The sequence below is a fragment of the Ptychodera flava genome, chromosome 6 (genome assembly GCF_041260155.1).
Source record: "Ptychodera flava strain L36383 chromosome 6, AS_Pfla_20210202, whole genome shotgun sequence".
Taxonomy (NCBI): Eukaryota; Metazoa; Hemichordata; class Enteropneusta; family Ptychoderidae; genus Ptychodera; species Ptychodera flava.
In genome coordinates this window covers 45574598-45713608 of record NC_091933.1, presented here as the reverse complement: position 1 = coordinate 45713608, position 139011 = coordinate 45574598, and the positions used below count along the sequence as shown (strand labels likewise).

General features: G+C 37.6%; 4 protein-coding genes and 1 long non-coding RNA gene across 5 annotated transcripts; 4 read left to right on the top strand and 1 right to left on the bottom strand.

The window, feature by feature from the left end:
* Positions 1–26413: 26413 nt before the first annotated feature.
* LOC139135951 (serine/threonine-protein kinase pim-3-like) lies at positions 26414–31382 on the top strand. The gene is made up of 5 exons (XM_070703736.1): positions 26414–26634; positions 26777–26883; positions 27016–27063; positions 27892–28255; positions 29961–31382. The coding sequence occupies exons 1-5, from the start codon at positions 26553–26555 to the stop codon at positions 30389–30391; spliced, it is 1032 nt and encodes a 343-aa protein (XP_070559837.1). The 5' UTR covers positions 26414–26552; the 3' UTR covers positions 30392–31382.
* A 3937-nt stretch (positions 31383–35319) lies between these two features.
* Positions 35320–79957, bottom strand: LOC139135952 (uncharacterized). The gene is made up of 3 exons (XR_011553063.1): positions 79820–79957; positions 55260–55312; positions 35320–36108 (listed from the first exon to the last, which is right to left on the bottom strand). It is a non-coding gene; the product is annotated as an uncharacterized lncRNA (long non-coding RNA).
* Positions 79893–117388, top strand: LOC139135948 (glutamine--tRNA ligase-like). The gene is made up of 21 exons (XM_070703732.1): positions 79893–80096; positions 81798–81945; positions 84975–85084; positions 92805–92880; positions 94924–95054; positions 95472–95595; positions 95925–96010; positions 97886–97972; positions 99548–99647; positions 101673–101751; positions 102197–102305; positions 103247–103377; positions 106357–106449; positions 106989–107126; positions 107782–107869; positions 109603–109746; positions 110369–110473; positions 112342–112562; positions 113205–113271; positions 113756–113881; positions 115543–117388. Exons 1-21 carry the CDS (start codon positions 79893–79895, stop codon positions 115591–115593), a joined length of 2418 nt encoding a protein of 805 aa, XP_070559833.1. The 3' UTR covers positions 115594–117388.
* Positions 117389–121102: 3714 nt separating this feature from the next.
* Positions 121103–122556, top strand: LOC139135950 (uncharacterized). Its single transcript, XM_070703734.1, has one exon. The coding sequence runs from the start codon at positions 121232–121234 to the stop codon at positions 122402–122404; it is 1173 nt and encodes a 390-aa protein (XP_070559835.1). The 5' UTR covers positions 121103–121231; the 3' UTR covers positions 122405–122556.
* Positions 122557–127778: 5222 nt separating this feature from the next.
* LOC139135949 (dual specificity tyrosine-phosphorylation-regulated kinase 2-like) lies at positions 127779–131392 on the top strand. Its single transcript, XM_070703733.1, has one exon. The coding sequence runs from the start codon at positions 128005–128007 to the stop codon at positions 129790–129792; it is 1788 nt and encodes a 595-aa protein (XP_070559834.1). The 5' UTR covers positions 127779–128004; the 3' UTR covers positions 129793–131392.
* Positions 131393–139011: the final 7619 nt, after the last annotated feature.

The window sequence follows — 139011 nt, the reverse complement described above, 5'->3', positions numbered from 1 at the left end:
TTTGCCATTTTTGATCAAAAAATGTGTTTCTCAAAAACTGCTTGTCTGATGCCTTTGATATTTGGTATACAGGTTCCTAGGGGTTGTCTTAGTGTGATATATTGAAATTTCATGAAATCTTCAATTTCAGTATTTTTGGGTCAATTTTTGCCATTTTTGGTCAAAATATTTGTTTCTCAAAAGTTACTCGTCTGATAGCTTTGATATGGTATACAGGTTCCCAGGCTTTATCTTAATGTAATAAATTGAAATGATGATGAAATCTTCAATTTTGTATTTTTGCAGCTAATTTTGCCATTTTTGGTCCGGCCATCCTGAAATGATCTATCAAAGATAACCACCTTCTTTATCAATACATGTGTCACAAAAAGTTATTCTCTACATAAAGCAGCAGAACTCTGCCGACTGTTGGGTCGCTTGTTTTTTTTAAAACTGCTGGTCAGACAGCTTTAATATTTGGTTTACAGGTCCCCAGGATGACCGTAGAGAGATAATTTCATACAGTCAGGAAATACTTAGTTTTGTATCCATGTCTATAGTAGCTTCAGGGACTTTGGCCCTGTGTTATTTTTTGCCAAGGCGTTGAAAATGAATTTACATGACAGCTGACGATGCGTACAGTGTACATTTACACGCATGAGGAAATACGATATAATTTTAAAGCAAAGAATACAGAGATCACGTAAAGCAATACTTTCATTGCAGCCATTACACGAACTTTGTAGAGACAACGTATAACAAGAAATTGCTAGTATCATCAGCTTCTCGACGCATCAGACATAAAAATTTAGTATGGAAAGCGCCCCCTATCATAGTTGACGACGATTCTTTCCACTGCTTGTGGTTACAGTCCAAGTTTCTCAATGTATATCGAAATTAAGTCTTTCGATGTAGATTTTGCGAATTTTGATGCGATGAAATTATTGCATATAACACACATTTACCGATAGTGAACGACATTGTGACGAAAATACACGGACATAACCAGGTAATAGGGTCCTGTATTCCTGTTCAGTGAAATAGTGGGGATTTAAGAGCGACGTCGCCTAAATAGCACCACCAAGAGACAGAAATTTAGCTTCATTTGTTTAAAACTGAATTGCATTAACAGCAGCTGCCAAATACATGTAGTTATAACTGGCATATCCATAGTAACATAGTTATAATACTGATCATGAAGAGCTTGTTTTCAATATGTTGTATTGTAAGGAACTGCTTTTTTTGCACATAAATAAAATTCAGAGAACTAAGCCTAACAAATAAACAAGGACATTACAACACGTGCTTCCTATACACGAGCGTCAACATATGTGTATCATTATTACCCTTATTGTACATGTAGGTATGTATGCGTGCCCACATTCGCATGTTCCAATATTATTTTCAATTTTTTATTAATTAATTAATCTGTTTATGATCATTGTATTTTCATATCTTTACATGTATGTGTGAATTATGTATGTAGGTATCTGTGTATATGTGTGTAACTAACTAGATACCTGACGGCATTAAAGTGTTTTTACTTGTTTTTGTTATTTTTTCAAGGGTAGAACATGTTTTGGTTGAATGCTATTAGCGAATCTTCGGTACACAGTAGGTGATGGTTTAAATACGTTGCTATTGTCAAGGTAAAACCTTACGAAAATGCTAAATCGCCATGTCACAAAAAAAAAATCCTACGCGTCATGCTGGTATATACGTTGCCGTCATTATGCATCGTGACGTCTTAAGACGACAAATGTGCCGTGTTTTGTTCGTTTGACAAGAATTGCCCTTTAACGCTCTGAACAATGGGAAAGGCTGTGTTATTCACGAAAGAAGTAAACAACGTTCTATCATGAGTAGGCAGATATTTGTCGGCGTTTTGATGATGTCGCTGACTCACGCAGTCTGATCAAGTAATAGATTTGCCGAACGTTATTTTTCGATTTTTGGACTGTACATTAGTAAACAAATCGATTTTGCTGGTATAAATATATCGTTCTTGTAATATTTTTGCGCGATGAACATATAAGGCCAAAAATAGAACCAGAACAGGTGCGTTTTGCCCACGGGGTAGTGTAAAAATAAAGCCCTTACAAATTTATCACGTTAATATGAGCGTGATCGCTCGCCGTATTAAAACAACATTAAGAGCGACAAGCGGTTTTTTTTTACTATTTCAAATTAGCACGTGACAGTGCCTAACATTCCGACAATTATGTTTACGAAAACACTTACGCGAAAGGTGTCGCCGTTGAGTGTTTACGGAGGCTGCGCACGTTCGAGGTAACGCTGGGGGCGCCATCACGAGACAACGCGACAGACTGATTCGTGCTGTCTCACCACTCAACGACCTTGAACTGTCTGGCACGTTCTTTTAGGTCAAATACAAGTATTCCGAACACGATCAACCCTTGGCAGTTTAGGCCCATTTAGATTTAAACATTTTTGTTGTATTTCTGTACTTTGTCGCGCAGTAGAACGAAATTACATGTACATTTGTGTGGGAAAGGGCGTTGACGCGAGATATAGGATAGGAGCTTACATAACGTGTAGGAAACCGAATCAAAGTTATTTCCTTAATTTTTTCTGTCGCCCCAATTTTAACAAATTGAAGGCACACACTTGAAATAAGTCAGTATACAGTCTCTCTCTCTCTCTCTCTCTCTCTCTCTCTCTCTCTCTCTCTCTCTCTCTCTCTCTCTCTCTCTCTGCAACGCTGCGGTGCTACTAGGGCACACACGCTGCTTCTTGTACTTGTTACCCAATAAACATGACAAGGGCCAAATACTACTATATGAGTTCTACATTGCCCGTCTCTATTTCTATTCGTCAGGTGTTCTGTAATTCCCTCAAGTTGCTCTCTTTGAACACGTTACTCGATCGACTTTTTAGTAATGGCAATTACATTGGCGTACTTTATTTTTAGGCAGAACAGGACCGAATTGAATCAGAAAACAGCCACAATACCGACACAACATCAATTAGAGAGATTAAAATAAATTACAGTCCTAGTCCATAATATGAATTTGATCAATGCTGTGCACACACTATCACACGATTCCGATATTTTGGGTGATAATGATCTCTGAATCCAACGCTGTTGTGCTGGGCCTTAGTTACATGATGGATAGCTTCATTTCGCAGCAAAACGATTCATAGATAATAAATATCTTCAAAATAAAAGAGCTCATTATGTAGCTTTATTATTTGGTTATGGAAAATTAACATTATATTCATTAAGAAATTTGTGCATTACTTTGCACGTCCTGTTTCCCGTGCAGACTATCAATGATAGTGTTATTGTTAGATCACACAGCAATTAGGCTGTTGGCAAGAAGTGAATTTTTCCACTAAACATGAGTCATATCAGCGAAAATTTGAATAATTCGAAGAATGAATACCAGTTTGTATCTCAGATGCATGGCAGATCTTCGAAGTGCTCGGTGGCGGTGGCTGCCCGCCCGATTGCTGACTAACAGTAGCGACAAATGACCGGTCACTGGGTCAAGCCATAATAGCGCCATTAAAGATAGTGTGCAGTGAGGGATGATATTGTGAAACACGGACAAACCTGTGCCGTGTAAAGTATCATTTGATATGTTGCGTGTATTTCTGATTAAATTATGGAAACCCACACAATCGACCAAAATATATCATGGCTAATTAATCCGACCTACCACCTGATTTGCACAAACTTGTCTCAGGATAAATAGAAAGTAGACCAGCTTTGTTGGAATACGAACGCTTCCGTGCGAGTTTACGTTAAACATACATGAGTTTGCACTATTACAAGTGACATCGGGAAAGTATTGATACGATGCGGACATTAATGTGAACGTCCTCCCTGACCTGATACAGTGCGTGGGTCACGGGGCTGAAAAGGAGAGGGCAGTCATCCGCTTCAAGCTGACGCCCAACTAAAATAAGGTAAAAAAAGGACGAGGACAACGTCCTATAGAGTTGGTTGAAGGGTTAAAGTACCGCAAGCTTCACATAGAAATTCATGCCTAACACTGTGGTGTTACCCTAGCGACGCAGAGAGTATCTGGGTGTGTGCGGCCTCACCAAGCCTCATTTTCGTCCCAGCCTGACCGGCACAGTTACTATAAAACCATAGCTTTGACGACTGTCTCTGGCATTGTTTCCTAAACAATCACCTAAAATGTTTCTCGTTAAAAAAGACATAAAGACTAATAAAGTATCTGTCTGCGTCGACTCTTCTAAGAGAGCGACTTTTCAGTTTTACAGCATTAAATATGTTCCTCAACGAGTTAGTGAGGTCTTGCCGTTCGGTGTTTCTTTTACGCGTGGAAGAACAATCGTTTCTTGGGGCTCTGAATGACCGCCCAACGCAACGCTAACGGTCACTCCATTCAAACAGGTGAATGCCACCCGTACGCTTGGTATGCGGGCTCCCCTATTAATTTCGCGCCACTATTCGAGGATCAATATACCCACATGCTACTTTGGTTACGGACTACTTTCACCAAACGTGGCCCTCTGGAAAGGACGAAACGAGCCTACAAAGGTTCGTTGTTTTCTCCACGAACTGGGAAAGGGCAAAGCACTCCTTAGCTTCATAGACAGTAAAAATTGTTAGTCTGGCAAATCAGTTTAAATTTGTCTGTAGGCCTAATATAACGTCTGTTTTTTTTCTTCAACCTATTTATATCAATATAAAGTTTACAATGTTAACACGTGAAAGAAAGGGAATAGACAGAGTCGATGGTGGCATATGACGGTGTATGTCATCATCGAACGCATGAGAGAGACCGATATTTTCTATCAAAATGTATTGAATTGTGAATAAAAAGAAATGGGAACGTCCAAACTGTGGACAATATTTCAAGTTTGCACATAAAAAAGCCAGTCTTCCGCTCTGTTATCTATATTGCACATTAGTACGAGATGTCCTGAAGTTGCATACCGGCTTCAACACGTGGTGAACCCACGACAAAGGCCCCGCCCACCTCCATGCAGTGCCGTCATGTGTCGCGTTGGGGAGTAACGATGGTGTCTTCAATGATATTGAGACAATACAACAAGAATGCGACGATTAACTTTTACGAAACTAAAACACGTGACGGCACAGGTTGCTCAGACAAGACGTAAAATTAAAGTATGAAAGATATGACTGGGATTTGGTCCGACGGCGAGAAATCCAAGTTTAGGAGCTTCTAGCATTTTACGACTGATATAAAATTGATGGTACACATCGTGACTCCGAAACCCACCGTGCGCATGCGTAGTGCCCGTGAGTCGCGCGTATGTGTGTGTAAAGTCGTGATATTGACAGTTGAGAGAGAGAGAGAGAGAGAGAGAGAGAGAGAGAGAGAGAGAGAAATACACGTGATTTATTCGTCAGGAAATCAACATTTGAAATGATCGTCATTAAAAATTATGAGTTTTTATGTTTTGGGGTGTTTTTTGCTCCTTTCTGACCTATTTTAACTTCACAGTGATATTGCCATTCAATTCAGATGACGTCTCTACGTGATGACGTCACGGAGTCACATCTGCCTTCAATATATTGTAAGTAGAGATTTCCTCAAATTCCCCTACACGTGACAAGAACACATCTCGTATTTTTTGTGTAAAAAATAAAATGCCAGGCGTCTGTATGTCACTGTAAATATTCCATCCATCCTTTGGGAAAGGTCTACAAGGGTTTACATGGGGAAGTACATTGAAACTTGCGAATTAATGAGGGGAAAACGATTGTGGCAGAAGAAAGAGAGGGAGGAACGGATAAAATGTTGAAACTGTACAAGTCACATGTGCATATCAGACAGAATATAAGATGTTTAGAAAGAATAAACGCTGACAGTTGTCATTCGTTAAAGCTGTTCTAAAATTACATATTGATATTCAGTTATCCTTATTTATAACCGCGAAGTTCACTATATATACTTTCCCACTATCATTGTGTTTCTTAATCTAAAGCCGGAGCGTTTTGACAGATTGTAAATCATTACGGTCAGAGTCAGACAATTAAATCTGAATGTACAAATTGTATGAGGCGAGTCTCTTGCTTGAGCTATGTACCATAAGCCCAAAGGGTCAAACCGACCTTCACTTATTAATCTAACACGTGCGGTTCTTTCATGTTACAGAAACAACGCCCGACGATGCTCAACATTAAGCAGATTTTTGAATTTCTGCCAATTATAATGTCTTTTTATCTCTAATAAATGTGCTTTTTTACCCGAGAATTTCACGGATTGTAAAATAATATTGGAAAGACTCGGCACTGAATATGCCGCAACAGGTCAAGTTCAAGCTGAACAATTTCCACCGCTTCGATGCGATGGTAGGTTTATGATTCATGATGGATTTCACCTTATTTTAATCACTTGCTGATAACTCCAAGTGTTCCCGAATCTGACGAGTAATTATATGATGTAATATGGGTTAGCAGGCAGTCTCACTCGTGCGCCCGAGATATACAAAGACTCGACGCGCAAGTGTCCTTGTGCCTGGGGAACGATCAGGTACGGTTTCGTCAGATGCGGTTACCATGTGCAGTATTGTGCATGGCAACAAGATTTGAGATGAATGACGCAGTCGTGAGAGCAATACAAAGAGTTACACCTCCCTGTATTTATCCATAATATATCATGCATTCACCTACCATACATTTCAAGCGGCGCGCACACGGGTTATAATGTACCATACAGTGGTTACTATGGCAGCAATTGCCGCACGTCAGACATTTGGAAAGCTTTCGAATATGTAAACATTGGTACGCTCGACCTGTGCGAGACTATTTTTGTGTCCATCTACCATATGCTAACGTTTCCGGATTACAGTAGTCAAAGGCTGGCATATTTTATAATAATCCAGACGAATGACTGCGCGGTTTTTACAGTTCACAACATAGCTTTTCTCTCTTCAAGGTCATTTATTTCGTGTGTTGTCACGACAGTTCAGGTCTTCAGTTTATCAGTCAATCTAGTAATTACACAAAAATACGCAATACATACACACACACACACACACACACACACACATATATATATATATATATATATATATATATTGTGGTTTAGTATTGACATCTATATATACATAAACAAATAAAGTAATATTTATATATATATATATATATATATATATATATATATATATATATATTATATATATATATATATATATAATATATGTATATAAAACACAAAATTACTTCTGGTACAATGTAATGATATCTTGCATCCTGCAACGTAACGCTCTGTTTTAGCATCGAGCACTGTAATTTCCCACGAGGACATCTGTATACTTCGATATATATATATATATATATATATATATATATATATATATATATATATATATATATATAGATATATAGATAGACAGATAGATAGATAATAGATATATAGATATGTGTGTCTGTCTGTCTGTGTACTAATCGTGATGTATTTATATACTACGTGTATATATGTGAGTTTTATAGTATTCTGTGTTCAGTGTTAATGGTACAAATCAAGGAGGAAATTAAAACATATTTTTACTCCAAAAAATCAATCACCATGCAGCAATTTTTTGCTCATCGCATTATGTTTGACCATCTTGTGCGATGTATTGGCCGTTGGAACAACGACCTGTAAAGCTGTGTGCAGTGGTTCTAGGCTAATCTTTCACTCAATATGTGCATATTTGACCACGATGACGCCCGACGAATGGCAACGGGGAAACTCTGTGATCAGGTATGTACGTCCTTTCTCCCGTGATCCGCCAAGTTGTCACGCAATGACGCGGATAATTACAAGGGATGGCCACGTTTCCTTCTCGACCTCGTACAATGGTATACTTTGTCGACGCGTACCGTATGCTACTTCACCAAGACAACATGCATAAACCTTTGTGCTAACAATAACGATAATTGGGCATCTTTGTGACGCAATTGCTGACGAAGCAATGACGTCAATGCAGAGCAAACATGATTTTGAAAGACCTATCCTGTCTGAATTCTGCGCATGTGCCGCACTTTCCATCTCCTCCTGAAGTTGTGTTACAAGTTCAAGGAAGTTGCATGTTATCAGAAAGATTTCTGCAAATTTCGAATTTACTATCTACATTGTTCAAATTACTCGGCGAAGCATACACAGTCGCTACGCGACACGAACACTTGGTTTTCTGACAAGAGCATGTTATGAAAGACTTTGCAAAGTTGTCACATTGCTATAATATCACTGTAAAGACTGACACGTTTGTTTCTGCAGAGAGTTTCTGCACCGACACGTGTAAGTGTCAGTCACGTGAATTTTACCTTGGAAAACAAGGTGGGGTGTTGGCAGTTACGGTGTTAATATGTCTGCTGTCTGTCTAACATATTTTCTTTAGGCATCGTGGGCTCAAAGAGACGTCAAATATTTATTTCATCAACTGCTTCCGGCCCTCATTCATACTGAATGTGTCCGCGATAACCCAGTAACATAAATGTTACCTTAGATTTAATGAGACTTATTGAATCGTGTTCTTATGTGACATTTTCCGATCAAGCGTGCCAGTCGTCTCAAAGAAACGGGAATAAAATTGATCCTACGGAATCTAAAGTACTTTATGGCTGTGTAATTTAGACGGTGTGATGTATACGTTCAGTACAGTTGTTTCACTGATAGATAAACGAACCTTGTCATAGTTTTTCTGCAAATTGTTACGTGCAGAGAAAACGAACAAAAGGGTGAACTCAGCAGTTTCCGTTTAAACAAAATTTATTACGAAAACAAAACTAATTGCTAAGTCAGGGACAGAGTACAAGCTTTAAAAGTGTACAGACTACTTATCTCAGCTGGGACGGCAAAGCTCCAGTCTCAGAGTTGTAACAGTCAGTCGGATGAATGAACAGTCCTTTGGCTGCAGGCTTGAAGCTGCACAAAGTCCACAGTATAAATCCAGCGTTGACAGTGAAGGTCTTGAAAAGTCTTGAGAATGACTACTGCTGGAGTTAGTAACACACAAGAGACACGATCCCAAAAGTCTGACTGGAAGCTGAGCGCGTCCCTTTTATAAAGGCATATAAGACAATCTAGAACTTTTATTGACATGCTAATTACTGTTCTAAAATTATCTCCCTTACACAACTAATCATCTTTCCAGAACATTCCAAACATGACTAATTGAATTCAAGGTTGTGAGGTCATTAAGGGCAGTGACCTTGGGAATGTTCTAGACTAATTGAACTCAGGTCATGATGAGTGTGGGGAAATGACCTACATAACACACCCCCTCTTCAAAAAAAGAAAATTTTCAAAGAAAAATCTTTCTTTTACAAATGTAATCTTGAAAAGGATTTAAGTACTCAAATTTTGTTTTACTCTAAAGTAAAATTTCTTGAAAGTGAACAACAATAAACTCTAAATACGAGAGAGACAGTCTGCAATTAAATTGTCTCTGCCTTTGATATGTCTAATGTCAAGATTAAACTCCTGTAACATTAAACTCCATCTTAGCAATCTCTGATTCTTGCCTTTAAATTTCTGCAGAAAAACAAGAGGGTTGTGATCAATATAAACCACTATTGGCTGATTTGAAGAAGTAACATAAACTTCAAAATGCTGTAAAGCTAATATCAAAGATAAACACTCTTTTTCAATTGTAGAGTAGTTTCTCTGGGATTGGTTTCTCTGGGATTTGTTAAATTTGCTAAATTTGTTAAAAATAGCAAACAGGATGATCGGTCCCATGACTATCCTCTTGCAATTTGGTATTGGAAAACTTGAAATGGCACTGAATTTGGCATAAAGTATGCATGGCAAAGTCCGGTTATTTGTATTGAGTTCTATAAAGTCATTGTTCGGCAAATACTTGGCTTCCTCCTGGAGATATTCGCTTTCAGTCTGTCTGGATGTTGTTCCACTGGATTACTGTCGCAGACATCTTCGTTGTGATAGGTGATGTTTGTCCTCGTTGGAATATCTTGGAACAACTGTTCATGGATTGGTTCTTTCAGCTGTTGTTGTTGTTCTGGCTGGAGGTGTGCCAACTTTGTAGACTCCAGCTTCTCAAGGATTTCTGAGTTCTGAAGCTTGACCGAGCCAAGCTTTGAGTTTAGAGTATTTTCACTCAAGTCAGTTTCAGTATCACTATCTTCATAGTGGCCAGAACTGACTGCACTGACAGGTTTTGTTTTACTAGGATTATCCCTATCCAAATATGGCTTAAGCATATTTATGTGACATAGCTGTTTTTGTGTTCGCCTGTCAGGTGTTATTATGATGTAATTTAAATCACTCAATTTCTTATCAATTAGGTATGGCCCAAAGTAACGAGCATGGAGTGGTTTGCCAGGAATTGGAAGTAGAACAAGAACTTTTTGACCTGGTTCAAACTTCCGTTTTGAGGTGCTTTTATCATATTTGGTTTTCATTGACTGCTGAGATGACTCAAGATTTTCTCTGGCTAATTCACATGCTTTAGAGAGTTTCGTACGAAAATCTGACACATATTGCAAAATATTCAGACAATCATCATCGTCTGATAGGAATTTCTCTTTAACGAGCTTAAGTGGGCCACGGACTGTATGTCCAAATACAAGCTCAAATGGGCTAAAACCAAGAGACTCCTGAATTGACTCTCTAACAGCAAAGAGCAAAAAATGAATTCCTTCATCCCACTGCTTCTCTGTGTCAAAACAGTAGGTCCTAATCATGTTTTTCAAAGTTTGATGAAATCGCTCAAGAGCACCCTGACTTTCTGGATGATAGGCGGATGACCTATACTGTTTAATGCCTAGCTGATCCATTACTTGTTGAAAAATACCAGACATAAAGTTGGAGCCTTGATCGGACTGGACACATTTAGGGAGGCCAAATAAAGTGAAAAATTGACTAAAGCTTTCACTATAGTCTTTGTCTTTATATTTCTCAGTGGTATGGCTTCTGGGAACCGAGTAGATGTACACATTATTGTCAACATGTACTCATTTCCTGATCTTGTTTTTGGTAGGGGCCCAACACAGTCTATTAGAATCCTACTAAATGGTTCTTGAAATGCAAGAATTGGCTGTAAAGGGGCCTTTGGAATGGTCTGATTCGGCTTTCCTACCATTTGACATGTGTGACAAGTTTTACAGAAATGTGCTACGTCCTGCCTGAGATTAGGCCAATAAAAGTGACTGAGAATTTTGTGATAAGTTTTCCTGACTCCTAAGTGACAGCCCAGGGCGTTTCATGGGCCAGGCGCAATATTTCAGCACGATAGGGCTTTGGAATCACAATTTGATGTTTTATAGCCCATCGTCATCAACCAAAACATCTGGAGGTCTCCATTTACGCATGAGAATACCAGATTTTGTATAATAGGAAACAGAGCTATCTGAAGTTTTACCTTCATCATCTACCCTGTCAAACAAAGACAAAATATCTGGGTCTTTGTGTTGTTCTGCAATGAGATTTGATCTAGAAAATGTCTGACTTTGGTCAGCAGAAGTTTTACTGGAAGTTTCAAATCCTCGAGGGATAACGGAATGATCCGTGTCAAACACCTGACTGAGAAAGGTGTCATTTAAGTCAACATCTGTGACATTATTTTTGAGAGTATTTTGATTCTCGGAAGTTTTCTTTGACATGGCTCGAGTAATGGCACATGAAGGAAATAAATCGGGTATCTCTTGTTCAATTGGCTCTGGATCCTGATCTAAACTAGGATTATCAGTCACAAGTGGATTAGTAATGACCTTGTCCCCAGCAAGGTCGTTTCCGAGAAGAAGGTGAATCCCTTCAAAAGGCAAAAAAGGCCTAATACCTAAAGTCACAGGTCCAGAAACAAAGTCTGAAGACAAATAGACATTATGGAGAGGAACAGGAATGTAGTCATTACAATCTACCCCCTTAATAAGAACTTTAGAACCTGAAAATGACTTTTCAGAAAACGGCAGGGTATCTGCCAACAAAAGAGACTGGGACGCCCCGGTATCTCTTAAAATTTTGACAGGGGTAGCGGAAGAGAAATCACTAGAAAGTGATATAAAACCATCATGAATAAATGGTTCGAAAATACCCATAATGCTATCTTGAGAAGAATTGACCTTGACCTCATTAATTGGGGATAAGAGGGGTTTAACCTCAGAAAATGTGTTGCACACATTATTAGACTCTAATTGAGTTGATGAAGAAATAAAGCCGGTTGGCTTAGATCCACTTTGACCACTTTGACCTTCACGTTTTCTTTTCAATTTGAAACACTCTGACATTAAATGGCCGTCTTTCTTACAATAATTACAAGAAAGTGTACCAAACTGTTTTTCAGAAGGAGATTGAGACTTGGGATCTGATGATGTGGAAGTGTTACTTGAATTTTGTGAACTGTTGTCATTTGATTTCCTACTGTCCTTTGAAAAATTCTTGGATGAAAAGGAGGAGTTAAATTTACCTGCATTGTTTCTGTATGAAAAGGACTGGGATGGTTTGCTGAGAAATGAAGATTTGTGGGTCAATGAATAATCATCGGCCAAACGTGCAGCAACCTCCAATGTATCTGCCTTTTGTTCATTGATAAACGTCTTGATGTCACTCCGGATGCACCTTTTAAATTCCTCAATCAAAACAAGTTGTCGTAATTTGTCATAATTCTGACTGACCTTTTCCGAAGAACACCAACGATCAAACAGTTGTTCTTTTGTTCGAGCAAATTCAACATAAGTTTGATCCTTCACCTTCTCACAATCCCTAAATTTCTGACGGTAAGCTTCAGGCACCAACTCATAGCCCTTGAGAATTAATTCCTTTACAGAATCATAATCTGAAGCCTGCTCTACTGACAACTGAATGTAAGTTTCTCTGGCTTTACCACCAAAGCACTCTGCAAAAGCATAGACCAGGACTCCTTAGGCCAATCCAGACTCTGAGCAATTTTCTCAAAATGAAGGAAATATTTATCAACATCCTTTTCTTGGAAAGGGGGAACTAACCTGAAATGCTTAGTGATGTCAAAATTGTCTGAAGGGAAGAATTTTCTGACTTTCCAAGCTCTAAACGTCTCATTTCTAACTGCAGTCGGTGTTCAGCTAATTCTCTTTCCTTTCTTTTTCCTCTCTTTCTTTCTCCCTTTGTCTTTCTTCCATTTGCAATTCTTTTTTTTCATTTCCAATTCCCTCTCTTTCTGTCTTTCTTCCATTTCTAACTGCATTTGTATTTTTTCTTTTCTAATGCCTGTCTCTCTTTTTCCATTTGTAATTCTTTTTCTTTCATTTGTAATTCTTTTTCTTTTTCTAATGCAATTTTTTTAGCTCGAAATCTGCCTGTATTTCTAATTCCAATTTTTTGAGTTGGAAGGAAGACTCAAGCTCATAATCTTTTAAGGCAGACTCCTCAAGATGGCCAGAATTAACTAAATGTTTTGCAATCTTGAACTGTATTTCTCGCTTGCGCATAGATCTTTTGACATCTACTTTAAGGAAATTGGCCAGTGCTATGAGGTTGTCTTTTCTGAGGGAATTAAATGTGTCCTGATCAAGGTCATCCATAAATTCGTCTGGCTTAAATTCCGCCATGATTGAATTTCGCTGAGTTCACAGTATACAGTAGTTTTGAAAAGGTAGGCAAATTGTTGTCAAACGGCTCAAAATATTCGTACCCCGGACAAGCCCCCATTTGTTACGTGCAGAGAAAACGAACAAAAGGGTGAACTCAGCAGTTTCCGTTTAAACAAAATTTATTACGAAAACAAAACTAATTGCTAAGTCAGGGACAGAGTACAAGCTTTAAAAGTGTACAGACTACTTATCTCAGCTGGGACGGCAAAGCTCCAGTCTCAGAGTTGTAACAGTCAGTCGGATGAATGAACAGTCCTTTGGCTTGCAGGCTTGAAGCTGCACAAAGTCCACAGTATAAATCCAGCGTTGACAGTGAAGGTCTTGAAAAGTCTTGAGAATGACTACTGCTGGAGTTTAGTAACACACAAGAGACACGATCCCAAAAGTCTGACTGGAAGCTGAGCGCGTCCCTTTTATAAAGGCATATAAGAACAATCTAGAACTTTTATTGACATGCTAATTACTGTTCTAAAATTATCTCCCTTACACAACTAATCATCTTTCCAGAACATTCCAAACATGACTAATTGAATTCAAGGTTGTGAGGTCATTAAGGGCAGTGACCTTGGGAATGTTCTAGACTGATTGAACTCAGGTCATGATGAGTGTGGGGGAAATGACCTACATAACAAAATTTATAAGCTTATCCTTATCTGTCTGAAACCTAACGGAGACGGCGCATTTGTCTTCCAAAATTCTTTTAAGTGATCTTTCGAAATCTAGGTAGAAAGGATGCTGAAAATAAGTAACATTGTTTGTTTTTTATTTGCCACGTGATAAAATCAATAAAACGGCCGGACTTCGGTCAATTTTAATCTTTTCATCGGGCGCCACCTTTAGGATGACAGGATGGACTCTATAAGTAATACTCAGGACTGGGACTGAGGGTTTCGATACAAACAAGCTGTTCGTAGAATTTAAATGCCCGGACTATTTTCTCGACAACCATAACACTTCCTGTCCTGGAGCACCTCCCACAACGCTAAGTGGCCCACTAAAGGAGTTCAGTGTTACCCTGGTAGGGTATCAATTTTTGATCGATATAGAGCTAATAAACAATTGCTATATTGAAATATATCAACAAGGTAGCAATGGTATTCTGAGGTACCGCTAAAGGAAATGAACATTCACCTGTAAGGAACACTTCAAAGACAAAAACCTGACTCCCGCCCTTTATGTAGATCCGCGGAATGTATTTGAGGTGTCGTTGCCGAGTATACGTTCTGACTGCGGCCAGGTCACAGTTTGAGGTAACTTACTCGTTGTATGAATTCGTGCTTCATAGCGCTTTTTAGTTAGACAAAATCTAACTTTTTGATCGTGAGCGTATTTACCATGGAAAATTTCCGGGTAGTGTATATTTATTCGCTGGTTTCACTATATTTCACATCCTCTTTATAACCCGGATTTACCAATTATAGTTCGCTCGAGCGTGCAGTTCTGACGTTTAGCCCCATGGGTCGCACCAACGAAATGACATTCCGCCTTTTAATTGAAATGTTAGGAGATTGTTTCCGTGAAGATTGGACATATTCTTTACCGTTTTGGACAATTTCGCCGCATTGTAAAATAAAGTTATAATGTCTTCAAGCTTTCCGATTTCTTGAATTTGAAATTCTCTTATTTAGTCCAATTTCCGTGGAAACAAAGGACGGCACCATTTGAGCACAGCTGTTTATTGGTTAACATCATGTGCCGTTTCCATGATGGTGTAGCTGTTTATGTAAGGTGGTAAGCATCTTCATAGGCACATCATATACAAATCCCAGGGCCAGTTTCAAAATATTTTCATCCCATGAGCCGAAACCAAATTTTGAAATATACACACAGAAAACCCCTACGAAATATGCTTTTGTTAGCGAACCTTCAAAAATAGTATGGAATTATATGTGAACCCTGGCATGGTGTACAAATGCCCAGAAGTAATTTAGTAATTTCCAGCCACCTGCTGAAACGAAACCACACTGAAATACAAGCACCGCTGTATCAAAACAAAAACATGCCAGATGCTCCCTGAGCAACCCAACGACGCGGATATGTGTCTCGGTCGCAAATGGAGAAATAATCTTTTCAGTGACAGGTGTACCTGTATGCTTATTTTGACGACAGCACTACTTTTGATATTTTACTACCCAAAAGTTCTCTTCCGATGGTCTACTTAAACATTTGCCACGTTGTGTGGTGGTTTTGTTAACATTCGAGACACGTAACCATGCACGCTGCGCACGTTAATACTTAACTACCATTTCGACAGATTTTAGGTCGGAGTGCAGAAGCGCGCTGGTACATAGTGCGGCGGCTGATGAAAGAAGAACCGGGAACTTTTATAATGCTGAGGGCACACTTTGACCCCGTGCGGTATAGACATACGTATCACGGTAAAAGTTGAAAGGACTCGGGTTATGAAATGCCCCGGTAGAGAACACCAACGCGTCAAAAGCAAAGTCCAGATTTCACAAGATAACCAGTGTTGATTTTCTTTTGCTATCGCTGGGATTACCAAAACTCCTATTGCCCAGTAACCCTTAGCCAACATTCAAGGGGTAACGAGCGATTGCATTAAAAAAAGCTATGAAGTGGGTACACATATGCCGACGCGAGAACTTTGCCTGCTCATTTTGGACGGACAAGTCACGATACAAAGACTTCGTTGCTTTGGTTACTCGGTGGTTGGCCAATGCAGACTTTGTAAAATTCCATGGCATGGAACTGAGAACAAAAGTTACTGCGCATGTCTTGCCATACATAGAGAGGAAGTCGCTTTCTTCAACTTATACAATGATTCGTAAGAAAAGTCTAAGGAAGTTAAGTGAAGAATTGTCATTTCCTCGGTACGCATAGACTTTTCGGAAACATTCCATCCTATTCCGCTTCTATTTATGGTCTCGGAGATAAGGAATAAATAAAAGACATTTATAGAAACGAGGAGATCGTCGGCGTGTTCCGGTGATTTATGAAATTCGAATCCCAATTCCTCCTTTCGTTCGAGGAAACATATGGGATATGAAACTTTCTCTGTAGTTTTGCTAGGCTGAGTGGCTTCAGCATGGTGCCAGACAAGAAGTGTTCTGTCAATCTCGTTGTACCTGTAGTCCCAATGTCAAACAAATAAGACCCATCAGAGGCATGGAAACTTACAGTATACAGTTTTGATACAGGAAAAGGCTCCCACTGCAGTGCACGCTGTCACAGCACATTGAAAATTACTTTGTTAAATTTGTTAAATTTGACTACTGAAAAATACTGAAACAACAAGTTACTTTCCCAGTGATGGTGATATTAGGTCGCTTTGTAACAACGAACTCGAGGAACTTATTTGCGTTGTTATGTCTTGGTCATTTTGTGCATTTTCTTATCCTTTTGTCACAAATTTCCGCCTCTAAGAGCTCACGACACTTGTATTTCCAACAGGAAAAAAACCAAACGCGATTACATACATTGCAAGGCAAAGGGTCAGTGTTGGAAGATATGCGAGCTGCCATTCTATTACATTTTAAAATCCCCATCATGTCTTCTTTAGATGTTTGGAGAAAGATGCAGATCGTAAATTAAATTAGACAGTGTATATTCTCCTTTCATTTTCCATTATTTACGTACTGACGAAATATAAAGAATTTGGCGAATGAAAAAACGTACTTTGTAAACGGTCAGAAGACATGCGTGATATACCGATTGAGACTAGAGCAAAGGTTAGCACCACCTTGTGTCACGGTATGCTCTTTGAACTTTAATTGTCAGTGACCCCTGCAATGGTGACCTGTACCTCCGATTCCGAAAGTCAGCCAGTATTTGTATCATATCAGTGTTGGCTTACACAACGTTGACCTTGACTTTTGCTTCACCACGCAGTACTTTATCACAAGTTCTCAGGATGCAGTCTTTCCAAAAGAGAACGTTAAGCATTCTCACTGGTCTCCGCTTTGTTGTTTCGTTGCGTTTATCTGTGCGCAGTGGATAGTTTTTTTCCATTTTTAAAGGTCGTTAGCTGCAACTTTTGATGATATTTTTATACTATTTTTGTACTATAGTTGCTTGTTGCACTCCCAAAGCATGTTGAAACACCGATTTCTTGTCCGGGTCAGATATTTACTCTCCAAAATATTAACTTTGCAGTCTGCACATGATAAGACTGAGTGGACAAGCTAAGTACTGTGTATATCAATATGATCTAGGGAGTAGAACATGAAACAGTGGTTGACATTAAAGCCAAAAAGTAGTAAAATGTTCAAGAGTTACAACTATCGCTCTTTGATTAACATGTATTTTCCCCGTGATATGGCGCACACAATCTTATGTAGTATAACGCAACAAGTTAGGAACTTGTAATTGTTATTCGTGCAATAAAAACAGTAGCTTCAACTTTTGATGTGATTTCCACTATTTTCGTTCTGTTTGTAAACTGTAACACCACGTGGAACTGCTTAACGTTCAATTTGTCAATATAACTTGTAAGTGTGAAATGTCCGATGTTATTGTAGAATTCCAGTCCGGACCAGAATTCGTTTGTCAACATAGCATGGGTATTGTACACAATAAGGTGCGTTTGATTTGTACATTTCAGCAAACTTTTTGGAGAAGAATAACAATATGCACTTGTTTTCCTGAACAAAATTAATGACAACATTACGAAAGATGATAGCTACCGTCCCTTTAAAGGTTAAAGTTTTAGAACAGGTAACGTCTGTAAGAGGTATGTGAAAGTTGGCCTCACTTACAACATAACATAACATAACATAACATAACATAACATAACATAACATAACATAACATAACATAACATAACATAACATAACATAACATAACAAAACATAACATAACATAACATAACATAACATAACATAACATAACATAACATAACATAACACGTCATTGTGGACAGTAGAAGGGAAGATTGCTGCAGATTTTTTGATAGCTTACTTTCATGGTAGATGACAGTAGTTGGCATGGCACTCGACTGTTGTTATGCAAACTTCCTTCAATTACAAAGGATGCTACTGTAACGCGATGATAAAAAATATGTCAATGCGGTCCATCTTTATTTTTCCCGTAAAAGTTTTGAATTTGAAATGTTCAACGCCCTAAGTTTCGTTCCTTCCAAATTTCGGCAATAACATTTTTACCATTGACTCTCTAGGAAAAACGAGGTAATAAGGTTGCTTTACATAAACTTCGAAGGTTGTCACAGGACCTCTTGATGCGCGGTGAAGACCTGAATTGTGGGAACTGCTGAGTCACGACCTTCTCAGCTGTTCTATCATATAATTTTGTAAGTGGGTCGTTTTAAGTTACCCAATGGACAATCCGCCCCTAATGCCCTGAAGAAACATGAAATGTGCGAACCCAGGTCAACAAATGTGTACAGTACACAGACTGCGAAAATTCATCTCCCGTGATGTATGCAAGCCCATTCACGTGAATATTGCTCTGTACTTGCACCGGAGCAAAGTTTGTTGGCTAATGTTCATATCATGAATTCACCGCGGGGGATATCTGAACCAAAATGTTTAATGGCTTCTAAATCTCTCTCAGCGTCATAATTTCCCCTGTAACTTTACACAGACTACCATAACATCGATAGTAACGTTTAAATTATGAATAACCCGTACTGTATCGAGTTTGACATTATAGCTGGGCGACTGATGCCGTATGTTGTGGGTTCGAATCCGATTGAAAACTATCCGTATATTATACTACAGCTGGTCAAACCTTCCTTTGAAAGCTGCACAGCAACGGCCCGGTCACGGACAGTCCAGGATCACCGCGTCAAGACACAACATGTTACACAAATGTAACCCTGGCCATGATACAGAGTTGTCAGGCGCAGACTTCACGAACATCTCAAGTTCATTCATATTGTGTCACACTAGTACAGTAGGGGCAATTCAAGACAAGCGATACGAAGCTACGACCCGTACAACCGCGACAAGCGCGACTCATGCACGAGAGATGTGTAACCGTGTAGTGTGTACGGAGATTGAACTTTGCTCGGGTTAGTGACCGTCAGTATCGATCGCAGACATTGTCTGTGCCTGCATGTTATACGCGTCACTCGTGTTTCAGTGTATACAGTGTGTTACTACCGCTGCGAAATTATTGACGTGTTTAGCTATGTTCATTCAAGTCTGGCAAATGTTTCGAGAAAAGGTTTCAGTTTTTAAACAGAGAAAGTGAAAATATTGAAACGTAACATCGTTGCTAAGGAGGGAGAAACGCCCTTTAGTGTCAGGCACATTCCTGTCATTCTTGCGATTGTAAACATTGTACCAATGCGTACGTTGTACCCCTACCAGGTCACAGATATGTTATTTGCATATAAAAGAGGTCACCCAGCAACGATTGTCCCTGTGCGTGTCCAATCAGAACTGTGGGAAAGGTTAGGACTCCTGCAAAAGAAATACCTGTACGGACTTTTTCCAATTGTGTAATGTCTTGAGGCTATAAATAGGCCATATATAAGCCGCAGGGGAGTGACAACGACCAGAGTCGGCACGGTACGTCACGGCACTCTGGCACAAGTTCAAACGGGTGACGCAGTAGGCAGCGTCGTACCATCAACTTTCTACGTATAGGGCCTACTCATTTTCACGTGACAGGGGTCACCAGGTACTCTGATGTAAACAAAAACACAAACAGTGGCGTCGTGAATTGTTGTTTCGACAAATTCCCAGGGACGGTCTCCCAAACTCACAATACCGTGAGAAACCTTCAGCAATCGAGGTGTCAGCAATCGAGGTGATAACACTGCGTTTCACAACAGAATAAATAGCCGTCAATGACGCACTGAAAGTCAAATGCATAGCATGGCCATGAATGTTAACGACCAATTTGTTTCACAATTAGGTTTGGATAATTTCAGAGACCTAATCCACAATTGCGTGCCCAATGAACAGATTTATGTAGGTGGATTAAAAACAATCCGTCACGTACACTTTTTTAATTAATAACACTCAATTTCCCACACTCGGCTTTGCTCTGCAAGGTTGACGGACTCAGGCCTAGGCAACAATGGTGCATTCATGGCTGTATAAGGTTTGGTTTAAACTCTTTCCCATGTGACTGATCCCAGAGCAAAGTTTCGACTCTTACTCTTGTGTGGCTATTTATTAATCTGATATCGATATGTTGCATACCAACTGACTGCGAATTCAATGAATGAACGCGCCAGCCGCAGAATGTGTGAAAGCGATATTTCAACTTCACTTATTCCGGACTTGCGGAGAATGCACGAGATTAGCGCCTAACAAGGTCCAAGGAGTTTACTGACGTTCAACCTCACGTGCGCCGAATTTAAGTTAATGACCACATAAAGACAGTTCACTTTCCAATGTTATGTTATATGCGGACATCAACTTTTATGGTGTTATGACGCGAAGGACTCCATAATACTTGGCGCGAAAGTGTGTTTTTACGTGTGCTTTGAAGAACGTGCGTAATGTTGATACGCGATATGAGAAATCCACACACTTCATCAAACTCCGTATAAAAATCGATCATAAATTCCCGCGACTATGATTTTAGTTAACTCCTGGCATGCAAGAACAAGAACAACAAGAACAACAACAACAACAATAATAATAATAATAATGATAATAATAATAATAATAATAATAAAAACCAAAGCACAATTTTTGCACCGTGCAAGAGAAAGTAGTTCGGGTAGTAGCTGGATTAAAATATCACATTGCGGAATTTTCTAGATTTATCCCTACAACAGCAAACGCCATCGCCTCTCACGTCGCCATGGAAATACCCGTTACGTCTCTGAGTCATGTTATGCGTGAAGCTGTTTACGTTTTTTGCGAAGGTCTACAGTCTGATGACGGTCAGCTAAGAACAAAACACGGCCGTGATTGCGCAGTTTTAAATACATACATAATTAGCAGCTGCAGGTCGGAAAATCAGCTTGTGCTCGAAGGAGCTATCAAATGCGAAAATGTTGGAATAATTCCGTCGGGTTTTCCCCTTTTTTTCGAAAACAAGGATGCTATATTCATTGTTTATCTGTTTTCGTATGTCCTATTTCCGCATTGCACTGGTGCTCGAAGATTTATGACAGTTGACACGTTTTACTTCTTCAAGAAACCAATGACAGAGTACATTGACTGGCAATTTCCTCGTTTATCTACCACACAACTTCTGCCTCGATTATTCCAACGATTACATGGGTTTTCCTTTCTTCCCCTTTTCAATTATTGAGAACTTCTGCTTACATCAAGTCGTTTGTTTATGTTTATGCAGGGTTGGAGGCGGGAGAGCTGAGCGGAGCTAACCACTAGGCACAGTGCTGTGTGTATGCTTATGTTTGGATGTATGCGAATGTGTCATTTTGATTACACCGTTGAGGTATCACTACACACCACACATATACCTCGGGGTTGCACCGTCAAGGAACGTGTTACTGCATTGCAGTGAGGTGCGAAAGGTTTATGTAAGCGCCATTGCGTGTGTAAGCTGCTTTGTCTCGACCATGCGATCGGCGCGACCACCGTCCCTCCTGCTAGACCGACTTTGTGTGCGTACGGTACCTCGAGCTGTATCTATGACGTCAATTCCAAAATAGTAACAGTATCTCCTGACAACAAATATAGAGAGACGCAAAGTTTACCTGTCAGTTAGTCAAAACAATGTGGATTCGATTGGTCACAATGAATTGCAAGATTCCGAACACCGGCAAACAGCCGGGAAAGTATTTTCCGATCAATTGACATGCAGCGACCGAATTCCAACGAAACGGCAACGAAAGGGGCGAAAAGACACGAATCGGACTCTCGGATCCCCTTATCGCACCTGTGTTTTTTTTGACTGAATGTCATAAACTAAGCTGAATGACCGAATCACCATGAGGGTAGCGCATGGAATGACAAAACACTTATTGCGTCACAAAACAAAGGGCGAACTTCAGGAACGGTCACTCAACAAGAAAGTGGCTCGGGTTGTTGACCGTTGTTTTCATACCTCTCTGTTGCCACGGCAACAACACTTGTCAGTCTGAGCAAACCGTGATTCGCAATGTACGTAACCCCAATTTTTTACCCTTTGCATTGCATAATGTTTGCCTTTTATAAAACTATGGCAGACTGCGACTCAATATCGACTGTGGCGTACTATTTTAACCATTTCTATGGATTTAGCTAAGCCGATTCGAAATTGGACCCGTAATCCATTTTTTTTCACGCATTATATTATAATGGTTGTTGGCGTATCAAATTACCTGGTAACCAACGTGATGAATAAAATGAAAGTTACGAAAAAGCAACCCTTCAATTGATCATGCAAAAATATAATACATCAGGAAAGAGCATCTAATTTCGTTATTTTTTTTTGACATCGAGTATTGACAAGTAAGGATGCCGTTGGAAAAAAATTGCAAATTTTAGAACGACATCGCCCCTCAATGTCAAAACAGATCGCTTGCATTTCTTCTCGAAAAGCCAATGCATCGCTGTGGCCTAGTTGATTCGCTAACAACAGCTGTAAATAATACCATGAAGTTAAACTATAAATGGAAGGAAGGATCGAAAATGGCGATCACCCTTGCAACATATAAATTAATTGGTTATCTTGCTCTGAATATCAAAAGTAAGATATCAAAATAATAACAAGCTGGTTGACGAACTTCGACCAACTGGCGGTATCGAGTATTATCGCAAAGGACTAAATTAATGCCGTGCTAATTATAGCCCCGTATAATTGGCTGCAAACGTATTTTTAGGACGACCTAAGCATATTGTATGCGTCAACTGTTTTCTATCTCTGGCTGTGGTTGTCATGAAAGCGAACGCGGTGGTACGACGAGTACTTAGTAGTTTGCTCTCCAAATAACAGGGCTATTGTTCTTGTCACAGTGGCGCGCGGTGCAGTGACGTTGAACCCTGAAAGTTGTGGCACGGTGACGTCACAATTCCGTAACCTCCTTGATGGCAGTTGATGAAGTTTGTCTGTTCGAAAGATTATGTTCTTGATACTGAGCAAAGAATTCATCAGCAATAACATTCGAGCAATTTATACTCAAGGTTGTTAAGATTTAGCGCAAGTGAGTCCTGATAATTGTTGTTTTCGTAGAGGCTCCTGCATAAATTTTGCTTTGGACTGTCCGATGTTGAAATTGCGGAAATAACTAGACTTTTGCAATATTTTAGTCCTTTATGCTAACTCAATTCATACGACGGTGACTTCAAGTTCAGTTCAAATTTATCAGTTCATTTTGGGATTTATCGCGGAGGTTGTTGCATCCCCGTGAGTTCTTTTGCAATGGGGATTACACCAATTCTACAACAAAAATCGCCAAATAATAATAATAATAATAATAATAATAATAATAATAATAATACAATTCATAGTTGTCCACGTCATCATCGTTATCGTCACCATCTTCCGAATGTAGAGAAGAGGCCTACAAGAGGTCTAAAGAGCCTATTATTTTTCTCCATTTTATTGTATCCTATCTAATGTTTTCCCAATATGATCGTTATTCAGTGTTGCCTAAAGAGACTGTAGTAGGCCTAACCCTTACACGAACACACCTCTTGAACATGACACTGATGAGGTATTCCGATCAAGAAGTACCTTTGCCTCGAAATATTGTGCGTATGTCTTTGGTGAGGTATGTAACGTGATTTTAACACCAATTTGCTACTCAACTTCCACATCACGTTTGCTGCTACAATTATCTATACCGAACACGTTCACGTAACACTTGGTTTGCCAGCAGTGCCCAACATTGTTAACAATAACACTTCTTTTTTAATACACATTTTGAGAAGTTGTTAGGAGGTTCTAATGTGCGGTTTTTTTTATAATTAAGTTGTATGGTTTTCACGGGGATTTCCCTCCAAGCAGTACAACAATGTGGGACAGGGAAGTACGAGCTCAACGAAGCTAGACCCAGCGCGCGTGTGGCCATGGCAACTTCCTTAAAACTACAGCTGGATGTAAACATATCACTTGCGTGTGTTATGTTCGTGTTCGCAAACATGGATAGGTTTATGCACATATCTATGTACAACGCACTTTTGCAGGAATTTGGTCCAACGCGGTCATTGCAGCGCTTTTTTAGCAGATGCTCTGATGTTTAGTACGAATATATTTAAATATCCCATGGGTGTAGTTGCGAGATTTGCAACTCCTATTACCCGTCCAACTGACAATATTAACAGCCTAATATTTCTTTGCATCATCGACGGATCCTACTTGAAGCATTTTTATCAATTTTATAAATCATAATTTTGAGTAAAACGTTTAACATCTCATTATTGACCATTTTGTGGACATGTTCTAAATATCAGTGGCTGTGTTGCCAGTATGTTAAATGATGTGTGATGTGTCTTTATATGTCGTGCCATGGTTACCTTGGACCGCAGAGGAACAATAGTACTACTAATCAGATATCGCTCGCTAATATATGCTTGAGGGACAGCCCCGTCCAAATACCCCTGGCCTGTACTTGGGCCCGGCTCCGAGCAAGCAATGAGAAAGAGCGCTTTTTTCTCTGAAGCGAACAAAAGACAGGGCATAGTTCGCATACCTCGTTTTTCATTTATGCACCACAGTCTAGGCGCGATGCAAATCACACAAAACTATTTGAACATTCACGATCAATTGTTTTGTAAACGGAGAAGAGCTGGACTGAATTCGACTAGGTTATATGAAACAGCGATTGTGTTGGCAGTACAATCAATGTCGTCGTCCCTACTGTCCATGGAGGTAGAAGACTTTTCCTACCTCCATGTACCGTCTCTGGAACCAATAAGCGATCTGTCGAGGCACAGTTCCTCAATGAAGGGTCCCCTGAACTATCACAGTTCACACACACATTTGCCACACCACATCTCGTCATACTCCAACACGAAGTTTGGTGAAAATAAAAAAAGGTGGTCATATTAAAGAGCTTTTCAATCGTTTCTAAACCTCATCCTCTCCGAAGAGCAAGCGACGCCGATCCGCGAAATTCCACGAAACAAAAAATTTATATTACTGATTATATGAAAATCTAAATTTCATTGAAGATGATATTTTTTTTTTTTCTAACATCTTATGGCATTCGTTGTAACGAAGATGTGATTGGTATTGGTTGTGCCCCTTCCGTACGAGAGCTTCAACGTACGTACGTTTGACCGTGTCCCGGGACCGTGTATTCGGACTAGGTATTAAAAAACCGATGTGATCCTCAGAATTTCCATCAACTTCCAATTTAATGTTTTGTGGGCTTTTGACAGATAGCAAAGAAGTTTGGGTGAAACCTGCACGGGCATAGTTATTCTGCAAAACTTATATCATTTTGAGCATTTTCGCTGTTGTCTGAGTGTGCATGCGGCGTGACTGGGTCCATGTCAGTGCAGAACACACAGATCGTTGTACGCTAAATATATTCAAATTATCCCTCTATGGTTGCCGCTCGCAGACGAGCTCTGGCGCGTTTTTATTCACGAAATTTCGCGGGATTATTTTTGCGATTTTTTCATTGGCTATAGGTTTTATGCAAATCATTGAGAGAGATAATTGACAGCGTGATAATCGCGGGAACAACTATTCTCGATTACTATTGGACGAGTCTGAGGCGCGGTTCTCAGGTTTACTCTCTGATTGGACACATTTCAACTGTCTGGAATTCTGACATTGTTTAAAGGTCAAAGATACATACTATAACGTGGTTAAATACATTCCTCCGCCCGAAATGAGTTCGCGAAATTGAACGCCAAAATTCGCGTATAAAAGCCTACATATACCTATCTGAAGCTGGAAAATATGAAAGCATTACAAACTTGATCAGATGCAATAATTTTGAAAAAAATCTTGCTGGAGATATTGTACAACGTCACGGGAAATTCACGTGATCTTGGCTCATTGCCAGCATATTGCGCGGAATAATATATCCTAGGTGAACCGTCCCGGCACAACAGACGTTACAACAAACTCGTAGTAAAATTTCATAAACATTAGTACGGCCTGTGAGTGAACACACCCTACAGAGAGCAGCGCGAATTTACTCCTAGCTGGTCTATTCCTGAGTCTCCAGGTGCAGAAACGTTATAAAATGAACTTGTCACGTAAAATTACAAATCATTTTCCACAAATCTGCTCGAACAATACGATGGGCTTGCCAACCGAACGTACAGGTAAGATGAATTTTAGTTCATGTCTGAGTCTGTCTGCTCACATTCAAAACGGCATTGTAATTATAGAACGTGCTTATGTTTTGGTACCGGCTCCAGTTGTAATTTCGATCTCTTATTTAGTTTTTGTCTTCCTTTTTTACAGTGAAAGATCGTGAATCTTTTGATAAAACCTACAGTATTGGAAATTTGCTCGGAAGTGGTGGATTCGGATCCGTTTATGCCGGATCGCGGACCAGAGACGGTTTGCCGGTAAGTTGTCGTACGTAGCTGGTCTCGCTTTGCTTTTTCGTGTTCGACACATCCTGGTTTGGAATTTCTCCGATTACTACTGCGTATTTTCCATGGGGAAGTCTAATGATTTTTTTTCTCTCTTCCCTCTAGGTAGCAATAAAGCATGTTTCCAGAGACAAAGTCACTGAATGGGGCCAGGTAAGTCTAAATTTTATGAATTTCCGATTTAATGCAGCCGGCAAATTCTGTACGTCAACCGAGCGCCCTTTGTTCGTTACCGAGTGTGTGATGCATGATGGCAGCATGCCAACTAACTATAATGACAGACGCAAAGGCTGACTCCAGCGTTGCCAACAACATATTAGTGTTTTGAAATCGCCGCTGTAAAACTTAGACGTTCCAAATATTTCTTCAACAAGATTTATAATATGCACAATTTTGATATAACAAGCTTTTTCTTGCGAGATATTGTTGTTGTTGGGTATTCCCGCGTTTTCTAATTCCTTTGTCACAGATATAAACATTGACGGTTTTCTTCATTTGTTAAATGCGCCTTTATCGATTTCCCACCAGTTCTACGCTCACTTTTTTGAACCGATCAATCAGTTTGTCCGTTTCAACGGTTGAAAGTAGAGTGGCGTGAAGCGCAGTGCAATCTGTCTGTTTTGACCGCATTTGCCCTCGATCATCGCAATGTGCCTATGCCCCAATATAGTGGCAAACTTAGCTTCACGACGACAATAATGAAATTGCGATCACAGGCATCTTATGTTGATAGCATCAGCGAGTTTACGCGACCATCCGACCTTGTAAGAGACAAAACGTGGCCGAAAAAATCTCTGCCACATTGCGCACTGAGGCTCACTTTGTTGTTGTGGGCGATGTTTTGCTTCAGAAACTGCGTGGGCGGATTCCTACATTGGTGCCACGAAGCACGAGTGTCGTGAACAACGCCTCTTTCACTGCTGCGATCATGGGATGTTTTCTGTTTTGATGTTAACAAGGTTTTTCCTCTTACTCACGCAGATCAACGGCCAAGCAGTCCCACTCGAGTTTTGTCTCCTACGTAGAGTGAGCGGCGTAAAAGGCTGTATACGTCTTCTAGACTACTACGAAAGACCCGACAGTTTCATAATGGTCATGGAGCGACCAGAACACGTTAAGGACTTGTTTGACTTCATTACTGAAAACGGTGCTCTTAGCGAGGATGTTTGTCGAAACTTCATGAAACAAATCGTAGAATTTACCTCACGCTGTCATGAAGCCGGAGTCGTTCACAGGGATCTTAAAGATGAAAATATTCTGGTTGATTTGAAGACCGGTGAGCTGAAACTGATCGATTTTGGTTCAGGGGCTTTCCTCAAGGATACAGTCTACACGGATTTTGATGGTAAGTGTCAGATCAAAAAAAAACAATGTCATCATTCAATGCTCAGTACGTTTTCTTGAATCTGTGTGATTTCGATGTTGGAGCTGTTTTGTCGGGATTCTTATTTTCATTGTTGTCCGTTGACTTGCCGTGGCCTTGCAGGGAGGGATTCGTTCCTGTGTCCTCCCGTTGACACTAGAGAGTAGGGGGTACGATGTTTGGTTTGTAATGTGATATTACGACTACGTGGATTAGTGATGTCTACTTGTTCTTGTCAGACATGCAAAATAAAGTACCGGCTTCGCATTACTTTTTGTGAGACGACTCTGAAATAAGCTTCGTAGACCACAGTCGTGGAGGGGCCGTGTGTAGACAAACTCGGGAAAGTTCAAATATTGAACAAATCAATGAGTTATAAACTTTTCTTCGACCGTTTTGTCGGGGGGACAATGAGAAATCGAGACGTGTTCGCCGCAGGTTTCAGGCCAGCCATAGCTATAAACGTGACTTGGGTTCGTAACATCCTTGTAAATTTAATGGGGCAGTTCTCACCGGGGCACGCTGAATATTTTATTTGGTATGAAAGGTCACAGCGTCTCCGTGGCTGATTTCAGTGATACGGTTGGCCCTTTCGACTATTTCCCTAACCGAACAATGCAATAGCGTATCGTCACTGGGGGTGTAAAACTGAAGCAATAAAATAGGGATAGTGTATTTAATAACATCCTAAACACTGCGATCCGTTAGGTATCTTTTTCTTTATAGATCATATAGTAGTGTTTTATTGGTGTACGCTTGATTTCTGTTTCAAAAAAATATGGAGGTTTTTCACTAAGTCCCTGTTCTTAGTCAACCAGGTTGTCGTGCCCTGTCAAGATTTTCCACAAAAGTCACACGGTGTGGTCTTCCGATATTCAATTTGCATAGGCATGCGCCAAGTCCAATGAAATGACCTTTCAGTGAAATAATACACTTCGCGATAATCCGCTTATGAACTCGTTGAAGGCCCAACGCCCAAGTGTTTGCCCATCGTCAAGTGAAAATATGTAGCATTTCGATCTCAGGTCTCTTTTGACAAGACTCGCAGTGTAAGTGTTCTGATAAAAGAGAAAATTTATCGTGGCTATATGTCGAAGTGTGTGCCCTGCTCAGCATATGGGGTGACCAAGCTATTTGCATATATCGTGTCACTGCGACCGGACGGACAGACGAGCGAACAATAGAATATCGGGTTATGAAAGAATAACTGGACCGTAGTCCGTTTTGTGCCAAAAGATTACAAAAAGGAAGGAAAAGTACCCCATTTGATGCTTTGAGTCTCCTTTGAACATTAAGAAGTGTATTATTTATGGCGTTACCACTTATAGCATTACTTGAAAATACACATGCCCTTAAGAATAACTGCATTGATCACAGGACAAGACACTTTACCCCCCACCTTAGTCTAGTTTGCATTCTGGGACTTCATCTGTCTCAAGGAACGCGACATGCAGCATTTTCATCGATTGACTGTCTCCTTAGTTGGCCTTGTATGGAACATTTTGCCTTTTAACTTGAATGATGTTGATCTATGCAACATTCTGTGCATACATAGAACATTCCTGGCATTGCTCAAGTGTTTGATAAGGCTAGCCAGACTGTGCTGCTTAGGGGGAGTGTCAGAATTCCTGTCTTATGAGATTTCTTCCAGTCTGACCTCTTGCGTTTTCTTTTGCTTGTCTTACAGGTACCAGAGTATACAGTCCTCCAGAATGGATAAGATTCCACCGTTATCATGGACGTTCTGCTGCAGTCTGGTCGCTTGGAATTCTCCTCTATGACATGGCTTGCGGTGACATTCCATTTGAACACGATGACGAAATATGCAGAGCTGAACTTTGCTTCAGGCGAAGAGTATCCTGTGAGTTGCAAGACTTGATTAGGTGGATGTTATCAATAAGACCTTCCAACAGACCCAAGCTGGAACAGATTCTGGAACATCCATGGATGCAGAAAGGGTGCAACAAAACATCGGACTGTATGAAAACACCGCTAGACCAACAGAACGGTAACAACCGGGGTAGTTTTGAATCATCGGCGAGTACGTGTAGCAGTGTCAACAGCAGCGAGGAGAATGTTAATGAAATTAAATCCTCAATCAGTGAAGAAAGTGTTTAATCAACGTCAAAAGCCTCTAGGTCTTCAATCTGACGACCCTGAGGAAAGCTATTGAACTTTTTTGACACTGAACTCTCTCTACTACTACAGAGACAATTTATTGCCAAATGGACAATATGGCAATGTTTAACACTCAGACTTGCGAGTTCTATCAGGTCTATGGGTTTTCCCCAACCTTGGGGATCTTTGCAAGTCCATGTTGACATTCTGTGTAGGTTTTTTTTACTGCCATTTCATAAAAAAAAGTACCTGACAATGTCAACACTAGGGATGTGCAATAGAGATGAGACCAATGCGCTGGTCCATCTTATGTTTATCAGTCTTAGGACAGTTTAGCTCGATACCATAGTTATGTGTGTGTGCGCGTGTGTAGTTATCAGTTACACCTTCTTAGTTCAGTTGTGATGAAAGAAACCTGTGTTAATGACCTCACAATAGGCACCAGTACTAGAAAACAATTGTCGCTGATTTAGACAACTCTGTACCTGGAAAATGCTCGCACAGAGAATGAACCGGGAGCCTTTTTGTGTTATTTAATTTTAGCATGTGGTTTGGAAATTACATCCCACCAAGTGTGTGGAGTGACTTTTAAATTGTATATATACGTATTTATGTGTATTTATTGAGAATGTTTTATAAAGTAAACCCTGAAAAGAAAAAAACTGGAGAGAGATGGAAAAGTGTACATAAATTTCAACTCCTCTGGGTAAAATTGTAGAAGTTAGAAATGTCTTTTGAAATCAAAATGCAACACCAAAATGCAATTGACTTATTTATTTTGCAATGATAAATTTGAGATAAATGCTCTCTTTGGAGACCTTAAGTTAATGATAAACCTTGAATTCCCTGAGTTTCGTTGTGATTTTCATTGGAATTGCATGAAGTTTTAATATTTGTACATAAATAAAGAAGAGTTCATTGTATTTTTTATATGAATACCTTAAATGTCATGAATAAATGCTTTTAAGCACATTTTTTGTATGAAGTGAAATATGTCATTGTGATCGTTTTATTACAACAGACCTAAATGCCTAGTGCCTGGTACAACATCCAACTTTTCTGCTGAGGAAAAACCCATGGCGTACTTTGTTAGGATTCAACTCGCAAACTGCCGGTGAATTCTGAATTGGGAAGTGTGACGAGTTGGGGTTAAAGTTCTAGACTGACCCTTTAACTCGTAAAGTATGACTTGGTGTGAAGGGTAAAGTTCGTATCAGGCATGAATATCTGATTGTATAAGAGCTGAACTTTGGCTTGCATTGTTCGTTACTTGGAAAGATCCATTATGTATAAATGGGGAATTGGTGGGCAACAATTTATTAATTGTTCACTCGGTTACATCAACGGCATGCAAGTTTCACGTTCTGAGCCATTATACTTCACATGACAACCTTGCATTTTCGAGACTGTCCACATGTCCTGTTTACATAACAGGGGCCCAACGTCCAATCACAGACGTTGAAAATATTAATACACCTTTAGCGGTAGCCTAATTACGTGGGCGGATCAAAAATTTTATCGATGAACTTTTTGAAGTGTGACAAGAGTTCTGATATTGGGGCAAAGTACGTACCGACAATCGCAAATCATGTGATCCCACATCAGCGGCCACGTGAAGCCAGATCGATGGTTTTTGCTTTTACCGTCCATTTTTATGACAGTGAGGTTAGAGATACATCATATGATAAATATTTTGTCCGACAATGTAGATTATTTACAGGGTGGGCGTTTGCTAATAGCGCGCTGGCAAGGGCATGTTCTGTTTGGGGTGGGTGTTCGTCTTAACTAGGATGTAGGATACCACGTGCTCGATGTACCAGACTGAGTTTTGTAAACTGTTGGGGTTCAGTCGTTACAATAAATAACATGCGAAACAAACTGTACCCACACTTTCCGTATGTGGAAGATTTCTGTGATTGGCATTATTAATGTTTTAATTAATTTTTGTTTGTTTTATAGAGAGAGTTTCAGTACTGACAATCTGTTAGTGAAGCGAACGTGACTTCTGTTTGTAAACTATCTGAGTGAGGCACTTCCGCCCTTGAACGCATCACTTTCCAGCTGAATCTCGTGCGGGGAAGACCTTGCTTATCAATTACGCTGTCAATCACTACAACAAAATTACGATGCTTTTCGCCGATTAACAAATGAACAAAGGGACTTCACTCAGCATGTTCAGGGACGGTCCTCGTAAAATCCTCGGTTTCGGCGATGATTTCCGAGCTTCGGCTTTTTAACAGTGATCGTGTAATTTTACCCTTTGTAATGTCTATATGCGGAGACGCATACAGTCGCCAACATAGGCTAGTCTAATCAAGCTATTAAAACTAGCGACGTCGCGATAGCTTACACACGCGCGTATCGTTTTCCCGCCATTCCAGAGCCGCTTAAGCTTACTGTATACATAGAAGGCCATTGAGGGAGGCGATCACGTTCGACCTTCGTCAACTTTGCATGGTTCATATATCTCCCATCTCATTTGCATGATGCCGGTTCCGAGGCGGGGAGCGCAAGGTCAAATCAAGGACACGACGGATTGAAATATTAGGCTTCCAAGCTGCAGCCTTGAAATTCTAGCAGCGCGTAATGGAAAACTGAGTTATTTTGACTTTGTAAAATCATGGTTTTCAACAAAATGTATAATGGAATGGCTGGACTGTGATCCAGAGGATGAAAATTGAGCGTTAAAGTGATTTAACCATACCGTAACTAACAACGGTTGCAATGGAAACGGTCCGTCACTACACGTGCAAAGCGCTATGGCAAATGCTACGCCCAACACTACAAATCATGCCATGGGTTTGCTTTGATGAGACCGACAGTCAAGCAGCCGTAGTATTCTTTATTATTAAATATGCCTCGATTTTTAGCAACATTTCTGCGCTTGAAATGTGAGGGTTTTTTTTAATGTGGTTTGTCGTTGGTGCATCGGCTCTGCAAAGAAGCCAAGGCTGCAGCTCACATTAATAGTTGTTCTTGACCTGTGGGATATATGAATTAGTACGTGATGATGGCATCGACCATACGATACACAGCCGAACATAAGAATAGATTCAAATCGCTTCTCTCCGTACGTGAGGATTTAGATTTAGCCTTAAATTTTAGAGTGATTCAAAGATTGCGTAAATTTCCTGAGAATCTAACTGGGTAGCGGGGCGGGGGCCTAAGCTTACTCAACAACGTGCGGTTTTATTTTCCATACACCTGCAACTTTTGAGTTGAACTTGAAGCCCATAAAATATCAGCCCTATTGTATCGACAAAAGTGATAGCATCGGTTATATTAAGACAAGTTTTATCACCGCGATTGTAACTACGGAGTTTTTGCCGACGACACTACGTAAGATCAAATTATCACAAATTATGAATAAACAAAATAAAAATCATGAATGAATGAATGAATGAATGGATTGAAAATAAATGGAGAAAACTCAACACGAAGACACACACTGGCAATGATCGAGAGCTTCTTCAAGCTGCTCTTGCAATGCATAGATCAGCAATTTAGCTCTTGCAATGCCTAGATGAGCAATTTAGCAAACTTTGTTTTCTCGATATGCATTCATTGAGGTTAACTCCGCCTCAGAATCGCTTAAGAAAATCCCGAAACAAACCACAATATAAAGCTCCGGAAGACTAAAAAAATCAACCTTATTTTTCGTCACACCAGAATTAGAACGTGCGAAATTTCAAAGCTCTTTCACGTTCCGTCTCAATTTACGTAATGATGGTCAAGGTTGTTAGTCTTCACAGTCAAGGCCATGGTTGTAACAGTAGCCTTGCTTTTTAGCTCTTATTTGCCAGTGAATAGAACAGTCACGTCAGACCCCACATTTTCAAGACAGTTTTAACCCTTTATAATAATACTAACCATTTTCAACTCTTCCATGTTTAATTCCTACAATAACTCATACCACTTCCTGATATAGGCATGAGAAATGCTAATTTTCTCCCGTTAATCCAGCATCTTGAACCCCCAGCAGTAGATACATGCAAAAAACCATAGCTGTGATACACCCCCCCACACACACACACACATATACACAAGTCCATACATATCCCATTAAGTAGGTCACTTCTATTTTCCAAACACTTGCGTGGTCCTCTACTCAACAAGGTCAGTTACTGGAGTCTTGGAACAGCAACTCAGTAGGGGGGAGGGCAGGTGAAAAGTGTATTTAAATCCGGGTGTCTTTTGGGCAAAGATTGAAAGTCTGTGATTCTGCATATACATGTAAACAATAGTGAATACAATCACCAGATATATCCTCTGGGACTGATGGGTTGGTATTGAACATAAAGGATGTCTATCATCAATGTTGTAAATAGTTTTAAAAATAATATTTTCTGTTTGCTTGTTCACAAGTATTGAGGTCTATTGACTCTCAAAATTATTCTTGTGAGAAATTGTAAAAATAACTTGCTGACCAATTTTTCTATAAAAATATTTTATTTCCACCACATAATGCCATTGGCAATTATTTAAGTTCTTGTAAAATATATGCAAGTACAAAATTTTCAACAAATGTAGATAGTATATTCTGTGATCTGCATGGAATCTGAAGTACGTAATCCACCAGTCACAATCATAAAAATAATTTTTGTTGGCATACATATGATAGAAACATATTCAGCCTGGTTTACTCATGGATTCGTAGTCCGGTCAAGTTACATCCACCAAAGAAATCCTGGAGATTTAATTTTCCATGTAGCTGCTGTACACGGTTGAACAAATTACACTATCTTTTTTAGTGTGTATTAATATCAAATGCTATCTCCTCTGAATTTTAGGTCTAATTACATTCAGACTACAATGTACTCTCAGCTGACAGGTAGGTGTTATTACTGTAATATGGATAATATTACACAAAACCCTGAAACTGGAAATACATGTAAGTCACTTTCATGAGAGTTGATTAAGCATTGAAGTAGGCGGGGAGAAGTCATTATTATTGCATTCTCTAATTCTACGAATGGGTTATCCCACATATTTATGAGTGGTTGAATTGAATGAAGCAATCTAAAACTATGAAAATACTTGAAGGCACAGATGGGAATAGAAACCTACAGGGATTGGTCGGATAATATTCCGAGTAAAAAAGTTTGGAAAAGTCCTACTTAAAGTCAAAAGAAAAGGCCGGTCATATAGTTACAGCCTTGGATAGGTATGACACACTGAAACGCATCACGTTTTTTTCCCCGCAGCACTACAGTCCTCCACATGTGGGCTGCTAAGCTAGTTGACTTCTACTTCCTAGCGTTATATTGCTACACATTTAATTGCAAGTGTGACCTCCTTGGCAAATGTCCTGATGACTGTTGACTGTTGCAATTACCGGCACGTGCCAGACTTATCAGCCGTCTCCACTTTATTCTCATTGCTGGTGTCTGCAAGCTGATTAAGTGACCATCTGCCCTTTCCCGTCTGGACTCTCTTTAGCATCAGTGACTGCCGGCATTCCATTCAAAACTTCCTGGGGCTCATGATAAAAAAAATTGTGAATGTCTGTTGTCCTCTACGTGCCCTTTCAACTGAGAAGGTTACTGTCCTATTGGGCTGAATCCAGCATGAAACACTGTCTGTTGACATAGTTTCCCCAAAGTGGCGTGTCTATGTGGTGCACAGTGGTAGGGCCTCGACAGGGCCCCTGATGGTGGGTGACAGCTGCCTGTAATGTCCCATCACGTTGAATGCTACTGCCGTACTGGCAACTGCACCTGCGGCACAAAAGAAGCAGAAACTTACGGTCAAGGTCACAGAGAACGCCAAGACAGAATGAAACTGAATGTCACCTGACATATTAGAAGACAAAATCAGAGTTATTTGAGCTGGGACACAAAAGGGGATGGAATATGGTGAGACAATGAGCTACAAACGAAGTTGGTGCATTTTATCAGATACAAAGACAGTCAGACTTTGGAATGAATCAGAATCGTAAATACAATGCAAGTGATAAAAAAATTCTTGTGAAATTTACGAGCTGAAATAAGTTGAAAATTAATGCCTTAAAATCAAAAGTAATAGAGTGACACTTCTATTTTGATTCTGATATCACTTTCATATTCTTTGCATAGTGGATCTGGGGCATCAAAGGACATTAAAACACAGCACAGGGTATTGCATCAGCCTTTGCCATATTGACTGTCTCAGTGCATGTCTGCCTGCAAAACAGTTCCGTATGATAATTTTTTCTCAACTCATTCTAATTCATGCTTGGGCATGTCAGATTATTACTTATTTAGTAATAATCAAGTTAATCGTGTGCGCAGGACTCCAGACTATCACAGCAAAAAAGCAGTATCACAGGTGATCCAGGGATAGTGTGTCTTGATTTTCTATCTAGGCTATACTGACCATACCATTTCCGTGATCTTTCAGTCATGTCACTTTAATACAAAGACTTTTTGATAATAAGAGCTCGAAGGGTATAAACAGTTACCCTTAAAAATGATCCAACCATTTATTCAGTGGAATTTTTTTTTCTAAATTTTGGAATTCATTTTGAGAAGTATTTGCAAATGAATTACCTATGATACTATTGACACTACAAAAATTTTATGTCAATATGATGAAAAAAATTTAAATAATAAGATTCATTTTAGTTTCCTGGGGAATCATGACTTGGGAATGAACATTTCCCTACTGATACAAACCTAGGACATCTATTATAAGAAGGCCGGGTATACAAATTGTCCTATCTTACAATATTTATTCACAGTTGCAATCCCGCAAGTCTGCGATTTTTTTGACATATAAGTGATGGAAAAATATTCACATTGTGGTTACAACCAGAGTGGGAAATATGCAAACAGGCCAAGGAAGAAATATCCAAGATTATTTCATATTATCATATGGAATATTATTATCCTGAAATTAGGTTACACTGTGTTGGCTGTCCAGTAAATCAAGAATTTAGCGCCCAGTTTCATGACATTCATTATCACCATTAATTAAAATTCAATCAATGTTCTGTAAATACAAGTAATTATTTAATTCATTGTAATGAAGAGTGTCATTAATAGGACTTGGCAGGCCTGACTTTGCTGATAATTGAGAGCTGTCTCAATCTACCAGATGTGTTTCACGTCAACGTTATATTCACAAGCTATATTTATTGTAGATTCTAAATGAAAACTCCATCTTATAATATTTTTAGATATAATAAAAGTATGTTAGTTTGATGAGGAGACCTGTTATATGATACCCTTCTCATAAAAGGTAAAAACAGACTATTTTCATGATATTTACTCACTCTTAATATGTAAGAGCTGTTCTCAGAGTGCAGTTGCCAGACTAAAAGCCAGACATGTTGTTGAAGTGTCTGTTCAGTGTTCTTTTGTGACAGACTTCACAAGAATTGTTGGGCACTCTGTTTGAGTCTAGCTGTTACAGACAAATTATTCAGTTCACAGGAGGTTGAAGTCTGGAAACTAACCTACTATAGCTGGTGAATACAGTTGTCAGTGCTGCATTTCCCCAATGGGGCAGAGTTGACAATGGTGTGGGGCAAGCTGTACAGGAGAGAACTGTAAATGCTAGCTTTCTATTAGAAGTTTCTTTTCTGTCAGCGCTGGTGTCTAACGACGACGGCTACACTGTTGGTGATCGAGATTCAAACGCTTAAAATAAAGCCCTTGATCAGAAATTGCAAGCACGCTATTTGTTCGGTCCTTTATTCCAACACAGAAGTCAATACAAAAAATTACAAACAAAACCAAAAATATACACACTAAATACACTTATACAACAAACACTGGCTAAAAATAAATGCCAGGACAAGATTATTGACAGATATGTCCACATGACCAGTTGACTATTTATAGCTGCCAGCAGAATAGAAATCAATAGTTCTGACGTCATAGCCTGGTTGACTTTTATTTACAAATGACTTTTAAACCCAATTCTTTCACTGTAACATTTATATCCGCCAGCTTGTCCTCAAGATATCATGCCAGATACCTACATCTTCAGTGATATGAATGCCATCAATGGTTGGACAGTTATATTTGCTCACTGACTGATACTTTTACGCTACCTTCCTGTTTTGATAATTAAACTATCAAAATAAATCCCTTTACTTGTACAGTGAAGATTGTGGTGAGAATTTTCCACCTGTCGTGTCACATGGTTGCTATATTTATCTGCGTAATCGTAATTCCCGACTGAAGTAATCATTCACTGTACTTTCTTTCTCATAAAATAAGGACACGTGTTCGGGTTGAAGTGTCAAGGTTGCCCGACAGTCCGCCCTGAGAGTAAGGTTCCGCACTCAGCTGATGCTGATAGTGGCAGTCAAATAAATGCATGTTCTGAAACCATTAGTTAACATGACACTATGAGTAAATATTTAGCATTCTTGGCTTACGTTTGTGGAATTTTGATGAGGAAGGTTCTCCTTGTATGTAAAAACGTCAGGAAAAAATAAAAATACAGATTAAACAATATTATGTTTCTAACTCATTTTTCTTTCAAGTAAGATTCATTTCACTGTATCAATAATGACAGACTATTTAAATAGCTGGTTTGATGTATGTCTGTAATAGTTTTCAGAGTTGTACAGCAAACAGACAAGGGACAAAATTTTGAACTGCCACTGCTGTTTGATTTCATTCTAGTTGAAGGTGTATATTTTTCCAAAATCTAAATATTACAACCTTTGGGGAAAAATGCAATAATTTCAAACTACTGATTATGGTGGCATTGCATAACACAGTGTATTTCACTCAAAATCACTATTTTGTGGAGATTTATTCAATTTTCATTTACTTGTTAACCAAAGATTAAATATTGGTTGGATTCACCTTTCAGCATGACAAGCTGTAGTTGGGTAAGAAAGAAGTGTAAATTTATGCAAATGTATGCAAATCACCCAATGGCTTCTTGTTTTGCCCGGTTTTCAACATTTCAAAACATTTAGCTCCACTCTGCCGGGGTCAAATTTTGTAAAATTTTCACATCATGTTCTTAAAATACTATATAACACAAAGAAAATTTTGTTTGACAGTAAAGATCTTACATTTTGAAATAAGAGTCATTTCAATTAAACTTATCATGATTTTAATCCCTTCTTTTGAATGTCAGTCTTTCAACCCCTGCCATTTATGAATGAGAATAGACAATGCAACAACAAAATTGTTGCTTTTTTCTACATATACTGAGGTTTCAAATGGAAATTTTTGACTTAATTTCCATCATTGCTACCAAACTTGAGTTTTACCACTACTACCATACTACTTTAGATTCTCTGCTTATCAAAAATATGTATAGTATGAGGGGTTTTTTCCTTTAATCTTTGAAAAGAAATATTGCTTTAAAAAAGTGTGTTGGTTGACTGTCATGCCACCTTAAAATGTACTGAGGAAAACATTTTACAAAAGCGTACCAAAACTGTTCTATTTTTCGATTTTTAGATTCTTATTTATGAGAATGTATAGCAATATATTCCATTTTTGGAATTTTTTCCGGAGAACAACACACACATAGTGTTAGGCTACTTAAGTTCACAAAGGCTGAGCACACATATGCCACATTTGCATAGAAAATACGCCTGAAATATTTTCACCCTGGGACATTTAAGGTAAAGGAGTCAAGGTCATGGGTAAATTCATTACATTTTTGTTCTCCATTAACGCTCAGCCGTGAGAAGAGATCCACACCCTTATGTTGATAAGATCCACGGTCTGTTGGAGATAAAGTTACACAGCCCTGGCACTTTATTATTATTTCCTTGTGGGAACAAATTAATATATTTTCATTGTTACCTTTATTCTTATCTTTGTTTTACATCGTCGCTTTGGTAGCTTCAAATGGCTTGTGGGCAAAAGAATTTCTGTGTATCTTCAATTTGCCGATGTATTTCATAGCTGTGGGTGGGGACACACAGACATGTCCCTGTGACTGCTTACAGTAAAGTCTGCCAACACATTGAGTTAATAGGATTTTACAGAATTTACTAAAAAAATCAAATGTCAGACAGGACTGGCTGCCGCTCAGTGCAAGTGTCTGTTTATTGAGAATGGAGTCATGAAAGCCGACCATTGAAACATTTGATTTGGTGGCTGAATCAGCCGGAGATTAGATTGAGCCAAGACGCCTTATGCAGATGAAGATGACGCCTTCACTTGTCTGTGTATGTATTCAGCTTCTGAAAAATGATTGACTACGTCTGCAAACAGATTATTATCATGTTAATGTAAATATGATAATGTCGGCAACTCAACAAGCAACATATCGCCCTTTCCTGACTTCGATTACAGACTAAAATCCCCATCCCATTACAGTTCATCTAAATTTCGACAAAAGTAAAGAACAAAAAATCACTTTTGAAGTTAGATTAAAGACAAAAATCACAATTCTATCCTTGTGCTGCATGACTCTATCATGCAATAAAATGACTTACATACAACCTACTGAGATGTATTTAACCTAAACTGTCTGCAAAAATGTGCTTGCACAATTCACGCAAAATCTATTCAAGACTGGAAACAATATAAAAGTGTAATTGTCTTTTTCAGTCTTTCTATCAATCGGCATTGGCTCTGAAACAGAAGCATTGATGCTACACTACTGTCCTTTACATGACTATGTGTGCGTTTTTCAGAAGGCATAAATGATTATGACATCAGCATATGACTTGGCAATCACTGATGTACATATTCACCATATCAGCATATCAGCAACATCTCTATCTTTGTTCATAGAAAAATAAAATTTTCATGGGAAATGATGTAATGACCTCATTTGATTTCTTGCGGTATGATCAGCATTAAGGAACAATCATTGTAAACTATTGATTTTACAGATACTGGACAAAAAATATGGGCATACATGATGCTTCTCATGAATGTTAAAGTGGCGCTCCCACTTAGTAACATTTTTAAAACATTTTTTTAATGCCAATGGTCAATATTTGACGTGGCGACTGTGCGCGGATCGCGAGATATTGATAAAAACATGTCATTTCCAGAGCGTATTTTTCACATCCCGAAGTTTTACGGTCGTTTCTGATTATGACCCAAAATCCCCCGAAGGTTTGTTGTTGTGCTGACTGACGATATTCTAGGGAGTCCATAATAAGTTCGAACGACGCAATTAATTTACCTCCCACTGCGAAGATTTTATATACAGCATTATGCCTTTATCTCAAGTAAGTTTTTTTTTTAAACTTCTCCTTAGTTTTTGTTATTTTTATTATTCTCAATCAGTTGTATTATATTTTTAACCAATACCACATAAATATCAGTTTTTACGCGTAAAATATTAGCCGCCTCTGATGACTACATTTTGTCGTCTGCCACACAGTTAGGTGTGGTTCACCGCGTGGTATGGGTCTATGCATACCACGTGGCGGCCGCTATGTATCAACCGCACATAACTGTGTAAGTCACCTAAGCGAATTCCACCAGAAATCAAACTTTTACTTTTTTGAGGACATGTTTTTATCGATATCTCACGATCCGCGCACAGTTGCCATGTCAAATATCGACCGTTGGCATTAAAAAAACGTGTTTTAAAAATGTTACCAGGTGGGAGTGCCTCTTTAAGGCAATGAGACTTACAACATTAAGTGTAGCTGGGGATCAATTTTTAGAAGTTCAGATCAAACTGATTTGAAAATTGGCTACAATACATTTCTTAATATATAAAAACAAAAATTATATAGACCTTCAGATTTAAACCAAGTCACGTGACTAACAAACCATATTTTCCCACCAAAATCACATACTGAATGTAATAAAATTTTCCGACCTCCAGACAAAAATTGTATTCAAAGTAAAGGTCATTTGATGTAAAATAATATTGAAGCTTGTTTAACAAACATTGACTTATTTTAAATTATTAAAAGTTAATAATGGCATTAACTTTATGTGAAGAAGTTGAAATTTTATCTATTTTAAATGTATGGATTTTGACAGCAAATGTCATTTTTCAGTTAATATGACTGTGTCTGTCAACATTTCTCACATATTGTATCTGTTGAGATACCTGTGTGTACAAACAATAAGTTAACTACTTGAGGTATATAGCGATTCATTACACTGATCTCTGCCTAACCCAATTAAATACCCAAAATGCAAATGACGTCTCCATATTTTCATAAATCTAATAACGAGATTCAGCCAAATTAATTTTTCTCTCGCATTGACAATATTCCATTCAGACAATGTGAGTCATCTAATAATACTGAAACAGACAGCGCTATTAATAGGCTTTGGGATTAGGCGGCTAGCAAAATCAATTAGCCTTACTCTCTACCCTTCCCTGTGTAACATGTATGACTGTGTGGCAAGTTGTTTAAATGTCAAATACCTGTATATGTTACAACCTCAGGAAATGTCAAGTTTGTTCAACGCAAACTCACAGTGAACCTGGTGAACCCACAATTACCACGCCTGCACATTTTATTCTTCAGTATTTCAATCCTACATTTCTGGTTCACGGTAATTAAAGAATGACATTTTGAGTACTTACACAAAAAGAGCATCAATGCCCGCTTAGAAATTACATTGGATTGTATTTTAAAGAGTGAAGTTGATGTAATTGAAATTCATGTATTGCATACGACGTACTATTTTCATCTTGATCATCTTTATGCAACTCTCAGTATTTATCTGTACTCTATAGCTTGAGTTTTATATATATATATATATATATATATATATATATATATATATATATATATATATATATATATATATATATATATATATATATATATATATATATTACACAGTCTGCAGGTCCATATTCTAACATAGTTTCTCATGAAGAAGTTATAAAATATATGCCAAAATTGATAATGCATATGATCAAAAGTGTAGAATATACTCAAGTTAGTAAGAGCAGCTGAGAACTAGTAGGTTCATTCTCATTGCTGTCAGACTTCCACCATTAATCATAAAAACATAAATATTTGTCTGCATATTTTTGACAAGACGTTCGGAAATTACTTAAATACAGTAATAGTGGAAGTTGGTACTTTTATTACTAATGTTCTGATTACAAATCAGCAGGTCAAAGGATCCTGATCTAAGTTTGCAGTAACAAGTCATCGTTGATGACACAGTCCCCGCTTGTCCATTTTGTTATAATCTTTGGTGTCTAGGTAGCTGTGGTCTAGGTACCTATGGAATGACATTGATGCAACGGGTGCATCAGGCCTGTGACTTGCATAATAAAGTAATCTGAGGAACGTTCAATAAAATTGACCCATCTCTGCCGGTAATGACCATTGAAGGAACTTTTGATTACATCACACATAACGATGCCCTCACTGCCTCTAGTGTCATGATGGCACATACTATACACATGGTTTGGTAGAATTTTAGAAATGGTATGGGATCGGGTATGTTGTTGTAATCAGCCATTTCAGATCATATAATGAAACAAATTAATGTGTACAAGAATGCAGCCATCTCACGTTTAAACAAAATCGGTCCATTGAAGGACAGTGACCTATGTTTATGTTTCAAAGACATAAAAAAATCACACCAAAATTGAAATCAAATGGCTGTCTATTGACCATATGGATCATAGCACAAAATTAGTAGACATGCATATGTATGCCATAGTACTTTATCTTTGTACCAAGTCTCAACAAAATTGGATAAGGAATATTTGCATATGATTAAGCCTCAAAGACATGAAGAAATCCAAAAATGACCATCTGGCAGCAATATTGGGGAAAAATGACAATATGGCAACCATATTGGAACATGTCACAAAGTACATTGACATGTATATGTATGCCACAGTGCATGATCTTTGTGCCAAGTTTGGACAAAATCGGTGTAATGACCTTTGAATTACGCTTCAAAGACAAGCAAAATTCCAACAAAATGGCAGTTCTGCAGCCAGATTGGCTCCTATCACAAGGTTAATTGATACATGCATATGTATGCCATAGTGCTTTGCCTTTGTGCCATGTTTGAACAAAATCGGTTCAAGGATGTTTGAGTTATGGTTCAAAGACATGAAAAAATCGCAAACAAAATGGCCGCCTCACGCCCATATTTGATCGTATCGCAATATAATGCGACATGCAGATGTAGGCCATAGTGTTATGCCTTTGTGCCAAGTTTGAACAGAATCGGTTCAAGGATGTTTGAGTTAATGGTTTAAGACACGAAAAATCGCAAACAAAATGGCCGTCTCACGCCCATTTTGGATTGTATCGCGAAATAATTTGACATGCATATGTAGGCCATAGTGTTATGCTTTTGTGCCAAGTTTGAACAGAATCTGTTCAAGGATGTCTGAGTTGCGGTTCAAAGACATGAAAAATTGCAAACAAAATGGCCGCCTCACACCCATATTGGATCGTATCGCAATATAATTTGACATGCAGATGTAGGCCATAGTGTTATGCCTTGAACTGAATCGGTTCAAGGATGTTTGAGTTATGGTTCAAAGACATGAAAAATCGCAAAATATGGCCACCTTGTGGCCATATTGAATCGTATCACAAAATAAATCGGACGGACGCACGGGACCCAATCTATAAGTCCCCGCCGGACTTCGTCCACGGGGACTAATAAAAACACTATGCACACATTTTTCCCCAAAGTTACATTGACATTAAATGTTATTTTTACATTGCTATATTTAGTAACAAAGCTACGATCGCTACTGGTGCTTCTATCGTGTATTATAATCGCTTTTGTTGTGTGCTGTCCACAAGCTGGACTCTATAGGTATGGTTTATCAACTACTGATTCACGGTATGTTGCATGTCAAACAATATATACCGGTATGTGGCTTCTACACTGATAATAAATTACCCTAAAAAATGTTGACACTGAGCACAATCTTCAAATGCACTGAAAAATAATGACTGAAGACAGTACTCTAAAGATCTAAGTACCGAGGAGGATGCCAGACATGCATTTGTTACGCCTTGAGGGGTGACAGCTGACTCCTGGGGTATGCATGTATTTAGTATACTTTCTTGTCAACTGACCGGTATGTGATGTTGACGACTGTTGACATTGCACACCCAATGAATGTCTCGCAGACTGACTGGCTCAGGCGTAGGATAAATATGACAACGGTTGAAATCCTCTCAACTCCTCACACCTCTGTAATGAGCCGGCGACTAAAGATATTCAGACAACTACAATGTTGACAAGATTTCACCGTAGACACCCCGACAGTAGCCGGGAAGACGTCTATGTTTTCATGCATAGAGTCTAGACAGCAAACCCCACAATATTACTGGTTAGTCGTTTTGATGAATAAACAGATAAAAAATTCCATGCTAGCTGATGGAACTTGTAAAACAAACAAAATCCCCATTTGTAATCTTGTATGGAATTTACAGACTATCTAAGGTCACAGAGAAATTGGATCAGTGTTGAGGAGACAAGCCCATGTAATGTTAATATTGGTTACCACGGTAGTAAAGACTTTAAGCTATCACGTGCAAGAAAGTGGAAAAGATACAACAAAACCACTGATTTTGCAAAGATTTGGGGAAATCAATGCAGAATAAGTAAATGGAAAAATATATGTCACACACATGTTGACTTTTGGGCAGCGAATAAGAGGGTCATTCATGCAAGCATGGCTGTGAGTTGCAGAACTCATAATTTAAATTGCTGATTGCCATATTTGCTGATACTGGCATACTGATCCAGTTCACATTTCTAGGAAAGAAACACACGTAGGAGATAAATGATTGATTTCAGCACGTCAATTATTGACGTCGGATTCTAAACTTAACAGGCGCTGACACTCATTAAGAACAATCAACACGCAAACGATGACGAAGCAATGTCACATTATGACCCAAAATACTGAGATCTCTTTAACAATTTTGATGCGTATCCATCATTTTCATATGTAAATGTTGCCATGGTGATTGACGTCTTCATCAGGCTTCAAGTGATGTGAGCTGGCATCAGTGTTACGAGTCTCTGACGTCAAGTTACAGAGACCCCTGTTGCCATGGTAACTGCAGGATTCATTGACTGGGCTTTCACAATGAAGAGCTATGTGTGTACATAAAGTTGTATGGAAATCATAGGGATGACCCCAGCACTCTCAACCTACATTTTCAACTTGTTTACAATTTTATGGTATGGAATCTATAACATGACGCAGAAAACTCGAGCATCCCACAAAAAATGGGACTAACACTCAACAATTAAGCACACCTATCTACTATATCAATTTCTTGAAACAAAAGAGGGCTGAATTTAAACGCGTAATTGGCAAGTCAAGTCTAGTTATTCAAATTTGTTTTACAATACAACACCCCTACGATATATCACATATCTTTTATTCCATCTTATTCTATTTTACAAATTTATTAAAAAATCTTGAGTTAATCATTTACACAACAGAAGCTGGGTTTTTGTGACTGTCTCCATTTATCTTATTTCTGAATATTTACAGTCATTTGACTATTTGTTATGATAATACCATTCTCAAGAGAGGGGTGTGAAGGATCCGATGGAGGGAATCACTGGTTGGGTTGACAAAAGACACAGCTGTGTCATTGAGTTTGTATAAAAACACATTCATGTTCATTTTACTACGAGAAACGCATGCTGCTCAGGGAGAAATTCACCATGGATATTCAGTGAATCTAATGAACAGACAAAATGTGTGAGCCACATCTGGTTGCATACAAAATACTTGCTCTACGGAGAGCTTGCTAGGTTCTGTGTATAACCATTGCAAGGTACGCACACATTGATACTCAACCTGAATGACACATGCACTGATAAAACTTTGGAAAGAATTGAAGGTTTTTGAAAGATTCAACCACAGTTTGGGTTGAGTGACCATGATACAACAGCACAGATGAGAATGTTGTATCATTATACTAAGGGTTATACCATTCCTCGATGACCTTTGACCTGATAGCTTGGAAAACCTTATTTCCAGGGTTGTGCGTATACAGGGATTAATGAGAAGCCAAGTTGTTTTCATATGTACTTTAGACACATCTGTTATCTTTTTCTTCATCAAGAGTTTAATAATTGAAGTCACCTTTAATAACTACATAACTGACCAAGAAGCAGCTGACATGTAAACTAGTAACAATGCATAATTGTATAACCAACAATCCAGTAATGATATAACAAATTTGGGGGTCAACTTATTCATATGTAATTGCAGATATGAAAATATAGAAAACATGTCTGCTTTCAAATTCAAATTCAAATAACAATTGTGACATGAAAATTCTGATGGAGTGAATTTTGTGGGGTCGACCATGCTTTATCCAGATTTGTATAAAAACCTGTAACAATATTTTGAGGATGTGGAAAATTTTATTGACATTGAGATAAGACTTGAGAATTAAACACAATATAAGAAGGTGGGGTGGTTTTTTTACATATACAACATGTATAAATTTGAGTCTGTACACTTCTGACTTTGTTTGCTGTTCTTGTCGTTGCAAACATTATCAAAATATCACAGCTATATTGTTTATATCACATCTCTATTGCATGAATAACTCTGTGACTGCATGTTTACAGCAAACAACCCAATCTGTTGATTTATTTGCGTAATCATACTTGTCCAAATGACGTTATCAATAACAAAATCTGTTCCAAATATATAACCATTTTAGGTATTGGTAAAATTTACAAATGTAAACAGATCAGCGTTTTTTCATTTGATGCATACATTTTCTTTTTGTCTTCAACAAATTTGTCAAGCCTTAAATTTTCATCCTCCAAGTGGAAACTTACAAACATGCAAACATGACTTGAGAGTAACTGTATGTCTTGGTCAGTAAACAGATGAAAACATAAAACAGAAATTAAGATTTGAAGAGAAATATAATAGTTTTGTGCGAGTTTATTTAAACCATGAAGTTAGATCTGATCATATACAACCCTTTTGAGTTCCTGAATTACATACTGATTGTTCTACAATGACTGCATGTATTTTCACGGACTATGAACCCTTGGTAAGCATTAGTATTTTGAGTGATCAAAGTCTGTATTCACTATAATTGCAATGTATGTACTTTGGTGCTAGGGAGGGATTACATATCCTGCTTGTTAAAAAAACCCCACAATATTTCATATGGGAAACTGTTTTTGTTTTTTATTGGAAATCTGGACCAAAGAAATTCACATACAAAATATTATTTGATCATGAGCAAGTCCAAACAAAATAACTGAGCATAATGATCAAGCTTTCATCAGGTTGAGACAACAAAACTCAACATGGGACCTCTTGTTGTGGTCTGCCATATTGCTGTGGTAGATGAGAGTGCGAAAGGACATTGAACGGACCATGGGTTCAAATGTTCAGTGTATAACAATACACACGGCAATTGTATGGTTTCAATAATAGACACAAGAGCGCTCAGACAGTTAGTGACAGCTGTCACTTATTTTTGGAACAAATATGGTGGTGGTGCAACACAAATTAAAAGGTATAAGCACACATATACTGTTCTCAGTGTAACAAGCGGTGGGTTAACTCTGCATAACCTATGGAGGGTTAACTTGCATGAAAAAGGGGCAACATATTTGACAGCGACCTGTTGGAAAATGTAGACAATGAAAAAATAATTTTTTGCTCCTAATTGGCAAACAATTGAATTATCATTTAGAAATGAAGTTGTGGTCATCTGATAAGGAGAATCATGAAACTAAATTACTGAGGTTGCATGGCAGAGTTTGAACATGGTAAACAAAATACGTATTTTTTACCTCTTCCCTTCCACATAATTTATATTAATTTAATTTTGTATAGCTGCAGGCTTAAAATGGGTTATGATAAACATCTGTTGTGATTGTTATAACAGCTGTCTGGTTGTGGTTATTCTGTTGTCATTGTTATTCTATTTGACCAAAATTTCGAGTTGATTCTGCTGGAAGCCACTTTATCCCTACTTTTCTAGTTTGCCGTAATTTCTACTTGTCATCAAAATTCAGCTGGTGAGAGTGGCGATGATTTCACAGACTGCAAAACACTCATTTGTTTGAGGTTTCCAGAATGATGTTGACTTTGGCAAAAATTTACAAGCAGTACTTTATTGGCCCTATATTTGTGCACTGATCTTCTGTACATGACCATATCAATCACATGTAACAAAGACAAATGACCTGGCAACAAATACCTGCAAACATATAATGTGAAAAATTGTCTGTACCTTCTGAGCACCAAAAAAAATGACAATTCTCAGTGCATTTGCTGCATTTAAGTCAAAGGTCAACTAAATGTTGCCATTGCAGACACCTGCATTTAAAAGATTTACAATATTTTTATTGTATTCCACTTTCGATATTTTTTTTGGGTGAGGCTTTGACCAGAGCCCTGTGCAGATAAACTTGAAGACGTTTGGAAGATTGACAAATATATGACCTTTGACACATACCAGGACCATTTTCTACCAATGTTTATATTTCGTTTTTATGATTTTCATAAAAGTTCAATTAAAATTATGTGCATTTCAAGTTATCAATGTGTGAAACTTTCTTGATTCATTACAAATACTTATCTTTCTTATTTACAACACACTGCACCATAATCCTTGTCACTGTGTACACAAGTCTCCTATTACCATAAAAATATTGCATTTTGAAATCAGACATGGTTCTCATCATTTGGTAATATTTTATGATGGAAACATCATTGGCAGCAAAATGAGCATTTTGCAAAGTTTGCCTTTATTTATAATCTTGGAGCTGATTGGAATTGAATTATAACAATATCATGTATGAATTGAGTATTCGACAGGGGCTGTAAATATATTTTGTCATGCATTATTGCAGCAAAATGCAGATTTTTGCAAACATTTTTGTATGTTTTTTAAAGTGAACTTTATGATCACATGTTTTAATTTCAACGCTGTGCATACAGTTTCTCTGTGAGGAGTTGATTTGTATTACAAGTGGATCAAGATTTGATATTTGCTCAATGGTGGAGAAAGGTGGTAAACATGTAAAGTGCTTATGGAAGAACTCTGAATGATACGACACTACTGTTAATACGAATTCATGTTCAACAGAGATGCTTTCCACCTATCTCAAGGAAAACTTAATAGAAAAGCAACAGTACTTGTGTGACTTTGCTGCGGGGGTGAACGTGAGCGAAAGATCGCCATCAAAAGATGTCAAAATGATAAATTACTTGCCAAGGCACTTGCGAAAAATAAAACTCCTCAGCTCTCATTCCAAGAATAAATTGCAAGATGCACACATACACACACAAGAAGTATCATCAACTGGCAAGGTTGCAGATAACTAGAAGATAACTCACAGCTTGTTTATAGGAAAACAGTAACTTACAGCTTTACTTTCTCATTCTGTACAATGATAGTTCACAAGAAAGTGATACATGATGATTTTAAGTTTCATGTGGACAGTTTCCATGACAACCAGGGTTGTCATGTTCACAACAAAATCTGGCTCATTAGTTTAAGGCAGAGTTGGCAGTCTTTGAAGTCCATCAAGGTAACACCGGTGATGTTGAAACCAAATACATGTAATATTATTCTGTGTTTTTATTAAGGCCAATAAGCAGGTAAATGTTACCAGGGTTCCCCAGTCATTTTACCCAGGATTCCCCAGTCATTTTACCCAGGGTTCCCCTCTGTGTATCCATGCAATCAGATTAGGGGACAGCTGAAATGTTTACCAGGGGTAACCAAATCATTTGCCGACATTCCAAAACCTTAGCAACAAACACTATCATTGATATGCTGCAATTCATTTTTTTTGACAAACAAAAGGTAGCAGAAAAGTCTTCTTTCAGTATCAATTCGACTACAAGATGTTAACACAGCAATCTTGATTCTTGAATTCTTTATGGTTTTGTTGGAAACATTCTGTTTACTAATATCTATTCACCACACTAAAGAAAGTTGCTCTGAATAGTCCTTATCACATAATTTATAATCTATGAATTTATGAACATATTTCAATATCATGCACTATTAAAGTAAGAGTCATTTTACATGAATAGTTTCAGATTTTCTATTCATTTGTATGCATATTTTTTTACTGTTCTTAGTTTTAAAGTTGTTTTTTAAATATTGAGTTCAACAGAATAATTTTAATCAGTCTGGAGGGAAGATGAGCAGCAGGACAAACACCAACATGAGCATGAAGGTGCAAAGGACTCCCTATCTATTATGTGCATTTGCTATTTAAATTGGATACGCATTATCTCTGGAATAGTCCACGTCAATTCTCTGTCATTCAAACGTAAATTAAAAAGTGAAATATGTGCATTTCTGATGAATTATAAAACATCTTCAACAAGTCAAGAAATGATTTTACTAATGGTGATACGCCATTGTATTTAGACTACAATACAACTACTTAAAGCAGACACTTTGTGACCTATTAAAATGATCAAGGCATCCCTGTTTAAAGGAACAAAATCATCAAAGGAGCAAGGTGCGATTTGGATAGAAAGTTACTTGTTCATTCAAAAGACACCTCTCTACCCTAGATACGTTTGCTATTCCTGGGGATGGCTGTTACAATAAGGGCTTTCTCTTGTTTTATTTTGTTTAGCATATGAAGGGGTGAGGAATGGTTAAACATTGATGCACAAAAATGAAAGAAAAATTACATCTCCAATCACATTAATTATCATGAAGTGGAGACGCTGCAAAGAGTCCCTCTATCTTCTCCAAGTATAGCCCTTAATTCATCTACAAGCAAAGTACCCACTCTATATTCCTACAGCTCTCCTAGAGCCTCATAAAATGGTGAAAAGTCCTCTAGCATATGATTTATATTTTATTGAAGGCACCTGTAGAATTTAGAATTAACTTATTATGTAATACCTCCACACCGTTGATCTGATTTAGCCATGTAATTGCAAACTGTTCTCAAAATATCGTCAATATTGAGACAAAACTTTAGCAATTTTAAAAATTCCCTAAACTATCTGGTTCAGAAGTCTTGATACAGAGTAAGCTGTGGATGTGGTAAATGCATCATACAAACAGGAACAGACTTTCACAACTAAGAAATCAGGTTTATTTGTAGAATGTCGTTTCATGATACTATAACACATTTTTGTAGAAGTCAATGCATACTTGTTTCAACATGCTGAACTACACATCAACTAAAATAACACAGTATTTTTATATCCATATGAAATACCACTTGTTGATTCAATAACTTGAGAGAGATTATCAATGAATATTGCAACATTTTTTTAAATATTAACCATGTTAAAGGAGCCTTGGAAATTGTGTTAGGGATTAAAAACTAGTATCACATCCAATCATGTTACAGAATATATAGCCTAGTTGTCATGAAGACATGCACAGATTTTCATAACAAAATACTTCCTAGTATTCATTTCTCTCTTTCACATGTGCCTATCATCAACAGTCACCTCATGGTGAGGTGGATATTTCTTTCATGTGACACAATCATGTAGTCTTTACACCGATAATAGTCAAAGAATCATGAAGTCTAATCACTGATAATTAGAAGAAAACCAGATTTTGAAAAGGATAATACTGCTCTCTCAAATTGTAAAAATTCTAAAATCATAATCATTAGAGTTAAATGTGGCAACTTGCAACACTTGCGCAAATCTCAGCTATTATAAAAGAAATTAAGAAATAGATAAGTAATAACTATAATATACAGAGTTCGCGTTTACGCAAAAATCGTGCGTATTTACGCATTGAAATTGACTCTTTACGCATTTTTTTCATCGCTATGCGTTTTCTATACGCAAAGGATAACACCGAAAGCACTCCCCACGACTGAGCTTAGGCGACAACCAGACGAAATTTGTAGCAACACATTTCTGTCAATCACTCATGTTCTGTGGAAAGTTTCGGATTCTCTGGGCGTTGTCTGAAAAATCGGCATCGTAGTCCACACGTTCTCACGTTAGGCACGTTATCATGTCAGCTGTGCCTATGAATTACGTTGCTAATTTTCAGGCGAGCGATAGTTTCTGAAAGTGAGTGATTGACGTCGACAGAAATGTTTCGACAAATTATATAAATGCCGACCGTGCACGATCATCGCGTCTCGCTGTTCCCAAATTTTGATCAAGCACACATGCAGCATGGCGTCGAAGCAGACAAATCTGTTTTCTTTCAACTTTGCTCTACGAGTCCGTGAAAAAAATGATTCATCGGTAGAGCTCGTCGGAATCCTGATAAATTTTGAACACTGCAGAAGTGTCTGGATGGTAACTGGTCGTTCAGGCACCAAGTTGTTTCGGCCCAAGTCGTTTCGGCCTCTCAATTTCCGGTCCCAAGTCACTTCGGCACTGCAACCCAAGACGTTTCGGCATCTGTGTTTCGATTTTTTTTTCAAACTATTCAGTAATTGACTGATCCGTCATATTCGTAAGCGTGACCTTTGCGTTCTGACCAGTACTTTATGTGCATTTTGTGTGAATTTTGCCGTGCTGTTTCGTCACCGCTTTCAAACTTTTGCCGTGTCGGCGGCTATTGATATCCAGGTGCCGCCAACTAAGCTGTTCGTGCAAAAAGGTGTTCGTGCGAAGTTCTTCAGCAGGCGGGCAAATTTTAAAACTAATCAGCGGGCGGGGAGAAAATATCGATATTTACTGTGGGCGGGGAAGAAATTTCAATACTTTCAGCGGGCGGGGAGAAAATTTTTGACAGTGGGCACCGGAAAATACGTAGAGGGAGGGGAAAGCGGCGTGCTTGATAGAACTTGAGGAGAAATTAAGCGCCTAACTTAGAGGGGAGCAATGTTCCAAGTACACTGCTAACTGCTCGCACGGTTTTGCGTTGTTCTGGGGTGCCTAGTGGGCATCTAGTTGGCAATGGAAAATTTCAGTAGTGGGGAGAGGGCAGCGGGGAGCTTGAATTGTTGTGGGGAGTGGGGAGCGGGCAGACTGTAGATACCGGAGGGCAGTGGGCATCAAAATTCAGTGGGAGGGTATATTTTCAGCGTATGCCAGTGGGAGGGCAGTTACGAACAGCTCTCTTTTCCCTCCAAATTTTAGGTCAGGGTCAAAAATAAGAAAAATCGGTATATCAGCCTTCAAAACATGTTTTGTGATGATTTTGCGAAATTGATGAAATTTACCAGTTGGCGGCACCTGGATATCGATAAACTTGTGTCACAGATTTCAAAATGACATGAAGTTTTTTCTTACGGTCTCTTCCCATGTTCTCACAGAGATTAAAGCATGTAAGTGAATGTTAGATGACACTATACTTTTCAGTACTTTGATTTGTAACATTACGCTCCAGCACTAGTTCCCACAGGTAGCCTTCAGCGGTGCCGAAACGTCTTGGGTTGCGGTGCCGAAACGTCGGACTTGGAGCCTGAAATTCAAAGGCCGAAACGTCTTGGGCCGAAACGACTTGGTGCCCAAAACGTCCAGAAACCGTCTGGATAAGCTGCCATAACTCTAACTTTTGGGTTGCCCAATGTGTTTTGACGGTCGCATGTATAACCTTCGCTGTTACGTTTCAACATAATTCAAGTTGTTCGTGAAACTGTTTTCATTAAAATAATGTTACATAGTACAATCCGAATAGGTAGTGTAGGTTTATTCAACGGCACATTGTATTTTGCTGTCAGTTTTTTCATCAATCGAGTGCGGAAGTGAAATTACGCACTCAAATCCAGCCATTACGCAATTTTAGCAGACTAATGCGTATGCCGTACGTGAGGAGAAAAAAGTCACCGCAAACACTGATATATATATATAAATATATATATAATTGGTTTATATATAATTGGTTTATATATATATATATATATATATATATATATATATATATATATATATGCATATAAATATATGATTTGTTTTATCTTAATATTGGATCACATGAAACATGTAGTCTCCTTACTTTATCACTTTATCAATTGAAGTCATGAAAATTACTAAGAATACACTAGAACACAAAGGAGTTAATAGTGTTTACCTTGAATCTTGTTAATGATCACAAAATGTCAGGGGTTACAATAGACTGGACTTCTGAAAAGTTGAACCACAAAAGAGAGTTTTTATTAGTTTCTTGTAAAAAAACACAAATTTCAAAATGTCCATATGGATACATATGATGTAGTGAAATAATATGATGAATATGATTTCTAAAAATGTAAAAATGTCAAAAGAATTTTTAAAAGTCCTTTGCAGTGCTAAGGCTTGGCCTAATATTAGTTTTTGTGCATGTCTTGGAAGTAGTATTAATTGTCATTTTTTGTGAGCATTAATCATCGCACACTTTGCTCTAAAAAAATATTTGAAAATTTGTGAACCACGCGATGGTGATGAATAAATTATAATTGAGGGTGTTTTTTTTCCACTGTGGGCGGCATGGGTGGAATGGTAGTAAAGGCTTGGATTTTATAGCATGTATCTCACTGATCATTGTACCCACGTATCATCATAGAAATACGTAAGGTCTTTGAAAAACACTCATTCAATCATGTCACAAGTAAATTTTACACAATCAAACATTGGTTCTGTTTTCAATACATTGAACTTATAACAACAATGTGATTCTAGTCTGCTCTGGTCTTCCACTCTGGAACAAATTAGTATTTAGCAATTACTAGTATTATATATTATGATAACCTTTGGACTTCACTGCAGAGAATGCCAAGTTCAATAATGTGCAAAGATCATGCCACTTTTTCACGTTCTACTGATATCTTGAGAATAAGATGTCCCTGGAAAAGGAGCTGATCATAAAAGCCTTGCAAGGAACATCCTTGATTTTGAAAAGGATAGCAACATTCCCTTGGTCCAGTAACTGAAGGAAACTGCTTGATTTTTGGGGTCATAATATTTTCTTCAAACACCGATTGATATATTTAGAAAAACAGGGTTATTATATTTATCTTTATCAGATATTATATTACCATGCCCTGCCTGTCGCATTTTGATTGGTCGAGCTGAACCCTGTGACTGCCCACAAATACACAGTAATGTTTGTTTACATGCCTGTGAATATGAATAATAAGATTAACATCTCAAAGCATCATAACTTTACAGCTGAAATGTAAATCATAATCAATCACAAAATAAAATGGAGCACTTATGGGCCAAGTTGAGATACTTTTTTTCTGAAAACATCTCTGGATTTGCCAAATTTTTACTGCGTGTGTGACAGTGTGCCACATATTGCTCAGTTCTGGGGCCCAGTTGTCCTTCGTTTGTGAAATTTGACGGTTTTCTTTGGTTCATTGATAATATAATGGAAATAAGACTCCTCTCTGACCATTAACGTTCATTTATGGGCGCGGGCTCGAGGAAAGCCAAATTAACGGGCTCGGCAAGCTTCACCCGTTAATTTTTGGCTTTCCTCTCGCCCTTGCCCATAAATAAACTTTAATGGTAAGCGCTTCGCCCGTTATTTCTATAATAAAATAATTTTCCACACATAATCGTAACTTACGAGAAGCTAAGACATCTATGATATTAAATATTTCATTTTCCACTGTTGGAGACTATTGATAGTTTAAAGAACAAACGAAACAAACCAAAATCACTACGTTTCACCTCAGAACCACTCATCAAAATAAAACTTTAGTTTATCTATGCTCAAATTATGATTTGAACTTCTTTCATACACATGACTTGTTGAGATATGTTGTGGTTTCTGTTATAGTTTAGTGTGAATTCAGTACCATCATTGAAGCAGCGGTACAGTATAAATCTTCCTGAACAAATCAAGTTTGGTTGCCATATGTTTTAAGTATCTGCGACCCCTTACTTTCAGATTATGCCAACTGTGTTCTGAATGTAACACTCAGGTACGATATCACCCTTTCAGGGCTAAACCTATATACTACAATCTGGCTTTGTTCAGAGAAGTCAAGCCCTGAAAAGGTAATAATATTAAAGACCACACTAGAAGTTGAACAGGTACATGTCCTGAAACAGTTTGTTTCCTATTACATTTGTGATGATCTCGTAATTTGTGACGCACTGTCGACAGAAAGTAAGCTTGGTAAGGCCATAATTCACATCATGACCTTGTTGTTTGCCAAAACTTTTTTGAGTAATACAACCTAGCCACAACTTGGAAGAAAAGCAAAAGTGCATTTCTAGAGAAAAAGATATTTTTTTAAACCGAAAATATAAAGTTTCACTTTATATGGTTTCTTTGCTTACATAACCATACAGAATCAACTTGGAGCACTTGAGAAAAATGGTTTGACAAAGAGCTTTACACTTTGCACACAAGCTGCACCATAAAGAAGTAGAATCAAACTACAAACATGACATGTCACTGAAGTTAAATCTACCAGCCTTCTACTGGACTGTGACTTACATGCATCTTCAGACAGAAAATAAAATATTCGATGAAACCAGCCAATGATATGTGAAATATGCATGCTTTTGAATCAAAGTCAAAGCTAGGAATGTCCATGCCAAATGTCAAATCTTATTATGTGAGTATTTTCATGAAAGGTCAAAACTGTTTTACTGTGGTATGTTACCACTTACTTCATAAACAAAGAAAAAAACAAACAAATCCTTAAATTAACATTTTAGACAGCGTCTCAAGATAATTGTCGGAGCAGGACTCATCATCTTATGAATAGCCATAAAAAACTTACCATAGAGCTATTGAGACTCTGCCAACAGTCACTATGTAGTATGGTACCTAGAAAGTGATCAAAATAGTCCCTGTACACACGAGACTGAAATAATTTCTCCAGCTCGGAGAGTCAGTCATCAGTCACAGTCTGCCATACAGACGGATACCTGATCACCTCAATGAAATTACTCGAGATGCCAAATCATCAAGTCATTACAAGTGCAATGAGAGATCAATTTGTGATAAAAAAGATTCATAGTTTTAATCTGGTGATGGAGGGACAAAACAATGCCTACCTGACAAAAAAGCCATTCAGAGAATCAAGAAAATCAAGGTCAGATTAAGTTAAAAGAGATCAGGATGATTTAGATAAAGCTTGGAGGAAATCATTGAAAGGCTTTTTCCATCCTACACAGAACTTCTCATACTATTGTCACTCTGAATCTTTGGGAAGATTATCCACAGAGATTTCTCACACCAACTCAAATCATTCCAATGATTATGAAGTTCAGCAGTTTTCATATTTGTTAGTTGGCGTATCTGACAAGACATCTCTTCATCTTGTCAGTTTTGTGTGGGCAGAGCCGCCCAGACCAGTGAATGCAACTCCTGGGGGTGTATACAGCATGTGGATGACAGGTGGTTACGATGTAAAAGAAAATTACCATTGAATTTATTGCTTATTTTCAAAAACATACAGAAGGCTATAGCAATCAATTACAGTACAAGTGGAAAAAACCCAAACCCAATCACCAATATCAAGTCATACATATCGTTGGTAAGACATAATTGTGCAAATAGCCCTGAACCATTGCAAGTATAAGTTCTGAATTTCATCTGTCATTTTTTCAAAGCAAAAAGTACATTCACAATCCTACACTCTTGACATTTTCAAGATGCTTTGAACTTTATGCAGTACTCTCAGCAAGAAAACCAACGAGAGGGCAATTTGAAAATGCCACAAGTTCACAGCTGACGTGTAGTACAACCACACACTACAAACCATGGCTATGCTTATGCTTTTGTCAATGCATGATGTCACAATTTTCCTTACAAATTTATGAACAGAATAAAAAAGCAAATTTCAGAATATCAACCATAGGAGTAATGCAGAATGTAAAAGAAAGTGTGTTCTATGGGTTTGTTATGATAGAGAATGGCATATTGTCTTTTTTACTTTTTAAACTGTATCAAAGGTAAATAAATAAATAGTATGTAGTACTCAGGAAGGCACTGTGGTGGTAAGGTTCTTTATGGGTGACAAATTTTTCAGTCAGGCAAAAATTAGTGAATAGCTGTTCATTTCTCTGATACATGTCCAGGCTATGAGTGAATACACTGTGTACACAATATCAAATACAGTATGTCTGTCCTTTTGTGGTAAAGTAACATGTGCATCAGCTGACTTTGAACATTTCATCATCTCCTCAGAAAGATTGACAACAGGTTATGATATTTCAAATACATGTATATAAAGATCTTTTGTCACCACAAACTGGAAATAAAATTCTTCCATTTTTATATTATTTTTGCAAAACAGAATTCTTTCATGCCTGAAGATGTTTTTATCTGTGTGTGCCCTACTCATTAAATTACAAATTACAATAGAAATTTTTCTGAATGAATTAATCTTTTCCATGATGAAAACATGCTTATTTATGTCTTTCAATGAAACCTATGATGTTAGGGAGATATCACTATTATAGTATTTGTCAGTTTCATGGTCAGAAAGAAAAACAAAATATTTGTGAATATGAGAGCTACCATAAATAACAAAGGCTACAAAACAGACTCTGACTTACAATGGCTCACTGAAGCTGTGAACAATGTGTGTCTTTTTGAAGCAATAACTACAAGGCTGTGATGCAAAAACGGTAAATCATTGTGAGACAATCAACATGATATGGCAACATTATCAGTATTGAGCAGAGATGGACTTTCGTACAGAGTTGACAAAAGAAGTGTTTTTCAGCTTTCTGAAATTCCATTCCATCTCTCTGAAATCGATACACCTAAAAGAACAATGGTCCGCCAATCCTTCATGCCAGACAGGGGCAGTCTACAAAGCTGCTCATAAGCCGGTCGTTCCTGCCAAAAGCTGTTCATATGTGATTTCGGGGGAGTCTAAGGAAATGAATAAGGAAATTTTATTCAACTGCTCATGGGGGACCTTGGAAAAGGCAGAAAGTTATTAATGCATTCAATTTCAGGGATTTTGCTGATGGGCATGAGAAAAAGCATAAGGGCAAAGAGATGGCTTTGAGAACTTTAGATTTCCCGGCCAGGAGTGGGAAGAAGGAAATTTATTCGCAATAAATGGGAAAATATTTCAATTGTAGTGGGAGGGCAGCTAAGAACTGCTATTAAATTTTCCCCTCCGATGTTAATTATATTCATAATTTAAACAGATAAGCAAAAACAACAAAAGCAAAATGCTAAGAATTTCTCTTCTGAAATGGCAAAAAAATATCAGTTGAAACTTATTGAAATGAACAAATAAATAAATAAGAAATTAAGAAAGAAAGAATTAAAAAAAAATAAAAAATAGGAAATAAATCAATAAATACACACATAAATGAGTAATTAAATAAAGAAGGAGAAAGAGTTTTACAATCAGTAAAATTTATTTGTTTGACCCTTATCCTGCCAAGTTCATATGCCACGTACCATCATCAGGTCAAGTTGGTTAAAACCAGTGAGGCATTACATATATGTTCTATGTTTAGCATTTTAACAAACATTTGAAAATTCAAAAGCCCCTGGATACAAAGTTACTGTAAACAAGACTTTTAAATGACCAAGCCTGCTGTGTAACATACCAAGCTGAGATGGTGGTAATACATGATTGTATGACTTTTTAGTGACTTGGCAGATGAAGAAGTGATAGGTATGGCTCTAACCCATTGTTATCCATGGTGATTGTGGACGTGTTTACAAAGAACTGAGCTGAACAGGTATTAAACTTATATATTCTGAAAAAATATATAGAAAATGAGAGCACAAAAAATTGCATTCTGTTATTTATTCTGCCAACTGCCAAGGTCAAGAAACATCACTGAAATATAAATTGACATCACTTTTTATTTCATACTTTGAAATTTTCAAGCACTGAAAGTCTGCTGAACTTTTGAAAGTTTCTGAAACTGCATCCAGTCTATCATATATGTAGCATGACAAAAAAAAGATAAATATTTGCAATACCAAGACACAGAAAGTTGAAGTTTTCAGCGCTGAAATAACTGTTCAGTTTGCTTCAACTGTGAAACAACATGTACCTTTCGCTTGCAGAATTGTTTAGCTACATTATGAGTAGTTGAGCAAAGCCCCTGTACAAAGTGTAGGAGTGTCAGTGGACAGGGACCTGATCATGGTGAATTCCAGGCCAGGGCATGAAATAAACACAATACCCCCCACTCTGTTCAAAACAAATTCAAGAAAGCTTCCTCACAGTTCAACAAATGTACAGCCAGATAGCCTATCAGTGTATTTTAGTAGCTGATATTTGTTTGATCATCACTCCGGGGAGGTATGACTATCACCAGCTGATTACTCACTGATGAACTTGTGTGTTCAGAAAATAGGACATCACTTTAAGTGTCCATGCATGAGCTGGACATGCAGTTGCTGTGCTTGAAGCATTTTTTTAAGTGGTTTCAAGGGATAACGTAATAATAATTACAAAAAAAGCGCAAACATATAAAAAGTGTCAGAGCGATTTCTTTCAACCAGAACAATATGTATTAAACTATTAGCGATTACAAATACAGGACTAAAGTTTGACTTGCTAATTTGGCCATAATTTGCTCAATGTGCATACAGACATTAATAATGAATCTAAAGCTCCAATGTGTAAACAGTGAACAGAAGCTGTGAAGTGTTACTCCCAGTGTGGTCACTTTTATCATCACGGAGGCTGATCTATGACGTCAATCAGAAATATCAAGGATATAACTTTTACAATAAATACAACTGGAATTAGGCTTATGCCCACTCTCACGTTGGCAAATCTGCAGAAAAACAAAGCTTTATCACAACTGATTCGTGAGAAACTCAACCCATTCCTTCAAAACTTCTAATTATTATATGGCACCACCTTGCAACTGTCTCTCCCCTGTGAGTCCTGGATACCATCTGAACTTTGACCACAATGTTTGTGACATACGCTTGCGACAAGGTTTTCATATTTTGTTATTTTGTTTTTCACCCATAAAAGTAGCTGAACGATGCCAATTTGTTTATTTATAACACATTGCAGTGGTCTGTGTTTGTTCGGTGCCACTCTATGAGTCCAGTGCATGGGTCCAGTCCAGGTTCCAGACACTGTCCACTGTGGATTCTTGCATGACTAAACTAGACATAAGTTGCTATTAAATCAGTAAGTATAGGGGTAATGCTTTAATTAAGGAGTGTCTCTGAGGCAGTACATTATCTAGTCTTATATACTTATCTGATGTTGTATCTCATCTCATGAGAAAATCCAACCATGAAATCTGAACTCCATATGACACCATTATGAAAACACCGATTTCTATTACATTTTTATGCAAAAGCTTTACAGGTGTTAAAAATCAGGAACATAATAGCTTCACATAATAAAATCAATGCAACATCATTTCCCTTCAAAGTCTACTTGAAAGCAACGGTACCATACTTACATAAGTGTATCATAAACTTAGTATGCTACAGACAGCTTACATGTCTGCAACTTGACAATAATCTGTTCACCTCAGATGTGTGATACAGTCACTGTTCCAAATTCAACACTGATGAGAGCTGTTTGCATGCAGCACATACCTACTAAAATAGTCAAATAAAATTACATTTGAAAATACTTTGCCATTGTTTTTATACAATTGTTGAAATCTTTGCCTTCAAACGATGAATTGTTCATGTCCAAATGGACGTCTTTGCATTTAACATTGTACAAAAAAATCCCCTAAAAAATATTGTTTATGTTAAGTACAGGAGATTGAAATGTGTAATTCACAAAAACCGAGCACCAGCATTTCAAAAAAGACAAGCAAAAATTCACCATTCTCCAATTTATACTATATTTAGTCTCATTAGATCAAGGTTGGTAAATTACTCTGACATTTAGGTAGGTTCATCAGTCATACTGCAGAATTCACACAGAAGCAAAAAAAACCTGCCTTTGCCCGAGTGTGAGGTCATGTTGCCAATGGCAACACGGCAAGACACCTGTCAATTGTTTTGGCCTCAGCTTCTGTTTGTCCTTTATGGGAAATGCTGACTGCATGCTAAATTACAATATTGTGCATAAATTGTAACTTTTGTTCTCAACGAATAACTGACCATAGCATTGCATAAGTACAAGTTCATATTTTGAACGGTTTGATTGTCATTCAGGTAAACTACAGCTTAAATCAAAGCACAATTAAGTCCAAAGTTTGAAATCTAGCCAGTATTCACATAAATGCTAGTTAGAAGCTACTTGATGCAGCAAAGGAGACATTGAATTTGTCATGAATAAACTGTTAAAATTTGTGCACAAATACCCCTGCAAATCTGCAACACAAGCATAGTTCATTACAAACCCTTGATATTGAGTGATATGGGTCTACACCACTGAAGATTTATTATCATTCAAGGAGAACTGTGTCTGCATGTTAATCAGGCTACCTGCTTCAACATCCATCAACCTTGCAAAACTGTCCAGGGAAGCTTGGCAGAGTTTATGTACACACTGTGATCCTCCAAAGGGTCAAAGGGCATGTCCTCAGTAAACACACTGTTTTTCAGTCTTGAAAGTGCAAGACTTGAAAACTTTTGCTGAATAGTTTCCTCTAGGAGACTTTCAACCGTCCTCTTACCAAGTCAAGAATAAAACTCAGGGGTCACCATGCAAAGGTTGGAACTAGAGAAACAAAATTACTTAACTGATATTATTATTAAAATTCAAAATGGCCTCAGAAGTGTTATCTGCTAACTCTATGAGGCGAAAATAAATTTTTGATTTTCAAAAAAAAAAAAAAAACCGTAAAATTTTTCTCACCCCAAGAGCTTTAAAATGAGAGCCCCCCAGGAGACCAGAAAAGTATCAGATAAATGTGAGAGTCTGAAAAATCTATACTTGAGGCTTGTTCTACCTTAATACTTGATTTTTCTACAACATAACATCTTGACCACCGGAGAATTTTTGTCAGTCCTTTATGTGGCAGCACACCAATTTGACAAAACCTGGGTCCTAGCATTGATCTCTGCCCAGTTAGCAAGACAAAGATGCTGCGTGGGATGAAAGCTTAGTTTTGTTAATTTACTGGAACTGAAACCAAAACCTGGACACAGTGGAACCCTAGATATTTGCAGTTTACACATTCTGAGAAAACAGTGTTGATATAAATACTGGGAAGAAAACTGAGATACTATCAGGAAAAATGAAACTGTTGTTAAAATAATGAAAGAGAAACCCAAAATGGAACATGAGAAATTATACACACCATCAAAACCAAACAAGAAAACATAAAAATTTTCCATCATGACCAGCTTCTCTGAAGACTCACTGAAATATCATGGAATAATGCTACTGTCAACTCTGTAGTGGAAAATGAATAAATGATGTAAATTGGCTCAAGAAGAAAAAACATGTCTTGATTTGTTAAAAAAACATACCCTTCTGATCTACCTCCACTATCTACATTTGCCTATGGCATAAAAGACCTTAGAATTACAATTCAAAATTTCCTAAATACGCCTTCTCGCTTCAAGAAGCGTGTGTTACTTGAAAGAAACACCCATTTTTTTTAGTGGAATGGGCCGGTACAAAAGTGAAGGCATAAAAAATTTTACACTGAGAAATATATAATTATCATGTAAGCTCATTACAAAATTGTATTGTCAAACTCTGAAGTGTCAAATGCATAAAAATATCTGCAATTTAATTTACAGATACTGTCCATATGTTGGGACTGCTTATTGCATTTGCATATAGGTTTCCTATCCCATTTGTGGTATGCAAATTGCATGACCAATACGTCCTGGGTCAACAACCTCTGTTACGACCTTTCCACATACCTAATTAGAAAGAGAATAATTAAGGTTCAGATCTATTCACATCTGCTATGCTTGCCCTGGGCAAAGAATGACCAATACATAAACAAAGCTTTCTTGACTGAGCATTGCATTTGAACTTGACATTCAACCTCTACATGGGCTTTGATTTCATGCACACTTCATTTTTCACGGCAGTTTACTAAAACTATTTTATTTTTTCCACTTTTCTTACAGGTGTCTTGGAATCAAAGTTAACGCAAAAACAATTAGTCTGCAATTTTTGCAGTGGAGTTCAGCTTCCCATATCAGCTTGTGTTTTGAACGGCACGCTGTCGGAGAATGATATCTTGATTCCAGTTTGATCTTCAGAAGTTGAAAAACATTGGATGAATATTGTCAGCGTGGACACATACACATGAGCATGTAAATATGCAAACATACTTCACATCTGGTTGGAACGTAGTGTTTGAGTTTTTTGCAGACACAAATTTCAGTAAAAATCTATTGTTATCTATCACAAACTAATTGATTTTATCATGATCTGATCACTCAGCTGCAGAATTGAATACAAACAGGCAGCATCAAGAATTTATTGTCGTAGGACAATATCCACATGACAATTTCTATAAAGGGAATGCACACGCTCTTTTCCTGTCTCTTTTGTCGGCAAAGTTGAAATATCAGGTGGAAAGATAATTTTAACCCAGTACTGCATTAAACAGGTAGATTAATTACCACTCTGCAACATCTCCTGATTTGTTAGTATCATGTGATGCTGTCACATGATCAATATACCATCACATTTACACTTTGAGCATGAAAAATGTCACATTACAGTGTGTGAAAGTTGAATGTATACTTTTCACAACTTCGCTGTTATTAATAGCTGAATGCATGAAATCATGTGACCTGTCACATGACGATGATACCATCATCTTTATACCATGAAAGAAGACTTCACCTGACGCTCTCTCTGTCTCTCTGTGTCTCTCTCTCTCTCTCTCTGAGAATGATGAATATTTATTGCTATATATTACCTTTCACATTAAAGAAAACAAACTCGTCTATACCAGAGAACAACCTCTATAATAACATAGAATCTTGGAAAATGTAAGCTGGACTGATGGTTGGTAACATCAAGATCACAATAACAGTAATATAAACCCACTATAAATGATTCTCATTCCTCTGTTATGATGATGTTAATTTTGTGTAAGTGCCGTGCCAAGTCATTGTTTAACCCTTAATTTGCACCCTAGCTCTGTGGTACCCTATGACATCATGTGGACATTTTTGTTCAAGCCTGGTTCAAAGGGTTGATGGAATGACATTTTTGTTCAAGCCTGGTTCAAAGGGTTGATGGAATGAAGTCACCTGGTCCAATCGCATGGCTATACCATTCATGGTATCACAGTAAATAAACTTTGATGTCATTGCATGTTCTGGGCATTTTGGGGGCCATGGAACTGTACAGTTTAACTGGTCAAGAATTGGATATTTCCTGTTGGAAAACATTGGATCAGCAACACAAAAATATTAGAAGCAAAAATAAAATCCAATCCAGAGTCCTAAATATGGAAAGTGTTCCTTATTTATGATCGAGGCATACATTTCATTTTCCAGGATACCCTCAACCACCTGGACAATTTTAATTGCAAATTTAAAACTAAAAATGACCCTGATACCATATGTATTTGAACTCAAAAGTTCAATGACACCGGTCACACTCTTTGGAACCAAGTTTGAAATCAAATTCATCGGAGTTTCCTCAGGTACAGAAAAAAGTGACGCTGAAGGAATTGCTTTGAAAATATCTCTTTTCTACAGTGAAAATTCCCATGCTTTATCAATTTCTAAAATTCTAAATGTTCCAAACATTCTGCTGTGGAGAAACCCAAAAATTGCTGTACATATACATATCTTGATGGCTATTGATTTTACAGTGGTGATGTATTTCAAAAATGGCAAATTTGTAAGATAAGAGGCCAAATTTTTTTATTTATCAACCTAAAATGACAATATTTTTCTTGTCTCTTACCAGAGTAAATATGTAAATATTGCAATTCTTTTTGAAGTATTTAAAATATCAAAATTTTAAAATACACACAATAAGAACAAGTACATCAAAACAGTATTATCAAGGTTGAGTTCATGTTGACAGGGTCGAGTAAAACAAAAAGCTTCAAAATTTCATTTACATTAATTTGCTGATGCAATATCTAAATATTACTGAATATATAATCTCAAAAATAGTTCAGAATATATACAGAGACCATAACCCTGTTGCCCAATACAATTTGAACTACCAACCCTGAGATTCCCCATTTGCATATTGGTCAAACAATCCTGGCTTTAGAACCAGGTGGTTTACCCTTGGAATTCCGCTACTTGTACATTGGCAAGACCCTTGCCAATCAATATTGATATCACTTCCACTTTAGGCCAAGCACTGCTAAGACTGGACCAATGGCGACATAATCCCGACTTGCTCCCAACCATTAATTTGCACAATGGCCAAATTCTTGACTTGATATCTCTATATGGTGGTTGGCTAAACCTTGCTGGTCAAGCCTACAGAATGGCCCCTTAACCACAATTATCCTTCTATTTATACATATTGTCCTAATCAGGTTGATCTTGAGGATAGTTTACAAAATGATTACCCAACCATCTTATATGCTTTTTAAATTCTGTGAATTGCAGCTTGTTTTGTGAAACACAGACTGGCCATACTCAACGAAAGTGTTGACCAGAGCAAATCTACTACGATGGTTTCCCACTGCCACACTGAGAAAAAATCATACTGCATATGCTCCATGGTGACAATTTGCACTTATGGATTACAACTACCACTAAATTTGTAAATGTCAATATTATGGTACGTTTTATATTAATCGACTATTATAACTTACATTGATGTAATTACTTGAATCACTTTAATCTTGATATTTTTCATAGCCCGCCAATATAGCTTCCAGTCTGTTAAAAGTTTGATTAGAGAAACATTGTGAAAACAAAAAGAACTCAAAACATAATTTTTCATTTACAAAACTTAGGAAAATATGCCACCAGATAGCTCTATTCTTTTTTACTCTGGTCAACTGATTCTTTTTTGTTGATGATATTTACAAATATCTGAAGAGTCTATGTCTGCAGTAACTGTAATGACATGAAGCCAAGTAGGGCTGAAAACGAATATAAAAGATACAGGCTAGTTGACAGTAAAGAGCCAAGCTTGCATGGCTGATCTGGGCAGCAGTACCTGTAGTTGAAATGGGGTACTGTGGCATGAATCATCAATGCTGTACTGTGGGGTGGTGAAGTGAAGAGTTGGACTTATAGGTACACACTGAGCTCAGATCTAGGGCAATATTGAACCAGATGAGTAATGTTCAGAGATAGACAGCTGGCATGTGAATGTTATGATGATATTACTGAGTTCAGCACGCAGTATGGAGCTGGCTGTAGCATGGAAATGCTGGAGTTAGGTGCAAAAGCTATGGAAATAGGACAAGCAATGTAAAGATGATACAGAAATTTGGAGTTGGATCCAGTATGTTGAATTAAATATAATTTTCACCCTTTGGATATATGAATTCTCAAAACTTGTCATCTTGAATGTTGAAGTCTATATCTAGCAAAAAACTTCACCTGAATAGACTATAACCCCTGGATTGATATTTGAAATCCTACGGTTTCATCTTCCATATGATACTATAAACAACTTGACACACAATGAACTACATTGTATATGAAATTAAAAGAGTGTCCTTTATTTGAAATTTCAAGAACTGATCAATTTCATTGTATTCAAGAGTAAAATTTTACTTTACGAGGCTCTGAATCTTGTTTTTCAAGCAAGGAGAGAAAGGATGAAATGAAGGTCAAGAGGAAATTGGGTTGAAGTGACATCATCAGGAATTAGTCATGGTGCATCTTGAGTTCTGTAGCACTGAAGACTTTGAGGCTATGGGAAAGTCCATGGTGGAAGTTGTTTATCTAAATTAACTCAAACAGGTCTTTGAACTCAGTGTTCAAGGAATTATTACTTTTTTCTCCTTTTTTGATATTCCAGGAAATTCATAGCCATTAAGCAGTTGAGGTAAAGTTGATGGCACTTCCTGTTTTTATGTCTCAAAGTACTGTATTATTGTAAATGTGTGGCTCTTCCATACTGAAATATATTTGAAACTGATTTAATTTTTTCATAGTATTTATAAATCTTGACAGCTTGGGGTGGGGGATCAAGGCAGGATTGATTTTTGACAGTCGTTGACTTTTGTCAGTCTAAAATGAAAAGTATCAGTCCTGTATTTTCTGAATGTTGTCTTACAAGTTTCAGCTGGCAGACAAGTTTGACACCTACACATGGAGATGTAGGATGTTGGATCCGAGTTACCAAGAACCAAGATAACCTAATACATATTGTCCTGTTAACAGTTCTATGGTCGGCAATAGATCCTCTAAATACCAGATACGACTTGAAGACAGCTGTTTTGATCCGGAATTTGGCAAAAGCTAAAGATTGGCACTCCAAGCTACAATTATGATTTAGTGACGTCAGTGCTTATCTCTGTGTTTTGCAACCATTGTTTTCCTGATCACTGACTTGGCACATGATTACTTCTATGCTTGCATGCATGAGCATGGCTGAAACGTGATACTCGAGTGACGACATTCGCCAAGCCACAATATCCAAGACTGATCATCAAGCATGCATGTGTACCATTGTTTACAACTTCCACGCTTGCAGGTGACTTGCATTTTATCACTACAAACAGTGGTATGAAATTTGGAGAGTTGTAGCTTCATAGGTTGATATAAATCTGTTTCCGATATTACAGCACTCAAGTTGTCAGAAAGCTCCAGCTATGACGTGCTAGCTTTATGCAGAGTTTGTTTACATTTCATGACTTTCCTTCCTCACACTTTGGAATGTAGTATGTCACCTTTTACTTCAAAGCTTGTTTGCCGGTACATTTTTTTTGGTTTGCTGAATCACGGCTAATTGTTGATTCAAATGTTTCCTTTGAGAATGTTGTTTATATAACGGTAACTTGTCCACTTTGATTGTATGCAAATTAATGTTGGCGTAGTTTGTGTCCATTGTCACAGTGTTGTTTTGTAACTATGCAAAGTGGGTCAGGCTGACTGACTTGTTTATAAATTCCTTCAAGCTATATTTGCATACAATACTGGGGAGTTCCTTGGCTATACACTGACCACCAAAGTAGCACCACACATTTTATAAAACAAACAACCTGGCCTGAAATATTTTCACGTTGAAAACACCACGAAATCAAACAAACAATCCTTGTTTGTGTTCTCACTTCAACCTTTTTTGACTTCATATTGGTGCAGTATTCAAGTTCAAGTGAAAAAAAAAGGTTGAAGAAGGTCAAAGTTCATTTATCTCTGAAAACAAGGGAAAACTCTTCACGGGACAATTCTCGGTAAATACACAGAGATAATCAAATTAAAAAATGAATGGAAAACTGTTCAAAATGCTTTTCCATCTTTTTTGTAAGTACAGAATTTTTTCGATCTCACCCACTTTCTTCCGAGAATAAGATAAAATAATTAATTCTCAGCTCTTAAATAAGTACGCTCCTTGAAAATCATGTTGAAATTTTATTAATATTTGCATTAATCAAATTATACCTATTTGACAATCTTATGGCATATCTTAATCACAGTACATGACATGTGAGGGCGATTAAAATAAATATCTATACATGCAAGTATGGAAATTTGGCGAGAATGAAAAAGTATATCAAACCACGGTGATCCTATCCATGTTCAGGTAAATGGGGATGAGACAATAAACAACAAACAACCTTTCCTGCTCAAGTCTGTGGGAACAGTGTGTATAGCTTGGACTTCAGTGAAAATGGACCAAGGATTGACGGTTGATTCCCCTGAGAATTTTCACATAACACAGCAAATGTTGTTTAATCCAACTCCTTGCATTTAGAGTGGATTTTTTGTTTCATTTTCTTGATTGTTTTGATGATTTGCTGGAAAGAGACCAATGGGATCTGCTGTGTGACGGAATCAACATGTTTTTCCTGTTTGTCTCCAGTGCAGTAACCCATGATGGAATGTCAAGGAACTCCGAGAGCATTCAACGGTTCCGGTGAGGGCATAGTCCTGGCAAAATATTCTCTTTCATTTGTTTATCAATTCCTCTAAAAGGGACCTTTCAACCTCTTCAAGGTGGTACAAATTGTTTTCCGTAACTATGTAAAAACAACTACTGACCCATATTTCAAAACTGAAGTATGATAAGCGTTGGAGTGATGGTGTTTTGTTTGAAACTAGCTGAAAACATTGTGATGCTGATGCAGTTAAAAACAAGCTGACCTTGCAAATTCTGTATCAACTTTTATGAGTCACACCATTGTTTTTATTATTATTGTGATGGGTTGTAAATACTCGCTAATACCTGTGTATGAAAATAAAGTTTTTTAAAGTCACGCCAAGACGTTGCACATCAGAACTCAACAACAAGTTGGATATTATTAACCTTGATTTTAATAGTACATTTAAGTTTACTGGAACATAATTTGCCAGTTTCAACTTGTTGCAAAAAGCTCAACTTTGATACACAATTATGCCATGAATATTAAAACCAATCAGCAGCCTGGCACTTCAATGGTCTAATAATACAGTTTTCTCAAAGAAAAAAACTTTTTCACAGCATGCAGGGACACCAGCATGCTATGGTCATAAACTCATGTGAAAATTCTCATTCAGGGACACCAGCTGGCTATGGTCATAAACTCTGGTGAAAAATCTGAAAAAAAACCTGTCTAGATCAGAAAAAAAAATTGCTGATGCTATATTCTATCAGGCAAAAAAATTGATTTGTGCACTCAAAGTGATATACATATGAAAGATGGGATCTTAATGTGAAAACAGATATTGAATATATCTCAGGAGAGGTCATGAGATCTCCCTCTGCTTGTTGTTGCTATTATTAATTAAACCACCAGAGGAGACTGCATCCCTGCTAATTATCAATAATAACATTCAGCTTGTCATTCCCAAGGTATGCGAGGAATCAAAAGAAGCTTTAATTTGCCAAAGTTTCTACGAAATTGGGGCATGTTTTCTACGAGTGAAGGAACGTATTGGACTAAATTTAGAGATGGTTACGGATACATAAATGTAACTTTCCCTGTTGAGTTCCTTTGTTAGTTAGCCCTATCTACTTCTACTACTACATCTCAGAATTTGCTTTTTTGAAACATAAATCCAAAGTGTTTTGGGTTACATCTATTGTGGCTATGTAACACTGGTGGAGATGTCCCGGGCGTGTACAGGTGTGCACCTATGACTGTCTATGGTACAAGGTGAATTGTCCAGAATAGGATTACCCTGGCACCTGAGGGCATGGCAACTTTTGGCACCGGTCAGAGGTTACCACCCACTGGACATCAAATCCCAACCACACCCTGAGGCAGCAATTAAGTAGATAATTCAAACCCCCTCTACCAGAAAATTGCCGATTCCACAAATAGACTTAGCTAACGATAGCCTAATTGTATTTCTCATTGATGCATGTTTGTACCTTGTACGACTTGCTGTGGAAACTTGGAAAATCTTCAGCATGCCTTGAGGCTTTGTTACTTTTAGCAGGGAATAGCCCAGTAAGCTGCCTATTTTTTACCATTGTCTGCCATGTATGATTTTGTGATATTTTAGGTAATTATTTACATACATTAAAGGCATTGCAGGTACACATCTAAATATCAAGGAGTAATATTTGCAACTAGCTTATGCCACATGTACACACAGGCTATATCACTAGGGTGTTTATTAACATCACAAAGCCAGGAATGCTGTCCCTTTTATCTTGTCCTTTTGTTTTCCCAACATTAAATGAGAATAGGACTGTGGCCTGATGTCCGCAGCTGTAAATAGATGCTTAGCGTTCCAGCTTGATTGTCGTGCTTGGTGGTCACTCCACGGGTCAATAACCGATTGGTCATCTTCGTGGTCATACGGTCACTCACCGATGACCACGCCACATCGGTGACTGGTCACTTCATTATTCAATCAAGTGTTCCACAAAAAAACCAATTAACTAAGGCTGACACATGCCATCTTGCACTGTATGACTAATTAATTAGCATGATCAATCAGATATCTCCCTATTCGATTTCTCCCAGTAGTGTTTTACCAAGTTGTAGCATGAATCATCTAGAGATGTGATATTATTTGTTTCTTTGAACTGGCATACTTTCACTGTGAGTTCAAGTGTGTATGCCACTATAATTATCTAGAGTTCAAAATACCCTTTAATAGACCTGTTAAATAAGATAAACTATCGTGTAGAATTCAAGAAATCTGGTGGCCCAACCACCTCTCAATTAATGTCTTTTATTCTTTTACTCTGTCTGTCTGTCTCTCATATATATATCTATATTTCTCCATTTGTAAATATATATCTATCTCTCAATATATATATATATATATAAATATATATATATATATATATATATATATATAATATTATATATATTTATATATATATAATCAATATATATAATCAATATATATAATATATAATCTATCTATATGTTTACGACAGATCACAATTGTTTCATTTAGCTCATACTCATCTTGGATCAAAACCAAGTGAACTGATTTCTTCGCGGTTGAGCAGCGTGCTCGGAAGGTTATATCTGATTGGTCGATTGTCACTATTTACTGCAACTTAGGGGGTCTCTTTGAACTGTTCAATTATAACTGTAAGGCTCAGCTACCAAATTTGATAACAACTTCTGAGACACTGACCATCAGCCCAATTTTCTTTGTGGAAACCTTGAGCCAGTGTTAAAGACTTCCTCTGCAGAGATACAACTGACAAATTTCAGAATTGGTAGAACAGGCAAAGTATTATATTGGAATATGGAAAGAAACTATCAGCTCCATGATGGTGTTCAACCACTGACTGTTGAAATAGAAATGATTGGTTTGTAGGTCACTGAAGAGATGAAATGATTGGTTTGTAGACCACTGACTGTTGAAATAGAAATGATTGGTTTGTAGGTCACTGAAGAGATGAAATGATTGGTTTGTAGACCACTGACTGTGGAAATGGAAATGATTGGTTTGTAGGCCACTGAAGAGGGGGATCTAATATTTGACGTATTGGAGGTTTCACATCACTGCCCATGGCTGCTCTCTGAACTCTCGATGGAATGCCAACTTCATTACATTTCTTTCCAGTACTGAAATACTACTCATTATTAGACATAGTTCTCTAAACACTATTTCACTCATAGTTTCATTTCATACATGAAATATGCTTGTAAAACAGAAAGATTCAAGTTTCCGTGTTAAAAAGTGCAGCTCCCATTTTTAAAACTCTGACAGCATGATTTTTACAACGATAGTCATAATTTTTTACATATTGTCATTTTTTTTTATTTCTTCAAAAAAAAATAAACTTGTAAGAAAAGCATTTCCATTATCTGGTACCAAAACAAAGTCTTCCAGGCGTTCCTATCTGTTTCTCTAAAACACATTGTCAAAAAAGCATTACCTGCTTGAAATTGCAAACCACCTTCTGTCAGTTGCTTGACACTTTAATATGTACTAGTGTACGACAAAATGCATAATTAATGACGCCATACAATTATTGAATAATGAAAATGCAAAAATATTAAGGCATCAACTGCTGCACAGAGCCAAATAGAATTCCCTGTCTCCAATGCACCAATTGTGATTGCAAAGAATCCAAGGCATTTTAAGAATGCACACAATTATTAAATATTCTGATGCAACTTGGCCTAGCTCATGACAACAGCTATTGTTTTAGGCCACAAAAGTATTTTGTTGCCATTATTTTGTTTTCACGTAACCAAATTTAAAGGCAGATTGGAATGTATAAAGACAGATTAATTAACCGGACACCACTCCCGGTCACTTCATTAGGGCATTTACAGGGTGGGGTGACCCGGTCTTTTGACAAGCAGCCACTGATATGTTAATGCAAACAACAAAAGAAATGGACTTATGAAACAATGGAATGTGCCGATTAATGTATTGACATGCTAATTGGCAATTCCTTGTGAACTCAAAACCAGAGAAGTACATGTACATGGAATGTTGAAGAACCAACAGTTCACTTTCATATAATGCCTGAATTTTTGAAAGTGCCAAATTCTGTGCAAAAAATGGACAAAATTTTCAACACGTCACATACTCAAACTCAAATTTAAAAAATGGTAAGTTGAACCAATTTTTGACAAATGTTTACGATGAAAGTTGGATAACTTTAACATTCAATTTTTATATCATGGATTGTGAGGAAGAAAACACAGCAATGAAACGGTGACACATTTGCTGATGGAGGGCACCATTGCACTATAATCAGTATTTTGTCATTATCCATCACTGTAACTTATCAAAATAGGTGAAATTGTAAGGGTACATACATTTTAGTTTTTTCAAAAAAAATTGGTATCTTGTGTTCTTCATGACCGGATGCAATTAACTAACGTATTTCAAAATTTCTATACAAAATGCTTATTTGCCAAAGTTGATGGTTGTCAGCGGATTGGTAGTTGTATGAAGGCTCCCCATGAATTTTAACAATAGATGACATTAAGATATAGTGGCATGGGAATTATCTGTGAAAGACTAAAATCATAAAGTGTCTTTCGCCAGGATGTTATAACCAATATCTAAACAAGTGAAAGGAAAAAGCCAGGTAAAACAAATTACTGGTACTCTCCAAACTACTGGCAATTCATCTTTTTGATCTCCATAATCTCACCTATTGTATGTCTCCATAATCTCACCTATTGTATGTAACTTACAGACAACGATGTTTTGATGAGTCAAATAAAGGAAAAACCCCAAAATTACAAAAAAACATCATGGGGTCTAAAAAAATCTCTTGAATTTATTCTATTACAAGGGCTCTTAAAGGCAGGTTTTTTTGCTTTTCATCCGTGCTGGAAAAGCCGTAATATAGCAGAAGTTTATGTCCAAAATTGAAATTTGCAACAGTTTTGAGAAAATCAAATTTTTCTGAAAGACCACATACAACAAAGAGCAACACAAATAAGCAACTAGGTACAGACCATTACATCTCAGCAAAAAATGGGCAGAAAATTCTGCAATTTCTACGAAACCTCTTCATGGAGTTATTTGCATTTTCTGAATGAAGAATATTTGAAAAATGTCACTGCATTTATCATTTCACTTATTGGTCCAAGGAACGAACTGTGACATTCTACATTATTATGCCATGAGTCAAAGTTTTCAAACCAAAAATATGAAACACCGAAATACTCATCCAGTAAATTTCTTGATAAAAATAATCAGGTGATTCAACTGGTAAGACTGAAAACGTTAGTGGAAAAAACACATATTTTCTATTCTCAGATGTGTACATAATGTCAAGTTGTCTCAGTCAAGAGAAAATTAGTCATAATTGAAAAACTGACATGTCTGACTACTATTTTATTTTAATTCAGAGAGTAAGACTTTCTGAAACTAAATTCGGAAGTGTGACAGTGAAAGAAAATATGTTACATATGGTGATGCTGATTGAATGGGTAACATACGCCTCGCAGCGCCCTCTCATCGTACAAGTGCACATGTAATTATGAGACGCATGACACATGTACAAATTACGCCTCATGAGGGCCAGCTTCAACAACTCACTCAAAAAACAAAAGCACGATTTTTTATGCAGACATTAATGGAGGGCGCTATTAAATAATCCTGTCACAGACGGTGCACCGCCACTGGCCAATGACTGGCTTCAACAATGGGAAATAATTACAAAAATTTGAGGAGGTACAAATAGACATGTGCAAGAGGAAATTAAGACAGAGTATGGAGCACTCCTCAATTCTATTCCAGATTCCTGACAACAAATCATCACTTCAAACATCCAAAATGAAGAAAACTATGATATTTTAGAGAATTATGGTCTGACAAAAAGAGATGTCAAAAGGAAGTCACTTTATTGGAAATTGGTTGATAAGAAATGGCATGCAGTCAAGGTCAAATTGGTCAAAAATGGGCTGAGACTCTAACTCTCACTGACAGCTACAAAGCTACTTTATTCAGTCGTCTTAATTCAACAGGCATTGTTAGCAATTTCGTAAATGATTTAAATTGGAAGATTTTCCATAGAGGCCTAGTCACAGGAAGCTGGGCCAAAACTTTCAAATTAAGTGATGGGAAATGCCATATTTGTGGCCAAGAAGAAACACTAGAACACATCTTATTTGAGTTCAAATATGTACAAGAAATCTGGAAGAAATGAATTTCTTTCTTTGTCAGCAAACACAACTTTGATAACGATATCAATATCAAAAGATTAGCAATTGCAGAATTGAAAATGATAATAATGCAACATCTGATATTATTTACTGTATTACTTACATCCTTTGTAAAATACACAGTTTGGAATATTAGGAATTATGTTAGTTTTGATGGGATTAAAGTTTCCCTTCAATCCTATGTTATGCAATTAAAATGTTATCTTTCCTCGTGGATGAATACATTATATTTCACTTATAAGATGATGAACAAAGCTGAGGATTTTATCACAAAGCTTTCAAGCCTTGTCGGACTTGAAGGAGAAGAATGCATCCTGAATGCATTTATATGATGATCTTTGTAGTTAAATGACTGATTTTTTTCCAGACAAGTTGCATTGTAATTTTAACGCATTCACAGTTATGTAGATTTGTTTTATTTGCAAATTTGTTGAAATAAATTTATCTTATTTGTTAAAGTCATGGTGCATCGCCACTTCGTAAAGTCGTGTAATATTAAGTAAAGAAGATTAAAATCATGATGCAACTGAATTTACATTACATCTTCGATAAGACTTGATGGTAAAGGAAGCGCCTTGAACTCATCTTGATGGTTAAACTGGACCATGAAATTGTTGCATCACTTTGTTATTAAAGACATTCTATGTACATTTTTCATTTGCATTACTTATTTACACTTATGTCGGCATGATGCTTAGCATTGACGGCAAACATATTTACCAACAAAGTCATTATTTGTGAATAAATTCTACTTTGCTTGCAAAAAAAAAAAAGTTGCACTGCCACATTTTCAGCAATTACAACTACATGTATTTCTGTTCAGCATTTCATTTTACTACATTACCTACATTTCATTATTTTTTGTTTAATATTCAAAGACCATGTCATCGTTTCTTCAATTTTGTATATTAAGAGATTCATTGTTTATGATTTATGTCCCCTCCTAGTACTTTCATTACATACTTGGATATTTCTGTCACACTTTTGAGTAATTTTAGAGAAACATAAAAACAAAAATTCAATCAAAGAAACAGGGCTTTGACCTTGGTAAACTCTACAATAACTACTTGGGGTAAGTTTCCAACAACCGATGCAACAACATAAAAATTTGAAAGCCTTTTTTACAATTTGTTATGAAAGTTTCTCTAAACTAATTCAATATGAATTTTGCTGTGAAAATATGTCTATCGCAATAATTATTTATTTTCAGTCTACGTACTTAGGATTTCAAACTCTAATCTTTCCATATTCTCACAATTCAATATTCGATATCAGGTAAAACCAATCATCTCTGGTACTCTGTAGTGCAAAGAGAAAACCTTTTCCAGTGTGCCAACATTTAACATCAGGTTCTTCATTTTTTAAGAACTATAAACCATATTGAAATATTATCTTTGTATACACTTTCCAGTTTTTTTGGGCCAATATTAGGGACCACGGGTAAATTGAATTTTATCACATAATATTTCTGTTGTCTTGTAATCTTAGATTGCTTTAATCGGCGTCTGGCATGTATTATTTTAAATGTCCGAGTTCCAGGACTATTGATTGATTTTATTGCAAGGACCATAAAAGGGAATTTGCCACTCTGGAGCTCAGTGGACCATGCAGTCAATGCAATGTATAATAAAGGCTTTATGGCCACTGAATCTACCTCGATGCTGGATCCATGAATGACAAAAAAAATCAAAATCATTCAAAAAATTTGGTGTATCCGTACAGTGTCGAACGTCTACCAGAGAAATTGGGACTCTTTACATATGGTGGTTTTCTTGTGCTTGATAAAAAAACAGCAAACAATGCATTGGCAACCGTACTACCATATTGCAATACCACATACAAAGTACACAATCAGATGCACCAAAACTAACTCCTTTCAAATTTTCAAGTCAAGGCTTTCGATGTTTTTAAGCAGCTCTAACGGTCAGAACAGTGAAATACAAATACAGCTGACTATTAAATGAACAGCACAAAAACTTGCGTCACTTCATTTTCGTGATTATGTTAATATGGCTGTATCATCTCATGCAATTAGTCATGAATGCCTTGGAAATTCACTGTAATGTGAAGGCATGTCATGCAGGAAATAAGCAATGGCTTTTCTTTTCCAAAATTCTGACTACCACTGCCAGACAGCATCTACAAGTCCGGCCTACAATTGGTACTGTGCCACTGAGCACGTACGTATTTATGAAATAAGTTCAATAAACAGTTCTCTCTTAATGTTTCGGGAACATATTCAGTGTGAAAAAATCACACACAATAAACAAAATATTAGTTTATCATGCAGAACAACTTAGATAAGAAGGTTAAAGTGTCAGTTGTCGAATGGTAATGGCAAAGAAATTAACCAAAAGCCAAAAACTACTCTAAAGTGCGTCCCTTGGAAATCGATGCAATTTTATTGTGTCATTTACCTATTGAAATTCAACAAAAGCCAGGGACTTCACGATGACATCATCATTTCGATCACGATGATTCTAGATGTACTTTTCTCTTTTCCGTTGCATCAGTGCGTGAATGAACCCCTGTTTGATATCGATAACGCCCCGGTTCATAGTACCGTCCATTGCACTTTGCTACAGTAACTAACTTGCTTTACTCTCTTACCTGTAGTAAAACGCCCACGCATTTTTCTCGAAATCATTCATTCTGCACACACGGTTCTCCATCTCCATGCAGCATGCAGCAGAGCTTCGTCAGCAACTCGGTTCACTTCCTCTTTCCCACAATGCAATGCGTTGTCAACTCGCGCATGCCTACGAAAGCAATCATGGCGGACGAACTGGTGCAGCTGTTCCAGAGCATAGGTTTGAGTGAACAGAAAGCCAAGGAAACCACGAAGAATGATGTTCTAGCTCAAGATCTCAAGTCTATAATAGAAGAGGTATGTGTTCAAGAGTGTTTTGACTGTGCTTTCGTGCTAGGCCAGTCCCATTGCCATGACTGCAGTTCTGCGAACTTCAAGTTCAACTGAACTATGCCGCGAGAATTCGTATTGAAATGCACGTGTGAATGAACGTCTTGCAGCTGCGATCCGCGCCCTGCCACTCCCTCGGCTGACTCCTTGACAAAGTTACCGAGTTAGTTGTAGCATCACGATAGCAGCAACGTTGGACGCAATAATTAATGCATTCGTGTGCTGCATGCTATGTTCAACTTACCTAATCAATTTCACATGCAACGATTGCATCAGCTACGGACTCAACAGAGGTAGCATACTAGTACTACGTACAAGTTCCAACTATATATATCATTGCTGCTAATCCGTACGAGTGGCAGGGCTCGTTTTCGCAGCAATATATATCATAGACTAGACCTGGCTTAACGCTTCTAGGTCTGTTATGATAAATGTCATTGTCATCTGATGTTATTTCTTTAAGAGCTTGAGTCTCAGTTCCATAATTTCAGTTAAACGAAATTATCATAAAATTTAGGTGGATATTTCAAGGATATGGATATATTTAAACCTCTGAAACTTTGCTGTATCTTTCCCCTGATCATTATGGTACAAGTCATTTTATTTTGTTTTGTTTTATTTAAGACAATATTTAATTGTATGGGATGATTACTTGAAATCTAGCAGTTTTGGCAAACTTGCAAAATAGTGTGTCTTACCATGGTATGAATCACAAAGAGCACTAAAAGTGTCATTTGGATGTCAGCCACAGCTATAGAATTTAAAGGCTGTTTGAAGGCAACCATGCATTGAAAATGATGTAAGTTGCGAATTGGTTGTGAAACTTTGAAATACATTGTGAATGATATGATTACAGAGCTGAATAACAATGTACAGACACGCCCCTTTCACTGATATAATTTAAAGTTCACCTTCCTGATCAGATCATTTGGGTTTGTATTTTCTCATCAAGATAATATGTCCATTTTTCAAAACATCCTTAATACAGCGATAAGTAATTTGCAAATCACATATCATGTCTGACCCATAGTAAAGAATATTTGGCCGAATATGTGTGAAAATTTTACTTCAAAACATTTTGACAGCATGATTGCAGTTTTGGCAATTTATAATTGGTAATATCCCTAGCAAAAAACTATTCATTTCAAAATTTTATCGGAGACGTAATTGCAGAATAGCTTGGGCAGACCATTCAGATTGCCAGTTTTTTGCCTATGCATCGTGACATTGAATTTCATTTGTCACTGAATCTTCATCTGATTTGTTCAGTTTGAACTGTCATAAATCACTTCTCCTACTCATTCTGTCAGGCTTACATTTTGAAGTGACCAGGATCAGGCAAATTTTCCAAGTAGATCCAGTGCAACACAGTATATCATCCATCATGTATGAGAGGCAGAGGAATCGTGTAGTAACTTCACTTTTCCTAAAATCATGCCAAATAACTTCTCCAAAACAAGATGCTTTTTGATACAGAAATGTTAATTAAATGATTTCAGTAATATTGCCAGTCGTATTTGCCATACGGCATCCACTGATTTAAAGTAGAGGGATACGACTTGAACTCTGTTGAAAATGAAATGAGTTTAAAATATGTCATAATTTTTATTTTTCAGCGTTGATAATGACATTAATAATTATTGATTATTCTTCACTTTGTTCTTTCAGGCAAGAAAGAAGATGCATGGTGGCATAGAGAAGAGTGTTGGTACCTTGTTATACAACACTGCTACCAGGCTTAAGCAGAAAAGCAGGACACCATTTCTATTGGATTACATCACCACTAGGAAAATCGCCACAGAGGCTCAATTAACAGGTGAGTGAAATATACAGAAGTCATTTCAAGTCCTTGCTGATTTAACTGTACACATTGTTATCTTGTAAAAAGCATCACTTTTTTCCTGCTGTGACACTCAAGGCAATTGTGTTTTTTTCTGATTTAGCTTGTAAGAAAATTGATCCACTCAACTTCAGTCTCAGAAAATTACAAAAGACCACAAGAATTCATCTTTTTGACATGTCATCCTCTTTACACGGAAAACAGAACTTAGTTTCATGTGTGTGTTGAAGCTGTTCACCCCATCGTCGTAAACCACGCGTCTCTTTACGGCAACAGCTTAGCGCTACCCGTTAAGAGGCCGTGGTTGATTACGCAGAAATTCGTGGATCTATCGCTGGTTTCCAGCGCTGCCTGAACAGAGCCAATCAGAAAGTAGGTCTCATAAACATGCATAAATTATTGTAATTAGCAATAAACAACGATGTGGCTGATCTTGGTGCTCACCACCACACAGCGTTCGCTGTTGACGAAGAGCGCGCAATGTGTAAATGTTTAATGTTTTTGGACTCAACTGCTATATTCACACCAAAAAAACGTCATTGATAATTATTTTACAAGGAAAACATGGGTTTCTTTGCACGAGGACCAGCGGTGGCAAGTCTGCATGCTACCAGGTAGGCCGTCCCCATCGTGTTTCACGAGTGTTGTATCGAAGGGTATCGCATAACTGGAGCAGCTGGCCCCCACTCGCAAGAATAGAAGAACACCGCTGTGTAAAACCTGTTGGTCAAAACTATTGATCATAAATTTACTTTACTACAAGTTATTGTAAACGTTTTCTGTATCGATCTCTTCATTTAGGTTCACACTGAAAGCTTTCCTATCCTGCTGCCGAAATCACAGACCTTGGCAAATTGCGCAGTTGTTCAAGTCTGATTATGTTTCATTAATTCTTCACAAAAGTTACGCTAACCATAGACCCTCGAGAAAAACCTTGAGGGTATATGCATTAACAACGGAATCAAACCAAGAGAGGTTTAGCTTGTTCCATGGGTTTGCAGTTCAGCCAGCGAACACTTATATGCGTACTCAGTGTGACCTGGTGACAGTTTTCAGACAGGGTAGTGACTTTCGCCCAAAGCTGTCTCACAAATGATGAGCAGTACAAAATCTTTTACCATACCCTTCGAAACTTTATTGTGTTTATCCTAAAACTTTTACCCTTCGAAACTTTATTGTGTTTATCCTAAAACTGTTAACAGGACGAAAGTGGTATTTAGGGGGTCAAAGTTGCCAAATTGTTTTAGTAATCGGACTGCTATCGCAGTTATCGGACGTCGTATTTGGAATGTGATTATAGGGGCTAAATATTGATATTTTGAAAAGTCAAACCCCCGATTTTCAATTTCGATGTGTTTAGAAAACTGTTTGTAAAAAATTTGTGATAGATTAGTTACATTCAATCCATGGATGACGCAAGTATATTCCAACATGTATGGTGCTTACATATGGGACATGGGCTGTCTCTGTGTGTTGCTTTCGACACTTTGTATCGTACAGTATGTTAACATCGCCAAGTTTGTAGCCCGGAATAGCTTCTACCCAAAATCTAACTACTCAAAACAGGACAGCAGCGTCACCTGACTTAATATGTGGTATCATGACTTGTAAAACACTATCAATTACAGAGCGAAGTGAGTACAACGAACAGCATGTCATTAAATGTCCGAAAACTGAGATCGTCCGAAAATAGTCACACTGAGTGTACGAGGACGACCTTGAAGTGGGACCAGGCCAGGTTCTTTGCTGGCCGTAGTCTCTTGTGTTCATACCGAAGCCATAGTATTCACATAGTGTTGCCGTTGCTTTCAATCATGACAGAAAAACTGTCAAAATTTTGAAAGCTGTCGGATTTAATGCAACATACATCAGAAGAGATGCAACGGAACCAGAGGATCTCAGACCCTGAAAGCTCGATTGTGTACACACAGACAATGAGGATCTTGTCTGTTGTGTACGACCCGACATGACTTTGTAAAACGGATTCGTGATTCTGATGATATGTTCTCATGAATAATTAATTAACCCCCATTCATACTTCCCCAGTTTCCCGGCGTCATCTGCCAGAGCTTGATTTTTAAGTAGGTCAGCGGAGCGGAAATTATTGCTCTGGCTCACGAGAATGGTTCACCTCGATTCCCTGCAAAGAAACAGGTCTGCGTTGTTCATGATTTGGGCCATACCACAGCAATTAAAGGGTTCAACTTCTTGTTTGGTCAAACTGTATGTAATGATAATAATAATAATAATAGTAATAATGGTTTATTTTCCTCAAATGGTGACCCTTAGGCCAAATTATAAGAGGTACAATTCTAAAATTTGTCAAAATACTGAGTCGTACTCTAGCAAAAAATAAACACATCATCAAATACAACAATTAATGATAAAACGCATTCAATTACGTAATAAATTAACACTATAAACAACTGGGCTGGAATCTTTACGCTTGGTTTTTGATTGAAAACTTCTAATACTACAGTTTCTCGTTGGATATCTATGATTAATTTTAGGTTGAACAAGGTGATTTAATTCGTGGTCTGGCTTTAGAATACTCTCACCAAATTTCTTACAAATATCTTGTCTTCTTTCTTCTAATGATTTTAGTTGAAGCATATTTTATGCTTCCCTATATGAAGCAAATGGATAAATAATTTTGAATAATTTTGAATGTACATCCAATGTTGGAAAGTATAGCAAGGCTGTTGATATATCATGTCTTAACTGACGTGATCAACAACATAATTGTTTTGTCTGACTTGTCATGGACTGTCATGTCTCTTTCTACTGATGATAGGTCTTTACATGTAACCCTTTTGACACAATGGTTTTGCCTAAATCCATTGTTGTCAATGTTGAGTATGGACCTATATAGGGTAGTCAAGTTAAAACTAGAAGAGGCTTAAAAGTGAAAATTGAAAGCTGAATAGCATTTTAGCATAAACATGCGGCACAGCTGGGAATGGAATGCAAAAACTGTAATAATTTTTTTTTCTCTCTTTTGATAGCTGCCTTGGATTTCTTCAAGAACAACCCAGTTGATCCATTTGATACAAAAGCCTTTGAAGAATCATGTGGGATTGGAGTTCAGGTCACACCGGAACAAATCGAAGAAGCTGTAAGTCATCCGATAACATCCTTCACATTTCGTAGGACAGTGTCTATGGACAGTGCATTATTAATCTTTTATGTTGACAATATATTGTGCTCTCTTTACAGCAATTCAGTCACTTTAGAAACTTTTTGAATTAGCTTAGGGTAGAATGCGCCTCTTGGACAGATATTCAGACTCTCAAATTTTTTAGTCCCCACGGACACCGTCCGGGGGGACTTATAGGTTTGGTCATGTCCGTGCGTGCGTGCGTGCGTGCGTGCGTCCGTCCGTTCACGCAGATATCTCAGAGATCCCTGGAGCGATTTCATTCAAACTTGGTACAAGGATTACTTCATATGTCATACAGATGCACGTCGATTTGTTTTGTGGTACGATCCAATATGGCTGCCAGGCGGCCATTTTATTACGATTTTTTCATGTACAGAGCCATAACTCAGGCATGTTTCAACTGATTTTATTCAAAGTTGGTACAAGGACATTGACCAATGTCATAGATATGCACGTCAATTTTTTTGTTGATATGATCCAATATGGCCGCCGTGCAGCCATTTTGTTACGATTTTTTCATGTACAGAGCCATAACTCAGGCATATCACAACCGATTTTATTCAAACTTGGTACAAGGACATTGACCGTATGTCATACATATGCACGTCAATTGTTTTTGTGATAAAATCCAATATGGCCGCCAGGCAGCCATTTTATTATTAATTTTTTCATGTACAGAATCATTACTCAGGCATGTTTCAACAGATTTTATTCAAAGTTGGTACAAGGACATTGACCAATGTCATAACTATGCACATTGATTTGTTTTGTGATACGATCCAATATGGCCGCTGTGTGGCCATTTTATTACGTTTTTTCATGTCCAGAACCATAACTCAGACATGTATCAAGCGAATTTATTCAAAGTTGGTACAAGGACATTGACAATGTCATATATATGCACCTTAATTTGTTTTGTGATACAATCCAATATGCTGCTGTGCGGCCATTTTGTTATGATTTTTTCATGTCCAGAACCATATCTCAGACATGTATCAAGCGAATTTATTCAAAGTTGGTACAAGGAGATTGACCAATGTCATATATATGCACCTTAATTGTTTTGTGATACAATCCAATATGGCTGCTGTGCGGCCATTTTATTATGATTTTTTCATGTACAAAGCCATAACTCAGGCATATCTCAACCGATTTTAATCCAGTTGGTACAAGGACATTCACCTATGTCATACATATGCACATTGATTTGTTTGGATACGATCCAATATGGCCACCGTGTGGCAATTTTATTACGATTTTTTCATGTCTTGAACTACAACTCAGACATGTATCAAGCGAATTTATTTAAAAGTATTTTTATCACAGACCTAATGAAGAGGACTCTATCCTCTCTGAGGACCTGTAATCAAAGTACCCATTAACAAGTGGGGACTGTGTCATCAACGATGACTTGTACAACTCAGTTCTGATATACCAATTGTGGCAGGCAGCTCATTTTAAAGCTGTTTTAGTGAGAAAAATTTTCATCAGTTTAGATTTTTGCAAATCAAAAATTTCTATTTCCCCCATAAAGTTAACACAGGGATGGTGACCATTTTGAATTTCAAATATTGCTAAATGTTAGGCAATTTGTTCAGATCCAAACTTTGCATGGTGACATCAGATTTTTATTCTTTATTTGGTAAGAGCATGGTTGAAAGTTTCCATGAGGAAGGTTTGAGCAAAAGTTTAAGTCTTTCACTTTAAGGCGTAAACTTCGTTAACTCTTGATAATGACACCAAAAGAGTTATGTCAAACCAGTGTTTCCCCTGGGTTCCAAAATCTTGTACCAAATTTGGCTAGAAGCCCTAAAAAATTATTCGCCAAACCAGATATTCAATTAGCCAAGCCAATACCACTGATCATAAATGACGTCATTTCTTTCTCATCAATATGCAAAAATAAATATTTGTCTGCATTTTCCGTAAGAATGACGGAAATAAACCCTGTTAGTGCTACTATGGATACTAAAAGTAACACCAATTTATGGTTCAGATTACAAGGTGCCAACATCAGCCACACATACAACATAAAATTTGTCCGAATTTCAAGCGACACTTGTCCAAAGTTAGGCGTATGCAACTATATTCAGTAACAAACCTGAAATCGCTATTGTGCGATACATGTACTGTACATATCGCTACAGACAACGGCACGAAACCTGGTTCAGCATACTAGTTCTTTCAAACAAATCAGATATCCATTCTCGTAGCAGTTCAAAAGTAAAATACTCTCAGACTTGAGAAATATGTGCATTTTTTTAGACTTCCAATACATTTGCTTTACACTTGAAGTTTAGCAAGCGCTAGCGAAGCTCGCACAGCGTATCAATGGCGCTTGGGTCAGGGGTCACAGACCTTATCTTTTGAGGCGAGCGATCGCTCCGCTCGCCTACCGCTCGCGCAAATCAAATTCCGCGAGAGCGATTAGCCGCTCGCGCCACGGCTGGACTTAAGTTTTGGAGACCAAAGGCACACTACACGTTGTATCCAAAATGTAACATACTCTAATCTCCTCCGATCGACGCGCGAAGCACAGTGTAGCGAATAAAATTATGCTTTCAATATTCAGTTCACTTCACTTCAGTATGAATTACGTTCTCGGCAAGCACATTCTAGCAATGGAATGGATCGATTTAGGTGCAACAATGTAATACAGTATTACAATACTACTCGTCTAGTGATCGTGTATCGGCGGCGGGCCTATAGCACTTCAATATAGCACCACTACGGTTCGGAATTTACATGTACACAAATGTACAAAGTACAGCCCTTCATTCTCACATTCTCAAACCAACTCCGTTTTCTTGGCTGCCATATTCTTTCGAAGTGTTCAAAACACAAACGGTTATCCTGCCGCAGCAAGATTTCATAGGAAAAATATGCGTGACAAACGAGGATCATATTGCTTAAGCTATCGAGATCGAACGTGGAGAAAATGTCTACGACATGATGACTGGGACTACACGTCGCAACTCGCGGAAACAAATGCATAATCTCTACTTAAACAGTTTAGCCTGAGCGACTGCTAGGTCTCTTGGTCCTTTGAAAGCTTAAAATAATTAAATTGACTCTGAAAAGTTGGAGAGATGCCCGATACTTCTAAAAAAAAGATCACGAAACGATCATGAGTTCATTCTACCGTAAAACTTAAAAAGACGTACATTTTTGCGACATTTTGGCGTACAGCATAGGAGTTTTCTGTGACTGTCGTAAAATGGTACCTCTTGCCCTCGGCCCTCTAAGCCTTCCAGTGTACACACCGCGGATCGTGTACCTCGACGTGGCTGTTATGATAAATTCGTTTTGTTTTGTGGAATGTAAACTTGTGATCACTTCGATATATCGCGGTAACAATCGGCCAAGTTAACTTTGGTTGAAGACCAACGAGCATGAAGAATGTTTCAGCGGGCCGCAAACGCAAACAAATGAAACATAACTTGACTGTGGACTGCTGGTAGCACGATTCAGTGTAAAATCTAGTTCTGTTCGCGAACTCGGTGTAGTTCAAACTATGGAGGTAAAAAAATACCTCCATGTTCAAAACCAAACATGTTTAACCCTTTTCCTGCCAAGTCGGTGAAAATCCGCTTGAAATTCGGTGTAGCCAGAATCTAAGCACTGGTGACCGTTATTCTCCCAACCCGGTGGAAATCGGGCCCTTTTTGGGTACCCCCTTTCCTGCCAAGTCGACGGCACTACGTTTTGCTATCCCCTGTGCGTTTAGGGGTCATCCGAGGAGAGGTTTTCTGACAAGGAACGCCTTTTCCCCTCAAAATGGGTTCGCAGGGAGTCGATAGACAGGGAAAGGTGCAGAAACCTGTCCGCCAGTCCCCCACACCCGAGGGGGGCTGGTTTTTTTTAACCGCTTTTTAGCGGACTTGCAGGATAGCATGGTGACGTTTTCTAGGGGAGTTGGACGTACTTGGCTGCCTGGCACTATAGAGATTGCTGCCGAACTTGACCAACTCGGCAATGCTAATCTAGAAGGCTACCTCTTGCAAACGACTTGGCAGATGGTGCCGATGGTGCGAGACGAAAGTCACTTATTCAGTAGTGCGTGACTGAAAATGAGAACGTATTTTTGACGGGACGGCTCGACTTGTTCCTCCGATGGAACGGATATGAACGACTCGGAAAATACCATTACAAACTGGTGTTCGACGTACTAAGCTGGGCTTCAGCTCTGCAAGTTCAAGCCAGGCAACGTCCTTCACCGCCTGGCCGTGCCATTCAATGGACGTAGCTTTGGATTTTTTATTTATTCCATTGTCCGAAGTATTGGCTCTGGTTTGCAGGCAAACGTATCCTCTTGCCGACGCATTAGTAACTACGTACGCTGTTTGCGTACAGAGAATTCAAAAGATGACATAAGGTCAATATGCTACGGGGATACCGCCTGCATTTAGCAGGGACTGCTTTTGTTATGCAAACCAGCTAGCAGTACAATATGGCTGCCAGGCATGTGGACACGTCGATGGCTAGAACAATGGAAGCATATTGCGTTGCACCCGTGCATCGCAAAAGTGAACTGAAGACTTGGGTGTAGTGACTGGTTATCACTGGTTAGCTGTAGCCCAAGCCATGTCGGTACAAACCCGTACCTGACTGACTACCACTCGATTAAGTCAGTAATGAACGGTAACACTCGTAAACCAACTCCCAACTGAGCTGGCTAAACTACGTGGAGCTGTGCTTCAATGGCTCAGCCATGTCGTTAATACAACGGCAAAAACGTAGTTTTTGTGCTACACTGCCAAGTCGTTGAAGGTACGTATTCAATTGACCCTACCCTGGGGAAACAGGACAGGTTTGCCGGTGCTACTGCACCCCTAGCACGACCCTCAGGGTCTCTGACTAACAGACGAGTGAGGTGATGTTTGTGCCTAGCGGACGTGCGTAATACTGAAGGAGTTTATTTCCGAAAAAATAAACATGAAACGGCAATAAAATGACGCACCTCCCGGGCAAACAAAGCCGATGACCTCAATTTTTTTCTGCAATAACCCATGAGCAGATGCCCCTTTAAATGGGCATGTAAAAATTATTGAAGTCTAACAAGTTTAAGCACGGCTATAACTACCCTGAAAATGGGCATTTTCTCTCAAATTCGCCGGCAGGATAACATGCAGGAGAGCCAATCTTTTGCAGGCACATATTATGGGGCGTTTTCTACTGACTTGGCAGGATAACGGACAAGGGCGCTTGGCAGGAAAAGGGTTAATGACAGCACTGTTGTCTTGGTAGGTTTTAGTCTAAATGCCAATATATCTAATGTGCATACCATATGGTATTTTTAAAAGGCTTGTATGAAAAAATCATGAAAAAGTTACACGTCCTTTTAAAAAGTATAACTTCATCTATTTGTCCATGAATACAACAGAGGCCACATTTTGCATATTTATTGTTCGAAAAATGTTGAAAGTTGGCCAATATGCTATGAACATTTGGGTGGGAGAACACTGCTTATCCTGTTCCATCTATCAAAATACATAACCCATACACAGTACTACAGATTGCCCATAATACATCATGATTTGTACCAACGTAGATTCCCCTGTGAAGTCTACCATGTCTCCCATGTGTAGATAAATTCTTGGACTAGTTGTAAAAATTCTGAGTACACTTTTAAGACACAAAGGAATAAGAAAATTGTGTTTGATTGAGAGAGGAGATAGCATTTTTGCAAATTTTCCACTGATTGTGTCCTCAGCAATACAGAATAAAGTGATGGAAAGTAGTGAGACTAGTTGCACCAGTTTTATGAAACAAAAGGATATTGATTTTTTTCCAAATAGAAGACGAAAGAAATTTACATGCTAACTTTTTTCAGAGAATGACCCCTTCAGTTGGTCATAACTTGCTTCCCAAAACTGTGGCATTTGTAGTACCAGCAGAATGTGACTTTTATGGTTATTTAACAGTTTCTTTTAAATTTATAACAATATTTCAACGTACTTTAAATAAATGTAATTAATCAATTATCTTGAGTCTGCATATTATTGCTTTTATGCAGAACTGAAAAAAGTTATAAAATTGACTTCGTTGGTACAAAGCAAACACGATTGTGGGTAATTTATTGTACTGTGCCATATTTTCTACCTTCTCTATTACATAACAATAAGAAAGACAGCTAGCGCATATTGTTTTCATAATAAATTTTATTCATGCACTCTCCATACTGTTTTCAGGGGACCTGTTCAGTCACTCTCCTAATTTAAGCAGTGCCATATTCAAATCACAAGAGATGACACTTTTTTCACTCGCCTGACTATTTTCAGGGGAGCTGCTAAATCACTCGCCTACCACTCGCCCGGATAGCTTCAGGAGAGTGAATTTTAGCTCTCCTGCCATTTTCAAAAAGTAAGCCCTGGGGTCATCATCAAAGATGTCAGTGTGTATTCACAGCCAGCTTTAATCATGCCATGGATCACGGAAATCACGGATCATAAATCCAAATGTTCACGTCTATTATGTAAATAGAACCGTAAAATATCAAATATATACCCTTTTGATATGGAGAAACATCTTTTTGTTTCACTGACAATCAAGTTAAATGCTCAAATATTGCGACAAGACTTTGCATATTTATTTGCACGATGTGAACGCGGAACTAGGCCGACTCGGCGGACGAGCTAGCGCCTTCTCTGAAAGTCAGTATAGGATGTCACGTCAAAATACACCACGGTCCGTGACACACTGAAAATTGTCGCGGATTTATATTTAAGGAAGCCAATTCACACAAGTTTCTAACGCCAGTAAAGGTATTTTCTTGTTGGCAGCAATACACCACGAACATTTTCGCTATTCAGGAGTGCCTTACTCGCTTCATACGTTCTAAAAAATGCCATGCGTATGCTTTTGACCATGCATGCCGCTACCTTCCTTTCCAAATTCACAGTCGACTTTCCTACATTCATCATAATCTTTCTTTCCATTTCATAGCTTTACTTGCGCTTAGAATGTGTGTTGTAGGGGTGGTTCCCCCCATATTGGTGGAGCAGCCAAAGTCAAAAAGGAAAGTTTGCCGTTTTTGCTTAGTTTCACCGTCACTACGATCCTTCAATTCAGTGTTGACGATGACATGGCTGTCACTGCATGGAGTTATAATTATCTGTAGGCACACATTGCGCATAGTTAAACCCAAAACTTCGCAACATTTTAGTCAACTAGTCATGATATACATGCGGTACTATTGATTTGTGAGTTATTTCGTTACAATTTTATTCATACTGTATGTGTTACAAATACGATCTCCTGACGCATAAGGTCGGGGATGCACAGAGATAAAGCATTACGTCTCAAGTTGAATGCAGGACATGTGCGTACGGACAGACAAAGTGATGATGTCATAGTGCAATTTTCGATTCGCAAGTTTGGCTAACTTTTGCCAAAATCTTCTCGCCAAATGCTACTTTTTTCTCGCATTTGCGATTTGGCGAACGAGCAGCGGAAACACTGCAAACTGTAGTCAGTCTATCTTTGTAATGTGTGGAACCCAGGGCTATGGTCAGTTCATCTGGGAAACTTCATATACATATTTGCAACACTAAAGAGGTTCTACCTTCGTCTCCCAAGGCATTTGGTTTGTTCTTTTCCTGAACTTGATCATGAACTCATTCAGAATAGACTTTGTTTATCAAAAAAACACTAATATAGGTGTATTCCATTTTAGGTTGAAGCAGTCATCAACAAAAACAAAGATGCATTGTTGGAAAAGAGATACCATTTCAATATGGGCACCATGATGGGTAAGAAATGATGATTTATTTCTGAGAAATCAGTGGGGGTAATCAGAGATGTAATTGTGATAGTCAGTAAAAATCAGTTCTGATGATTCATAGTAATAGAGTGCTGAAGTCAAGGCAGTTATCCCTATGTAACAATAGATTAGAGAACACATTAGTTTCATGTTATTGAATCAGAATGATTTCTCATCAAATTTAAGAAACCATTGTCATTGATGTGATATCACATATACAAGGGCCATTGTCATTGATGTGATATCACATATACAAGGGCCATTGTCATTGATGTGATATCACATATACAAGGGCCATTGTCATTGATATGATATCACATATACAAGGGCCATTGTCATTGATGTGATATCACATATACAAGGGCCATTGTCATTGATATGATATCACATTTACAAGGGCCATTGTCATTGATATGATATCACATATACAAGGGCCATTGTCATTGATATGATATCACATATACAAGGGCCATTGTCATTGATATGATATCACATATACAAGGGCCATTGTCATTGATGTGATATCACATATACAAGGGCCATTGTCATTGATGTGATATCACATATACAAGGGCCATTGTCATTGATGTGATATCACATATACAAGGGCCATTGTCATTGATGTGATATCACATATACAAGGGCCACTGTCATTGATGTGATATCACATATACAAGGGCCATTGTCATTGATGTGATATTTCATATACAAGGGCCATTGTCATTGATATGATATCACATATACAAGGGCCATTGTCATTGATGTGATATCACATATACAAGGGCCACTGTCATTGATGTGATATCACATATACAAGGGCCATTGTCATTGATGTGATATTTCATATACAAGGGCCATTGTCATTGATATGATATCACATATACAAGGGCCATTGTCATTGATGTGATATCACATATACAAGGGCCATTGTCATTGATATGATATCACATATACAAGGGCCATTGTCATTGATATGATATCACATATACAAGGGCCATTGTCATTGATATGATATCACATATACAAGGGCCATTGTCATTGATATGATATCACATATACAAGGGCCATTGTCATTGATGTGATATCACATATACAAGGGCCATTGTCATTGATGTGATATCACATATACAAGGGCCATTGTCATTGATGTGATATCACATATACAAGGGCCATTGTCATTGATGTGATATCACATATACAAGGGCCACTGTCATTGATGTGATATCACATATACAAGGGCCATTGTCATTGATGTGATATCACATATACAAGGGCCATTGTCATTGATGTGATATCACATATACAAGGGCCATTGTCATTGATGTGATATCACATATACAAGGGCCATTGTCATTGATGTGATATCACATATACAAGGGCCATTGTCATTGATGTGATATCACATATACAAGGGCCACTGTCATTGATGTGATATCACATATACAAGGGCCATTGTCATTGATGTGATATCACATATACAAGGGCCATTGTCATTGATATGATATCACATATACAAGGGCCATTGTCATTGATATGATATCACATGTACAAGGGCCATTGTCATTGATGTGATATCACATATACAAGGGCCACTGTCATTGATGTGATATCACATATACAAGGGCCACTGTCATTGATGTGATATCACATATACAAGGGCCATTGTCATTGATTTAATATCACATATACAAGGGCCATTGTCATTGATGTGATATCACATATACAAGGGCCATTGTCATTGATATGATATCACATATACAAGGGCCATTGTCATTGATGTGATATCACATATACAAGGGCCATTGTCATTGATGTGATATCACATATACAAGGGCCATTGTCATTGATGTGATATCACATATACAAGGGCTGTCTACAAAACAGATTCCACTATAATAAGAAATAAAAATGATTGACCAGAAGGAATTTTCAAAGCATAGATTTTCTTTCAAGATTTGCATAAACACACACATCTAGATACTTGAAAAATGAAACCTTCTTCAGTAATTTGCTTGTAATTTGTGTTAATCAGGTGAGATACGGTCCAAGTTAAAGTGGGCTGACGGTAAAGCCATCAAGAATGAGATTGACATGCAAGTTTTGGATTTGCTAGGACCAAAAACAGAGACAGACAAACAGAAACCTAGCAAGACTAAAACACTGGTGAGTTCAACTGTTCACTTTCATCATGCTTATAATGACAGCTAAAGATGCAATTAGAAAGAGAATATCAAAAAGGATTTATTGGATGCTGGAATAATCTAGAGTAACCTTCTATAATCACTGACTGGTTAATTCAACAGAACAATGGTTTCATGATCCATATCAGAATCAAGAGAAATAATAGATGAGTGTTATCAGTAAGCACTTTAACTGTATGAGATGATGGCAATGAGATTGGTCTTAGCAGCTGAATGTCACATTTTACACTTTTCCAAGAATTTCAACACTGTCTTGCATGCTCAAACATTTTACAAGATATGGTGATAGCCCCAAGTCACCCAAATGTTGGTACAGTGTTTGCTTTTCAACTGCAAAATTGATAGAGTTGTACAGTGCTGTTGTGTTTTTTGTAAACAGAATACAAACAAGTCCAACAAAGAGGAAACCAAGACATTGGAAATAGAGAAAGAACTTGCCTCACCAGTTGATCTCAAGAATGCCTACCAAATCATGGGAGCTGCTCTCAAATTTCATAAACCAGGCATGGCAAGATCAAACTTTACTCATAAGTTGTCACATGGATACTTAAATAGGCACATCTTCACAATGCATTAAAAGTTAAATGTTTCTAGGAGTTCAGTATCTCTTTGTAATGTTTTTGTTTCTATGATGACCAAATGTCAGTTTCATTTTGCTGGAAAACTAATCCAGCAGTATTTTCCTTCTTCACTTTCTCAGGAAATATACCATTTGCAACCATTGAAGAACAAAAGTGTATTTGATTTATGTTTCTTGAAAAGAAATTGTTGATCACATTGTGTATTCAGTCTTCAACTTCAGTTTCTGATAACATTGTCGATTTGTTTCCAGGTGAAAATTACACAACTGATGGCTATGTGATGACACCCAAGACAATGCAATTGATGAAAGAACATCTTGAGACAACAAAAGGACAGGTAAGAAATATGGTCAGCAAGTTACATGTCTTGTATCACCTTTAAAAATTTTCCTGCCGAGCGCCCCTGTCCGTTATCCTGCCAAGTCAGTAGAAAACCGCCCCATAATATGTGCCTGCTAAAGATTGGCTCTCTGCATGTTATCCTGCCAGGCATTTTGGCAGAAATCGCCCATTTTCAGGGTAGTTTTAGCCGTACTTATACGTGTTAGACTTCGATAATTTCTACATGCCCGTTGACAGGGGAAGGAGCTCAAGGGTACTGCAGAAAAAAATTGAGGTCACCGGCTTTGTTTGCCCCTGGAGTGCGTCATTTTATTGCTGTTTCATGTTTATTTTTTCTGAAATAAACTCCTTCAGTATTGCGCACGTCCGCTAGGCACAAACATCACCTCACTCATCTGTTAGTCAGAGACCCTGGGGGTCATGCTAGGGGTGCGGCAGCACCGGCAAACCTGTCCTGTTTCCCCAGGGTAGGGTCAATTGAATACGTACCTTAAACGACTTGGCAGTGTAGCACAAAAACTACGTTTTTGCCGTTGTATTAACGACATGGCTGAGCCATTGAAGCACAGCTCCACGTAGTTTAGCCAGCTCATTTGGGAGTTGGCTTACGAGTGTTACCGTTCATTACTGACTTAATCAAGTGGTCCTCAGTCAGGTACGGGTTTGTACCTACATGGATTGGGCTGCAGCTAACCAGTGATAACCAGTCACTACACCCAAGTCGTCAGTCTCACTTTTGCGATGTATGGGTACAACGCAATATGCTTCCATTGTTCTAGCCATCGACGTGTCCACATGCCTGGCAGCCATATTGTACTGCTAGCTGGTTTGCATAACAAAAGCAGTCCCTGCTAAGTGCAGGCGGTATCCCCGTACAGCATATTGACCTTATGTCACCTTTTGAATTCTCTGTACGCAAACAGCGTACGTAGTTACCAATGCGTCAACAAGAGGATACGTTTGCCTGCAAACCAGAGCCAATACTTCGGACGATGGAATAAATAAAAAATCCAAAGCTACGTCCATTGAATGGCACGGCCAAGGCGGTGAAGGACGTTGCCTGGCTTGAACTTGCAGAGCTGAAGCCCAGCTTAGTACGTCGGACACCAGTTTGTAATGGTATTTTTGAGTCGTTCATATCCGTTCCATCGGAGGAACAAGTCGAGCCGTCCCGTCAAAAATACGTTCTCATTTTCAGTCACGCACTACTGAATAAGTGACTTTCGTCTCGCACCATCGGCACATCTGCCAAGTCGTTTGCAAGAGGTAGCCTTCTAGATTAGCATTGCCGAGTTGGTCAAGTTCGGCAGCAATCTCTATAGTGCCAGGCAGCCAAGTACGTCCAACTCCGCCAGAAAACGTCACCATGCTATCCGCCAAGTCCGCTAAAAAGCGGTAAAAAAAAACCAGCCCCCTCGGGTGTGGGGGACTGGCGGACAGGTTTCTGCACCTTTCCTGTCTATCGATCCCTGCGAACCCATTTCGAGGGGAAAAGGCGTTCCTTGTCAGAAAACCTCTCCTCGGATGACCCCTAAACGCACAGGGGATAGCAAAACGTAGTGCCGTCGACTTGGCAGGAAAGGGGTACCCAAAAGGGCCCGATTTCCACCGGGTTGGGAGAATAACGGTCACCAGTGCTTAGATTCTGGCTACACCGAATTTCAAGCGGATTCACCGACTTCAGGAAAAGGGTTAAGAAATTTTTGTGTTCAAAAAGCATTGCAAGATTTGATACCAATCCTCTTTGAAGAATCTTGGTGTACATATTTACATTTGCATTCGTAATATTGTTGACAGATACATGTCAGAGCACCATGTCAGGGTGAGCAGGTAAAAAATGTCATTTTGATATTTGGAAATCTATTCACAGATCCGGACCAGATTTCCACCGGAGCCAAATGGTATTCTGCACATCGGCCATGCCAAAGCAATTAACTTCAATTTTGGATATGCAAAGGTAGTGTTTCAACTCACTAATGTATAGACAGGCTCGAGGAAAGTGTGTTAATTTTAAAGCCTCCTGGAAGGTCCTGGAAAAGTCCTTGGAAATGAAATTGAGTTCTGGAAAATTTACACAAATGAGAAGATGATCAGTCTTGATATTGTAAAAATGATATCCAGAAAATGGTATTTTGGACCATTTTGGACCTCAAAAAAGTCTTTGTAAAATGCTGAAAAATCTTTGAAAGTTCTAGAATTTTCAGTGACTTTGAGTGTATAATCCTTGTATAGATCAACACCTCAACCCTTGTATAGATCAACACCTCAACCCTTGTCTTTGCAATGAAAAAGTGGCAACTTGAAGTTTTTTACCCACTATACGTTTTGATTGTTATATTGCTCCAATATTTCCATTTGTTTCAAGGCCCAGCACAACAATTGGTTGTAATGACAAAATTGATGGATATGATATTTTGTCTCCTTATTTACTTGGAGTTGTCTTTCACACCAGTATTTTCAACACTTGTAATTCCCCTAACTAAAACAATTGACCTTCCATTCCTCATACAAACAAATTAAATCTTTTTTTAGCTCATATTTGGTTTTATATATAAATACCAAAAGAGCTTATATGATGAGTCTGAGTGGCGTCTGTGTCTGTATATTTGTGGGTATGTGTGGATGTATGTCCGTCACACACAAAGGCTCCCATACCGCCAAAGCTACCGTCTCAGTATTTGATGTACAGGTAGATGTAGGGGTTGAGATGTGAATTTGTTCAAATGAACACATCAGTGTCAAAAATGTGCAAATGAGGTAAGAAAAAGGGAAATTTTGCAAATGTTCAGGAGTGTTGGCATGCCAGCATGCTACTCCACTGAGCGTGAGTCATTTCCTGTCATTGTTTATGAACTGTTACATATTAACAGACCTGCTCAAACTAAGGGATGGACCATTAGATCTTGGGAGGGGGTGGTCACAATGAAATTGTGAACATTTTTGTACTATTGGAAATTTCTAAAAAAAAATTTTTCAAATAAGAAAAGCCGTGCGAATTTTTTTTTCTGAGTAAATTTTCAGATTTATAATTTATTTTAGTTTGACGCTGTCTGAGGATACAATGTACATCCATATCACTAGCGCAAATAAGATTGTGTGCTGTAACTACAACATACATATGGCCCAGTGATTTATATTGCTGATAGATTTCGCGAAATGTTGCAGGTCATTTGACAAGCTGAGAAGCGGTTTGCTAAAAAGTGGTGAAATTTCAATATTTGTGTTTTTAGGACAATTTTTGCCCTTTTTTGATCAAAACATCTATTTCTCTGTAGCAGCGTGTCCAACTTTTGTCAACTTGTTTTCTGGTTTAAATATTTCTTGTATTTTTTCTGGTTGAAATTTGCAGAAATCATTGTCATAACATGGAAAATAGAATTTTCCTGCACATTAATTGTTGATCTTTGGTACCCATACTGGTATGTACCAATTCTGATCAAATTTGAGGGACACCGTATAATTGCGGTATTTTTTTTACCATATGATGATACATACTATACCCTTAAAGTTGTCCCTTCCATTCCTGCAATAGGCAAACAATGGAATCTGTTTCCTACGCTATGATGACACAAACCCTGAAAAAGAAGAAGAGAAGTTCTTCCGTGGAATCCGAGAAATGGTAGAATGGTTAGGTAAGTGTCAATGTTCAACCTTCATCTTTCTCAATGCAAGGATCCAGTGTTTGTTTGTAATCTTTTGAAAGCTTTTGTGTCTAGCTTTTGTGTATAACATCAACACTCTCTTTTTTCAATATGGGTGACACTTTACTCTTACCATCATCACTTTATTCAGACTGTGTGAAATCTCCAGCAAGTCAACTCTCTTACATTTTAGATGGATATAAACAAACTTACTTTGATATCGTACTGTCTCTGCACTAAAACATCATCACCTGCCCCATGCCACCTGAATCTGCAGTAGTTTATAAAGGATCCAGGACAAGAAACAAGCCAATTTTTGGTCACTTTCACAAAAGTCTTTGAAAAGCTTCCTTGTATAGAGTCCCAAGTGTGTACCCAATCATGAATTCAAAGGTGTTCATGGATTTCATGAAAATTTAGCTTTTACCAAACTCAAAATAAATGCCTGTGGCAAGCTCACAGCAAACCTGCATGATTATAAACAAAACGCACGTCATTTGAATGACTAATTGGTATTCAATTGTGAGAGACAGAATCAAAGCAAATATTGGCTAATCTACAAGACGACTACTTGTCTGCTAGTAACTGCTTGTATCAGTGTTTGACAACATAATAAACTCCAAAAGTGTGACTGGGATTTCTTTAATCTGACCTAGTTCTTTTGTTATAGACTCTTTAAAGTGTTAGACTACAGATTAATCACCTGTTAGAAAACTCACAACTCAGAAAACGATCTTGATCCTGTAACAAAATCAATTTGAGACACCGCAGCGTTTGCACAGTAGAAAGAAGTCAATTTTTTGGAGGTTATTTAAATTAACTGTCATGTGATCCTTATGCAAACAATAAATATAACAAACAAATGACAGCATTTGCCAATATCTGCGCTTTCAGAAAGTATATGTACTTCATTGGGATTACAAGCTCATTTGTTAGCAGATAATTCAATGTTTACCATGGCTTAAAGAGGCACTCCCACTTGGTAACATTTTTCAAACACATATTTTTTATGCAAACGGTCGATATTTGACGTGGCGACTCCGCGCGGTTCGCGAGATATCGATAAAAACATGTCATTTCCCGAGCGTATTTTTCACATCCCGAAGTTTTACGATCGTTTCTGATTATGACCCGAAATCCCCCGAAAGTGTGTTGTTGTGCTGATTGACGATATTCTAAGGAGTCCAAAAACGTTCGAATGACGCAATTAATTTACCTCCTACTGCGATGACTTTATATACATCATATCATTATCATGCCTTTACCTCTGGTAATTCTTTTTTAAAACTTCTCCTTAGTTTTTGTCGTTTTCATTATTCTCAATCAGTTGTATTAAATTTTAAACAATACCACATAGATATCAGTTTTTACGTGTAAAATATTAGTTGCCTCTGATGTCTACATTTTGTCGTCTGCCACACAGTTACGCGTGGTTCGATACATAGCGGCTGCCGCGTGTGGTATGCACGCATACCACGCGGCGGCCACTATGCATACTATGTATCAACCGCACCTATCTGTGCTAGTCACCTATGCGAATTCTGGTGGAATCAGCAAACTTTGTTTTTCAGTTTTTTTTGCCGAGTCAGTAGGACTCGGCTTTCTCCCATGGGACATGACCGCTCACCGACGAGAGTGGTACTGCTGTGGCGTACAGCAGCGTCAGCGTAGACTCGTACTCCATAGCTTAGTTGACAATGGCCCCAGTGCCGAACGTTCTATGTTCGGAAGCTGAATTCAGGTGGGCCACCGGAATTCAAACTTTAACTTTTTTGAGGACATGTTTTTATCGATATCTCGCAATCCGTGCGGTCGCCATGTCAAATATCGACCGCGGCATTAAAAAATGTTGTTTTAAAAAATGTTACCAAGTGGGAGTGCCTCTTTAATTCTTGTCTAGAATCTTTATGCATTATCCAGTGTGTTTCCATCACCAATGTCCCTGCCCTAAACCTCCTTACTGAGACTCATTTCAATTTGTCAATTTATTATTTTTTTCATTTTTACATTTTATAGGTTACACCCCATACAAAGTAACCCATGCATCAGACTATTTTCAAGAACTTTACCTCTGGGCTATACAACTCATTAAATCGTAAGTGACTCTATTTTCACCGTTCATTTCAATACCTTCTCTTCAACATTTGTTGCCATGTCATGTCATACATGTCCAAAGACAACATGCAGCATGTCATAATTTGAAAAGTCTATGCCCCAAGTATATCAAGAGTCACCTTTGCCCCGATACACACACAAACACTTTCAGGGCTTCACAAACTTTAGTAATTTTGCAAATGTTACCATAGTGACTGCAAAACCAGTGAGCACACTTTTCAGCTTGAATATAATAGAAACATCATTCACCAGAAATTGCAATCAACCAAATATTCGGACTCCTTATGACACAATATGGAACAGCCGCTTGTAGATTAATCTTTCCATTGTGACTTTCACTGCTGAATTGCCACTGAAGTTGTGAGCAAAATATCCTTCTTCTGTTATGTGGTTGACCTTTGACCTTGTTCGTTTTGCTCATTCAGGGGTCTAGCATATGTATGCCATCAGAAACAAGAAGAAATAAAAGGTCACAACCCACCTCCATCGCCATGGCGTGACAGGCCTGTCCAAGAGTCTTTAGGGTTATTTGAGGTATGATTGTTTGCTGTTTCATTTTGTTTGAAATTGTGATAAGTTATCATAGAGTACTATCAGGACAAGATTTGCCTTTCATCTCATGGTGTCTTGACCAACATTTCAAACAGAGATCATCATTGAAACCCCCATTTGCAGAGTGTAATTTCTTGTCATGAATGTGTTCTAGAATTCAATTAAATGTGAAAATGCAAAGATACTAATGTATTCCCAACAACAACAACAGCGGCAGATGTAATATGTTTGTTAGTTTCCACCAACAAAATCTGGGGAACTAATTGGTTGAGCCCCATCTGTCCATGCAACCATTTCATTGTGATTTATTCAGGTCCAGTGCCATTACACAGACATGCATGAATAGGTCTCATTAAACTTTCTATAAGGACATGGCATTTAAATTAAGAAAACTGCAAATAAGTCATTATCGACAGCACCTAAAAATGTTAATCCAACGGGGACTATGTCATCAACTATGATATACCTTTATCCAGTGATGTTGTAGCATAATCCCTGACACAACAATTTTTCCATCATCACTTTAAGTTATAGAATTAAGGCAGTGTGCTGAAAACTTTAAAGTTTTGCTCAAACTTTCCGTAAGGAAACTGTAAACCATTCCTTTTTGACACCGAGAATAAAAAATCAGGGGTCGCCGTGTAAAATTTGGTACAAGAGATACAATTTACCCAAGATTTACTGACTATTGAAATTCAAAATGGCTGTGATCCCAGCCTGAACTCTATGTGGAAAAAATTTTAATTTTCACAAAAATAAGCGGGCGAAAGGTTTCATTATCCCTTGAACATAAAATTAGCTGTTACAAGTGGTAGACCAAAAACGTTTTGTAGATCTGAGATTCAGAATAGCTTTCCCTTTGGTGCATTCTACCTCAAATCAAGGAAAAATCTTTTTGTATTTTGAAAATATTGAACATACAGGATATGAAAAACGGAAAGCTAGAAGAAGGTGAAGCAACTTTGCGAATGAAGACGACATTAGAAGACGGTAAAATGGATCCTGTGGCGTACAGGATAAAGTACACTGCACATCACAGATCAGGAGATAAATGGTTAGTTATTAGTCCCCACGGACACCGTCCGGGGGGACTTATAGGTTTGGTCATGTCCGTGCGTGCGTCCGTCCGTGCGTGCGTCCGTCCGTTCACGCAGATATCTCAGAGATGCAGGGAGTGATTTCATTCAAACTTGGTACAAGGATTACTTCATATGTCATACAGATGCACGTCGATTTGTTTTGTGATGCGATCCAATATGGCCGCCAGGCGGCCATTTTATTACGATTTTTTCATGTACAGAGCCATAACTCAGACATGTTTCAACTGATTTTATTCAAAGTTGGTACAAGGACATTGACCAATGTCATAGATATGCATGTCGATTTGTTTTGTAATATGATCCAATATGGCCGCCAGGCGGCCATTTTATTACAATTTTTTCTTGTACAGAGCCATAACTCAGACATGTTTCCACCGATTTTATTCAAAGTTGGTACAAGGACATTGCCCAATGTCATAGATATGCATGTCAATTTTTTTGTGATAGGAGCCAATATGGCCGCCAGTCGGCCATTTTATTACAATTTTTTCATGTACAGAGCCATAACTCAGACATGTTTCAACCAATTTTATTCAAAGTTGGTACAAGGACATTGACCAATGTCATAGATATGCACGTCGATTTGTTTTGTGATACGATCCAATATGGCTGCCAGGCGGCCATTTATTACAATTTTTTCATGTACAGAGCCATAACTCAGACATGTTTCAACCGATTTTATTCAAAGTTGGTACAAGGACATTGACCAATGTCATACATATGTATGTCGATTTGTTTTGTGATACAATCCAATATGGCCGCTAGGCAGCCATTTTATTACGATGCTTTCATGTACAGAGCCATAATACTCACACATGTATTAAGCTAATTTATTCAAAGTTGGTACAAGGAGATTGACTAATGTCATACATATGCATGTCAATTTGTTATGTGATACGATCCAATATGGCTGCCATTCGGCCATTTTGTTACGATTTTTTCATGTACAGAACCATTATACTCAGGCATATCTCAACCGATTTTATTCAAAGTTGGTACAAGGACATTAACCTATGTCATACATATGTAGGTCAATTTGTTTTATGATATGATCCAATATGGCTGCATGGCAGCCATTTCATTACAATTATTTCATGTCCTTAGCCAAAACTTGAGCACGTCTCAACTGATTTTATTCACCAATTTTATGCAAACTTTGTACAAGGACATTGACTTATGTCATGCATATGCACATTGATTTGTTTTGTGATACAATCCAATATGGCCGCCTTGTGGCCATTTTTCCCGATTTTTTCATGTCTGGAACCATAACTCAGACATGTATCAAGTGAATTTATTCAAAGTTGGTACAAGGACATTGATTTATTTATCTGTATGTATGTGGATTGGTTTCACGAGATGGTCCAATATGGCCACATGGTAGCAATTTTGTTATGGTTGTTTCATGTCGAGAGCCATAACTCTGGCAAGTCTCAACTGATCTTATCCAAAGTTGGTACATGAACATTGATATACTTGTTGATTTTTTAAACAGTAAGATCAAATATCGCTGCATGGTGGTGATTTTGTTACAGTTTTCTAATGTACAGAGCCGTAACTCAGACATATTTCCACCAGTATCATTCAAAGTTGGTACAAGGACATCGACCTATTTCATACATATGCTCGTCAATTTGTTTCACGTCATGTAGCAGTAACATGTCAATTATTGAAGTTTCGTAAGTAGGCTAATATGTCAAGAAATTACTACATCAAATTCATGAAACTTTGTGCAGATGTTAAGCTCACATTGCTTTAACATTGAAAAAGACATTTATCAGTGTCATTTTAATTAATTTGTAATTGCATAAGTAATGGACTTACCTAATTAGAGTGATATAGCCACAAATTAATACAACGTCAAATTTGATGAAACTTGATACAGATGTTGATCTCATAGTTTTGTAAATACTGCATCAAACTTTATGAAATATGGTACCAGTGATAATCTGTTAAGTGTTAGGATTGTATGCAAAAATGTTTTGCAACATCCTGTTGATTAATTCCTAGTTGACTCATTTTATGAACTTTAGGATGGTGCCTACATTGGTTTTATGTTTTCATCACCATGGATCTCATTCTTGGCCATTGAGCGCCATCTCTATCAAAGTATTTTTATCACAAACCTAATTAATGAAGAGGACTCTATCCTCTCTGAGGACATGTAATCAATGTACCCATTAACAAGTGGGGACTGTGTCATCAACGATGACTTGTTTCTGTTGCAGTGTTTTTGGTGAAAGAAATGAGTCTTGCAAACATTACAAGACTTGTCTGAGTCACTTAACTGAAGAAGAACTTGCAGAAAACAAGTGTTGTCTACCTTCCCAAACAATTTAATTTAAGTAACAGTCATGCACACTTCATGTAAAATTGATATCAACAGTCAGGGACCGTCCCAAAGTACATAGTTTGTGTTTTTGTGTGAGTGGTTCCAATTACAGGACTGCACCGCCAACCACAAATACAACATAGTTGATTCCAAATGAAGTCTGGGTTCCAGTATTCATATGCAAATATAAATATTTGTTTTAAAAAGGTTGATGCAATATTCAGAAATCATCCTCACAGGAATGGTGAATTCGGTAGTTTGGAGCCAGCAGTGTTGTTACTTAAACTGTAAATATTACATATCAAAATGTCAACCCACAAAAGCTGCAGCTACAATTAATGCAGGACTGAGTGTGCCAAGAAATCCCACAAAAATTGTCTGAACTCCTGTTGGCAACAGCCAATATTGTGTCCATGTGTTGCAAATGTAGTCTGTATAAGTTACAAATTCACAAATTATATGAGAAATTATATTGAGAAAATTACGGAGCCAGTTTTTCCTAGTCACAATATATCATCACCGCCAGTGTTTTCTGTGTAATGGCAGCACTGTCAGATCTAACAATGACAAAATTCTGCTGTTTAAAATTTCTCCTGTACAGGTGTATTTATCCCACCTATGACTACACGCATTGTTTATGTGATTCCATAGAACACATTACTCATTCACTGTGTACCAAGGAATTTCAATCAAGGTAAGCCACCACTTCATCTCAGTTCCAGATAATTGTTTCTCACAAATCCCCCAGTTGCACAAAAACAGTTATTTTTGAGAGAGTTTCACATTGTCATATACTTTTATAAATCATGTAAATTATGTAATTGGTATTGATAGACTAATTAGAGGCATTGGTTTTTGCAATGGTTTGCATTTAATGAAGAAATTCGCAGTATGAAAACTTGAGTAAATTCAATGGCTAGGAAAATGTCCAAATGTATTCCGTGTTTTGGACATTATGATGTCCAAGTCATTGCTCCCCACCTCCCCATCAGATAAAACATTACGATGAACTCTTGCAAAAGTGAAAGAATAGCTGACAAATTCATGCAAGGAAATGGGTCTGATTATGCAAAGATTCATCAAAATAAAATGATGTTGAATGTTTTCAGTTTTTGCATCACACTGCATATTTCATGTGAAGTATATGTGTATGGTATTTGCTTCAATATACCTGTAAGTGTAAGGCTGTACATGCACCTAATGGCTTGCATTTTATTTTCCATTTTTCATCAGACGGTCTTCCTACTACTGGTTATGCAATGCTCTTGATGTCTACTGTCCTGTTCAGTGGGAGTATGGCAGACTCAATATCTCCTACACTGTGGTGTCAAAGAGAAAAATAGGAAAATTGATAACTCAGGGTATAGTAAGGTAAAATTTGAAACTCTTCAACATGTCAGGCTGTAGAGTAGCCCAACATCTGAGTAGCTATTTATAATGGCTATTTATCAGCCGAATGCGTTGTGAATCTACTTTTCTGTGAGTATGCCCTCTAGAGTTTGAAATCAGAAAGAGTTTAACTTTGTGTGATAACGCCCTCTTAAGTTTGGAATCATACAGAGAACAAGCTTCTGCTCTCTGCAACTGGATAACTAATATAGCCGCGTTGTGTATATCTCTCTGAAATGTAAGTCAATAGGTTTCTTGATATGACATGTGTACATATTTATGCCATCATTCAATACAAAAGACAACTTCTTTACATCAAAAATGAAAATAGACAAGAAGTGGCTAAGCCAACACCATTGTGATGTAACTTCTTTGATTTATGTGGAACATGTTTTCATTTTATTATCCCTCTTAGTTAATGGCAATAGATGCTTGTTATAGCACCTATGTCGCACTCACATCGTGATATTTAGATCCTTTGATTCAGATTTTGGAGCCTGTTTCGTAAGTTTGGTCTGGTATGTCCGATTTCCATAGTGCCCCAAGAAGGTACAGTGGGGTTTGTCCAAAAATTGTCTTTTCATAAATGTCTTTGTGTTTAACACACTATTGACAGGCTTTGTTGTCAATGTTTCAGAGACTGGGATGATCCAAGGTTGTTTACATTGACAGCACTTCGTCGTCGTGGTTTCCCAAAGGATGCTATTAACATCTTCTGTGCAAAGGTCAGTCAGTGTATATTAAGGTGAAGTACTACGAATTATGTCAAAATTAAGTTGTGGTGTCATTTTCTTGAAACTTTGCACAAATATTCTTGGAAGTTGTGCAAGTGCAAAAATAAAATAAAAAATGGGGGTCACCACGCTCGTTTCCATGGAAACGGACGTTAAAATGGCGTCGTTAGAAATAAATAAAAATGACATAATTCACTTTAACTAAAGAAAACAATTATAAAAAGCTTAGCAAATGAGTTAATTTTAATAAATACCAAGACTTAAGATCCATATCTATCGAATGTATAGTTTTCATGATGTTCTTACAGAAATTTTTACATAAGTATCGATTACAAAATGACGATATCGAAACTATATCACTACATAATTTTCGAACTTTCTTCCTGTCGTTTTGAATGGTGTCATTTTGACCAAACTTGGCGAATAAAATCCTGACATAATACCATTTAGTTTACACTTTTAATAAAAGGGTGTCACCACGCTACTTTTTACAATATCCCCAGGTGAATGGGTAATATGCGCCATGTAAATGGGAGAGAAATGTTAATTTTTCGCTCATATTGAATAAAAACCAGCTTCCTAGGGGTCAAAATATGACAAGGTTATAGGTCACATGTATTTCTAAGAGACTGGGTCAAAAAATTAGGTAAAAGCGCAATTACAACAATGACAGGTGATGTTAAATACATGCGCTACAAAGTAACCCATTTGCGACAGGCTGGAGTTAAATCTGCGCAGAAACGTTCTAAAGCGTGTGCGCGTCCGAATTCGTCGGCCTTTACCTTAACTACCCCAGCCTGTGTCAAAGGTCAGTCAGTGTATATTAACTACCCCAGCCTGTGTTTATTATTTATCAGAGTTGTTTTTACCACCAGTGAGGAAGAAGATGCAACCATGGCTACCAAGTCAAAAGAGTCTTTCAGTCATTTACCTGTATTTCCAGATCATAACAACAACAATTCTGTTGTTCTGTAAGTTTTTAGTCAGAGTCTGAGCCAGACTGTTCCCGCCCGGCTTTTAACAGTGTCTCATTGTATCTGAACTGATTTCATTCCAAACTTGGCACAAAGATAATGTGATACTATAGGGCCAGCATATGCTCGTTAGTTCATTTTCATTTATAAAGGTTTCCCTATGATCTTTTGTTGTTAACAACACCATAACAAATACATCACCACAACAATGAATCACATACTGAACATCAAGCGGAGGAGCAAATCAGTTCCCACAGCATATATCTATCGGTTGCATTATCAGAACAAATGAGACATGAATTTTAGAAAAGTTGTGAGTGGAAACTGAAATGTTTGACATCTTTTCATTGCAAATAGCAAAGTATAAGTTCTCTGGGAATAATCACAGCCTGTTGAACAAGTTCGCTGGCATATTGAATCAAGTGGTCGTTGGTTTGATGGAGTTCATTAGAGTTTAGGTCTCTTATCCAAAACCTAGTGAAATATTTAAATATGGCATAGACTATGTTAAACTCAACAATGTCTGTTGTAAAGATAACCTTCTAAGTGCTTATTTTACCAAAATTGAGCTTTAGGTATTGTCATTATATCTAATGATCTGCTATATTGTTTATTACCAGTATTCCATATTCTACTCCAATCTATATTTTAATTTTTGAAAATTTTACAATCAGTTGCTGTTGAACTCTCCCTTTTTGAATAGTCCATGTTTAATGCTTTACTCACATCACTTTGTCTCGGTACATGCAGGTTGGTGTGACCATGGCTCAAGTTACAATTGACCCTTCAATGTTAGAATCCTGTGTTCGTGATGTCCTGAACAACACAGCGCCCAGAGCGATGGCAGTACTGTCAGCAATCAAAGTCACCATTACCAACTTCCCAGCTGATGCTGTAAGTAGCAGTTTGGTAAAGTTTTCAAATTGCAATTTCCATGTTTGAGATTATTTTCTTAAATGTTTGTGCCGTAACCAGATTTTGAATATCAGTGAAAACAGGCAATTATCTGTTTATTATATGCAAAGAACACAACATGATTAAAATCCTATCATTGCTGACATTTGCATCAATGCTGCATTTTCAAACTATTATTCAGAGTTGGCTTTCAGAAATGTTGGGATATTCTTTAAAAATGACTTTCAATTAAACTAAAGTAGCCATATAATGATTCATTTTGATGGCGTTCAGTTCGATTATTCAAAAGTTTCATCAAAATATGATATTACTAGCACCATTGTAATCATTGAAAGGTTCTTAAAGATTATAATTTCTTTGTGAACATAATAAATGGAATAGCCTAATGATTAATGAATACCATAAAGAATTACAGCTCTTCTGTTGGTGGTATATCTTTGATGCAATGGATGTTGAATTGCTTAGTAGTTAATATTAGTTAGGGTTTGGTAGTCGTAAAATCACTATTGTCAGCATTAGACATCCGGCTATATTTAGTGTACATGATTTGAAATGCAATCCATTCCAAGTGTATGAACATTTTTTTCCCTTTTCGTCCCAGCCAAGAGAAATCAGTGTTCCAAATATCCCACATGACAGTGGTGCTGGTACCCATAATGTACCATTTGATGCCACTCTCTACATAGACCAGTCTGACTTCAAAGAGGTATGGTAACAATCATTTTGTTTTTTCACATTGTAAATAGTTTGAATAAACTTAGCAGATAACAATCACCGCTGATAATTACCCCACTTGTCTTTAATCCATCCTGTATTTCAAATTACCAGTATCCATTGCTTGGTTTTTTCAGTGTCACCAACCCATTTTGATTTCACTATTTTTGAAACAAAAAGCTTTGTTTGCTGTATCTGGTAATTAGTTTTCCAGTATCTAATTCCATTCATAAAATAACTTTTCTTGACTTACTCCTGAAGTCACATTGGAATGACATCATAGTCACAACTTGTCAACACAGATTGCATGTCTGTAATGTCTGACATTATTGTTCAGCAACTGAATGTAATTTTACTTGGAATTCATTTGTCACAGAGTTAATTGAGTTTGCAAGACTAAAACTTTGTGTTTCAATCTACCTTAGGGGAAAAAAGAAAATGTCCTTTGAAATATTGCCACAAAGATTTATTTCTCATCGCCTGGTTTTGTTACATTAATGCACCTGATAGGTTGTTTGGCATAATACTAAGATTTTTAAAAGACCAGTAATGCTAACTTTTAATGATTTATTTCATTATTCTAATTTTTTATGTCCATTGTAAGTTCTTATTCTACTCCCAAAAGAATGTTGAAAAATTCACTTTTTAGCTTGTCAACATAGCTACTACAATTGTAAAATGCATTGTTATTGTTTACATTTGATTTCTAGTCCAGACCAGAATTCAATTGTCAACAATAACAACGCAATTTACACAAGTAAAGGCTGAGTTGACAAGCTGAATACTGTATATATCAACATGCTTTGGGAGTAGAACAAGAAATTATGATTGATATTGAAACAAAAATAGTGAAAAGATCATCAAAAGTTAGCATTACTGGCCCTGGAAGAATCAGAAGAAATAAGAACATTGAAGAATATCTAACGCTACAAGAATGTAAAATGTAGTGGTTAGATCCCCACTGAATCTCACAATTATTAATCAGGTACATGACAGACACTGATTCTGAACAATTGAGATGGCAAGGATGTATAAAGACTGTCCAGGGTGGAAGGACAAATTCTCAAACTTCCATTATGCTTTCCATTATGGCTTTGAGGGTTAATGCTGTGTCTACAAGTCAACATAATGCAACTTAGTGTTTTCTTAGCAAGAGTCAGACTGTATTTGAAGCCGTTCATTCCACAGTGGCTGCCATTGACAAAGCATTGATAAGCTATGATGTCATCAAATTTGCATGACAATGATTTGACGTCATCACTGAAAATCAAGTGGGAATTAGCAGTCACTTTCACACATTGTTTGTCAGGTGTCTGTGGCAGAAATGCATTAGTGCGGCTGGTACTATAGACGTTTTCATGTCAACCCTTGCCAAATGCAAAATAATCAATATTGATTCGACATGTTTAAGTAAAGTCAAGACTAGATTTGTCTGGTTGTGAATGGGAGGCAGTTTCTTCTTCGTGAAAGGACAGTCTGAATCTGGATGCAAAAGAAATTTTAGATACACTTGTAATTAATATATATCCAGGTTTTTCCATTGATTATAATGATCAATTATGAACAATAATTATCAATCAGAAAAGACTACATTGTTATGTCAATTTTTCCCATTTCCCAAATATAACTCTTTGATTTGCATAGTCTCCACTTTACTTTAGTGAGGAATGATAAATTGGCAAACGTTACCAGGGTTCTAGCATTTGTGAAGAGTTCCTTCTGATATACAAAAGTAATCCTTTCAGGGCCAGCAGAAACTGTGCAGAAACCTTATTGTACAATCCTACACACCAAATGTAAGTTAAATAGTTTTGTTGTCATGGTTGTCATCATGAATAATTTGTGCTTTTTGTTTTCCAGACTGCTGACAAGAGTTTCCGCCGATTGACAAAAGATCAGTCGGTCGGTCTGAAACACGTCGGCTACGTCATCAAAGTTGATGAAATAATCAAGAATGCAGATGGCAAAATAACTGAATTAAGAGTGACGTGTGAACCTCTGGATGAACAAAACAAACCTAAGGGTTTCATTCACTGGGTCTGCAAGCCAGTTACCTGTGAAGTCAGACTTTATGACAGACTGTGAGTGTAGAATTATCGTATTAGGAAGTTTTGCCCTCACAAATAAAACTTTATGTTTTGTTTGTTTTGCTTTTTTCCCATAAAAAAACACAGAATGTACAATAGTCATACATATCTATGCTCTCTTCAAATTTGTTCAAAATCTTTTGAAGGTATGCTAAGAAAGACAAAATGAAAGGGCAAAAAACAAAATCACAGTTTCCTTACTTTTTCTCCAAGTTTTAGAAGGGCTGCATCTGACTTTGGCAGATTTTGCCAGTCTATTATTGCAGGTCAGTCACACATAATATGTTTAATAAGGAGATAGAGTCATGGAAATGCCATCAAGGAAAGTGAATGTAAAGTTGTCCAATCTATAAGGAAGATTATGTTGCCCATGATTCTTATGTTGTGCCATGAACAGGCATGTGCATCTTATTCATATAATTTTTTGCAATTATTTTGTCCAAAATAATGGATTGTACATCAAGTGACTGATTTATATGACTCAGTAGAACAGGTACAGGAGAAACACATAGCAAACTTCGTTGAAAACTGAACAGCAATAATGTCATCAATTTCTAAACATTTGCATTTACTTGTTCAAAAGAAGGTGTAGTACTATTAACTGTAAAATATGTTGTATGTGGCATTTTCTGACAGGTTCAAGCACGCAAATCCAGAAGACAGTAATGTCGTACCTGGTGGCTTTTTGACAGATATCAACCAGGTAAGTGATTTCAGCTTAAGTTGAATTCAAGGTCAACGATACATGACTTTTCCGTCATACAATTGTTACAGTTTAAGGTAGTACACACCTCAAAAGTGAAAGTTTTACACTTTCGCAAAAACTTTCCTCAATGAAAAATCGAGATCACTGTGCAAAGTTAGGTTCTAGAGAAATTTACTTAAAATTTACTGATGTTTGAATTTGAAGACTGCCATCCCATTGTCAAGTCCATGGGAAAAAATGAAACTTTTGAGTTTCGAAAAATTAACATGATGAAAATTTTTCTTACTCCAAGATATTTTTAAAACTAGCCCATACAAGTTGTAAATCAAAAAAGAATTGTAAAAATTTGAGAGTCGGTATTTTTGTCCCTGAGATGCAACCTATCTTAATAATATCTTACAACATCAATCATACAAACATTTTCAGTTCTTAACAACAATGTTTGTGGGATTTCAATGACATGTTCTTGTCTTTGGAACAGGACACACTTACCGTCATCTATGATGCACTTGTTGACCAATCAGTGAAAGGAGCTAAAGTCTATGATAAATACCAGTTTGAAAGAATTGGTTATTTCTCCATTGATCCAGACTCTACATCGGATCACGTAAGTAACCAAAGGGCTTGTGACATTTAGTGTGTGGCCTTTATAGGTGTGCAAAGGAATGCTACGTGACATGAAAATCAGACAAGTGGCACGTTGCATTTCAATTAAGTACACCTAAAACTTGCATTTATTACTCATTTGATTAAATAAATACTGCTTTGAACTCTCCATGTAGCTGCCATGGCATTACATGTTGAAGTGAAAAATTGAATGTGAATCTGAAATTAGCTTTCATAGAATTTCTTCTGAATGTGCAAGTCTGAAACTATGTGAATGAAGCAGGGTAGGATGCTGAAATTGTTACATGCCTGGATACAGTGAAATCAATGACGTTTTGAAGATTTCCCTTAAATCTGAATTATGGAAAGATTACATACTGTTCCAGTTCATTGTTAATTTCTGACATTGTCGTGTTAATGGTTTCAGGATGTCTTGATGCAGTGTGACATTGACACAATCATGTATTTCAAAGAACCTGTGAAAACCAAAGGTAGCAGGTCAAGTTTGATGTAAATTTCCATTGAAATGAATATTTTTCGACAATAGCCTTTTCTTCCTCAGTAGTGTTGACTTTGAACAGAATTCATCCAATCAGTTCACATTCACTGATGAGGCATTTCAACCAATCACAATACATCTTCTCATGAGAAGCTTACCCTGAACAGTTCAGCCATTTCGTGAACACTTGTCGTTGCCACCTGACAGTGTAGTGTTTTGAGACCAAGCTTTGAAAACAACCAAGAGTCAAGTTAGGTCCTTTGTGCTGTAAATGTCTCTTTGTATCCAAGGTCAAGGGTCAACACATTGCCAGGTTTTTGAATCATAACATTGATATGCAACCCTTGACTTAACAAAAGAGTCGTTTGACAAATTGCTGACAGGTTCAGTAATTGTCTGATATCTTTGGAACACCTGTTGGAATGTTTGGCAGTCACTGCACTATAATAGACATCACAGCGAAATGTTTTTCTTCCGTCTGTGGTTACAGTGCTATATTTATGCAGTGAACAACGTAGATATGTCACCAGTGTATGGTAACAGTTAACTAATATTCTCCCTACTGTGGGAATTATGTTTGCTGAAAACTGCTTTAGTCTCCAGCAGTTTACGTCCCTGCAGCTGAGTTTTTAAATCAACATTTATGTTGGAGACACAAAATAACTGGTGTTGACTTGCATCAAATGTAATTTAATATTTGCAGCAGCTCACAAGTTGTCATAAGGGATTTTTGCAGTGTAATCTGATATCTGTTGATTTATTCTTGGCTTGAATGAAGACATTAACAAAGAGGTTTTATCATAGCTAGCTGATAGAAAATTCAAGTGCTTTCATGAAAATGTTTATCATTTATCGAATCAGATTTGTCAATTTTATTGCCAACTTAACCCTAACAAAGATGTTACATTGAAATTATTTTGGGAGAAGTCTCACAGAAATTCCATTAGACCCATGATGTTTTGCAGGTAACTGTGAACCTCCTCCTATCATGTATGTTATACCATACTTCCTCATAGAAATCCTACAGTGTTTCCTTTTTGACAATTAGTTATTTTAGTCCCATGGTAATTCCACAGGATTCCTAGCAGATGTATATTTGTAAGAGCAAGTTAGATCAGAAAGAGAAAGTGCAATAATGTATGTTTCTATTTTTTTTTTTTCAGTTGGTGTTCAACAGAACTGTCACTCTGAAAGAAGACGCAGCCAAGAGTTAATGACTCACAGAGTCAAATCTACCAATCTGCAATCTCTCCCCTGAGTACACCATGAGGATAGATTCATTCTGGTCGACTTGATTTAGATTCAATGCCATCACAAAGCATTTAATTTGTCCAATACCCTTGTCCTATTTCCATCTGTTCATAGTCCCCATGTTATTTGGCCTTAAGTAATGAGAAGAGACAATGGCAAGCCACTGCTCTATTGCATCTTCTCTTTAGTTGTGGCCATACGTTGTATGCAATTGTATACTATTTTAGGGTCTATGAAGCTATGAAAATGTCTCAAGCAGAAATAGTGAAATGTAATGGGCCGAGGCATCACAAATTTTTGCGTCCGAACTATCTACTCTTCAGATCTAGCTATCCTGGTGAAGCAGTGTGATGTCATGATAAATAATAAATACACAACCACCTAGCAGGATTCAGAACCACCAGATTGGAATTACCATAGTGCTGGTAGTCCTTGGGACTTAGTATCATAATGAATGGTTAGTGTACACACATGTTCCTCAATCAAGATATAGTAGTCTTATTGAATGGCATACAATTTTGGCCTTGGTCCTTGATAATACCTGCACTTTCCTAGCTTTTCTTAATATTCATCGACAAATTCCTTTGTCCGTATTTAAAAGATAATAATATTTTTGTGACAAGCTAGTATTTTCCCCTTACCTCACATGAAAGTGCAACACAATATCAGTCTGAAATAGAGAAAAATTAGTGAAATTCAGTATGCAATATGAAAGTGTTGTTTCAGATTCCTACCCATTATCAGTGGATTATTGTATTTTACTGCAATTTTTCCCCTCTATCATCATGTCACATTGTAAATGTTCAATAAATGCACATTTTCGAGTTCACTTAGAGACATATTAAGGTAGTTCGCACCTCAAAAATGAAAGACCTCAACTTTTGCTCAAACTTTCCTCAAGCAAACTTCAACCATTCTCTTTCAAAATCAAGGGGGTCACCATGCAAATCATTGGTACCAGAGAAATAAATTCCCAAATATTTATTGATATTTGAAATTCAAAATGGCTGCCAGCCCTGTATTATCTCCATGGCGAGAATGAAAATCCTGATTTTCACAAAACTGAGCCGGTGACTTTACTCCATAGCTTCAAAATGAGCCTTAACAAGTGGTAGACTAAAAAGAATATTGTGAAAGAGAGAGAGTTTGAATATCTGTCCCCAAGGCACATTGTATTTTAATTGTCACAAATAAGTGAAATACTATGTCCTTGTTGTATCTCGCAAAGCATCTTCACATTGTGATTGATGTTATGATGTAACTACAGCAGGTGAACTGTGGGAATAGCTTGTCTATTAAAACCTGGTGCTATTAGTGTCATCTTGCTGGCATGTGCAGCAATCAGAGTGGTTTTTGAAGCCTGTAAGAAATCTTCAATGCATTACAGATAGTTGTTGGAAGAGTGTTGTTCAGACTGCAGACCCTATTCTTTATATATCACCCAACTTTACCGTCGAGAAACAGTTAGGGCCAAACCATTGTGGTCAAAGGGTAAAAGGCTTTCACCATCTTGGTTTGTCCTAACATTATCTCCTGTCACTTGCCAGGAACACTCGTTGTAGTTTATTGTCCAAGAAAGGTCAATATTGCTCATTTTATCGCAATTTTTTGTCATAATAACTAATCAGAGAAATAAATAAAAAAAAGGAATTTGTACCTTTTATCTCTAAATGAAATCTTGAATTTTGATTCTGTAGAATGTGTATGTCTAGAACTACATGTAGTCTTTGGTTACAATAAATTTATACTTGCCATCAATGTGCATAGTATAGTAATGTTTTTTTCCAATATACTGTTATAAAGGGACAACATGGCTCTTTTTGGAGCTTTGTTATGAATTTTGTTTGATATGAAAAGTATGTGTTGGTGTTTGTCTTCTTGAAACATGCTGAAATACTGGTCAGCTGTACACAACCTTAAACAGGAACTTCCAGAACCATGGGCACACATAGAGGGATTACTGGTGACGCAGCCATTTGCATACACTGGGCGGGAGTTTTAAGTTCTCATAGCATCTCTTTGACTGTATGATAAATTTGAATGATCGTGATCAGCACTTTATCGACAGATGCAAAGAGGTGTCAAATGGTCGTACAGGGAATGCATTTTGAAACATATGCGTTCTCCGACAAAAGACAGAACATTTTTTCAGTTTATTTTTGACTCAAGTCTAGTCGCTATATATTCGCTATATATATGAACGCCTGAAATAATGGCTAAATCATGGGATTCTGGGACCAAACACAGCACGTCTGATCAGTAGCGTGGCTTTTTTACATTTGTATAGATTTACGATAAGCTGGCTTTTATAGGGGAAGTTCCTGTTTAACTCTTCAATGTTACAAGAGCCCAATAATTTGAAGTTGAACAGTGCTGTACAATGCCATTGCAAAATGAAATCATGACTGTCTAATCATGGTCTAATATTTCAGTATCTGATATGACTCGTGGGATGTCTTATGTAAATGCTGATTGAAAAGGTGTGAAGCTATGAGTATCATGGACTACTGTTTAGGGTGAGCGGCAATGTACAGTTGAAACAATTTCTCCAAGCACTCTATCCTTTCCTTTGTTTTCAAAGTCACACATCTCAGCACAGGAAATGGTTCACACCTTTGTGAGACAATGCACCATTCATACACACTGTACACTAAAGTGGCTCTCTTTGTCTTGTTTGAGACCATGCCTCCTTGTGATAGTTAACCTTTGAGATAAGGATCTACCAGACCATGTAAATTAGTGAGAAGTGACATCATAGTGTACCAGATTCTTTGAAATGGCATGCAAATCTCACAGCTGAGGTTCAGAGTGGTGTAAACCAGTCCACAGTCCCTCTATCAAGAGGGACTGTGACCAGTCCAACAATTTTGCACATTAATTTTGAAATCTAATATCTCTGTTTATGATACACAAAGGCATGACCTTTCGTATTTTCCCAGTAATTGTTTAGGGGAAAATGCTGCCTCCTTGGCACCCTGTCAAATGTTACTTATATCGTTGAAAGCTGAGAAAACTGAAAAAACACAAATGAAAAGCTGAAAAAACTCAAATGCATATTTATTCAATCATGAATTTTGTGGAATTTGTTCACTTTTTTGTCACAACATAGACCCTCTATGGTCACAACAAGTTTTTAAATAAATCGTCATATTGACTTCTTTCAACATTGTGAGAAAAGGATTATTGTCTCAGGTTTATTTCAAGCTTGACTCAAAATAAGTTTTGCAGTTAGTAGAAGTCACCCTGTTCTTGTTCATACTGTTTTTTATTGATCAATGTGCTTTGGAGAAACGGACTACTCTGAAAGTTTTATCTCCATAGCTGGAAGAACAAGTGAATGCCGATGAAAATATCAACCCAATTCTGAACTAAACAGCTAGTTTTTATACTAATTACAGTCATTCCGAGTAAGTCATACAAATTCATCATATTATTTATTCAAATTCTTATTTTATGATAGTATATCAATGTAACTGTGTAGTGACAATTGACAAGCTGTTGTTTTTAGCAAACGACAAGCTTCCAAATCCCAAGTGGAAGATACTGAATAGCGCCCCCTTGTGTTTTGATTAAGAAAGGGGATTTGAGGAAAATTTATCAGGGGATCGAATCGCATGCTGTAACTACTGCTGTAGTGGTCTTCTTAGTTTTCTGATTGCACTTTTTTTCTCATAATGTCACTATTATATAGAAAATGTAAAACCCTCATGAGCCTTACCTTTGTCCTTCCGTTTCTCTTTGAAAAATTAATTTTAACAAAGAATGTAACCTTTGTGTGTGTCAAAAAACTTTAATATTTAAAACGTTTATTTACCTGAAGTTACGAAGTTTTAACCTGCAAAAGGTCAATCTTTGTCAACTTCATGAAAAGCATACCTATTACTGATAAATTGATTTCACCAATGTTGCTTCCATCCTAAATTTAAGACAACATGATCTTTACTTTCATAGTATTTGAAATGTTTTATTAGTAAGTGATAAATCATGACTACCTCAAAAATATTTGAACAATTATTTCATGTATTAAATTATGTTTTCAGGTTGCTCCCAAGGTAAGGGCTTCAGTAGTATTGTTCTGTTGTGTAAATCTTTCAATGGCCATGCAAAATGTGTTTGCAATTTGTAGATAAGAATCAAGGGTAGAGAATCTAAGATATTAAGCACAAACATAATATTTTCTATATCAAAAGACATTATCTAGTCAGACAGGCAACTTCTCATTGAGCCAAAGTTTAAAGTAATATTTGAATTTATGGTAAGGACCGGCATCTCACCTGGCGAATACATCTTAGATTTTGTGCCACACTAGCAAAAGCAAAGCACTGTATCATTAAGGCATACATTGACAGTGTTCTCTTAATGATAAATAGTTATGTCAAAGAGAATGTTCAATTACAGATATCATGGTCAGATGCAGGCATGCAAAATCATAAGTTCCACCAAAATAAAACATTTCCCTCCCTAAGCCAACAGTTCAAACTTCAAAACACAATTATGGTATGTAAGAATATAAAAACACGATTGGAACTAATTTGGGATAATTGGATCTTCATATTTTTCAAATTTCTCAAAAATGTTAGGTGCCCTAGAGCTGAATGTCTCTATATTACAAATTACTCATAAAAACAAGTATGTAACGTAAAAAGAAAAGCAGATGAGCTTACATTTGCAGATTTTAAAGACATTACTTCATCATCCATTTATCCCAAATTAGTTCCAGTCGTGTTTAAATTGTACTACTAGTGATAAAACCATTATTGAGTTTAAGGGAACCAATTTATTGAACACCATGGTGTTAATGTTATCAAGTTTAGTCTAATAGACTGAGCAGGAGCAGCCAAACTTTTAGCCCTGCACACCGTTCTGTGTGTACCTGGCGTTATAACACCGGGAACGCAGGGCTACCAAACTCTGTGAAATTGGGGGGTGTTATGTAGGTCATTCCCCCCACACTCATCATGACCTGAGTTCAATTAGTCTAGAACATTCTCAAGGTCACTGCCCTTGATGACCTCACAACCTTGAATTCAATTAGTCATGTTTGGAATGTTCTGGAAAGTTGATTAGTTGTGTAAGGGAGATAATTTTAGAACAGTAATTAGCATGTCAATAAAAGTTCTAGATTGTTCTTATATGCCTTTATAAAAGGGACGTGCTCAGCTTCCAGTCAGACTTTTGGGATCGTGTCTCTTGTGTGTTACTAAACTCCAGCAGTAGTCATTCTCAAGACTTTTCAAGACCTTCACTGTCAACGCTGGATTTATACTGTGGTCTTTGTGCAGCTTCAAGCCTGCAAGCCAAAGGACTGTTCATTCATCCAACTGACTGTTACAACTCTGAGACTGGAGCTTTGCCGTCCCAGCTGAGATAAGTAGTCTGTACACTTTAAAGCTTGTATCCTATCCCTAACTTAGCAATTAGTTTTATTTTCGTAATAAATTTTGTTTAAACGTTAACTGCTGAGTTCACCCTTTTGTTCGTTTTCTCTGCACGTAACAAATTGGGGGCTCGTCCGGGAGTACGAATATTTTGAGCCGTTTGACAACATTTTGACAGCCTTTTCAAAACTACTGTATACTTTGAACTCAGCGAAATTTAATCATGGCGGAATTTAAACCAGAGGAAATGGATGACCTTGATCAGGACACATTTGATTCCCTCAGAAAAGACGACCTCATTGCACTGGCCAATTTCCTTAAAGTAGAAGTCAAAAGATCTATGCGCAAGAGGGAAATACAGTACCGTATTGCCAAACATCTAGTTGATTTAGGCCAATTTGAGGAATCCACCCTGAAAGATTATGAGCCCGAGTCTACCTCTGAACTCAGAAAATTAGAATTAGAATTGCAGACAAATTTGGAGATCAAGAAACTAGAATTACAAATGGAAAAAGAGAGACAGGCATTAGAAAAAGAAAAAATACAAATGCAGTTAGAAATGGAAGAAAGACAGAGAGAGAAAGATAGGCAGGAAAGATTAGAAATGAAACGTTTAGAGCTTGGACAGTCAGGAAAATCCTTCCCTTCACACGGTTTTGACATCACTAAGCATTTCAGGTTAGTTCCCCCTTTCCAAGAAAAGGATGTTGATAAATATTTCCTTCATTTTGAGAAAATTGCTCAGAGTCTGGATTGGCCTAAGGAGTCCTGGTCTATGCTTTTGCAGAGTGCTTTGGTGGGTAAAGCCAGAGAAATTTACATTCAGTTGTCAGTAGAGCAGGCTTCAGATTATGATTCTGTGAAGGAATTAATTCTCAAGGGCTATGAATTGGTGCCTGAAGCTTACCGTCAGAAATTTAGGGATTGTGAGAAGGTAAAAGATCAAACTTATGTTGAATTTGCTCGAACAAAAGAACAACTGTTTGATCGTTGGTGTTCTTCTGAAAAGGTCAGTCAGAATTATGACAAATTACGACAACTTGTTTTGATTGAGGAATTTAAAAGGTGCATCCGGAGTGACATCAAGACGTTTATCAATGAACAAAAGGCAGATACATTGGAGGTTGCTGCACGTTTGGCCGATGATTATTCGTTGACCCACAAATCTTCATTTCTCAGCAAACCATCCCAGTCCTTTTCTACAGAAACAATGCAGGTAAATTTAACTCCTCCTTTTCATCCAAGAATTTTTCAAAGGACAGTAGAAAATCAAATGACAACAGTTCACAGAGTTCAAGTAACACTTCCACATCATCAAATCCCAAGTCTCAATCTCCTTCTGACAAACAGTTCGGTACACTTTCTTGTAATTATTGTAAGAAAGACGGCCATTTAATGTCAGAGTGTTTCAAATTGAAAAGAAAACGTGAAGGTCAAAGTGGTCAAAGTGGATCTAAGCCAACCGGCTTTATTTCTTCATCAACTCAATTAGAGTCTAATAATGTGTGCAACACATTTTCTGAGGTTAAACCCCTCTTATCCCCAATTAATGAGGTCAAGGTCAATTCTTCTCAGATAGCATTATGGGTATTTTCGAGCCATTTATTCATAATGGTTTTATATCACTTTCTAGTGATTTCTCTTCCGCTACCCCTGTCAAAATTTTAAGAGATACCGGGGCTTCCCAGTCTCTTTTGTTGGCAGATACCCTGCCGTTTTCTGAAAAGTCATTTTCAGGTTCTAAAGTTCTTATTAAGGGGGTAGATTGTAATGACTACATTCCTGTTCCTCTCCATAATGTCTATTTGTCTTCGGACTTTGTTTCTGGACCTGTGACTTTAGGTATTAGGCCTTTTTTGCCTTTTGAAGGGATTCACCTTCTTCTTGGAAACGACCTTGCTGGGGACAAGGTCATTACTAATCCACTTGTGACTGATAATCCTAGTTTAGATCAGGATCCAGAGCCAATTGAACAAGAGATACCCGATTTATTTCCTTCATGTGCCATTACTCGAGCCATGTCAAAGAAAACTTCTGAGAATCAAAATACTCTCAAAAATAATGTCACAGATGTTGACTTAAATGACACCTTTCTCAGTCAGGTGTTTGACACGGATCATTCCGTTATCCCTCGTGGATTTGAAACTTCCAGTAAAACTTCTGCTGACCAAAGTCAGACATTTTCTAGATCAAATCTCATTGCAGAACAACACAAAGACCCAGATATTTTGTCTTTGTTTGACAGGGTAGATGATGAAGGTAAAACTTCAGATAGCTCTGTTTCCTATTATACAAAATCTGGTATTCTCATGCGTAAATGGAGACCTCCAGATGTTTTGGTTGATGACGATTGGGCTATAAAACATCAAATTGTGGTTCCAAAGCCCTACCGTGCTGAAATATTGCGCCTGGCCCATGAAACCCCCTGGGCTGGTCACTTAGGAGTAAGGAAAACTTATCACAAAATTCTCAGTCATTTTATTGGCCTAATCTCAGGCAAGATGTAACACATTTCTGTAAAACTTGTCACACATGTCAAATGGTAGGAAAGCCGAATCAGACCATTCCAAAGGCCCCTTTACAGCCAATTCCTGCATTTCAAGAACCATTTAGTAGGATTCTAATAGACTGTGTTGGGCCCCTACCAAAAACAAGATCAGGAAATGAGTACATGTTGACAATTATGTGTACATCAACTCGGTTCCCAGAAGCCATACCACTGAGAAACATAAAGACAAAGACTATAGTGAGAGCTTTAGTCAAATTTTTCACTTTATTTGGCCTCCCTAAATGTGTCCAGTCCGATCAAGGCTCCAACTTTATGTCTGGTATTTTTCAACAAGTAATGGATCAGCTAGGCATTAAACAGTACAGGTCATCCGCCTATCATCCAGAAAGTCAGGGTGCTCTTGAGCGATTTCATCAAACTTTGAAAAACATGATTAGGACCTACTGTTTGACACAGAGAAGCAGTGGGATGAAGGAATTCATTTTCTGCTCTTTGCTGTTAGAGAGTCAATTCAAGAGTCTCTTGGTTTTAGCCCATTTGAGCTTGTATTGGACATACAGTCCGTGGCCCACTTAAGCTCGTTAAAGAGAAATTCCTGTCTGACGACGATGATTGTCTGAATATTTTGCAATATGTGTCAGATTTCGTACAAAACTCTCTAAAGCATGTGAATTAGCCAGAGAAAATCTTGAGTCATCTCAGCAGTCAATGAAAATCAAATACGATAAAAGCACCTCAAAACGGAAGTTTGAACCAGGTCAAAAAGTTCTTGTTCTACTTCCAATTCCTGGCAAACCACTCCATGCTCGTTACTTGGGCCATGCCTAATTGATAAGAAATTGAGTGATTTAAATTACATCATAATAACACCTGACAGGCGAAAACAAAAACAGCTATGTCACATAAATATGCTTAAGCCATATTTGGATAGGGATAATCCTACTATAACTCAGCCTGTCAGTGCAGTCAGTTCAAACCATTATGAAGATAGTGATACTGAAACTGACTTAGTGAAAATACTCTAAACTCAAAGCTGGGCTCGGTCAAGCTTCAGAACTCAGAAATCCTGGAGAAGCTGGAGTCTACAAAGTTGGCACACCTCCAGCCAGAACAACAACAACAGGTAAAAGAACTGCTCCACGAATATAAACACCTGTTTCAAGATGTTCCAACGAGGACAAACGTCATCTATCACGACGTTGATGTTGGGGACAGTAAGCCTGTAAAACAACATCCATACAGACTGAATCCAACAAAAGCGAAATATCTCCAGGAAGAAGTCAAATACCTGCTGGACAATGACTTTATTGAACCCAGTAAAAGTAACTGGAGTTCGCCGTGCATACTTGTTCCCAAATCAGATCACAGTTATCGTATGTGCACGGACTTTAGGAAGGTCAACACTTTAACAAAGACAGACACTTTCCCAATCCCGAGGATTGATGACTGCATCGACCAAGTGGGAAAAGCCAAGTATGTGACGAAATTTGACCTACTGAAGGGATTTTGGCAAGTCCCTCTGACGGATCGTGCTCGTGAAATATCCGCCTTTGTTACACCAGACGGATTGTTCCAGTACAAGGTGATGCCATTCGGAATGAAGAACTCTCCGGCAACGTTCCAACGGATGATCAACGACGTCATATCCGGGCTAGACGGGTGTGCAGCTTACGTTGACGACGTCATCCTGTATAGTGACACCTGGGAGGAACACATCAAGCTCATGCGGAAGTTCTTTGAGAGACTGAGTAAAGCAATGTTGACTGTCAACCTTGCAAAATCTGAGTTTGGTTGGGCGAGGGTGACTTACCTCGGACATACTGTAGGACAGGGTGAGGTAAAACCTGTTGATGCCAAAATCAGTGCCATTTCAAGTTTTCCCATACCAAACTGCAAACGACAACTGATGCGCTTTCTCGGTATGGCTGGTTACTACAGAAAATTCTGTCCAAATTTCTCCACAATTACTGAGCCTTTGACTAACTTACTTAAAAAGAAAGTAAAGTTTGTTTGGTCAGAGCAATGCCAACAGGCATTTGATACACTTAAAGCCATACTGCAAAGTGCCCCAGTGTTGTCTGCACCAGATTTCACTTTGCCATTCAAATTAGCTGTAGATGCTAGTGATACAGCTGCTGGTGCTGTTTTATTGCAAGAGGATAGTCATGGTGTAGATCATCCTGTTTGCTATTTTTCACGCAAATTTAACAAATCCCAGAGAAACTACTCTACAATTGAAAAAGAGTGTTTATCTTTGATATTAGCTTTACAGCATTTTGAAGTTTATGTTACTTCTTCAAATCAGCCAATAGTGTTTATATTGATCACAACCCTCTTGTATTTCTACAGAAATTTAAAGGCAAAAATCAGAGATTGCTAAGATGGAGTTTAATGTTACAGGAGTTTAATCTTGACATTAGACATATCAAAGGCAGAGACAATTTAATTGCAGACTGTCTCTCTCGTATTTAGAGTTTATTGTTGTTCACTTTCAAGAAATTTTATTGTTGTTCACTTTCAAGAAACTTTACTTTAAAGTAAAACAAATTTGAGTACTTAAATCCTTTTCAAGATTACATTTGTAAAAGAAAGATTTTTCTTTGAAAAATTTTCTTTTTTGAAGAGGGGGTGTGTTATGTAGGTCATTCCCCCACACTCATCATGACCTGAGTTCAATTAGTCTAGAACATTCTCAAGGTCACTGCCCTTGATGACCTCACAACCTTGAATTCAATTAGTCATGTTTGGAATGTTCTGGAAAGTTGATTAGTTGTGTAAGGGAGATAATTTTAGAACAGTAATTAGCATGTCAATAAAAGTTCTAGATTGTTCTTATATGCCTTTATAAAAGGACGTGCTCAGCTTCCAGTCAGACTTTTGGGATCGTGTCTCTTGTGTGTTACTAAACTCCAGCAGTAGTCATTCTCAAGACTTTTCAAGACCTTCACTGTCAACGCTGGATTTATACTGTGGTCTTTGTGCAGCTTCAAGCCTGCAAGCCAAAGGACTGTTCATTCATCCAACTGACTGTTACAACTCTGAGACTGGAGCTTTGCCGTCCCAGCTGAGATAAGTAGTCTGTACACTTTAAAGCTTGTATCCTATCCCTAACTTAGCAATTAGTTTTATTTTCGTAATAAATTTTGTTTAAACGTTAACTGCTGAGTTCACCCTTTTGTTCGTTTTCTCTGCACGTAACAGGGGGGGGGGGGGAGGGGATTAGAGTGAGGCTATTTCCTTCCTAATAGAAACATTAGAAAGGTTTTCTATGGAATGCAACACACATTGACCTTGTTTTATTTCCAAATTCATTGCACAGAACTGAGGAAATGGTCCTATTCTAACCATGTAAAAGCCACAGGGACAACATTAAATTTTATTGGATAATTCTCATCAATGAAATATGTAAAATAGAGTTGAGGGGTTATTCCTTCTCACTGTAGAAAATTTAGCCATGTCAACATAGCACAGCTATATATTTTGGTGCAGATAAGTATAAATATATTAAATCTGATATTTTGCACTTTCAAACTTAAAGCAAACAAATGAAGGTACTGTGGATACTGCTGTAGTATCATGAGATAATTTACTCATTTATTTCTGTGACTGAATTCGTGAAATGCCAAACCATTTTCTTCCTGCTAACATCTTTATTGTCGTAATAAATGATGCACATGTAGTCCAAGAAATCACTGCAAATTCAAATTTTACATTAGCTTTCTCAGTACTGAGCCACAGAAAGAGCATTCACAAAACTAGAGAGATTAGACTTAATGGCATGATACCTTTAAATCAGATATATGTCAATTTTGTTTCTCATGGTATTTTTTCTAATGCATGGAGAAACCTTTCCATTTTCGTTTGTTTGATTGATAAATATTTTTATTAGAATTTAATCTTCGGGCAAAGGTTTCAGTTATTTTGTGATTATGTTTACAGTTTGTATTAGAGAAAACCTGTTGTCATTCTTGACAGGTTACTGTGACGTAGTCTTTCCTTGTATACCCGTGTTTGTGATAATTCCCCGTTAATCAAACAGGCGCCGACAGCAAGCAGCTGCGCACCCGCGGCGCGCTTTGTAGGTCAAATTTCGATTGGTAATCTCTCCTACAATCTATTGGTCGAAATGGATCACATGCTTCAAATTTAACATAACAATCAAAGTAATATGGTAGCCTCCGAGACAACAAATTCAGATAGTTTGATTGGACAACTTTGTCATGTGAACTGTCACGTGTAGTAGTTGCTAGCTGACGTAGACCTATTTATGCAGGGAAGCGATCATGTCGTCTTGGCGACAGCCCGTGAATTCGATAGTGTCGTTGGCGAGAAAAACAGCAACATTTTCAAGGTAGCCATTTTGTTCGTGGTTGGGGACTAGAAACACGCCGTCTCAATGGACATATCCAGGTAAAATCTACCTTCTTATTCATATCAGGGGTAGATTATTTTTACAAGCAATACATTAGTAAAAATCGTGGGCGAGAATGGCGGCCACGGGTGCGGATACACTGACAACTAGAAAGCCGCAGCAAGTGACACGGACTCGTTCATTGGTTACAACAACGGGACCGGGCCATACAACAGCCGCTTTTGCACATTTGTCTGACAACGCGTCACGGACAGTTGGCGATCCTGCCTCGCACGTTGAACTGCCACCTATAGCACCTTCGAAACATCATCATCATCACCATAATATAACGACCAAGCATGAACAGCTCGGTAGCGTTCAAGTCCAGCAGTTGTACAACGATGATCACCACCACCATCACAAGCGCATTCATGGAGGCGACAGCGGCAATGTGCCTAATCATATTCAACAGCCGCAACCTCATCCCCCGCCTACAACACTACCTGACGTCCGCAGACAGGCAAGTGCGGCCAGTCTAGGATCAAAATCAGGGTCGGCAAAGGGTAAAACTCTACCCATGAGTCCAGAGGATGCCATGAAGCAGCACATGCACAAATTGACCGCGTACGAGCACCATGAGATCTTCAATAGCAACAACATATACTTCGTCGGACCGAATGCTAAGAAGCGCCAAGGTGTCATAGGTGGTCCCAACAATTGCGGATACGATGACGACCAGGGATCGTATTTACACGTCCCCCACGATCACATTGCATACAGGTATGAAGTACTCAAAGTGATCGGCAAAGGCAGCTTTGGACAAGTTGTGAAAGCGTACGATCACAAAAACAATCTGCACGTAGCCCTCAAAATGGTGAGAAACGAGAAAAGGTTCCACAGGCAGGCACAGGAAGAGATCAGGATCCTTGATCATCTACGGAAACAGGATAAGGATAATACAATGAATATTATACATATGCTAGAGAACTTCAATTTCCGTAATCATATGTGTATTACATTTGAATTGCTAAGTATGAACCTCTATGAACTAATCAAGAAAAATAAGTTCCAAGGATTTAGCTTGCAACTTGTCAGGAAGTTTGCTCATTCCCTACTTCAATGTCTCGATGCCCTCCACCGCAATAGGATCATCCACTGCGATCTCAAACCTGAGAACATACTTCTAAAGCAACAAGGGCGCAGTGGCATCAAGGTGATAGATTTTGGTTCCAGTTGCTATGAGCACCAGCGCATATATACTTACATACAGAGCCGGTTCTACCGTGCACCAGAGGTAATTCTGGGTGCAAGATATGGGATGCCCATTGACATGTGGAGTTTTGGATGTATCCTAGCTGAACTATTGACTGGCTATCCACTTCTACCAGGTGAGGATGAAGCTGACCAATTAGCGTGTACCATAGAGTTATTCGCAATGCCTCCTCAAAAGCTGCTAGACCAGTCAAAGCGTGCTAAGAATTTCTTCAGTTCTAAGGGTCATCCAAGATACTGCACTGTTACAACGTTACCTGATGGATCAACTGTCCTCAATGGTGGAAGATCACGCCGAGGGAAAATGCGCGGTCCACCAGGAAGCAAGGATCTCGTGAAAGCGCTGAAAGGATGTGATGACCCACTGTTCCTTGATTTCTTGCGCAAATGTCTGGAGTGGGATCCCGCAATTCGGATGACACCGAATCAGGCTCTCCGTCATCCATGGCTGCGCCGTCGTCTCCCGAAGCCGCCAATGCAGGAGCAGCCATCGTCGTCAGCGAGACACCGACGCCACAGTTCAGGTACAGTAGCCAAGCTACCACCAGCTGCAGCAGCCAGTGGCAAGACTCGGCAAGTGGCACCCCCTGCTGGAGCAGATGGGCCAGGTGGCTATGCACAGAGAACTGTACTGCCCAAAATTGTCAGTTAAGGATCACCTTGACGTTGAACCCATCTGAAATGAACCGGGTCCAAAAGGAGTGTACTTAAAACAAAATAATGGACTATTGAATTTTTAATACAAAATGCTGTGTTGTTTGTAAGTCAATCAGATTTTATTCACAAATGTCAGGAATTTTAAGATTTGAGATACCTGTGCATATGTTTTACAGAGAAATATTTTTCTGTTTACAAAAGCTGATGAAAATACAATATGGATTTTTTATGCGCCTTTTAAATGATTGAGTGAATTCATGACATATTTCATCTTGCTAAAGCAGTCACATTTTAGCTGTTCTTTTCTGTCGACTGGATTCTTACCTCTCAGTGTCCTTTACAATTTCTGGTATACTGTATATTCTTGACTTCTGTACATTTTGTGCATAAACTTGTTTCTGTTTGCTCGCCAGCCAGGGTTATGTACATTCCAAATTACCATTGACTTGTTCCAAAGGCCATTATTTGTCAGTTCTGCTTGGCATTGTTACTTTGTGATTTTGGAACAGAAAGCATGTTTACAGGGAAAGGAATCCTTGATTCCTTTTCCCACAAAAGACAAAAAAGTCTTAAAAACAGATATTGTTTGACTTGTGATACCGTCCGCTTCATACATGTAGAAAAGCATAGATTTTCAATTTGTGAGAAAAAAAAACTCAGGTCTCAGACTTGAAAAATATGTCTGAGAAAAATTAGAGAATTGTGTCACTTAACATGGCACACATATCCTATTCTCAGTTTTATGTATCTCTGGGAGATGTATAAATACAGTAATGTGTGACAAAAATTTGCTGTGAAACTGAACAAAACCCTATAGGTATGTGAGCTTACAGGAAAACTTATTTATTTGGAAATTACACCAGATCTGGATCATTCAAGAATTAGTATCTCCCAGGTGTTGGGATATTTCCGTGCCGTGACCACTGAATTGATCGACTTAAATATTTTGCAGTGTATACCAAGGGGGTGACATTTTGGTTCATAGAAATTATCTATAATACTGTGCTGTAAAGTGTACATATGTAGTACTTAGAAAATTGACTATTTTTCTATTCCATTTCTGACCAAAATACCATAGAAATATGAAATGTTGATAGATTTACAAGAAATTTGTACATGATACCAGGTGATGATTCATATCAATGAACACATGAAGGGAAAACAAATCACAGAGTACACACTATTTTATTCTCATGTTGATTTCATCTGTCGTTTGTTTCATGGTGCCAAGTATTACAAATATGCAGTCCTTTTGTTTCCTATCTCTGTTTGATATTTTTAATTATATTTTTATTAATTATATGATAGAATTTTTTTTTTACCCCAAATGATGTATATATTAAAGTGTGGAATTGCAATGTATGTGTACTAACCATGTTCTCACACTGGGTCGAAATTTGCATGTAACCGACATGCTGAAAATGACGTGTCTGGTCTCTGTAAATACGCCCCATTGTCAGTTTGTGACCCATAGAAGACAGCTAGCTTGTTCTGTTAAGAAATTAGAGTGATTTTGTGATCTTGGTTATCATGCAAATAATGTCCTTTGATCAGAAATGATTAAAGTCGACCATTTCGACAGAAATGTACATGTACATGAATTGGTCAGCATCTTTTTTCATGCGGCAAGTGTTTTTAATGTAAATGTGTTGATCATACCCACACCTTGTCTGTAGTACAGTCTACTGAGACCTTTTCTCTTGTGGAGCCCTGCTTGAATGGCCGACCTCTGACCTTGCACGCAAACTAAATCTCTGTCTATCAGCCATGAAATACTTCCAACACCATGTCAGGAAAGTGGTAACATAAACATTGCAGTTTGGCTGAGATGGGTGGGGTCAATCAAAGCAAACCTAACCTACAGTTAGGCCAAGGTCACGGACAAATTTCTGTTGCATGTCTTACAGCATGTAAGGTCAATTCACCGACAGTAACTCAGACACAGAGGTGGTCGTGCCAACACAAGCAAGCTTAAGTATTTCATTTGACTGTACTTAAGAAGTAGAATCTCTCACACAACAGAAAATGTTGTCTGCTAACCATAACTGCATGGTGTTGTTCATATTCAGTATTCAAGTCAAACCCACATTGCTTATTACTATTCATGGCAAGTCAGAGAGCCATGTCAATCCCCTCACAGTCTCTCCATTGTCAATTTCATCAGACCTGTCTGTTGTTGCGTACATATCACCATCTGATCAGCCTTTGCTTGATATCAGGACAGTGACCAGCCACGATCATTTTGAACTCTGTCTCGGCCTTTGAATAGAAACGAATTGAGTCTTTGCTGTGTGTAGATACTGTTATAAAAACATTTACACAGAAATCCATTCTTTAGAATAAACATAACAGAAATCGTGGGAGCGATATTTATTACATTCTTTGTAAGACAAGTAACAAGTTACTTTGGTGCTGTGTAAGTATGATAAATGATGTTATATATATTGCAGTATTTCTGAAATTTCCAGATGGCCTTTGCAGGCTAGTCAGTCATTGCAGATGAAAGCTACCATGCAATCGCTAAGCTGATCAGTTTGTTTTGAAGTGTTCATCTCAAATTTTACTGATTAATTTTCTCACAAACATCTAGTAGAAGCAAATTACATAGATATGTAGGCTATTTTACACAGCGGTGGAGTATTGAGTTTCCAGCATGTGAAATTTTTTGGCGGGAGATCAGTGAATGGTGTGCTGAATGCTGATTACCATAATGATGTCATCGCTTTAACAAAGAGGGCACCTTGAGAAAGGGGTGGGGTGAGCTTTTCCATGCGTTTTCCCAGTGTCCATTTACAGCCTTGCTTTCACACATTTACTGGAAATCAAAAACCCTGTAGATGTAGCCTGTAAAATAATTTCATTAAATGTGATTTTTTTCTGTCTGCTGGAAGCACTTCACGGGTGACTTTCTGCAAAGCAGTTATTTATAGATCATGGGAGAATTGTCATGGAGATGAAGAGTGACTCATTCATCGCCCAAGCTGCCACTTTTTATATGCACACAGCATGAACTATGACCCGCTTTGCCTACTTTTGTGAAATGGAATTTGTGACTGATATATTTTAATAAGGGATTTACAAATTGTGAATCTGATATCACAGATTAAAGTCCAGCCTACTTTTTTCCCTCAGTTTAATATTCACCATCCAAAAATCTGATCTGTTCATGTGCAGACTCACAACAATTTATAAGTGTGTGCCACGTTAAGCATTGCTATGGTAAAGGCCCACTGTTCGAGAGAGAGCAACGACGTTGGCATTTCTGTAAGGGCTCTGATAACCCTATGGCCCATATCAAGCGTGGAATTAGATTTTCAAGATACCAGCAGAGTTAACGGCTAACATATTATATAATCGCATACCAATATGATAGATGGGTCTTGTAACAACTTGCCTTTTATTGACCAATTCTCAGCCACATGAAGAAACCGTATCTCAGAGACATACGAAATGCTCCCTCATTTTCAATTCTACAAAGTGCTTTTTTCACTGGCAATGGTCTGATGTGAACTAATCTGTGATCTGTCTTATATGTACTAATCTGTTTGTAATCACTATGCAGAAATTATAAAGCAAAGCAGTTCAAAAACAGTGCAAGGTTCCCCTCATCTTTTACCCTAACTTGTACTGAGTAGATCTTGATCTGCTTGCCGCTAACAGTAGCAGACTGGAACATGTCAGAATACTTTGATTAAACACACCAATCACATGATAGAACTCACATAATGTTAAAACTGATGGAGAGCCAAGGTAACAAATTCCCAGAATTCCCTTCTCTCAAGGACCTTCAAGACTGGTACCATCAGAAAATGCGATCATGAATAGACCCAGTTGGGGTTTTTGGATACGGTCGGAGATTAGCTGGCTTGAATGCACATCTCTTTTCTCAAAACCATTAATCAAAATTTTGTTATTTGTTACTATTACATAAAGACTGTGAAATGCTTTTCTAGGGGTCTATTGTTTCAGAGGTATAAAAGATATTTGTTACTATTACATAAAGACTGTGAAAAGCTTTTCTAGGGGTCTATTGTTTCAGAGGTATAAAAGATATTTGTCACATTTTCCTCCGTCAAAAATTTAATACTGTCAAAATTATCATAAGGCATGATTGTACATTGTAAATGGATTTATTTACACCATGGTGTCCAACATTCCTGTCTCACATTCATCTACAATACAGAATACTGATTTTCTTGGGAGTGGTCAAGTCAGCACAGTGGGGAATTACAAAGGACGGTATAGAGTGCCGCCAATTGACGATAGTGAAGTGTCTGACTAACCGACATCATCATTTGTTGGGTGTTAGAATTACGTCATAAAGCTTTGCGTATCACTTGAATACACAAGAAGTCACTTTACTTTTGACATCTGAATGAAATAAAAAAAACATGGTACAAAATAATTTTAGCATTGACCTTGTGCAATTGACAGTTCAGACTTGTATTACCTGTTTGTTCCATTAATTCACTGTTAATATAAATCTTCTAGGTAAAATAGCTTAATCTTCGATCAGGGTTAGTTTTAATATTAAAATGTTCAAATAAATACCTGTTTCAAATTTATAATGCACGACAACTATCTGATAGAATTCACTGCCACTGGTATGGCATGAAACTTTTGATGCACTGACATGCATGAACATTACAACTTTCCAGGGCTGTCACCCCCACTTTCCATTCATTGGTCCACCCATCACACAGGGACTGTACTGATGTCTGATGGTTGATGGGTTATAATTAAAATTCTGACATCACTGTTTTTACATGATGTACTTGACAGTTTGTAACAAAGGTAGAATACTTGAGGCGTAAATGATATCTATTTGAAATCCAGGTTGTGATTCATGTCGTTTTAAAAGCCAATGTTTGATTTCATATGTGAGGTGAAATATTGCTATTCAATTGACTTGTGCTGTTGATACACTGTACATGTATGTATACATGTATAGCAGTTTCCATGATAGCTCTGCATGGCAGGGCTGTGTGTTACCGGCGTTATACGGCCTCCCATCACATACATGTATGTGGTGGGAGGCGGTATAATGCCGGTAACACACAGCCCTGCCATGCAGAGCTATTTCTATGAAACATCAACTTTTGTAAAAACAGAATTTGCAACAAAAATCAGAATAATTTGCTTATATTGGCCTTGGGGTTGAAGATATAGTAAGCTGAGAAATTAAATTTGAAAGGATTTTATTTGATCTGGGTGAGCAAAAGAATGTCAAATCTGTGTATAAATGCACCACACTGCAACACTGTTAGTGGTTGCTAGGAACAGCAGCCCAAGTTCTAATTAAACACTGGTACCCAAAGTCCAATTGCCTAAGGGGACAGCTTGTTCAGTGTAGGCGTTCAAAGTCTGATGACCTAGGGGGTATTCCAGTGACGTCTAACCTACTTAAATTCGTGTCTGAAGTGTTCTTGAGGGTGAAATTCTCTAGAGATATGTCAGTGACAACAAACAAGTAGGTCTGTACTGCTGGACGTCAGCAGACTGGACTTGCTGACAGAAATGCTACTGTATGATAATTGGTATCTTTTTTAAAAATGTATTGTTAGGCGCGTTAAAATTCTGTTAATGATTAGAGGAAAGGTGATTACACTTAGTACAAAGCTGGTATAGTAGGTAATTGCCACTGAAGTGACACAACATCAGTGTGGAAGTGTCAGATGTGGGAATAAACATTGGGTATAGCTCAACAAGGAAACATCTCGCTTCTACTGTTCAGGTGTAATACTAACACCTATACTGTCGTGGATGTGTTGAAATTGCTCCATATTTCAGAAAAGATGACGGGTATTTCACTTGCTGTGAAATAAGTCACTCTGAGAAGCCATATATGCCAGCATTGTTAAAGCATGCACTGTAATATTTATTGAAAAAGCTGGTGGAAGCCAACACAACACAACAGAACATACTGTAATATGGAAGTGCTCATGATTATAGTGGTATTAAACCGTGCAGCTTTGCTTTAACAATCCAGTAACATGGTACTGTGGATATACTTATACTGGAAGTGCAATGACTGTCTGAGTAAAATTGGCAAAGTAAAAAACATTGGTCAGTGAAATATACAATCACTATCAGTTACAGTTGGCATAAAATAAACATTTTCATTGACATTGGGTTATGTGAACACAAGCAATAACCATTTATTGGCATTTTACTATGAAACTGGCACCTAAAAAGTAACCATTGGTCAATCTTGACATTTAAATTAACCCAATTAACTGACAGTGGCTGATATTTTGGCAGTGAAATATTGGGGATTAATATCGACAATATTTTAACTTTACTTTACTGACAGTTTCATTGATAATTGCATATACCCAATCAGTAATGATTTCAATGTAACTCAAAGAAACCAAATTTTTGTCGTGGTTTTGTTTGTTTGTTTGTTTGTTTGTTTGTTTGTTTTATTTAGTCATGGTACCCTCCCCAACATTTTAAATTTGTGTACATTCCATTACTAGTATCAGCAATGTCAAGTGTGTGCATTACACTTTCCTCAGTACACAATATTAAAGTTTTCAGGATGAGTGGGAATTCCTCACACGAAGTAATTATCCTTCAACATTTGTTCATTCTATTTAAGTTGCATCTATTTGCAAATATTGTTTTAATACAGTTACATAAATAGCACCTGTAAGATAGATAACACAGCAAGCCAACAGTGTTGACCTTATCAAGAAAACCAGAACGTCTTATGTTTTTTGTGCTTGCACCCTGATAAGAGAGACAGAAATCCGTGTGAGATAAGTTTATGTAACACTTGGTCAAGTGTGTAAATAGTCTTATCTATTTTAAGAAATTCTTCTGTTGTTCATTGTCATTGAGATTACATTGTATTGTCAAAGGAGGCGGCTACTGTACATTCTGAAACACAAATCCAGGAACACACTGCATCCTGGAAGAGACTCCGGGAACAATGGCATGTACATCCTAAAACAGCAAGCAGTAACTTACATTACCTGCCGACCTAGCATACCAGTGTTATAAATGGCTGTATGTTAATTTGCCACTTGCACAATTCTAAACAGGATTTTCAGACTATTGTTCATTGCATTCACGGAAATTTTCAAATACCAAAGTCTTATAATTCTTGAAGAATCAACCACTGCCACACAAAAAAAAGCAGTTCAGATTATGTGCTACATATTTTTGCTTTTCTTTTCCTGAATTGTAAGTGAAAATTGATGGTTCTAAAATCTTGATTTCAGACAGAGATGGTTCATTGAATTTCTATGAACCTGGGTATTAAGATGTTGGATTGTTGGAAGATGAGCATTCCAGACTTGAGCTTGTCAATACTTCGATATCTTTCAGGATCACTCTCAGAATGATTTCTAAGTAGGTATACTGTCTTGAGCCAGGATAATGAGGACAATTCTCATTAAGTGCAGTGACATTCTTTTCCTTGTGTTACAGTTGAGACTGTTTTATATATATATATATATCATTAAGTGCAGTGACATTCTTTTCCTTGTGTTACAGTTGAGACTGTTTATATATAATATATATATATATATATATATATATATATATAATATATATATATATATATATTGCTAGACATGGAACTTGTCTTGATTACTCTACAGACTGTTTCATGCGCTTGGCAATCGTCAGGAGTGTTGGCAGGCTCGTTAATTGCTACCTATATATACCAAGCCACTGATTATATATATATATATATATATATATATATATATATATATATATATATATATATATATATATATATATATATATATATATATATATATATATATATATATATATATATATATATATATGAGTGTGTGTGGAGGAAATAATGGAGGCCCGCAGACTAATCCACTGAGTCATTAAAAAGAAAAGGTTGACCATTCTAGTTTCAATATTACTTTTATAACTCATTTGTTAAATGTCAACCCTTGACTTAAAAGTCACCCAGCAAAGAAATACACATGTTTAACTGCCTACTTCATTATTCTTGTCAAGTATCCTAAAAGAATAATTTTATGATTTTAAAGACTTCCAGGGCATTGAAAATTTTATTTGCAGCATGATGACCTTTTATGTGCTTTTATGTGATAATGTTGGACTAAATATCTGCATGTAAACTCTGTCAAAATTTGAAAACACTCAGGGGAACCTACATTTTAATCAGAGAAAAAAAATCACCACTGGTGACTGTTGAAGGTACGCAGATCAGAGAGGGCTGTAATTATTTAGTTGCCAACGGTGACTTGTGATCTCCAGTGATCATCTTAATGGATTTAATCATGTGATCACAATGTGTATAGATCATTGTGAGTTATCTATCAGAGAGCAACGGATGATAAAGAGACGTGTGACCTTTTGACATTGTGCTCAATATATGTTGTTGTAACCATGTCAACAGTTTTCAAGCTGATCATCATGTCAGTCTGTGGTTGAGAAACATCCACATAAATCTTTTAAATAATCGTTTCCAATTAATTATTTGCAACAAATATCAAAATGTCACACATATGATAAATTGCAAACATAACAGAATGGCCGATATGTTCATGTTTTGGAAGTTTTAATCACCAGGGAGACAGCTGTTTATTTAAATACCACAAATATTTATGAAGCTTCAATTATATGTTTGAAAAAATATTTCTATGAAGCACAATAGACAAAAAATGAATTCAGAAAAAACAAATTTACTAGCCTGAGAAGAAATATTTTACCAGATGGTACCTTTATCACATATGTTAGATATGGTATTAATGAACTTGACATTTACAACATATTGTCATCAATTGAGGAACAATTACTGGAGATCTCAAAGCAACAATTTATTTGTTTTGCTCAATGATGCATTCTGATCAAATTCAATGGCAATATTTTCAACATGTTTACTTCAGGAAACATGTACGAAAGATTATAAAAAATCTTTAAAAACAAATAAATTATGATGCTTTTACCAAATTACATTGTCAGTGAATGCAAATTATATAAAACTGCTCCAATGTAGCTTTTGCAGATCATGTATCACAATAGTTCTTTTTAACAGAAGTAAAGAAACTTAATGACGAGTGGTTGGATGCACATATACCAAACCAGACATAACGTACTACAGCAAACTTAGTCTAGAAAATGAGAAAGACGCCATGTTGCATTGATTTACAGAAACAAAAACTGGTAGTGCTACATTTTTGTATTGTCCAATAATGGATTAAGATGTAGGTTTATCTTG

Coding starts and splice junctions, on each gene's coding strand:
- LOC139135951 (XM_070703736.1), top strand. CDS start 26,553: ATGAACTTGTCACGTAAAATTACAAATCATTTTCCACAAATCTGCTCG. Junction 26,884..27,015: donor GGACCAGAGACGGTTTGCCG/GTAAGTTGTCGT, acceptor TCTTCCCTCTAG/GTAGCAATAAAGCATGTTTC. Junction 28,256..29,960: donor AGTCTACACGGATTTTGATG/GTAAGTGTCAGA, acceptor CTTGTCTTACAG/GTACCAGAGTATACAGTCCT.
- LOC139135948 (XM_070703732.1), top strand. CDS start 79,893: ATGCAGCAGAGCTTCGTCAGCAACTCGGTTCACTTCCTCTTTCCCACA. Junction 102,306..103,246: donor AGTCTTTAGGGTTATTTGAG/GTATGATTGTTT, acceptor TTGAACATACAG/GATATGAAAAACGGAAAGCT. Junction 109,747..110,368: donor CCAACTTCCCAGCTGATGCT/GTAAGTAGCAGT, acceptor TTTTCGTCCCAG/CCAAGAGAAATCAGTGTTCC.
- LOC139135950 (XM_070703734.1), top strand. CDS start 121,232: ATGGCGGAATTTAAACCAGAGGAAATGGATGACCTTGATCAGGACACA.
- LOC139135949 (XM_070703733.1), top strand. CDS start 128,005: ATGGCGGCCACGGGTGCGGATACACTGACAACTAGAAAGCCGCAGCAA.